The sequence below is a fragment of the Molossus molossus genome, unplaced genomic scaffold, assembly GCF_014108415.1.
Source record: "Molossus molossus isolate mMolMol1 unplaced genomic scaffold, mMolMol1.p scaffold_m16_p_11, whole genome shotgun sequence".
NCBI lineage: Eukaryota > Metazoa > Chordata > Mammalia > Chiroptera > Molossidae > Molossus > Molossus molossus.
This window is the reverse complement of record NW_023425346.1, coordinates 90,414,803-90,553,876: the sequence shown is the minus strand read 5'-3', so window position 1 is coordinate 90,553,876 and position 139,074 is coordinate 90,414,803. Positions and strand designations below refer to the sequence as shown.

The window sequence follows — 139,074 nt, the reverse complement described above, 5'->3', positions numbered from 1 at the left end:
AGCGTGAAGGAGTAGGGTCTGAGGTCATCCCAGTCACCCCCCTGCCTCCAGCCAGGGCAGTCCCTTGCCCAGTTGTGGCTTCTTCTAAGGATGAAAGCCTTTCCAGGGTCTGACTTCAGTCCCTCGTCTTGAGCCAGGGACTAGGTGGGGCTGCTTAACGAGGACGCGCTTCCCTCTGGTTCGACAGAGACCTAAAGGGAGATGGGGCCGGGCAGCAGGATGCCGAGTGTGCCGAGCTCGACGAAGACCAGGTGGAGCCGGGGTGGCCCGCAGACGGCGGTGCTGGCTCCTTGGCTTATTTCTGGGCCCCCAGCCTCTTTCACCCCAGAAAGGGCACTGAGGCCCAGCTGAGGGGTGTGTACCGGAGAGGACAGCGGAGTCCGGCAGGAGAGCCCTCCCAGTTGCTGGGCTCAGAAAAAAGCAAATCAGAAATGGTGTGGCGTGCGGGGAGGGAGAGAGCGGTTTTGGGGCACTGGAGCCAGGCCTTTGTCCCCAGCTCTGTACCCCCCAGGCCCTAGCTCTTAGCTTTCAAAGTGATTAGGCATGCAGAGGTGTGGGCACCATTGAGCTGGAACGAGGGTGGGGGGCAGTAGCGCTGCCAGCCGTGTGGGCCGTGCCCACCTCCCCGGGCGCCCCTCCATTATGCATGGTCACACTCAGGCCAGCTCCTTCCTCCTCCGAATGGCCTGAAGCAGAGGCGCCGCTGGGTCCCTGGGTTAGCTCTACCCAGTTTGGTGACTTTGGCCACCTTCCTACTTCTCTGCACCTTGGTTTTCCTTGGGGAAGGTGGCTGCTCCGCGGAGCTGGAGCTCGTGTGAGGTGGGGATGGTGTGCCCCTCAGGGCAGTCCGGGCTCTGTAATCCCTGCCTCTGTAGGGCTGGAAGCCTGTAGCCCAGGCTGGGTGTTCCGGAGGCAGGAGGGACTGGGCCAGCAGGGCGGGGTCTTGGGGAGTTGATGGGGCCTGAGGGTTCCAGGACTGCCTGAATGGAATCCTATCCTTCTTCCGCTCTGGGAGGGTCCCAGTTCTAAGTCTAGGTCCCCTACCCAGGCCTTCTCCAACAGAGAACACAGGGCCCCTCAGTTTCCTGGTCCTGGGCAGAGTCCCGTGTTTAGCTGGATTACAGACTCCTTGAGGCCAGGCCTGGGCTCTGCCTCCCGGGTGGTCCTCCCTGTGCCCGGCAGAATGCTGCGCAGTGGGAAGTGACTAAGGGGGGAGAGGGTGGGCGTTTTAGACAGGCCTGGGAGGATTGGCTGGAACTGGAAACAGGGCTGTGTTCACTGAGAGCTGGCGTGAAGCGAAAAGTGTGACTGCAGCCAGGATGCTGGGGCTCGACTCGGCACGACCCTGTCAGCTGGCTTGCGGCCTTGGCAAGTGACTGAACCTCTCTGATCCTCTGTTTCCTCAGCTGTAAAGTGGGACAATAATAGTACCTGCTTCATGGTGCGGTTGTGAGGCGTAATGAGTTAGTCTATTGACAATACTTTGAACAGTGCCTAGCACATAGTAAGTGCTCAATAAACATTAGTATTTGTTGTTATTATGGGTGATATGGTGGTGATGGTGCTGCTGCTCTTCCAGGAGCCCTCTGCTAGTTGACCTTTTTCTCTGTTATCATGGTTGTTCCGTTTGTTAGGTGGGAGGATTATGGGACCAGAGGGTGGAGGGTCATGTTCCCTCAAGGGGTCCTAGCATCAGAGCCCAGAGGAGAGACTTTTCTCCCTATCTCTGTCTCTCCATCTGTGAGTGGGAGTGGGGGTGGGGGAGCTAAGGGGACCTCCAGAGGCCTGTCTTCCCAGGGAGCTGGTGCAAATCTGTGTTTATGGAGCACTCTGAGGAAGTTGCCATCTCTGTAAACAAGATGCATTATTATAAACGAATCCAAACGCCATTCCCCTTCTTGGATTTCGTCCCATCCCTTGATGAGAGTCACTGGACTGGAGACTCCCCAGCCTGGCAAGGACCTGCCCTGGCCCCCGGGCAGACTGCTGCTGACAACAGGGCATGCTCATAGGGGTGGCATCTGTATTTTAAAGTAGGACCCCAAAAACCTGCTGCAAGCACTTTTTAGGTTTCTCCGAAGTCTGATGTGCATCTCCTTCCGGCACCTTGTTGGTCGGAGGTGGGGAGAGCCGTGCCCAGCCCTTCCTACGTGCTGCGGAGCTGTGGGCTTTGAGCCCAGGGCAGGGGCCGGCTCCTGGCCACACTCCCTCTCCATCTGAGGCCTCCACTCTCTCTGAGGTCCTCCGCTTTCCGGAGCCCCTGATGTCCTCATCAGCAGGGTCAGCCCTCCAGGCTTCTAAGGTGCAGTCTCCACCTAGGCCCGGTTCTCACCCAAGGAGGCTGGACTTGCTCCGGGTCAGGTTGGGGTGAGCTCCACTTCCGGACCCCTGGCCCGCCCAGTTGCAGCTGCAAAAGGCATTAAGCTTTTTCTTCGAGAAAGAATGGGCTTGGGTTGATGATGATGACAGCTGGGCAGGGTTCCTGAGCTCAGCCCAGCCCTGCGCTGCTTCCCCTCCTCAGCCCCTGCTCACCTCTGCTCTATTTCCAGGCCACTGCTTATCTCCAGGAGGGGCTCACCTTTGACCTTTGACCTTGCCCAGACCTAAGCACTCCACCAGTCTACCACAACCTGTATAGGGAGCCGTCAGTCTGTGGGGTCAGCACTGGGCTTGGTGCTGGGCGAGCGGGGTGGAAGGGGCTGCAGAGGGTTTCAGGGGAAGAGTCAGAACAGATGCCCTCCCCGGGGTCCCTGTGGCCAGGGCAGGGGGGTGCAGTGCTCCTGCTGTGTTCCTGGACTCTGGATGAGTCCCTTCCTCACGGTGCCTCAGTGTCCTTACCTGGAAGATAAAGGGCTGGAGAGACGCTGGGCTGGAAGTCTGTGCGTCCATCCATCTCCTTGCAGGAGCCTCCCCTGGCCCAGGCTTCAAACTTCACCTTGGATTGACCTTACTTCCCTCCTGGCCCTGCCCCCACCTCTGGCAGTGGCTGGCAGGAAGTCCTGCTGATTAGGGCCCTAATCACCGCTGAGACTCCCAGAAACAGCCAAGCTGGTTGAGCAGAGAGCTATCAGGAAGGGGGTGGGCACAGGGAGAAACCCCCACCCAGGGGCTGGGGGGTTGTGGGCACATGAGGCCCCTGATCATTCACTTCAGAGCCTTTTTGGGCATCGATGCTGTGGGGCAAGGTGCCAGGGGTGTGGGACTGGAGAGGCCAGGGAAACTAGTGGGAGAGAAAGGGGAGCAGAGAGAAGGTTTCTGCGAAGTGCAGAGGGGGTCAAACAGAAAGCAATGCACTCGACTGGTGGAGTCAGGAGAGCTCCAGAGAGGGGGTGCATTTGAGATGGGCTGTGAAGGTGGAGAAGGTCCTGCAGGGAGGAAGAGGGATAAGGACCTCTTCAGGCACAGGGAAAGGCATCACAGAGGCACCGTGGCCCACGTGTAAGTGTGGGTACATCCACGTGCCAGCCCTGTCTTACAGTGAGACGGGCTTGGGTTCCCCTTCCAGGCTTCCTGGCTGTGTGACCTTGGACAGAGCCTCAGGGTCTGCACCTGTGAAGTGGGGCTAATGTTCCGCCTCATCGAGTGGTGGTGGGGGGACGAGACCCTGTCTGTGAGGCGCTCCGCTCAGTGCCGAGCACAGGAAGCAGCGTGTGTGGAACCAGTGGCTTTGGAGAGAGCCGACGTGGAGCGGGGGTCCGGCCTTGGGAACTCTGTCTAGGTTAAAGAGGGGAGCAGTAGAGAAATTTCACCCAAGAGAAACTTGATGAGCTTGTTATTTAGGGAGATTACTTGGGCAGCTGTGATGCTGTCCTGCCCCAGGAAGACCTGGGACAGGCCATAAGCCAAGGCCTCTGGAGTCCCCTGTTCAAATTCCTCAGCCCCTGGGGATGGGAAGTCCTCTCCAGAGTCCCTTCATTTCTCTGGATCAGGAGCCTGAGGAAGCACTGAAATCTCCCTCCCGGGAGATCGTTCAGGCCAGAGAGCCCCCCTTGGCCTAAGGCTTCCCACAGGAGATGGCAGTGGACGGACAGCAGCAGGTGGGAGCGAGGGCGGGCTGCAAGCGGCTCGTGTTTCTAAGGAACCAAAAGGCTCCTTTTGGCGGCATCCTTCGCATCGGCCTGGCACACAGTAGGCCCTCACTGTCTGTGAAGTGAGTGAATGAACAGGAGTGTCCCCTAGCCAGGGTGGGGGAGCCTGTGTGCTCAGAGGCATTGGCTGCCCAGCCCGGCTGTGAGTGACCTGGTGAGCGTCTGCCTGCTTGGGGCTGCCCGTCCAGAGGCTGCCCGTCCAGGCTGCGTGGACGAGGGAGTGGATGAAGGAGCTTTACCTTCCTGGTTCAAGGTGTTGTCACAGGGCAGTGTGACAGGGGGGGTCGAGATGACAGACTGCAGCCACGCTGTCTGGGTTTGAATCCTGACCCCACCTCTCGCAGGCTCTGTGGCTGAGGACAGCATCTGGCCTGCCTGGACTTCATTTTCGTCCTTGGTGAAACGTGGGAAAGCAATAGAACCGAGGCCTGCGTGCAGGCGCGGTGTGAGCCTTGGTTATCATTGCTGTTAGTGTTCTTACCATTGGTGCAGGGGGCGAGGGTGGGGCGGGGGCTTCATGGCAGAGATGAGTGCAGCTGCCGAGCGGCTAGGGGAGCACAAGAGGTAGATGAGGCGCCCATGGAGGTGCCTTCCACGCTGCCTCCAGCACACACACGCGGGGCGGTTTCTGTGGCCAGCTGAGCTGAGCCGAGCGTGGGAGTGGAGGCAGGGGCCAGGCCTGGATTCCAGGCTGGAGCCCTGGGAAAGCAGGGGCCAGCAGAGGGGGAAGGAGAGGTGAGCGGAGAGGAGGCCAGGGCTCTTCCAAGTCCCCAGCTGGGACCCCAGGAATCCCTCCCCTCATCTCTTGCCAGAAGGCCTGGCCTTTTAGCTCCAGGGCCACCAGAAGGCCTGGTCCACCTCCCTGCCTCCTGGGCAGACTGCTCCTGATGCCCCGTCACTGTCAGGAAGTGATCCCTCCGGGCTAACCACTGTCTGGCTGCAACTCCTTCCCTCCCTTTCCATCTTGCCTTTAGATCTCCCGTCGCCAGAATTGTGGCATTAGTAGCTGCTTTGCAATAGGATGGTGTGAGGGTAGACTTCAGGGCCTGCCCCGACTCAGGGCAGGAGGAGGGGGCCGTGCAGAGCCTGGTGGCAGGGGGGTCAGGAGGCCTGTTTCTAGTCCCCTTGTGGCACTGTGTGACCTCGAGCAAATCACTTCCCTTCTCTGGGTTTCAGTTCCCTCATTGGTGAGATGAGTTAGGAGAGTCCTCTTTTTCTAACCAGTGCTGAATTTCTGCAAGTCCATGGTGTTTCTGAGCAGAGAGGTTCCTGCTCTTGGGGCCACTGGAGGAGCCACGGAGGTGGGGGCCCTGGTGGGCCTTTGGGGCTCTGCTGGGAAGACAGCTGAGATGCTGGGAGGTCCCTCCCAGCCCTGGGATCGGAAGTTGCTTTGCCCAGGGACCATTCCTCCAGGCAGCCTGTTTCTTGGAACAGAGTTCTGGCTGACAGCTGTGAGGGTTGGGCGTGCCAGAGTCTCAGGGTCTCCGTCCCAGTGACTCAGGTGGCGATGGGCTAGCAGGATTGGAGCCAGCAGGACGAGGGAGGGACCCGGCCGATGTGCTGGCTCCCCCTTGGCCACTCTCAGGGAGCCGAGTGGGAGTAAGCGACGTGCTGAGAGGGGTGCAGAGAAGAGTGAGTAACGGTTGTGAGTAATGGCTCCGTGCCTCTGCTGGGCAGGTGGCTCCTGGACTGTGCAGAGCTGTCTGGGGCTCCGGAAATGCTCCTCGGAGGCCCAGCCACTGAGTCACGGCAGCTCTAGTTCCACTGTCCTTGCCTTCCTTAGGAGCTGGGGGTCCAGGCGCCACGCCCACACCCCTGCCCCCACAGAGAGTGCCTTCCCTGAATCAGCCCCTCCCGCCATCTGTCTGCCCCTCCACACCCACTGGGCCCCACGGCTGCCACGGGCTGGGTTCTGGGCTGGGTTCTGGGCTGGGTTCTGGGCACCCAGGACACATGGCTTGCCTGGAGGACTGAAGATTGTACAGTCTGGCTGTCCTGGGTTTGAGTCCCAGCTCAAACGCTCATAGCTGTATGACCTTCAACAACTTACTTTTTCTTGCTGACTTTCAGTGGAACATATGGAACAAGGGAGTATTTATTGCCTGTAGTACATATTGTTGAAGGGATCACATGTGATGCTGTGTCTGAAGTACACAGTCCCTAGTAGGTATTAAAATAATATGGTTGTTCCAAAGCCCTAAACCCTGTTTGCCCCTCCTCACCACCTCCACCCCTAACATTCCTGCTGCACGCCTGCATTCCATGATTCTCAGGAGGTTTATCCACTGTCAATCCACCTTGTGATTTGCATACTAGCTGTCCTGTGTCTGACACCTGCTGCCCAGCTTCCATGAATGTGCCTTATCCCTGACCTGCTCTTCCAGAAGGATGGGCAGGGCTCAGGTGGGTTGGGTGAGTCCCAGGGGACTTTGTCCCTCGCCTGGCCTCAGTGGGTGGACAGGCTCCTGTGGGCAATCTGGGTGAGCCTCTAGACTCGCACCCGCACCTCTGCTGGTTCATGTTCTCCCCTCCCCTTCTCTGTCCTCGTGGGTCGCTGTGTCACTTCCCCCTAGAGCTTCCTGGAATCCTCTGTGCTCAGGGCCACGCAGACTGCCCCTGCAGTGGGTGTGTTGGTGGTGCTGTGTTCCTGTCTGTGCGGCCCTGCTTAGGGTGGGGCGGGCGCACCAGGCAGGGACTGTGTCTGGACCCGGCAGTGGTCCTGCTGCTGTGTGCTCTCTGTATGGCAGTATCTCTGGGTCACCGTGTCTCTCTCTGATGTAAGCTCTCTCTCCTGTCCATTGCATATCTGCCTGTGTTTGCAGAGCCCGATAGAGCCAGGTCTTCCGCTGCCCCCCTCCCCCGTAACCCCCTTTCCTCCAGACCTGGTTTCAGATGCATGCATCTCCGCGGTCCTCCCAGGGAACAAGGGATCATTATAAGGGGTGGATATACGTCAGCTGGAGATGAACAGTGCCGGTGACAGCCAGGCCTCCGCTGGCCCTCAGTGCTGGCTTTGCTTCAAATCTCTACTGCCGGCTAATTGGGAGTGAGAGCCGGCTCCCCACGCCTGGGCCACAGATGGACATGGGGGAGCAACATGAAGCCGGGCTGCCTGCCCTGGGGACCTCCTGCTTCCGGGGTTCTTGGTGCAGTCCATCAGAGCAGATGGGGCTCCAGAACACCAGGCCCTTGACGTGTGCTAATTGCGCGGAACGATCCCACCCCTGCTCTGGTTGCTGCCTCTGGGCCCAGGAGTTTTCCACATGAGTGCATTTCAGAAACGGAAGCATAGGCCGTGTCGGGAGCTCAGAATCAGAAAGAAAGGTGCACTTTTTTCCCCATGGGAATCTTTTGTTTTGTATTATCTGACTTATGGTAGATGGGACCTTGGAAATCAGTGACCTCTTTTTTTTTATCCTCACCCGAGGACATTTTCTGATATTTTGTTCAGATAGAGTGGGAGGGAGAGAGAGAGAGAGAGAGAGAGAGAGAGAGAGAAACATCGACGTGAAAGGGACACATCGAGTGGTTGCCACCCACACTACCCAACCAGGGCTGGGGACAAACTGCAACCGAGATACGTGCCCTTAGCGGGAACTGAACCCGGGTCTCTCCAGACCGCAGGCCGACGCTCTAACCGCTGAGCCAAACTGGCCAGGGTCAGTGACCTCTAATTACTCTGTCATTGGCCCTCAGTTTCTTCTTCTGTAAAGTGGGTCTAAGAACAGAAGCCACCTCGCAGGGTTGAAGTGAAGAGTTGATGAGTTGAGACATGTGAAATGCTAAGATTGGAGCCTGGCACCTGGTCTGATCCGTATGATTTACTGCCCGATAGGCGAGGATGCTGAGGCCCAGAGAAGGGCAATGATATCATCTGGCCCAAATAGAAGGGAACCACGGTTTGCTCAGTGTGTGCTGGGTTCCAGGCATTTGGACTTCTGCCATCTCAGTCCACTTGATTTAGTCCTCCAGCCACTCTGTGTCGTAGGTCTCTTTAAAATTTTTTTCTTTATTGATTTTAGAGAGACAGGAAGGAAGAGGGAGAGAGAGATAGAAACATTGATGAGAGAGAACATCGACTGGCAACCTCCTGCATGCCCCCCACTGGGGATCCGGCCCACAACCTGGACATGTGCCCTGACCAGGAATTGAACTGGCGACCTCTTGGTGCATGGGTCAATGGTCAACCACTGAGCCACACCGGCCAGGCCATATAGTGGGTCTCTTTACCCCCCTTTTATATGTGGGGAAACTGAGCCTCGGAAAGGGTCTCGATTGCCGTCTGGGCAAAGGGGTATTTGAGCCCACGCCTCACTCCCAGTGTGGGGCTTTTTCTATCACGCCTCCCATCCTTCGCTTGGAAACTCCTGGCCTGTCTGTGAGTCTCGGAGTTTGGAAATGAGGACCCACAAACAGAAGGCGTTACAGTCTTTCAGAACTGAACATGCTCCCAGCTGCCCAGTTTTGGTTAGATTCAGAGAGGTGTGGAGTTAGGTGATGAGACAAATGGCTCTAGGGGTTCGGGGGACAGACAGGCCACAGATGGGCCTTGAGGATGTAGAATTTTCTCCTGGGGTCAGATGGGGTTGAGATTGCTTTTTATCCTCTAGGGGTTCGGGGGACAGACAGGCCACAGATGGGCCTTGAGGATGTAGAATTTTCTCCTGGGGTCAGATGGGGTTGAGATTGCTTTTTATCCTGTTCTTTCAAAACAATATTTATTGATTTTAGAGAGAGAGGAAGAGAGAAAGAGATTTGTTGTTCCACTTGTTTATGCCTTCATTGGTTGATGCTTGTATGTGCCCTGACCAGGGACTGATCCCGCAACCTTGGCGTATTGGGCTGATGCTCTAACCAAATGAGCTACCTGGCCAGAGCCCACCCTACTTTTTCCTTTGGCCAGTTTTAAATCTTTAAAAAAGGAGGTAGGCAGCCCTGGCTGGAGTTCAGGGCATGTGCAGGAGGCAGCCAGTTGATGTGTCTCTCTCACATCGACGTTTCTCTCTTCTCTTTCTCCCACCCTCCTCCCTTTCCACTCTCTCTTAAAAAAAAAAGAGGGTTAACAACAACAACAAAAGGGAGGTAGGGAGACATTGGGTAGGAACCCCTGATGGTCAGGAGCATAGGGCAGTGGTATGGGCAGCTTAAGGAGCCTGAAGAACTAACAAAAATTTAAGGCGGTTCTTCAAATTCCAGACGTCTTGCTTTACATTTTAATGTTTCTGAAATTGGAATGCATCTCAAAATCGAAGAGTACCCTTCGGGTAGCATTTCCCCCCCTCAAAAGCTGTTAGCCAGTCAGTGGTGCCCCGGACAAGCAGTGGCATCTCTGAGATTCAGAAACAGGGCCGTGAACACCTGCAGCTGGCACGGTACCCACGTGTGTGGAAGGCAGAGGCTGCAGGCCCTCATTGTCTGGCTCGCGAGCAGACTCTGGTCTGCTTTAAGAAGGCAAGGGGACCCTCTGATGTCCCTGTGGGCTTGAGTGTGGCCCCCAACCCTGGAATTCTCCATCTGGGGGCCTGGCTCAGTCCCTCCTCTCCTTCACCGCCCCCCCCCCCCACCCCAGCTCCTGAGCCCTTTGCCTTCTTGGGTTTCCCCCTGGTGCTTAGATTTTTTTCCCATGCATCCTTCCTGCCTGACTGTCATAGCACAGCTTAGGGTCAAAGACTTCTGTCCCTTAAGGTTCTCCTCTAGAGACAGAAACCCTCAGTGGGGAGTAAAGGGGTGGGGTGGGCCGTCTCCCTCTGGGTGTAATTTCCGGAAAAACAGATGGACTTGAATCCCAGTGAAGTAATAGCCCCTGACACCTCGTACAGCAGTTACTGCATGCGGTTGTCATTCTCTGCATACGTGCCCGCCTCCGCCATTGGCCATAAGTGCCCCTCCCAGGCCAGACTATGCTTATCCATTTCTGTGTCCCTAGCTGGGAACCTGGCACCACCCCCCCCCCCCCCCAGTGCGGTTGAATGAAGGCGCGGTCCCTCATGCCTGTCACCTCTCCCTTCCCGTGTTCCGCTAGAACCCTGACCATAGACCACACTGTGTGTCTGTACCGAAGGCTGTGTCACCCAACCTCCTGCTTCAGAGCTGGTGTCCCCCTCAAGGCGAGAAGAAGGGCGAGGGCCCCTGCTCCCTGGATCTCAGGAGAAGGCGGCTCTGAAGTCCACACATCGAACTGCCTGTCCTGCACCACTGCTTGTCTGTCGCGGCTCTGCTCCCCGAGAGCTCGGGCTGGGCCCCTCGCGCTGCTCCCCCTGCTCCCTCTTCTCGTGGCCTGAAGCTCTCTCCAGAACCTCGCGCCTCCGCTCCTCTGCCCAGCCCAGAGCCTTCGCACATCTCACTTTGGAGGCAGCTGCCTACTCCAGGCTGGCCCCTGGCCTCCAGCCCTGCCCCTCGCCCAGGTCCTCTCTCACTGGCCCTGGTGACATCAGCTCTTCCATTGGCCTCGGCCTGGCCCTCACGGCCATGCACAGTGTGGCCATGGAGCGCCTCTCTGACCTGCTTTCTCCATTTTGCCGTGTGTTCCCTGGGCCCAGTGACTGTCCTCCCCTCTGTTCTCCCACCCTGACATCTCCCCGCCCACCCACCTCAGGCCACGCCCTCCGTGAAACTCATCCTGTGACCCTCAACTAGGCAAGCTGGTGTGGCCCTGGGCAGAGCTGAGGCTGCGGGGGCCTCATGGAACCTCATTTCCTTCTCCGTGACATGTGCTGAGAGCCCCTACTCCGAGCGTACACTATGGGCTCAAAGCGAACTTGACAGTGGTTTTCTCTGGCCGCCGCAGAGGCTTTGAGGCAGAGAGGTGAGGAATGGAACGGAAAGGGGAGCCACAGCCAGGTCCCCCAGGGCCATGAGGACCATATTAGGGCATCTGGACTTTGTCCCGCAACCCTGGGAGCCATGGAGGACGTAGGCAGAGGAGACACACGGCTGGATGTGCATGTTAGAAATAGTTCCCTGGCGGCGGAGTGCAGACTAGATTAGAGGGGGCGGGACCGAGGGCGAGGAGACGCGTCATGGGAAGCTGTTGCAGTCATCTCTGTGATTAAGGGGGCTCGGGGTTCGGGGGGCTGGGAGGGAGATTTGGTCAGAGGAATTGTCCAGGCTTGGTGGAAGGGGGTGGCGGGGGAAGAGGAGTGAAGGCCGATGTTCTGGTCTCTGGTTTAACAATCTTGGGTCGCCAGAACTGGGGGAGTAAGGTGGTTGTCGGCCAAGCTGGGGTGCCCAAGAGGGGGCAGGGTGGGGGCAGAGCTGTGACACCAGGATGTGGACTGGAGTCAAGCCCTGGGCCCAGCTGTGCCTTCTCACCCTGCTGTGCTTCCCGTGGTCCCGCGAGCCCCACCCTCGTCGCGTGGCTGTTGCCCGTCCCTCTCAGATCCCTGGGTTACTCTTGTGCTCCCAGGGCACAAAGTAGACGCTCAGGACCAGTTTCGAACTTCACCTCTCTGATTCTCCTGCTCACTAGGGTTCTGTCATAAGGAGTCTGGCCAGTGTGCAATCTCAGTCCTCCTGAGGTCACTAATTCTGGGTGCGGGTGAGTGTGGCCCCGGAGCTGGGCCCTAGGGGTCTTAGCTTGGGTTCCAGGGGCGGCAGATCTTCAGAGATGTTGTGCAAACAGGTCTCCAGTGTGGGCAGATCTGGGTACTGTCTTATGCCACCTTCCAGAAGGGCTCTGAAGGGGACTGTGTTTAGTGTGTGGGCCTGCTGGCCCCACAGCCTACTCTGCTGGGCCCCCTCTGCTGTTGCCAGGACCTTCTGGCTGAAGGTGGCCCTGAAATGCCACATCCATTTAGGCTCAAGAAGGGTTGGCACACCTGGCTGGCCCCTTGTACAGGGTTGGGCCTCTGGGCTCCGGGCTGCCGTGTGTGTGTGTGTGTGTGTGTGTGTGTGTGTGTGTGTCTAGAGGTCCACAGGTGTCTGCCTGCAGAGGACCTTCCCCGGTCCCTGTTTGGAAAGCCTGGTCTTGAGTGTGTTGCAGGACCGAGGGGCTGGCAGTGGGCTGGGGTGGCCAGTGGGTGAGGTCTGAGAGGAGGGTCGCAGACAAGAGGGAGGATTGATGAAGAATGGGGTGCTGCGGAGGTTGGGAAACAGGTTGATTAGGTCAGTGGCCCAAGAGGCATATGGCCCAGAAGGATTTTGGGGAGGGGGTGGAGGCTGGGCTCTGGGTGCAACGCCCAAGTTGGCTCTCTCGGACTCCCGTCTTGTTTGCCTCCAGTTCTGAGTTAGAGCCTTTGCTGGATTTGGGGGAAGGACCCGGCCACCTCCTGCCCTCTGCTGGACCCCTGGCTCTGGAGGGGCCTTTGGGCTAGGACATGCCTTCCTCCCTCCCCACTCAGCACGAGGTGTCCCTGGGAACAGGCCCCTTCTTGCCTCCAGGAACTTGATGCACTTCCTTTCCCGACCCGAACAGAACTCTATATAAGGGAAGGAAATAGCCAAGCAGGCCGAGAGCATGCTCTGGTGAGGACAGGCTGCCCGGAGGGGAGGGCGCAGTTCTGGGGCGGAAATGGAGCCAGGGCAGTGGCCACCTCCTCCCTGGGACCCCCTGCCCAGGGCCTGCTGCTCAGCCTGGAGGGCAGTGTCTTGGAGCCAGGCTGGGGCTCTGCCCCTTGGGCCCCTGGCCTTGTCCTTGTCCCCTCTACTTCCTCAAGGCCGAGGGCTCTTTGTAGCTGCCTGACTGCTGAGCGCCTCAGGCCCTGAAGGGGGCACACTCACCTCCTACTGGGTTCCCAAGCCAACCCCTGGTCCCCTTGGCTGGGCCTCCCACCCTGCCTTTGCCCAGCTCACAGGGGTCACTGGGACCTTCCTCAGAGAGCCCAGTGGCCTCTTGATGTGACCCTGAGGCGCTGGACTGTCCACAGACGAGGGGTGGCTGGATCCCTCTGGGATCACTGTCTGCATTATTCTTGCCACCCTGGTGTCAGTGACCAGGGCTCAGAAGATGGTCACTGAAGCTGGCCCAGAGGGTGAGCAGGCAGAGCTGTGGGCAGGGCTGACTGCTCTGTGAAGGGCAGGAAGCGAAGTGAGGAAGCACTCACCCTGGGAGTGGGCGAGTGTACCCTCCCGTGCTGGGGTGGGGGAGACAAGTGGAGGCTGGAGGGTGGGGTCTGCCAAATGTATGTTTTCTCGGGGTGGGGATGAAGGCCTCTAGGCTTTAGAGTACCCAACCACCCCTTGTCTCTGGGCTTTGGGGCTCCTTTTCCCCACTTTGCTCTTGTCCGTGGTCCAGCCTGGAAAGAGAGTTTGCGGCCAGTCTTCTTCCTTCATCTCCTTCAGTATGCCCTCTGGTGCCCTTGCCTCCGTCCCCTCCTCTGCTCCGTGTCCCGGCCGAGCCGGGCTCTCTGGCATGTGGTGTGTTCCCGCCTCCATGCCCTGTCCCTGTGGTGGAGCCTGGTGGCCTCGTATGTGACCCCGAGGTGCTGGACTGTCCACAGATGAGGCTGGCTCTCTCCTTGGTCATCGGGCAGTGCAGGCTGGATCTTGAAATGCCTTTCCCCGTCCCCATATTTCAAAAGCTTATCCACACACCTGCCGAGTACCCAGCTCTGAGCAAGGCACCGGGGCTTCCCAATGACGATGGGCCTCCTGCAGGTGAGACCATCAGAAGCCATGTGTCCTGGAGGCCACCTTGGGTGCCCCCTCTTCCGTGGAGCCTTCCCAGGACCCCAGCTCTCTCCGTGCTCTGGCAGCCCCGGCACCTCTGCCACACTGTGTGCCCTGTCCTGCCCTGGACGCGGGCGGCATGCTGGGAACAGCAGGCATCGCCGTCAGGGAGACCCAGGAGGCAGTCCTGAACTGTCACTCGGTCACTGTGCTGCCTTGGACCTCACAGGGTGTGGAGGGACTGCTGGGCTCCTGTAGGGTGAGGAGATGAGTGACCGAGCTCAGGGGCTCACGAGGAGGGAGGGGTCACACGGTGGGACTGGCACACGGAGAGTGTGTAACTGCCAGACGTCCGCTGGGCCGTGACTGCCACTGTTCACTCAGTCGCCTTTTTAAAGGCCCTGTCTCTAAATCCAGTCACATTCTGAGGTGCTGGGGGTTAGGACTTCATCACTGGAGTGTTGTTTTGGAGGAGGGACATAATCAGGCCTTAACACAGTGAAATAAGCCAGAAACAAAAAGGCAAATATCGCATGATTCCTCTTATCTGGGGTCCCTAGAATAAGCAGACACAGAGTAGATTAGCGCTTACAGGGGCTGGGGGGAGGAGGTGGGGGTTCTTGTGTAGTGGGTGTGGGGTTTCTGCTGGAGATGGCGACTTTCGGAGCTGAGTAGTGGCGACAGTTGTACAGCACTGTGAGTGTCCTTGGTGCCACCGAATTGTATGCTTAGAAGTCATTAAAATGGTACATTTTATGTTACGTACATTTTACCACAATAAAAATTAAATTAAAGACTCACAAGAGCTAGTGGGGAACAGAACGTGTCCGCTCTGATTGTATGCAATGCTAGTGTCAGAGACTCCTATGGTTCTAGTTTTGTTGGGGGGGGGGGGCAAGGCTCCAGGGCACATGGGTGTGGGGAGCCCCTCGGGAGGGCCGGACAAGTCCAGGAGTCTGGGTTTCCCGGCTGAGCCCCAAGGGTGGGAGTGTTGCCCGGTTAGAGACATGGTCCTGCCCTGGCACAGCAGTGAGGTGGTGGGCACAGTGCTGGGGGGTGCTTGGGTCACCTCTTACTCTGCAGAGAGTGGCACGTGGAGACCACAGACCAAGAGGTCACCGGCAGCGCCTCTTCCTGGCTGACGGACCAGGGGCAACTGTCCTGACCACCAAGCCTCCTTTTCTTCCTCTGTATCATGGGACCGAGGATCTCAGAGAGGTCAGGCAGATGGCAGGATTAGCCCCTGGCTGGTGCGTAGTAGGGGCTTAACAAATGGCAGTGGATTTACTACCAGCGGCTACAGTTGCCTTTCTTCTTCAGGCCTCGAGTCTCTTTCATCTTTCCACCGATATTTAGTGCGCACCTACTGTGTGCTGGGACTAATGTGATGATTGAGGTGTGTTCCCTGCCTCATGGCACTTGTTTGGTGGGGTGGGGTGGGGGTGGGGCGACAGATTATAGTCAAGGAAACAAACACATCTGCAATTACGAATTACAATTAGGTCTGTGAAGGAAGAGGTGTGTGTGTGTGTGTGTGTGTGTGTGTGTGTGTGTAACTTAAGGGAGTCAGGGAGGGCCTCTCTGGGGTAGTGACATCTAAGGCGAAGCCAGAAGGATGGGAGGGACCCAGCTATGCTCAGCTGGGCTAAGAGCATCTCAGGCAGAGGGAACAGCATGTGCAGAGGCCCCGAGGGAGAGCAGAGCTAGGGTTCACGGGGCTGTGAGGAGCTCACCTGTGTGTGTGGCTTTGGTCCTGGACGAGGAGGAAGGGTACAGAATGACATTGGAAAGGAGAGCAGGGGCCAGGTCATGCAGGGAGCTCCTGGCTGCTGTCTGGTGCCTTAGACCCTCATGTCCTGAGGTGGGGGAGGTGGGGCTCCAAGGACACATCGCTGTTGTTGGCATTGTGCCCAGGGACTTTTGAAGTTCAGAAAATACTGGTGGGGGCTGACGAATGCCAGGCATCGGCCCTGGCCTGGGCCTGGTGACACTCACCCCCCGGCCGTAGCCCCAGTTGCACCTCACAGGTCCTGGGGCCAGCCTGCTCTGCTGCACGGCCTTGGGCACATCATTCCCCTTTCTGTGCCTTAGTTCCTTCATTCGTGAGATAGGGCTAATAACAGTATCTGCTCCATACAATTTTTATGAGGATCAAATGGGTCCCAGGGAAGGGCTCGGGACAGTAGCTGTTGCCTAGCGGTATTCTTCAGGCTCTCTGACACTGCTGTCGCTGTGAATGGCTCTGTGGGAATTCGTGTTTATAGGAGAGTGAACACAGGGGCAGAGGGGCAGGGGCATGTCTCTGCCTGGGGCCGGACTGCTAGACTTGCATGAGGACAGCTTGCTCACCTCTCTGTGCCGCTGTCTCCTCACCCACCGAGTGGGATGCTCAGGTCGCTGTGAGAACCGCCGAGTTCGTGTGCGCCAAGTGTGGAGAACAGCCCCTGGCTGGAAGGAGCGTGATGGGCGCGTGCGCTGTGCTGCTGTTTTCACTGCTATTCGGTTGTTCAGAGTCGAAAGACAGCATCAGGCCTGCTCGGCCCGAAATGTGTGGCTGGGTCGTTGGAGGTGTGCGAGGGAAGAGGCTCACCTGAGGCTCACCTCCTGGGCCTGAGCCCTGCATGCTGCGCTGCCAGCCCCGGGGACGGGCTGGGGGACGGGCTGGCCCCGAGAGCCCCTGCAGGCACCCTGCGCTCTGCCCCTTTGCGGAGGGAGGGTTCCTGCGTGCGTCTCCATGGGGCGGGAGGAGTGGTCACTGTGGACACCGGGAGTGCAGGGCCACAGGGCACAGGCCACAGGGTGGCAGGGGGCCCTGGCTCTCCCTGGCACATTCCAGGTTCCTGAGAGGGTGGCTAGTGGCCAAGGTGCCGGAGGGAAGGAGAGAGCCTTTTAAGGAAACATTTCTCTGCTTTAAAAAGGAGAGAGAGAGATAGAGAGGGAGAGGGAGAGACAAGAAACATGGAAACACACAACAAAGTCAGTGGGCTGGCCGGCAGGCTGGCTGGAATGCACAGCTGTGGGCAGGGGGAGGAGTCTGGGGCACCCAGGCATCAGGCCGGCTCAGATCTAAGTCTTTAGGGGGTGACTCTGCTCAGCGGCTGTCGCTCCTTGTGGGGACAGGGAGGAGACCTAGGTCCCTTCTTTGCACTGGGCTTCGGGTGGTGCTGGGAGAGAGCCTCCACTCGTCTCTGAGGCTGCCTAACCATTCCACCCTCGTCTCAAATGTATTTGTAACCCCGCACTTCCAGCGGAGACCTTGTCTGGTGGGCGAGGCAGGCAGGGCTCCCTGCAGGCCACAGCCACCTCCGGCCCGTCCCTTCCTCCTGGTCTGTTCTCCCGGCACCCTCCACCCACTGCTCAGCTGGGTGACCTTGGGCGAGCTGTTGAACTTCTCTGCGCCCCTGGACCGCAGCCGGAGGTATAACAGGAGCCACCTTGTTAGGTTGTTGAAAGGATTAAGTGAGGGAGCATGGGTAAAGCACTGGTGAAAATGCCCGTCCTGTAGTAGTACATACCCAGTACGTGTTAGATTTGTTCCTTTTTTTTTTGGTTTCTATGTGATTCTCCCTCCAGTCCCGAAATAATGTTGAGCCCAGGGCAATGGACACTTCGCTGGAGAGCGGGTGGGCGGGGAGTCCTGGCAGGGACCAGGCTGCTCACTCCCGGCCACTCCCTCCTCCCAGAGTCCAGGGCACCCTGTCGCGTGGGTGTTGTCCCCTTCTGGGCTGGTGTGTCAAGCTGGGGGATCCCCGAGGCTGGCCGGACAACAGACAGATTAGGTGGGGGAAGGACCTGGCTGAGGGGGCCTCTGTGAACAGCCCCAGGGTTGTGGGCTGGCACACCACTGCGCCACTGGGTGGCCGGGGCAGGGAGTCACCCAGTGTCCGAGGAGGCAGTCACCCCCTCTTTGACCATCTGCAGCCTGTGACCAGATACCCTCATGCCCCAGGGAGAGCCTCCCCCTCCATTCCCCCTGTGGGCCCCCTGCCTGGTGCTCAGGTCAGGAACTGGAGCCAAGATTGAGGTATGAGCTCCAAGAAAAACGTGTCCCAGCTAGAAAAAAGGAACACATTGAGTCTCTGATAAAGGCCCTGCTAATTGTCAGGGTAGAGGTTGGCTGCCTGGCCTGGCTGAGGGATGTTATCTTAGGGTAGGGAGCGATCCAGCGCTCCACCCCCCCCCCCCCCCCCCGCCGTCCGTCTGAAGGCCCAAGTTGCCACCTGCCCCCCCCCCCATCAGAGAGAAAGGTGAGGATGATGATAAAATGGTAGCTCACCTGCAGAGGGTGCTTTCAGCGCCCAAGTCCTTCCACATTTGTTAGCGATGCGGTGGCTTTCTTTGGAAGAGCTGGCCCTTCACCAACCTGTTTCCCACATGCTTTGGGCAGCTGCCAGCCGTCTGCAGCTCTGACCTTTGGGTGAGATACCTTGGCACTGGGGAGGACGAAGGAGGTGACTCTTCCTTTTCTAGAGGTCTTAAACTTGTTCTTAAAAAAAAAAAAAAAAGTTTAAACGAACCTTACCATATTGCAGAAAATTGAGAAAATGGAGCAAAGAAAAAAATCCTTATTTTTCTTACCATTTAACCCCGTTATTAACATAATTCGGGTGCCTTGACCTTCATTCTTCCAGGGTCTGCATATTTTTTTCAGAATTTAAAAATTATGATGTACATTGCGTTTGCTTTCTGCTGCTCCCCCTGCCCACTAATGACATTGCCTAAGCGTTTTTCCACGTCGCCACACAATCTTCCGATGAACCAACTGGAGAGTGTCTGCGATGAGCTGAGGGAGAGGGTGTCCGGCACGGAGGTGGCGGCTGGGGGATGATCTCAGGAGGCCCTGGTTTTCTGTGGGGATGAAAGATGCTAACCTTGCCTCTCTCTGTTCCTCCCACAGGTGGCTGCCCCCTGCATTCCTCCATCCAGCCATGAATTGGTGGTGAGTGACAGTCCGCTCCCTACCCTGCCAGCCCCTCCTCCCTTCTTTCCTCTGCTCCCAGCTGCAGCTTACTTCAGAGCCAAGCATGCTGGTAGCCCCCAAGGGTGCTGGATAATTAGGTAAGGGGGAGGGGGCCTTGTTCCGAGGCTGAAGCTGGACGGGGAGGAAATGAGTCATGAGGTCCCTTCTGATGGGATGCAGGGCCTCCTATTTCAATCTAGAGACTCAAGGCCTTGGAAAAAGCCATAAAAGGGCATCTTGCTTGTCTCCAGGCCTGGCCAGGTGCCTGTTGTCCTGGGGCTTACAGGGATAGGGGATGGCATCTCCTCCCACCCGCCTGGTCCTGGGTCAGGTGCCCTTCAGCCAGAGGCAGGGGTATGGATGGCATGACCCACAGAATCCATCTACCTGGGCAGTTGCTCTTATTAGGTGGCCTGTTTCACCTCCAAGCTTTTTGTCTGATTCTGCTTTTCTGCTCTCTCTCCATGTCCTCCACTCCCCCCTCCCTTCCCCAGTGGGACTTCCAGAACAGTGGAGGGGGGCAAGGTCCTATGAGTTGTGGGCAGTGGAGAGCAGCCCGCTGCAGACTGATCCCAGCTGGGCTGATTTGGAATGTTGGGAGCTTTTCCCTCCTGCCCTCTCGCTGCCTTCTTACCCTTCCGAGGTCCCTCCTGCTCCACACCCACTGCTGGAGGCGGGCAGGGCCCAGGGGGCTGGAGGGGAGGGGGTCTGCATGCCTGCAGGTGTGTGTGTGCATGTGTGCACGCGTGCATGTGTGCGGGGCGTCGTGGAGGGCCCCTGTGGTCACAATTTGGTGTAGAGGGGCAAGTGATGACACGGACGCGGGTGGAGACCTGGGGGAGGGGTAAGCGAGTCATGGGGCTCAGGCAGCTGTAGTGTCTGCACACCTGTGTGGTGACTTGTTCAGCCTGGATTCTGGAATCTCAGTCAGGCCACCTGGTCTGTTTCTCTCCATCACCCATTTACCATGGTCCTGTCCTGCCCTCTTTCTGGACATCAGTTTCCCTTTCTGTCGGAGAGGTGGTTGAGTTAGACGCCTGAAACGCCTCCTCAGTGCTGACAAGTACTCCCTCCATTCAGGGCGGCCGATGGAATGAAATAAAAGTTGTGAAAGTGCGTGTGACTCAGGTGCCGCCTGGACCCAGAGCTGTGCAGCTGCTGCCTCTGCAGCCGGCCCAGGCCCTGCTGAGTATCCCCTTCTCTGCAGGGACCCACCCTGCCTGTCTCGCGGGCTCAAGTCCTGGGCCTCCGCTCTGCCCAGCTGTGCTGCTCCCGGTGTGGGGTATTATTTGCACAGAGCCCAGCTGAAGGTCATCTGACAGCAGCGGGGGGTGTGGGTGCTGGGGGAAGAGGCCAGAGTGCAGGCCTGGTTTGGAGCTGCCAGTGAGAATCTCTCTGGGATTTTGGAGACACCGGGGAGGGCAGGGCAGAGGAGTGGGGGGTGGTGGTGATCGGACGTCCCGTCATTCCAACCCAACTGCCCTGTTGCCCCTGAGAACAGAATGTCCTTGGCTGGTCTAGGATGGCTGGGGGGTCTGGGGTTTAGGGCTCTCTAGGCAGAAGCCAGATGCCTGGCCATTGGGAGTCTCGTGAGCTTCGCTTAGGTAAGGAAGGGTCAGGGGTGGGGACACCACTAGGCTGGCATTCCAGCTGGTGGGATTGCAGTTGGTACCAGGAGAGGCTCCTGCCTGAGCGAGGTCATGGGATCTTCTCATCTCTGTGATGTGCCCCACCTGTGCCCAAGGCTCTGCCCTTCTCGCAGGTTGGGTCAGCCACCTGGTGGTGAAGTGGCTGTGACACCGGATTGTGCTCCCAGAGGTTCCCTGACTTGAGTCAGAGCCGACTCCCAACAGTGGTCAAGAGCGGAGGAGTGGGACCACCTCCCTATAGATCCCAGTTCCCTCGTCCCTGGGAATGTGACCTTGGACACATTGCTTAACCTCTCTGGACCTCAGTTTCCACTCTGCAGATTGGGAGCTGGAAATAGCACTTACCTGGTAAGGTTCAGAGAATAAAAGGAGCAATTAACCTGTTTAATTAATGTGGATTCACAACCCTCCAATGGCTGCCCAGTTTACTTGGAGTCAAAGCCCTTCTCTGGGCTTGTACAACCCTACAGGACAGCTTTCCCCTGGGACATCTCCTTTGACACCTCGCTCACTCTGCTCCAGCCACCTAGCCCTTCTTGCTGGTCTTTATTTATTTTTTAAATTTTTTAGAAAACTGATTTTAGAGAGAAAGCAAAGGAGGAGGAGAGAGAGATAGAAGCCTTGATAGAGATGGCCCCTCCTGCATGCCCCTCACTGGGAATTTGACCCACAACCTGGCATGTGCTGACCAGGAATTGAACCGGTGACCTCTTGGTGTGTAGGTTGATGCTCAGGCACTGAGCCACACCGGCCTGAGCAAGCTGGTCTTTGAATATGCCAGTCAGGATGCTGGCCTTTGCATTCGCTCTTCCTTCGCCTGGAACGCTTTTCTTGCAGATACTTTCAGGATTCTTTCCTCAGCATTTTCCTCCCCCCAACAGCCCTCTCTCCCTTACCTGCTGTCGTTGTCCTCAGCAGGCATCACCATCTGATGAGCTATGAGTCTCATTGGCTTCCCTTGTTTAGGAGGCGCCCCCACCCCAGCATGGAGCATTCCACCGTGGAGGAGGGATCTTGATCTGGTGTGCTCTTTGCTGTGTCCCTTCTGTCTGGCACACAGTAGGTCCTCAGTACATGTTTATTGAGTGACTGGAAGACAGGCATTCAGCCGGATGCCTGGTGCAGATGAGGTGCTCAATAAACAGGGCTGCTGCTGGGCAGGGGGACGTAGGGGGGCTGAGGGGCCTGCCCCCAGCTGGCAGTTCTGCCTTGCCCCCAGGGAGTGGGAAAGTGGCCGGGGAAATGGGAGAAAGCTTGGCTTTCCCCAGAGAACACTCAGCACCTGTTTCCTCGCAGCAGGCCGGCAAGTGCTCCGAGCATGTTCAAAGAGGGAGGAAAGGGCGGGCTGTATTTTTCCTTCCTTTTCCATTCTCTGCCTGCCCTTCAGCCTCTGCTGGGCTGGACTCGGCCTCCCTGCCCCCTCCCTCCTGCCTCACACTGCCTGTCTGTCTGTCTGTCTGTCTGTCTGTCATGTTTTCTCTATGAACCCAGCTCACCCATGTTGCTCAAGTCCTACCCCCCTGGGCTCAGGACCATCATCGCTGGACACAGGCTTTCGACCCTGCCAGCCAAACACATTTTCCAGCCTATGCCAGGCCAGCCAGGGCAAAGTGGCTTAATCTTCAACCAGTGTTTTTGTCTTACTCAACAGATGTTGCCTAAGGCCTTGGGTAGAAGGGTCCTAGGGTCACCTCCCTTCAGCGGGGTGCACGGGTGGAGGCAGGATGGAGAGGGGAGAGCCCTTGTTTGCCGTGGACACTCCTGATCCTTGGAAAGAGCTGAAGCAGCTTTTCTCAACTTCTGAAAAATAAAAGTCGAGAGGAATTTCCCGAGGGCGATAGCCAAGTGGAGTGGCCACCGAGGTTGGCGGATGCTGAGCCCTCTGCGCATGCAGCCGGGCACCCAGGGGACCTGGGCTGAGGGAGACAGGCCAGCCCAGAGAGGGGACTTGAAATGTCCTTGTGAATCGAGGTTGGGGTGGGCGTCTGTAGGCAGAGTGATCACTTTAGTTAGTTTGAACTCCGGGCCGTAGTGAATTTCATCTGAGAGCACCGAGTGGGTCACGGGTGGCCATCTTCAGGAGACTTTTGAAAATGGAGCTATGTCAGGAGAGACAAGTCTGAGAGGCTTGACTTTCGAAAAAGAGAGCCAGCTCTGGGCATTGCCTTTCAAAGAGGATTCCCAGAGTGGCGAGGGCGTGGGAAATTCCAGTTTGTGCAACAGCTAGGGTGGCTTCGTCCAGAGAGGGAAAACATGGGGGGCGGGGAACGGGAGTGGGGATGTGTTGAAGGGCAAATTGGCTTACTTTCCGTTGCTCTCCAAAGCCGAGCCTAGTAGGTGGAGGTTCTCACAGAGAGGAGGAGACTAAAGGGAAAGAGAAGCTGTCCAACACCTCAGGTGGCACCGTGGGGGCAGTCCGCGGGAGTGGCTGTCTGTCACTGGAACACAAGCTCACGGAGACCTGTTAGGGGTCAGGCAGGTGCTGATGGGATGGTCCCTCCCTCCCGGGGGGGGGTCCCTGGCTGGAAATCCTCAGGGTCCACTGAGGTCCTGCCCCCAGGTTGGGCTGTGAAGGGACGTGGAGGTCAGGGCATCCATGAATGTGCTGACCGTCACCCATGACCCCCACTGGGCGAAGCCTCAGTCCGGTGAAAGGCTCTGCCCGCCCACACTCAGGGGGAAAGAGAGAGAACTACATTGTGGAAACAATCAGCGCTAGACTGGGGGGCTCTGACCAGAGGTGGCCATCAGGTCCAGGGAAGGAAGCGATCCGTTTGTGCTTGCGATCAGTCTGCTGATTGAGGAAGTCCGCCTCCTGTTCGGAGTCCAATTTAGGATTTGAGCAAATGGAAGAGAGGAGAAAAAGGAGAGAGGGCCTTCCAGATGGTGGCCCGGCTGAAACAGAGAAGGGGCGGGGCCTTGGTACAGATGCCCAAGACTGATGCGGGCCAGGGCAAATCCACTGACCTTGCTGGGGGGATGGGAGGGCCAGGCAGTGTTGTCTTTCCTTGGTGGCCCTGGCGGGGGTGCCAGCAGGAACTGCCTGAGTGTGGGGATGGAGGCAGGAGCAGGCCTGTGTGGGGGGCAGCGGGAGGGGTGACAGGAGGTGAGCAGGCTGCAGGTAGAGAGGAGAGAGGGGAAGGCAGGGGAATCCACCAGAGGAGGAAGGGGCCACATAAGGGAGGGGTCCAAAGGTCATACTGGGGAACTTAAGCTCCATGAGCTCAGCACTAAGGGCCATGATGGATCCTTGAGTGCGGAAATGGCCCAAAGCAGGGCGAGAGCCGCCGCCAGCTGTGGGTGTGGCTCGCTGGTGAGGGGGCTGCCGGGAGGAGCGCTGGGGGACCAGATGAGGCCGCGCAGGTGCTCAGCATGGGGTGGAAAGGATTTGGGCAAAGGTGGCCAGAGGGGCCTGGAGAAGGGTCTGCAGAAATGCAGACTCCCAGTCCTCTGGCTGACAGGCAGGACGACGCCCACTGGGGAGGTGGCAGGAGGGGCGAGAACTCCTCCAGCCGGGCCGGGCCAGCCTGGGCAGTGCGTGAGCCAGTGGGGCGGGAGCCTGCAGCTGCTGGTCTCAGCCAGGGGTTGGGTGCTGGTCCCTGGGGTGGATTGAGAAGGGCCTGAGGACAGGCGTGGGCTTGCCCAGGCCCCTCCCCCAGGGGGTGCAGGGACGATCAGGCATCACGTTTCATTTAATCACATCCAGCCTGTTCTTTTTCTCTGGTGGCCTCAGCCTGCCCAGAAGCGACGTGGCCCCTGGAGCAACTTCACCCAAACACTCAGGGGACCCAGGCTGCCACCCTCCCCTCCCACCCTAGCCGGGTGCAGCCCTGCCGGCTCTGTGCCCTCCCTCCAGCCCCTTACCCTCATGTCCCCATCAGGTCCCCCTCCCAGGATGGTGGGGACTAACGCTCGGTGAGGGGTGAATACAGGCTTTGAGGTGCAGACCTGAGCTCATGTGGAGCTGACCAACCTCCCCAAGACTCAGTTTCCTCAGTTGCCAAAAAGGGTTCACAGTGCTCCGCCTGCTGCCGCAGGAGTTGTAGTTGTTTGTTTCCTGTCGATGGTCCCCCGACAGGCTGTGGGTGTCTAACGTGCCATCCCTGCCTTGTCCCCTCTGAGTGCCCAGGAGCTGTGCTGCCCGGCTCTCCTCTCTTGCTTTCCGCCCCATCTGTCCGTCCCTTCATTGGCTCAGGGCTCTATTTTTAGAACCAGTGAGCCTGGAATAACTTGCTCTGGTCCTGGGGCTGAGGACATTCCAGCCCCCATGGCCCTACCCGCCAGCTCCCATCCCCTCCTAACAGGCAGCACTGCCCGTGACCTCACAGTTCGTCTCCATGGCAGTAGATGTGATGTCACGGGGTCTTTTGGCCTGAAAACCTGCCCAGATTCCAGGCCTCCCAGGGGGCAAGAGGGGGGAGAGCTAGAGGGGGGAGGGGGAGGGTGTGAGGAATTTCTGGACGGAATGTTCCTCTGGAGGCTGAGTCCGCATTCTGCGCCAGCCCCCTCCCCCAGCCCCAGGCTTGGGCACCTCCCCCACCCGCCATGGCCCTCTGTCTTTTTCTTCCTCTAAGACAGCATCCCACAGCTACATTTTTTCCCAGCCCACCCTCCCTGCAGGCCACCAACATGTCCTACTGTGTGAACCTCCAGACTGTCATCTCAGCCACCCCCAGCCTCTGCAGAATGGCCCCTCCTGGGGCCCACACAGTTGGCGGTGGGTAAATGCAGACACAGAGAGGGCATGCATGTCTTCTTTTTGGGAAACATTTGGGAAGCATTTGAGGAAGGGATGTGTAGCTTCCCTTATCCACCCTGTGGTTCACAACCCTTCACATTCAGGAAGTTCTCTCTGATGTCTGATCTCGGGCTTTCCTACTGTAGCCTATTTCCTCCTCTTCCTATGGAAGTGTATTGAACACTTAGTCATTAAGTCACAGAAAGCTTATTCCCAGCAGAAGGGCAGCTGATTTAGGGTAAGAGGAACTGAATGGAGGTCATCTCCAGGGAGAGAGGACAGAGCGTGAAGGAATGGATATAAGGGCCAGGTTCAAATATCAACCCTCTTACCTACCTACTAGCTGTGCATCCTATGGCAAGTTATTTAATCTCTCGGACCCTCAGTCTCTGCGATTGTACAGTGGGTTCACGCTTACCTTGTGCATATAGGTCATGAGGATGGTTATGAGGATTGATGACCACGGAAGCAAAGACCCTAATACTGTGCCCAGGGCTGCGTTAACATTCAATGAGTGCTTTGTTGCTATTGTGTTAATATTATGAAAGGCGTCTCCAGGCCAGGGCCAGGAAGAGGTAGGCCAGGGAGGCCCCGGGTGCTCATTCGGGGGGCATTGCTCTCAGAGTGGGGAGCCTCCTTACATTTCTGCCCTGAGCGCCTCACCCTAGCCTGTGCCTTGCTCCAGACTCCCGGGTGTGAGACCCTAGCGTGGTCCTCGAAGAGCAAGACTTGGTTGTCAAGTGGCACTGGGTCCAAACCCTCCCACCTGCTCCTGAGCTCAGTGCTAGTTGTCCTGCCTGGAGGCTAGGGGCATTCTATTCTGGAAGACCCCTGGTGGGGCTGCGGTCAGCTGCCCTCAGCTTTGGAAAGCCTGGGTCCTTAAGATCCAGGTTTTGTCCTGGGACCGGGCAGTGGGTGGGGACAGGTAGGGACAGTCCTTCTGCAGCAGAGCCGCAGGAGGGAAGAGAAGAGCCTGCAGGGAGGCACCAGGCTGACCTGCCCACAGGCTGGCTGGGGACCGGGCTGAGGGGCTGTGAGCTGGGCTCAGCAGTGAGCCTTACAAGACTGGTGCCAGCCCTGGCCAGTTTGGCTCAGCGGTTGGAGCGTCTGCGGTACAGAGAGGCCCGGGTTCGGTTCCCGCTAAGGGCATGTACTTCGGTTGCAGTTTGTCCCCGGCCCTGGTTGGTCGTGCGGGTGGCAGCCACTTGATGTGTCCCTTCACATCGATGTTTCTCTCTCTCTCTCTCTTCCTCTCTCTCCCTCCGGCTCTATCTGAACAACAACAACAAAAAAAATGGAAAAATGTCCTTGGGTGAGGATAAAAAAAAAAAGACTGGTGCCAACTCCAATCCTGCCGTGAACTTCCCCCCGAGAACCTGGGCCAGTCGGACCTCTCTGAATCCCAGTTCCCCCTCTGTGGATCAGGGCGGGAGGAGATGGTGCCGGAAGTTCCTCTTAGAGCTGTTCTGAGGAGTGGTGTGCAAGGAGGGAGGTGTATGCACACACGTATGTGTGCATGTGTGTGTGGGGGTGTGCTGAAGGGGCTCTGCCAGCCGTTGGAATTCTGGGGCTACCACCTCAGCACGCACACTGGAGGGGCCTGGGAGCTTCCCTGTAGCACACCCAGGCCCCCCTGCAGGGCCAGGGGTGGCTTGGCCTCGAGAGACCCACCCTCACGGTACCAGTCCCTGGCTTTTTTCATTCCCAGTGGGCCCAGAGCCGGCAGTTCCTGGGAAACAGAAACAGGACTTCAGTCCCGGGAGGACTGGCGGGGGGGGGGGGGCAGCGTGCATGCTGGGCCGTGTTTGCAAACACTGCAGGAAAACGCTGGGTGTACAGGTCAGGAGGGGTTTTTGGAAAATTTTAGCTCTTCAGAAAGCATCTCAACCAGTAAGTTGAAGGTATTTGATGGCTGGCAAGCGTCTTTCTGTGGCCGGCCTCCAGCTGGCACGGGGAGAAGGGTGGGGGCCGAGAGGACGGTGCTCAGATGATTGTTGGCAGGGAGAGAAGTTTCTCTTGCACTGCTGAGGCCTGTGGTTTCTAATATTGACTCCGACTCCCTGGTCTGCTTCGTGCCAGACATGGGAGGGGTGGGGCGGGAGGGTCAAGGTGGGGCAGGGTGGGCCTTGGGAGGGCCTGGGGAGTGTGTGGGGTGGAGAGGATAAATAACTGCTAGCGTTTACCGAGCACTTCCTAAGTGCCAGGCCCTGTTCTAAGTGCTTTATGTGCTTCCTCTCATTTGATTCTTTCAACATAGAGCCAATCTGTCCTGTTGAAGAGCAGCAAGGACGAAGGGCTCTGCTTGAGGTCACACGGTTAGCAGTGGAGAGAGTCAGGATGTGGCCCGGACAGTCTGCTGCCAATGCTGTTAGCTTAGACCAGTGCTTCGCCAACGGTCATGCCAGACCGGGAGACCTGTTAGAAATGCGTGTTCTCAGGTCCCACCAGCGGTCTACCAGCCCTCTGAGGAGGGCCCTCCAAGGGTTTCTGAGGCACCCAAGTTCAAGGCCCCCTGGCTCACACTCTGTCTTCAGGAGAGTCCTGGCCTCCTGGGAGGCTTCACCCGGAGCAGGACGAGGGCTCTCAGGGCCTGTACTAGCCCGAGGCAGGCACTTCATCGCCAGCTTCTCCGTCTCACCATTTCCGTCTTCTCAGCCACCCTGTCTGGCGAGGCTGGTTCAGCAGACTGAAGAGTGAGGGCTTTGGAGCTGGGAGAGCTGGGTTCAGATCTCTGTTCCGCTAGCAGACTGCGTCTGGAAGGCCCCTGGATCTGCCCTCCAGGAGTGTTCCTCCCCCCGCAGGGGGCCAGAGAGGAAGCTTGCTGCCCAGCCCATGGGCTCCTCGGAAGCATTACCGAGCTCTGGACCAGAGGAGGGCCAGGGTTTCCCAGGGGCTCATCTGTCCCCTGCCCAGTGGCCTGTGCCTCAGCAGGGGGCGCTGGGTGAGGTTTAGGGCTGGGCTGGGAGGGGTGGAACTTGTCATCTCTGTCTCCAGAGCCTTCCCCAGGTGAGCCGAGCTGGGTGCTACAGGGGCTGCCTGGTGTGCGTCCCCACCTCCTGTCCCATCCCTGGACCCTGTCCTCCCTCATCCATCCTGAGCTGCCTTGGCCCGGAGCTCCTCTCAGGAGGTTTCATCCCCTGGAGGGAGGTTTTGGCCTCAGCCACCCACCTTCTAGGCCATAGGGGTAAAGTCTGGGCCATTTCCAGAAACGGGCTGCCTTCCGCTGGGCCGGCTTTCTTCCTCCATGGCCGCCTCGGCCCAGTTCTCGCTGGTGCCGGAAACTTCCAGTGGTCATTCTGTCCACGCGGCTGTCTTCAGACACAAACGCCTGCCCCTCAGGTCCCGGAGCTGCGGTGGGACAGGCGTTTCCTGGTCCGAGACGCTGCCTGGGCCTGGTTCCCGCTCATCTCGGCACAGGCTGCTTTCGTGACCTTGACAGTCGTGCTCACGTCCCTCCGCCTGGGTCAAGGGCTCCTCTGGCCACTTTGCTGAGTTGGAAACGGAGCCCTAGAAACTGATCAGGAGGTGGCCTTGGAGAGGGAAGTTTCTCTCCTATTTTGGGGGAGTCCTAGGAACCCGCTTTTGAGGATGCCTTTAGCAGGAAGCACTTCTGTTGGTCTGAGCAGGGGAAGGTGCCCGGGGGTAAGGGGCAGGGGCAGTCCACAGATGTTTACCGATGGCCTGCTGTCCATAAATCACAGTCCCTGGCACGAGGGATATGGCCACTGAGTTGGTAAAAATGTTGCTTAGACTCTGTTATGGAGGCAGGTGGGGTAAGAGTCACAAATAAAACAAGATATAGTCCAAGGAGGCAGCTGACCAGCTACATGGCACAGACAGAAAGACATCCTAGAGCTGAGAGGTGGGAGAGTCCTTCTAGCTGGGGTGTTCAGGGAAGGCTTCACGAAGAAGGGAGCTTGTAGGAAAAGAGGGGAAGCTATTCCATAAGGAAAGACCTGGACAGGAGAATAAGTAAAGGGACCTAATGGGCAGGTCTGGATGGAGCAGAGCTTTGGGGTCTGTGAAGGGGCAGGGCCGATGTGGGGAGGCCCTGAAAGGAGGAGTTAGGCCTCTCATCCTGGCTGCTGCAATTTCACACAAAGAGCAAGAAGTGCAGAGTCCAAGGTGGGGTTCAGATCCTGTGGTCCCCGTTAGTAGTTGATGACTTTGGGCCACTCATTTAACTTCTGCGTATCTGTAAAGTGGGGCTTAAAAATAGTGATGGTACCTACCTCACAGGGTGTTTGTTGTGAACAGAGCAGTGCCGGGTACTTGCTCCTTGTTCCTTTTTAAAAAAATTTTTTTCTTTATTGATTTTAGAGAGAGAGGAAGGGAGAGGGAGAGAGAGATAGAAACATCGATGAGAGAGAACATTGATTGGCCGCCTCCTGCATGCCCCCTACTGGGGATCAGGCCCACAACCTGGGCATGTGCCCTGACCGGGAATCGAACCCGCTACCTCTTGGTGCATGGGTCGACGCTCAACCACTGAGCTACACCAGCCGGGCTCCATGTTCTTTTTTGAGGGGTCAGCGACTGCCTGTCAGAGGCCTGGGTAACATTTGTCCAGCTGGGTGTTTGCAGTACCAACAGGAAGTTTTTTATTTTCCTGGCTGTGCTTCCCAACTTGGGGACAGCCAGGTTACGTCTGAGTCTCGGGTTGGCATCGTGTCCTGCCTCGGAAGGCATTCTGTCCTCGTGGCCACCAGCCTCGGAGAGAGAACCAGTCCAGGCATGTTTGTCCAGAGGCCTCACACTGCTTTTCCCCTTTGTCCACAGCCTATCAACATTGAGAGTGCACCAAAGAATGTAGCAGACACGGTGAGTGGCAGTCGGCGGGACGGGGTGCTGGGGAGGAGCCTGGGAGGCCAGAAAGCAGAAGATGGATTTGGGGAAAGTGAACAGATGTGTTTGGGGACATCCTTCTGGAGTAGATATGGGGAAGTTGGGGGAAGTGGTAGGGACAAGGGTGACGTTGGGAGCTGGGCGACTAACTGACCATCCCTTGTGTATTTGAAAATGGATCGCTGGGCAGGCGGAGCAGGAGAGATGGGGGGAGTGGAGAGAGAGGCCACGGGTAAATGCGGGTTTCTTTATTAAATATGTAGAAATTGAGAAAGCCAGGCAGATCTTTCCGAATAGATCTTTCTGACTTAGCAGAGGGAGAGAGGAAGAGAGGGGGAGAGGGAGAGAGGGAGTTTTCTCAAGGCTGCATGAGGAGGAAGACGAAAAAGTCCATGGGTCCAGCAGCGGGGTACCGGGGTTAGCAGCCAAGCTCCCCGCAATGGCCGGTATCGAATGGCTTGGAATGGAAGACTTGGGTTTCAATCCTAACTCCTCCGAGCTTCTGACTGTGTGACTGTAGGCCAGTCAGGAAGGAGCCTGTCTGTACCTCAGTCTTCTTATCTGCAAAATGAGAATAATAACATTTACCACAGTTGTCATGAGACACAGAGAAGAGGGTTTGATCAACTCTGCGGCCTTTAGTGGACAAAGAGAAATGTGGAACAAACAGCCAAGCCGGCCCCCCACCCCAGGCCCGTCTGCTGACCCCTTCACCTCCTACCCCCGCCAAACCTAGCTGGTGAGACCTGGTGCCTTGTGAGTATTTTCCTTGACTCCCCCTCGTCTCTGTCTCCAGGGAGAAGGAGCCTTCCGGGGTGGAAACACTCGGAAAAGTCTTGAGGAAGACGTAAGTATGGGACGGGGGCAGAGAGGATGTGCTGGGCCCCCGGTGCTCGGAGGGAATGGAAGTGGGTGGGGGGTGTCTCACACCTCTTGTTTGGTGGGGCGGCCCTTCCTCCTCTTCAGAAGGACAGGCAGGGCTGCCTAGCTTGGTTGCTGAGCAGGGAGGAGGGACCAGGATGGTGACAGGTCCCATCTACTTATACACTGGGCCTCAGTCTTGCCCTTGGCCTCCAGCTCAGCTGGGTCCACAGCTCATCTGCCCATCACCTTGCCAGGGTGGGAGGGGGGAAGGGTGGGCTCTGTGCGCCTGGCTGGATGGTGGCTGAGTAGTCACCAAGGTAAGGGGCAAAGAAGAATGGGCAACATTGTAGCAAGAGGGACTCTTGAGCCCCCAGAGGGTCATCAGATCTTGGGGAACTGCAGGCTTGGCTTCTTTGCAGAGAGAAAAATGGCAGAATCCTTTGTGTAGCTTAGGTGCCATTGACTGAGGAGGAAACTGGAAGGTGGGCCAGTGGTCCACCCTGCTCTTCCCGCCATGAGTTTTTGGTGAATCAATGAGCGCATTCCTTAAATGGAAGGACCCAAGAGGAGGGCAGAGGGAGCTCTCCCAGGACCCTGCTTTGAGCAATGCTTGTGTTGAGACTTGTCCTCACACCCCAGGAACAGACGCCCGACAGAGTTGGGCCTTTTTCTTCCCGGCCCTTCTCTGACAGTTTGCCCCTCTGCTGGCCTCTCCATCCTTGCCCGCCCTGATCTGCAGAGGAACAGGGAGTGGTTTTGGCGGTTGGCACAGGGGGAGCTGTTGATGGCATGAGGCCCTATCATCTGACAGCTGCCTGACCCATGGTGGGAAGGGCCCCAGAGGGAGGTGCTGGGCAGCAGGAGGCAGCTTCTGCAGGCAGCAGCTCTTGTGTGGTGAGCCCACCGCCACATCGCCGGGGGCAGCCTGCCGGAGCGTCCCGGAAGCAGCAGGAACATGCCTCTGAAACTAGTGGGGAAGGCTCTGTTCAAGGTATGAGCGGGCCCTGTGGGTACCGAGGACACGTGTCGGAGAGGGGCCCTTGTCTGAGTCTGTGCGGTTTCTGGGGCTGGGGTGCAGGGGAAGAAATTAATTTTTTGTGTACTTGCTACTGAGGATTAACTAGCTTAATGCACACAAAGTATATGATATGCACTCAGTCAATGGCAGATGATCTTATGGCTATTATTTTGACTGAAGGGCAGGAGCTGGGCTGGGTATTTTTTTTTTAATCCCCATGACATCCCCTATGGCAGATGCTGTGACCCCATTCTGTAGATAAGCAAACAGAGACTTGGAGGTGCTCAGTGACTCAGTGCCTTCTCCATTTCTTCCTGGGACCACTGCTAGGGTCTGGTGTTACCCAGGACACCCAACCCTTGGCGGGGGAACAGGGTGGTGGGGTGTGACCCAAGACTTCTAGCCAATGGTCTAGAAACTCTTGTAAGTCAAGTCCTAGAGCTGCTGCTCCCACAATCCCAGCCTGGGTCAGATGGATCCCCAAAGGTAAAGCTGCAGTAAGAGAGAGTGAAGTTAGACATCATGAAGAACTTTTTGACATGAGGGTGTGCATGACTTTGGTCCTGGGGAAGGAAGAGGTGGCTGTGTAGTTGGGGCTGGCGGTTTTATTTAGGAGAAAGTTGTATTGATCTGGGATGAATGTGTGTGTGAGGGGTGGGTAAGGGTGGTGTCTTGTTTGGATGTGGGAGGAGGCACAAGATGAGTTTTGGTTGTTAGTCTAGTTTAAGGGGTACATGAAAGGCTGAGCAGATTCCGGAATGGCCTGCGTGCTGCAGAGGAGAGGAAACCTAAGTTGGAAGGTCCCAGACACCTGCTGCGGGATGGGTGACTTCGGGGTGATTGAGTCAGTCCCCTGCCCAGCCAGTGTGCTCTCCCGCAGTCTACCCCAGGTGAGGGGACCCATTTTTGAGGTGACATGGTCGAAGCCCTGGGCCTGCTGCTGTGATAATATGCCTGTTTGTTGAGCTGTCTTCCTGTGTCTGGCCCACGGCCCAGGATTCAGGGCTGGAAGGGCTGTTTTCCTCTGACAGTCAGTGTGTAGTGGAGTTTGTGGATGGTGTGCTGTGTCGCACTTTGTTTTGGAAAAATCCAGGCTGGTGGGCAGGAAGGAGAGAGGAAGGGGTGTGGCTGGAGGGGCTGGTGTCAGGGGAGGGGGTGGCCACGGCCGCCAGAGGAGACATCAGAATGGGGATGGGCTTCTGACGTAGGCTGGCCACCGATTTCTGGCTGCCTGACATGGCCCCTGGTATTGCTTACAGACCCTCCTCCCAACTGTGCCCCCTGGGGACCGGGGCTCAGGAAACAGCTTTTCTTTTGGTCCAGAGCTGTTGTGTTTGGTCTCTGGACCTCAAAGGAAGGCAGGACTCTCCCCACACAGTGGTTGCTCTAAACCAACCCCGCCCAGGTCCTGGTGTTCCCGCTCCTTGCTGTATGGGGGGAGCAGGTGGATAACAGAGCCTAGGGTCCTAGTCCTTGAGTGCTCAGGAACGGCTGAGTGGTGATCAGCAATGAGGACCAAGGCAAAACGAGTTGGTTGGATCTGCAGTAGGAAGGGTGAGGGTCAGACACCAGGAAGAACTTACTGATAGTAAGATAAGTGAGACCCTGTTTTGGGGAGGCTGTGGAATTTCCTTTGGTGGTGTCCTTTCAACAAAGGAAAGACTATTTTGGTGATGACAATAGGGGAGAGTTTGTCTTGGTGTAAGGGAGTTGGATCAAAAGTCCTGTTATTGATCGGTGTCCTGGTAGGGCCTGGGAGGAAGTTCAAAGCCATATGGATAAAGGATTTTGAGTCTCAGTGAGGAAAAGAATGGGTTACAGGCAGACGGAGAGCTTATCTTTCTTTTCAAAATAAAATCTTTGCAGTAGTCTTTGTAGAGCCCCCTGGTAGTTTTCCCCAAGGGCTCCAGGGGAGCGGGTCAGGGACGCGTATCACCAGGGACTGCGCTAGACCCATTCTGCAGACCGCTCAGTGAGACCAGGCGCTGCCTCTCCCAGGGCTCCGCCGCTGAGTGCTTTTCTCCATAGAACAACGCTGGCCGAGGTCAGGGGCTCCTCCTCTGGTCCCCATGCCTAGAACGCGGCCAGGCACACAGCCTGCAGGCCCAGTGCAAGCTGGCTGAAGGGGGGGTGAGCCCGATGCTGGGTGGCAGAGATGACCACATCTCTCCGCTGCCTCAGCCCTCTGGAGAGGCTGCATGATGAAGCATGCCGGAGAACGCCCCTCTCCAGCCTTGTGTGAGCTCACCTGTGTTTTCTTGAGCGTTAGGTTGGGTTCGCTCACCCGCCTGCTCCCGCACCTCCCGGCCTTCTGTGGTTCTCTGGTTCTCTCTGTGGCTCTGCGTCCGCCAGTGCTCGGACATGTCCCCCGTCCTGTCTGCTTTCTGCCAGTGAGTGTCACATGCCCCCAAACCTTGCACAAAACAGGAAGCCCCATCGGCTAGAGGGCAGCCCAGTGATTCATCAGCGGGTGACTATCCAGCTGTTGGTCCTCATCCTCTGTGATGGGGGTCACTGTCCGGGGCAGCTTCTTCCCCTGCCTCCCCTTCCCTGGCCGGCTTGGTGGAACGGAGCAGGCTTGGACTTTGTCTTATCACCTCTGGAGGCGGCATGGCCAGACTCGGTTGGGGCCAAGTTTTTATTTATCTTCCCTGGCTTTTTTGGGGTGGGGAGGCTAAGGAATGTGGAGTGTTGTAACATGGGGAAGGGGGTTGGGGAAACGGGAGCCAGCTCTCCTGCCCTGCTCATCCTTCTCACCCCTGTTCTGTGGAAGCTCCAGACCCCCCATCACCCCCCACTTCCCTTGCCAAGCCCGTCTCAGTACCCCGTTGTCCCCCTGTGCTCCCGGGGCCTGGACCTGTGGTCCTGGCCACACCTCAAGCCTTGGCTACAGTGTGGCTTCCAGTTGTTTGAAGCAGCTGTGGTGGCTCCTCCAAAAGTGGCTGTGGATGAGCAGCAGATGAAACCCGAGGGGCTATTTATAGCAGGGTGGCCCTGGGGCCTGGAGCAGGGCCTACGGCCTGGGGAGGCTCAGTGACTCCTCGTCAGGGGCCAGTGGAGTGGAGATAGATGAAGTGTTGGGTTTCTGCGTTCCTCTGGGTGGGTAGTGCTGGAACAGCCTGGTTTGGGGCTTGAAAACCAAACACAACCCTCCTTACCTCACCCCCCACCCCCCCAACGCCTGACTCATGCAAGCCCGAGTCCTCAGGGCCAGGAGAGCTGTGGAGACAGAAACTTTCTGCCCCGACAGCCCCACTTGGCTGTTTCCTTCTGCCGCCGTCTGCCGAGGCTGAGCTGTTCAGAGCTGGGTGGGAGCCCAAGCAGAGGGCCTCTGGGTGCCGCCTGCTCAGGCCTGAGGATGGAGAGCCCTCCTCTTAGCCGGGCTGCCCCGACTGTGGGCTCGGCTGGGAGCTGGGCCTCAAGCCCACCCACTCCCCCCTCGGAGGCTCTGCGGGGCCAGGAAAGGGCTGAAGGGGGTTCTCTTTTCCGAGGCCAAGCCTGAAGACTGAGGGTGAATTCTGCCAGTCGTCAGGACTGGGGGTGAGTCCCTGTGGCCTCAGTTTCTCCTCTCATGGGCATTGTGCTCCTGTTTCCTCCAAGAGGTGGTTGCAACTTGGCGATTGGGAAAGGCTGGTTTCTGGGAGGCCCAGGGGTGATTGGAAAGTGCCAACGGGCGCAGAGGGCTCCGGCGGGGCCTGGGATTCCAGATGCTGGGCGTCCGATTCACATTGCGTGAGGTGGCCGAAGGGATGGGCGGCGGCCGGTGGTGGAGGTGCTGCAGGGTTTTGATTTTCTGTAGAGGCGAAGGTTCGATTGTATCTCTAACTGCCCTTTAGTTGTTCTTGATGTAACAACAGTAACGACATATATGTGCCTTGGATGCATAATTCCTTTTAATTTTCAGACAGCCCCTGTGGACTGGTCCACGTGACCCATGACCTTACAGAGGCTCAGGGTGTTCAGCAGTGCCAGGCTGCCCAGTGGGGTGCTGCGGGACACCCCACCCAGCTTTCACTGCTGCACTGTTGGGGCTCTGGCACGTTTTGGAAACCAATCTGGGTCCATGGGCCTAGTTTTGTGCCCGTCAACACCCCTGGAATGGGAGTGGGTGAGGGGGTAACATGCAGTGGGCGGTGGGTCCTCAGAGGCACGTTGCTGCCCGAGATGCCCTCAGTTGGTACATGTCATGCCTGGCTGCTCTTGTCTCTAAACTTTTGATTGAATGACTCAGTGTCGCTGTTTTAAAGAAAGGGAGTGTGGCCCGGCTGGTGTGGCTCAGTGGTAGAGCATCGACCCATGCACTAAGAGGTCGCCGGTTTGATTCCCGGTCAGGACACATGCCCAGGTTGTGGGCCAAATGCCCAAAGTGGGGGCATGCAGAAGGTGGCTACGATGTTCTCTCTCATCGATGTTTCTTTCTATCTCTCCCTTTCCCTTCCTCTCTCTCTAAAATCAATAAAGGAAAAATATTAAAAAAATAAAAAATGATAAAGAAGGGGTGTGTGGACTGATGATGGTTGGAGGAGAGAGGTTAGTGCTGGAGAGAGGAGGCCTTCTTCACCTCTTTCTTTTTTTTTTTTTTTATCCTCACCCGAGGATATTTTTCCATTTTTTTGTACAGATAGAGTGGGAGGGAGAGAGAGAAAGGGAGAGAGAGAGAGAAACATCGACGTGAAGGGACACATCGAGTGGCTGCCACCCACACGACCAACCAGGGCCGGGGACAAACTGCAACTGAAGTACGTGCCCTTAGTGGGAACCGAACCCGGGTCTCTCCGGACCGCAGGCCGACGCTCTAACCGCTGAGCCAAACTGGCCAGGGCTCACCTCTTTCTTTCATGCTTGTAGTCCATACCCTCCTTGGGGTCACTATGACAATGGCCAGTGAATCAAGAGGAAATGAGTTTCCATAAAATCAATAACTGCTTTATTGAGTGTGTACTCAGTAGAGATGGCACTGGCCCAGGCACGGTGTGTTTCTCGGTGTTTGTGGGGGGAAGGAAAGCCTGTCTCCTTGGGGGCTCACACGTATGCAGGCACACATGGAATTGGCATCCATTGCTTTGGGCTTCGGGTTGCTGTGGTGCCGGGGTTTTAGGTGCCGGGGCTGGAACGTTGGCAGAGGAAGGAGAAGAGGGTCTGTGTTTGCCCCGACCCTGACTGTGCCCGTGGGTAGCTCTCAGCCTACCTCCTCCATAAAGTTGCTTCTCTTTTCTCTTTTCCAGGGCTCCACCAGAGTCAGCCCGAGTGTCCAGCCCCATCCGCAGCCTGTCAGGTATGCCTGGCCTGTGGGGGGCACAGGATGGGGTGCTGGCAGTGAGGTCACTGGGGGTCTCTCTTGCAAGTCATGCCTTTGGGTCTCAGACTGAAGTCATAAAGCCGGTGGTAGGGGCATGGGCAGACATGACTGCCTCAGCCAGGTGGTGCAGGTAGATGCACTTGGAAAGGGTCGTGGTCTCGGTTCTAGCTGGAAGCCGGCCTTGAGCTGAACTCCATCTACGTGCATGAGCTCATTAGTCCTTGTCACAACCCTGCAAGGTAAGTGTTTTATTCCCATCTGGCCGTTGAAGAAACTGAGTTTCAGAGAGATGAGGTGGCCTGGTAAAGATCACCCACAGGGGACTTGGTGGCTTGCTGACACAGTCTCTTCCTGTGTCCAGGTTCTTTGGTTCTCTGGCTTGGGCCTTCCCATCTCTGCCTCACCTTCACCCCTGAGGCTCCAGGGATGAGTGAGAGTCTGGCCCCAAGAAAACGGGGTCCCAGTGAGAGAGGGCCTCAGTGTGGCTGAAGCCCCCAACAGGTTGTGGTCCAGCTGCCCGCTGCCCCCAGACCTGATTTGCTCTTTATTTATTTATTTTATTATTATTATTATTATTATTTAAAATCTTCACTCGAGGATCCTTATCCATTGATTTTTAGAGAGAGTGGAGGGGGGGGAGAGAGAGAGAGAGAGAGAGAGAAACATTGATGTGAGAGAGACACATCGACTGGTTGCCTCCTGCATGACCTGGACCCGGGCTGGAGATCGAACTTGCTACCCAGGTACATGCTCTTGAACAGAATCAAAATCAAACCCTCGACTCTCTGGTCTGTGGGCTGATGCTCTAACTGCTGAGCCAAACCAGCCAGGGTTGATCTGCTCTTAGAGGATCCCTGCTCCCCCAAGAGCTGAGAGCTCCCTCGGGCCGGGTGGGTGCAGAGCGCGGTACTGAGGGTGTCAGGCACTGTTTTGCCCGGGTAGGGGTGACCGGAACCTGAGGCGGGAGCCCCGCCCCCAAAGGCTGCAGTGAGAAGTTTGGGAGGAGGAATGGCCGGGGTTCAGAGCTCAAACTCACACCGTGCTCCTTACTGCAGGCCACCGGCCCTTCTACCACCTGGTCCCTGCCTTTGCCCTCATGGAGAAGCTTCCCATCAGCCCCTGGCTCCCCCATCTCTCCAAACCCCCTCTACAGAGTTGGCTCAGAGTTAACCCTAGTGGAGACCTGGAGTCTGCCCTGCTTCTTGGCCTCCGGGGCCGTCCTCCCCAGGGCCTCTCTGTCACTTGGAAATACCCCAGAGGTATTCCTCCTGCTGCCCTGTCAGCCTCAACCTGACCCCACTGACGCGAAAGGTCACCACAATGAGGTGTGAGTGTTGTCCACCTCCAACAGAGAGGGGAAGCCAGACGCTAGGCCGCTGGTGATAGGGCAAGAAGGTGTGGGGGTGGGGAGCGTGTGAGGTGCCCCCAGAAGTTACAGGTGGGCTTCAGAATGGAATTCCAGTGTCTCAAGATCCATTTCCCCTTCCCAGCAGCTCCCCAGTGGGCCCGTGGACTCCCCCTGGAACAGAAGCTGGGTGCGGTGTCAAGATGTGAGCCCCTCCTTCCCTCATCCAGTGCCCAGCTCAGGGGCTTCTCCACCTCCCCAAGGAGCTCAGGTGGTGCTGGGCTATCTGGGGGCCACCTGCCACCGCAGCAGCAGCACCAGCTCTGTGTCCCCCGCTCCCCGGGCCCTTAGAAGTCAAGGAGGCTCCAGCCACAAAGCAGCGCTGGCAGCGGTGGGAGCCTGAGGGGGGGAGAGCCAGGAACAGAGGCAGCAGTTGGCCTGCCCCTGGGGAGGGCTGGAATGTGTCCTGTGGTCTGGCTTACCTGGAGCCCAGGTGAGCGTGTCACCTGAGCTGCCCCTTGCCCTGCAAGGCCTCCCTGCCCACTCCACAGCCCTGGAGCCAGGGGAGGGTGTAGAAGTCTCAGCCCAGGGATGCTGGAGAGCACCCAGCTCAGCCTCTTTCCTCTTCCAGAACTGTCCCAGGGTCCTGCAAGGCAGTTCTGCCGGACCAGGTGGCCGCAGTGTCAGGGGCAGGGCTGGACTCCCGGGTTCCTGGCCAGTGCTGGTGCTGGCTCTGACTTCTGGGATCAAGGGTGAAGGCAGTGCTGACGGCATTGATGGGAATCTAGGATTGGTGTCATCGCTGTTTGGTTCTGACATGGCCCGAGATCCTCGCCGGCCCCTGCCCAGATCTGTTCTCTTGGCGCCCCAGCTGGTCTTGCTGGCTGCACTGGCCTTGCCGGGGGAAGCCTCTGACCCTGGATCTGGGTCAGGGAGCAGCCAAGCCCCCTGGGTTGGATGGGGGGCCATGCACAATGTGTAGGGGGTACAGATATCTGTTCCTTGTCCTGGTCTGAGTGAGAGTGTGACCTAGAACCACCTCTCTGCTAGTCTTCCCAGAAACATGAGTGTGAGCCGGACCATGGAGGACAGTTGTGAGCTGGACCTGGTATATGTCACAGAGAGGATCATCGCCGTCTCCTTCCCCAGCACAGCCAATGAGGAGAACTTCCGGAGCAACCTCCGGGAGGTGGCCCAAATGCTCAAGTCCAAACATGGAGGCAACTACCTGGTGAGGACGGGCTTCTCTCCCACCTTCCCCGCGTCCCTCTGTCCTTTTTGCTTGCCACCTTACTGCTGGCGTCCCGGCCCACCCGCCCTGGGCCAGCTCTTCCTCCTCTCTTCATCCACCTGCCCTGGGCCCTGAGCAGCTCTTGTGGCTGGAATCTTCACTCCCTCTCCAGCCCGACTCTGCTATAAGGAGTGTCTGCAGCTGAAATGTAGCATCTGGAACCAAGTTGTGTGTGTGCACGTACATGTGTTGTGTGCAAGTGTGTGTTTGTGCCCAAATGTGTGTGTGTGCATGTCCACATGTGTATGTGCCCCCACATGTGTGTGCACGTGTATGCATGTGCCCACACATGTATGTATGCATGCATGTACGTGCATGTGGGTGTGTGCATGCATGTGTATGTGCATGCCTGCCTGTGTATGTGTGCTCACATGTGCATGCGTGCATATGCGTGCATGTGTATGTGTATGCCCCATGTGTATGTGTGTATGCTTGTGTGTGCATGTGTGGACGTGCATGTGCGTGTGTTGACCAGGAGAAGAGAATAACAGTAAGAGCTCATGAGCCCTTACTACAAGCCAGGCCCTGTTCTTAACTTCAGGACAGCCCTAGAGAGCAGGTTTTGTTAGAGCTCAGAGAGGTGGGGTGTCTGCCTGAGTTCACAGTACCAGGAAGTGCAGAGCTGGCACACTGTTGGCACTTCCGAGAAGTCTGAGGGCAGAGTTGTGGCAGAGTGCGTCTTAAAGGGCCTTGTGTTGCTGGCGCTGGGGTTGTGCCTGGCCCAGGGGAATCACCTACCAAATGTGGGTGCAGTGGCTGCCAGTGGTCTGCTCTGTTGTCGGAAAGGCCAGCCTGGGGGTCGGGCCAGTCCTGGCTCCGGAGGAGGGCTCAGGTCCACTTTGCAGGGAGGGGCATGCGACTGGGCCCCCAGACCAGACTGTGTGCCTGCCGGGGCCGCTCTGGGATGCTTGAGCAGAGGCGGCTGTAGGAGGCTGTATTAGGTCCCGGGGCTGCTGTGACAAATGACCACAAACAAGGTGGCCGAAAACAATGGAATTCAATTCCTCATGGTTCTGGAGGCTAGAAGTCCAAATCAAGGTGTCGGCAGGACCGTGTTCCCTCTGAATCCTGCAGGGGAGCAGCCTGCCTTGCCCCTTCCTGGCTGCTGGTTGCTCCGGCATCCTTGGTGACCCTTGGCCTGTAGCTTCATCGCTCCGATCCTTGTCATCTTCTGTCATCACATGGCCTGCCTTCTTTCCTGTGACTCTGTGTGTCCTTTCCTCTTCTTATAAGGACACCAGCCATTGGATTTAGGGTCCACCCTAAATCCAGGATGATCTCATCCCCAGATCCTTGACTGCTTACATCAGCAAAGGCCCAATTTCCAAATAAGGCCACATTCAGAAGTTCCGGATGGATGTGAGTTTTTGTGGGACACTATTCATCCCACTACAGACACCCATCCATCCGCCGTGTCGGCATTGTTAAGAGCCTGGCCTTAAACATCGGAAAGTCTTGGGTTTGAATGTAGGCTCTGCTCTTACTAAGTAGCTGATCTCGGCCACTTAGCCTCACCTAACCTTAAGTTCCCCATCTGTAAAATGGGTCTAACAATACTGACATTGTTGTTGAGAGAATGAAGCCAGCTGGCAGGTGTAATGGTCTTAGCATGGGATGATAGGCTGTGGATACTCGAGTGGCAGCTGTTGTTAACATAATAAAGTGTGTTCCATCGTGGGTTTCCAGTGGACTGCAGCCATCTAAGTCCTTCCTGCCTTCGGAGTCCAGGAGGTCATGGGTCTCTGTGCTCTGCCCCCTCCCTCCCTCCCTGTCTTCCAGACCGTGGGGTCCTCATTTTCTTGGGGTGAGGTTCTAAAGCCCACCTGTGGAATGGAAACCACAGAAGGCCAAATACTTAACAGCACTACCAGCTTCCATTCAGTCTGGGGAGGTGCCCCTGTGGGTGGGACACGGGGCCCGAGACCGGCTCTGATCCCCCTCACCCGTAGCTCTGGACGTCGGCTCACTGAGGGGAACGGCTGAGTGTCTGTGCCTCTCTCTGTCCCCCCTCATCCTGAGCACCTGTAGCCGAGTTCCTGATGGTCAGTGGGTGTCCGATGGGACCCGTGTTTGGCAGGTGTGGGCAGAATCCCCAGCAGGGCCGAGAGCAGCGCGTGCGCCTTTCACAGTCTCTTCCTTTTCTTCCTTCCAGCTTTTCAACCTCTCTGAGCGGAGACCGGACATCACGAAGCTCCACGCCAAGGTGAGTCCATGTCGAGTGGGCGGCTTCTACCCTCCGGGGCGAGGCAGCCACAGGCAGCCTCCCTCTCCCCACGCCCCACCTTGGAGTCTTGGGGAAGGTGCTGGGACAGTTTGCAAAGCCTGTTGCAGGGCCGCCTTCTTCTGGAAAACGGGCAGGAATCTATTCATGGTTTCCATAGTATAAACCACAGAACGCGAAGCTCGATACAGTGGTTTCCATCCAAGTCTGCCTCCCTGGGGAGCCCGTGGGCTCTCGGGGTGGGGCTGGGCCGAGATTCTCAGTTTCATGGAGAGGTATTTGGAATGGGAACTGCTGGGAATGGCCGGCGTGGATCTTCCCGCCAGCAGCTTTCACTTGCTTACCTGGCGGGCCGTGTGCCGGGTTCTGGTGCCTGGCACTGTGTGACCCCGGGGTGGCGACACACTTCCCTGGGCCTCAGTGTGCACCTCTGAACGTAGGTGGAATGGATTAGGTGTCCTCTCCGGACCCCTCCAAGCAGAAGTTCTCGTCTGTTGTGAAGTTCTTTGAGTTTGGAGAAGTTTGGAGGAGCCTGGACACCGCTGTTTAGATCTGCCCTCTGTCCCCTTCAGCTTTCTGGGCTGGCCTGGAAATCAGTGGTGTGTGGCCAGGGCCTAGAAGACAGTCACAAACAGTCGGAGCCCCTTGCTCTGCCCTCTTTTGTCCTGAGCCGGGCCTCGGCTTATCTGTGGGAGTAGAGCGTGGGGGCCGTGCTGGAGGCCCCATTGTATTCTGAGGTCAGAGTCACGTGGAAGGGACCTTGGGGTCATCGTCTCCAAGCCTTTGTTTTACACACACGGGAGAAACTGAGGCTAGGAGAAGGGCCATGACTGGCCAGAGCCCCCCAGTGAGCCAGCGTCAGAGCTGAGACTCAGGCACAGGGTCCCTGGTCCGGGCCACTGTCCTTTGCCTCCACACCCCCCATCTCCCAGCTGGGCTGATGAGCAGGACGGGAACCAAGGCCCAGCTGCTGGTGGCCTCCCTGGTACTAGCTTGTGAGGTGCTGCTGCCCCCACTGCCCTGGTTGACCCTCCGGGCTTCTGCCACTCACTCCTGGCCTGGGCCGCAGGTACTGGAATTTGGCTGGCCTGACCTCCACACCCCAGCCCTGGAGAAGATCTGCAGCGTCTGCAAGGCTATGGACACTTGGCTCAACGCAGACCCTCACAATGTCGTCGTTCTGCACAACAAGGTCAGCGTGGGCTGCAGGGTGTGTGCGTGTGAGTGTGTGTGTGTCTGCGTGTGCGCATGCCCATGCATGAATATATCCTTGGATGAGGGTATATGCTTGCCTGTATCATTGTATTGTGTGAGTGTGTAAGTCTGTGTGTATTCTCCTTTCTAGGGTGATGGACCCTGTTCTGGGGGCACCCAAAGAAGGGTGGAGTACCAGCTTGTGGGGCCCTCCAGTGCAGTGGGCCATCAGCTGTTTCTTCTCTTTGAGGCCCAGCCCCGCCCCCTCCCTCTCCTACGCCCCCTCCCTCCGGCTGTTTTCCAAAGCCACGCCCTCCTCTCCAGCCCCTGCACCTTTCCTCAGGGCTTCGGAGGAGCCCTGGAACAGTAGGCCGGCTTGAGCAGTGAAGGCTTTTGTGTTTGGGGCTCTTTCAGGGAAACCGAGGCAGGATAGGAGTTGTCATCGCCGCTTACATGCACTACAGCAACATTTCGGCCAGGTAAGAGGGTCCCAGAGCCTCCCATTCTCTGAATATTGACAGCGGAAAACCCCCCCAACCCACCCATAACCTCTCCGTTCTTTGGGGCAGGAGGATAAAGGCGGAGGGGGTGAGAGGTGCTTAGCCTGAGGAAGGAAGGTGCCTGTGCACATCTCAGGGGCTGAGCCTGTGAACAGAGGGCAGGAGAGAGGAGAGTCCATCCCTCCGTCTCAGGCCCGCCGGAGCCAGCCTTGCGAGGCAGGCCCATCCGTGGATACCCACCTAGCCAGATTCTTGGGGCCACTTTTTCTTGCCGAACTGCCTTCTGTTTCCCTGGTGAGCAGGGAGGGTGTCAGAAAAAAAAAAAAAGCTGGATCAGATCTGGTCCAGCAGAACCATCTCGACGTTATCTCATCCACCCCTGTCCCTGGCCAGCAGGGCCCTTTCCCACTTAGGTGTTTTAAAGCAAGACCAGTAAACAAGCAGTGTTCGGCTTTGACTTCGTTTTGCAGAGAGGCAGAGGAGTCCATCCATCCATCTGCTAATTCACGGGACTGGCCGTGCACAGCCGTGGCCTGTTGTGGGTGCTGGGGTACAGGGGATATAGCCGTGGGCAAAGCCAGGGCACTGTCCTCAGGGACGTTCAATAGCAAGTATGTCAGGAACAGCAGGTGATGCTGCTCGGTGGAAGGGTGGAGACCAGAGCATGGCCGCGGCAGAAGAGGCCTCTGGAGGAGGTGATATTTGAGCAGAGACCTGAATTAGGGGAGGAGGGCGGGATGGGCTGAGGCACAGAAAGTCTGAGAGGGAACTTTGTGGGCAGAGAGAAGAGGAAGGACCAAGGCCTGCGGTGGGAATGCAGTCCGAGGCGCGTTCTGAGCTGAGTGAATGAGGGGATGAGGAGCAGGAAGTGAAGCTGGAAGGGGCAGAGCCTGGGAGCCTTGATAAGGACTTTGGGTTTTATTCTAAGAGTGATGGGAAGTTGTTGGGAGGGTCAAGAAGGGGTGAGCTACGTGATCTGTCTCTACATTTTAAAGTGATTGCTCTGAACACTCTGAGGACGGTGGCATGTGCGGCGGAGGGCTTGCCAGTAGGATGGCAATTTTACAACTTTAAGAAATCCACCTGAGCCTACTCTCCTCAGTGGTGAGCACTTGCTGTGCACCTACTGTGTGCCTGCACGTGCCAAGCTCTGCAGAGATGCTAGCCGGCTTGATCGCCATAACAGACTCTGAGGAAGGCACCTATCACTCTCATTGGACATGAAATAAAGTCAGGTTCAGAAAGATGGAATAACCTGCCCCCAGGTGCAGGGGTAGTAATTGCTGGTGGACTAGAGATGGGCTCCCGGGCTGCCTGGCTCCAGAGCCCCGGTACAGCGCACAGGATGGAGAGGTTCTGGGTGCTCTTTTCCTGGAGGCATCTCAGCACAGGGGGGCTGGAGGACTCTGCAGGTCTGGGGAGGGGTGAGGAGCCTGAAGGGGCTCTTGGATTTGGATGTTGGCTCCACTGACCACCCGTCTTTCCCCCAGCGCTGATCAGGCACTGGACCGGTTTGCAATGAAGCGGTTCTATGAGGATAAGATTGTACCCATTGGCCAGCCATCCCAGAGAAGGTGGGTCTCACAGCCCAGAACGTGTGTGTGCGCACGCGCATGTTGTACATGGGGACTCACCTCACGTACCCACGGGGCATGGAACTGTGTGCCTACTGAACATGCATGCTCAGGGCCAGCCTGGAGGGGTCTGAGCTCAGGGACGCGGGTGAGCCTATGAGCAGCTGTTTCTGCACACGGATGGGCAGGGCAGTGGGCTCCTGAGGCTGGCGCTGGAGAGCATCCGGCGCATCAGTGGGGCACACATTGGTCGGGTAGAAGAAGGCAGACTGTATGAGAAAGCAGTGCCATTATTGGCCCTGGAAGCGGGATTGTTTCAGGGTTTGGATGAGTCTACAGGAGGCCGAGGTCCCTGCTGCCTGCTCTGGGAGGTCGCACGTGCTCTCAGTAAGTCTCCGTTTACTGGGAGGGCTTGAAGAACTTTATCGAGGGCACTCAACCACGTGGTCTCACTGGAGTCCACAGCAGCCCAGGCAGGAAGCAGGGCAGGGACTGACTCAATCATTTATTTGGCAAGTTATAGGCAGTCTGCTACGTTCCCAGCGCTAGAGATAGCGAGTCGAATAGGACAGAGTCCTTTGCTCCTAGTGAGCTGATATTCTGTTGAGAAGGGTGGACGTGACACAAATAAATACACAAACGGGACAATTTCAGAGAGAGGAAAGAAAGGGGACAGCGATCTGCAGAGACGAGAGCTGACAGGAGGGGGATGGGGCTATTTGAATGACCATGGTCAGGGAGTACCTGTCAGAGGAAGTGGGCTCGAGTCCAAAGCTGGATAATGGTGAGCTACCACTTGGTGACCCAGGGCATCCCCGTTTTCCAGGAGAGAAGCCCGAGCCCAGAGAGAAGGGCATGGCATGGCCAGGGTCCACAGGGAGCAGTGGCAGAGCCAGGGTGTACTCAGGGGCCTGCCCCTGGCTGTGCCATCCACCCTCCTGAGGGCGACCCCTGGATTCAGCTCTGGATAACATCTGTTCAGTGATGTCTGACCCATGGGGAGGCACAGGTGGTGTCAGGACCAGGTGGGCCTTGGGAGGCTGCGGGTGAATGGGAGCCAGGTAGGTGGACACCCAGACCCAGAGTGGAGAACTGGAGAGTTGGACTTGGGCCCAGGTCCCTGTGGGCTTATCACACCTGTCTGATGTGCCACCTTGGGCTGCCCACTGCGGCTGCGGTGCTGAATCTCTTCCGGCGAGGTCTCTTGGGGCCTACCTTCTGGTGGATGGCACCACGGGAATTAGCCAGCATGGTCATTTCAGATAGTGAGAAGTTCTTCGAAGGGGTAAACCGAAACAGAGCACGATGGGCGGCAGAGTAATGGGAGTGGGCATGAGGGCTGTTCCAAAGGGACCGACCTTTCTGAGAAGGTGACGTGTGAGGTGAAGTCTGAGGAGGGAGAAGGACTCATCGGAGTGCAGGTCTGGGCTAGAGGGTCTAGGCAGAGGGGCAGCAGGTGCACAGGCCGGGAGATCACAGTGTCCCATGGTTTTTCTGGCCCTTCAGAACACTTGGCAAGCAGGACCCGTCTCTGCACGTCCTGGGGCTCCCCAGGCTCTCCATGCTGGGGTGTCCCCAACTCACATCACTTTTACCTTGCTCGCCTTTCTAGAAGTGTGCTGACACCCCTGGGGCCTGTGTCCGCCCTTGTAGCAGGAAGCCCTAGCAGAAATGAGTGAGTCCTCAGGCACCGCAGTGTTTTGCAATTGGCAAAGCCAGCTGGTAGCCAGCCTCAGGTCAGCTGAATCAGAAAATCCTGGCTCGGCTGCCAGGCACAGCAGCTGTGGATCAATGAGTGTTCCCAGGGAGGAAGTCCCAGGGAGGGAAGAACTGTCACTCAAGTACCCACTCCTCAGTCCCTGTCTTGTCACAGATGGCTGGTGGCCTGGGTCATGAGTCTGGCCCTTGCCTCGAAGGCTAAGGGATACAAATAGAGGAGCATGGTGTTGTAGTGGCACAATGTGGCTTGGACAGAGCAGGCAGAGTAGTCACATCTCTGAAGCTGAAAACCTGGAGACTGGGATCCTTGTTACCTCTCAGGAATAGGATAATGCAGGGAATCCACAGTGCTCAGGGCGCGCGTGTGTGTGTGTGTGTGTGTGTGTGTGTGTGTTTAAATTATCTGTGTCTGCCTTGCAGCTCATATCTGCACCCACGTCTGCTTATGGGTGGGTAATTCTGTTTGTGTCTAAATGTGAAAGTGCAACTGTTGGGTTACCATGTGTTCGTTGCCACCTTCCCGCCTTCTTGTCAGTGTCACTGGTGAAGAATGAGGCCGTTGGAGGAGAAGAGGGCAGGGGGAAAGGGAGGGAGGTGCTTGGCCTGCAGCTCCCCCATTCATTGTCACCCCACCCCCGGACTCATTGTCCCCAGCACACAGACACATCCTGTTGGCACGATCAGAAGTTCTGATAGGAATCCGCCATTCCAGGTTTCCGGTTTGAGTAATGGGGCTGGGGGCTGGGCAGGGGCCTGAATAGGAGTTGGCGCTGCCCATCAGATTATCTTGCTTGGGTTGTCCAAGGTGGCCACACCCCGGCCCAGGGACAGAGGCCCACAGCCCTGGAGGTGGGCCAAGGAGTCAAGATAAAGGAGGGGACTATTATCATGGTCATGTGGGTTCTGGTCTCACCCACCTCAAAAGCTCATGTTGGCTCCCTTGGAGTCTCAGATGCATTCTGATTGGTTCAGCAGACCCAGCGTGGTATCCTCTGGCCAGTCAGAAAAGGAGGAAGTGCCAGTCAGTGGTAGAAGGATTGGCCTCTGTTCTGGCAGATGAATTGGAGTCAGACTTCCCTTCCCTCTCCATTCACTCTCAGCTTTGTGTGTTTTTGCTGTGTGTCTTTGGGAGGTTAATAACCCTTTCTGAACCTGTTTTTTTTCTTTCTGTTTAGAAGTGGGAATAGGTTAATCCTTTCATTCTTCCAACAAGATCTTTATTTAAAAAATTGGGAGAACCTGGCCGGTGTGGCTCAGTGGTTGAGCATCAACCCATACAATAAGAGGTTGCCAGTTTGATTCCTGATCAGGGCACATGCCCAGGTTGTGGGCCAAATCCCCTTTGGGGTGCATGCAGGAGGCAGCCAGTCAGTGGTCTCTCTCATTGATGTTTCTATCTCTCCCTCCCTCTCCCTTCCTCTCTCTCTAAAATCAATAAAGAAAAAAAAAAATTGGGAGATGTTGATCCTAGAGATAGAGGTACTTAGTAGAAGTTAGATATCTTATAACATCAAATGAAATGCTCTGGAGGGTCTTTCATACACTGTAGCATGATATAAAAAGTGAAAGACTAGAATTATGCTCTTGATATTTATTGGAGTGACATGTAGCTGGTGGGGCTGTGCAGAGCCGACCCAGGGCCCGTGGGTATAAATATCAGGTTTTGGCTAGGTATAAGGGTGTGAGAGCTATTTGATAGTGGGTCAGCCTGCCTTGTGTAGTAGTGAGCAGTTGGAAGGTACCTGTCAGGGATTTGTGGGAGGAATTTTGGTTCAGGAGTGGATTTGTGGGATGGGAGTGAAGTAGGAAAAAGATGCTTGTGTTGACCACCAGGGGGCGCTGGAGAACCCCAAGTGAGGGATTTGGCTTGACCTGGCTCCAGGTCTAGAAGTACCTGCCTGCTCTCCCTTCCTGGGGATCCAGGCAGCAAGGGAGGACTGTGCTGGGCAGAGACTCCAGCCACCTGGAGGCCTGGAGGCGGTGGCAGAGGGCTAGGTAGGGCAACTTAGGGCAGTGTCATGGTGGAAAAGAGAACATGGGATGGCTCTGCTCCAGTTCAGGCCTCCTTGGCTGAAGCGGCCCTGTCCCTGCTCTAGGTACGTGCATTACTTCAGCGGCCTGCTCTCTGGCACCATCAAAATGAACAACAAGCCCTTGTTTCTGCACCACGTGATCATGCATGGCATCCCCAACTTCGAGTCTAAAGGAGGTACTGGCCCCGGCCCTCTGGCTTCCAACCCCCTCCTGTCTTCTCTCTCCTTCTCTGAAGAGGCACCCATGGGTGGTAAAAATATAGGCTTGGATTGGAGTCTCAACTGCACCTCTTCCTGAGCTTTCTTTAACCCCAGTCTACTCATTTGCAAAATGGGTTTGATACTTGCAGTGCCTGCTGGCAGATGTTGGATGTGACAATGTTTTTGTAAACTTAAAATGTCTCTCCAGCCCGGCTGGTGTGGCTCAGTGGATTGACTGTCACCCTAGGTCCCCGTCCGATTTCCGGTCAGGGCATGTGCCCGGGTTGCAGGCTCGATCCCCAGTAGGGCGTGTGCAGGAGGCAGCTGATCAATGTTTCTCTCGCATTGATGTTTCCATCTTTCTCTCCCTTAAAAATAAATCAGTAAAAACATATAAAAAGTTTCCTTCAAATGAAAAGCTAGCATTTCTTCCCCTTTCTCTTTTCATTTCTCCTCCTCTTTTCCTCCTTCCCTTTCCTTTCCCCTTCTTTCCGTTCTCCCCCGTTTCTTTCACTCTTCCCTCTCCCTCCTCCCACTGTTCCTGTTTTTGTAGCTAACACCACCCTCCCCTTACAGGGTGTCGGCCATTTCTCCGGATCTACCAAGCCATGCAACCTGTTTACACATCGGGCATCTAGTAAGTATTCCATGGGAATGAGAGTCCCGGATGCTAGAACTCAGGCTGAGGACCAGGAGCAGTGGTGTGTGTGTGTGTGTGTGTGTAGCGGGGGGTGGGGGTGGCGGGGGCTTCCTTGACTCTCTTCCAGGAGGGGGCCGAGGGGTGAAGTCAGCAAGGTTCCCCAGCAGCCAGGTGGCAGAGGAGGGGCAGGGAGGAAATGCTCTGCCTGCCCCCAGCGGTCCCTCTCTCCCTCTGCCCGCTTCTCCCCCACAGCAATGTCCAAGGAGACAGCCAGACCAGCATCTGCATCACCATCGAGCCTGGGCTGCTCTTGAAGGGAGACATCTTGGTGAGCGCTGCCCTTCTGTCTCTAGCCCCTGTCCCTCATTTCTTTTTCTCTCTTCTTCTCCCTTCCGGCTCTCCTCCAGCCTCCCAGACAAGACCTCCCTCCTGGTGGGCCACCCGCCTTGGGCTCGCAGGCTCTCAGGGCTTTTGCAAGGCCTCTGACAGTCCTTGCTCATTCTTCAGCCTCGGAGTTGGACATCCTTTCCGCTGGGCTTACCTCTTGTTCTGTAACAGCTCCAGAAATATCTCCCCTAGGAGCTGTTACCTCCTGGCTTCTTGTTGGTGACAAGGACCCCCCGAATGCTAGTTTCAGCTGTTCCTTCATCAGTTTAAATCCACTCCTACTTTTTCCATTCCAATCTGTATGCAGGAAATTTTTTGAGAGTCAGTTTTATCCTCATGGGGTAAGACTCTCTGCTCTTCTAGAATTTTCCCCAGAGAGCTTTGCGATCCTGTTTGGTGTTGGTGGACTCTCCCTCACCAGTGCGGGGTGAGCACGGGGGCCCAGTCTTGGAGCTGATACGGCAGCTCCCTGGGACCTGATGTCCCACCCCCCAGCCCCTGAGGGTTCCGCGCTCTTTCTCGCCCAGCTGAAGTGCTATCACAAGAAGTTCCGGAGCCCAGCCCGAGACGTCATCTTCCGTGTGCAGTTCCACACCTGCGCCATCCACGATCTGGGGGTTGTCTTTGGGAAGGAGGACCTAGATGATGCCTTCAAAGGTGGGCACATTGAGTGGAGAGGTAGACCCAGCAAGGGATAATTCTATCCAGAGTAGAAGAGCCATTATTGGGGGGTGGGGGGGTGGAGGGCAGTAGTGAAAGGGCAACCATTTTCTGAGGGAAGAAGAGGTGGTCAGGGAGGTGTCTCCCTTTGTTTTTTTCTCTCTATCCTTTTGAGGTCTTATCTACATCACATTCAGGACTGGGACATATCCACACCATCTATCCATTCATCCACCCATCATCCATTCATGTGTCCTTCCATCTACCCACCTACCTACTCCCCCATCTAAACTTATCCATCTATCCATTCATCCGTCCAAATGCACCCACCCATCTACTTTCCTACCCCACTCATCCATCCATCCATCCATCTATTGATCTATCCATTCACCTACCCATACACTCACCCATTCATCCATCTACCCACCCATCCAAATCCATCCATCCATTCACCTGTCCATCCATCCATCCATCCATCCACCCACCCACCCACCCACCCACCAAGCATCACTTGTGTGTCTGTATGTGCCAGGCATGTGCTAGACTTTGGGGATACAGAGAGAAAGAGGTGAGTCCGTACCTCAGGGAGCTCAGGCGTCGGGGAGAGCGAGGCACACAAACACGACCCTGTGAAGTGATGCCCGCGGGGACGGAGACACGCACAGGCGGGATGGGTGCCCCCGGGAGCAGACACCATCCCTGATGTCACTTCATTGCTGTTTCCAGGTTGGGCTCAGGCAGAGAGCAGAGAGTGGGGCTGGGACTCGGGGGAGGAGGGCATGATCCCCAGTGTAGTCTGGCTCGTGCAGGAGGAGGATGTGTCCTCTGATGTGCTTCCCTGCGCTGGAGCCAGGAGAGCCAAAGCAGGAGGCACCGTTATAATTACAGAGCAGAATACATTGTATCAACATTAACAAGGAAAAATAAAGGAATAGTTGACGCAATAAAGGTTGAGTTGATGAGAGCTGGGAGAAAGGGAGGGGCACAGATTCTTCCTCTTACCTAGAGGGGGTCAGGACACCATAAAAAATGAACAGATTAAGAAATAGAGCCTTAGCTATAGTATTTAAAGTTTCAAAGGTAATTAGAATAAGTGATGATGATTATGATGATGATACCAGATTTTAGGAAAAGAGAGGTAGGAGTAGTATATGTGAGCCAAATTATTCATCTTCATAGTGGTGAATCAATGGGGATGATTTAAAACTGATGTATCTAGAAACAGTGGCGTAAAAATGGGCTATTATTTAAAGCCTTGGAGGTAACTGCTAGTAGAACAAGAAATACAAATGATTAGAAATGGTTTCCTTGGGTGAGTAGGACTGGGACTAGGGAGGGCAAGAAACTTAATTCCATATCTATTTCATACATGTATATTTCATATGCATATAAAAACAATATGTTATTGACATGTGTGTATTTTCTAGAAGAAAATCTTTTCTGGAGTCCTTTTTAGAAACTGAGTGCCCATTTTGTGTTTCCTTCTCCTTTTTCAGATGATCGATTTCCAGAATATGGCAAAGTGGAGTTTGTATTTTCTTATGGACCAGAGAAAATTCAAGGTATAAGTCAAGTCAGAATCCATTCATCATTCATTCCCTTCCCTCTATCCTGGCCATTTCCCACCCCTCCTTCGCCATTCTCTCTCACTGGTCTTCGCTCTAATTGTCAAGTTACCTGTGATGGAAAGGCAGGCCAACAGTAAAAGATCTGGGTATCATAGTGGACCCCCAGCTAAACGTGAACCAGTGATTTAATCTCTGGGTAATAAAAATAAAAAAGCAGACAGAGAGGCGCTGGGTTGGATAAACTGTTCTAGTCCCATTAGGTCATCATGCTATTATATTTAGAAGCCGAGAGCCATGGAGGATGAGGGAGTGGCTGAGGGGACACTCAGAGGTGCTGGATGAATGATAAGTATTTCTGAGAACCGAGGTGATTCAACCTGAAGATGAGAAGACCAATTTAATAATAGCTGTTAAGCCTTCAGACTGGTTATATGTGGAGCCCAGTTGTTCTCCATCTTATTTGAGGCCGGAATGGGAGAACGCGAAGTTAGGCTGCAGACGGGAGGACTGGACAGATGAAAGAGCGAACTGCCGGGTCAGGGAGGCTGCTCACCCAAAGTGTCCGACTTGCAGCTTGTGCTGTTTTCGTGCTGGGCTTTCTCTGGATGCGGAGGAGGGCTTCTGCCTCTCCCCTGATTTCTGCCCGGAGTGGAGAGCATCTCGAGTGGGGGGAGGGGAATGGCCTGGATGACCTTGTGTCCTCTCAATGACAAGGCTGTGATCCTGCTTTCGCACACTCCCCTGACTTCAGGAGCAGACTCCGGTCTCTCTGCACTGCCCTAGGACTCAGAAAAGAAAGAGGCAGAACTCAGCCAGAGGGTCCCCTAGTTTTCTCTTGGGAGAGGGGGGTCTTCATTCTTTAGTGCCCTGTCCTGATTTACCCCTGTGACCTGGTATGAGCCATTTTAGGAATGCGAGAAACCAGACCCCTGGGTTCTCCGTCCACCTGAAGCCACTGGTCGCGCCCTGCCAGGGTCAAGGAAACGATAAGTCCCTTAGGGAGCATCCTTGGGGGGTCTGGGCGGCCTCCTCGGTTTCCAGCTGCTGACCTCTCCTCCTCACTGTGCTCCGCCCTCCCGTCCTCTCAGGCATGGAGCACCTGGAGAACGGGCCCAGCGTGTCCGTGGACTACAACACCTCCGACCCCCTCATCCGCTGGGACTCCTATGACAATTTCAGCGGGCAGCGCGAAGACGGCATGGAGGGTAGGTGGGACCCGTGGCTTCCTGCCCCTCTCCAAACCGCACAGCCCCTCCCTGCACACAGCACAGGCCTCGGCTTTCTCGTGGGGCGTGACACCTTCCTGGGTTCAAAGGGAGGCAGAGGAGAGGCCATGTCGCCTCTGAGAGGTCACAGTTCAGTGGGAGAAGGTAAGGCGAACATGAATATGTTAGCTGATGAAGGCAGCGCTAAGAGAATGTGGCCAGACAGCCGCCCCGAGGGCACGCCATTGGTGCCCAGTGAGTCCCGCGGATGGCGGGTGCTCTGGGCTTGGCAGGGCTATTCTTGTCAGCTAGACTGGCCCGGGAGGGCTCCTCAGAGGAGGTACCTTGAGTGGACCAGGAGGCACCCCCGTGCATTTGTTGCCTTCTTTTGAAACCTGCGCATTTCCGCAGGCTCACTGCCTGAGTGCCCCTGGTCAGAGGACAGGAACGTAGACGCAGCATCTAGGTCCACGTGCTTTCGTGACAGCTGACGAAAACGTGTGTGAGGTGGAAACAAACAGGCTCCACGATCTGAAAAGAAAGCTACAGAACTGAAATTAATACGTTTACTGAAATTAGGTTTAGCTGCAAAACCTAACATTATGTCAGATGGCCAACTGCAACTCCAGCTCTTGAGAGCTATATGTGGGTTATGTTTATTCATGTAGTTCATTTGAATATGTGATGGTGCAGGGCGGGGCCTCCAAAAGTGAGCCTGCCCGGAGCTCAGGGACTCTTCAGACGCCCTGTCTGGGGTTTGTTCCCAGGACTGCAGAGTGTGGGGTCTGAGAGGACCCTCAGGACCAACTGCCCACCCCTCCATCCGTTTTCAGTTGGGGTAACTGAGACCCCCTTAAAGGAAGTATCTCCTGATTTACCCTCAGGAGCCAGGATGTGTCCTTTCAAGGACACTAGCGCCCAGCCTATGGGCTTCTCCTTCTAGGTGAAGCTGGTTCTATAGTGGGACTGCCCTGGGCCACGCGGCAGAGCTGGTTTGGGGAGGACCAGGCACCTCACCCAGCCTATCTCTCCAAGGTTCTGGGTTTGTGGACTCCACCCTGAAAGTCCTTTAAGCCTTTTTCTTGCATAGAGAGTCTTCCTCTGACCTTGGAGACTCCAGAATGAGGGCTGTGGGAGGAGGGCGGTGGTTGGGCTAGAGTGTAGGGCTTGGTGAGACCATGTTGGTTATTTTCAAAGTTGCAAACTTGAAGGCTTGTCCTCAGACCTACCCTGGTTCCCTGCCCCCCACCCTCCGAGCGCACAGACACTGCACTAGGGCCTTTTCTCCCCGCCGAGGCAGCCCCGCCCCGAGTGCTCCCCGTACCCCGCGCCTCAGCCCATCCACTTGTGCTAAGTGGCTGAGGAGGAGGCAGAGGATGAAATGAATTAGTCCTGAGGTACCAGTGGCTGCCAGCCTAATTGTTCATCTTCTGGGGATGTTTGCATTTTTAACAAGAACACTTGGCAATTTGAAGGAATTTTCAATGTTTCTCCATCTCTCCCTGGTGTGGATTCAATGTGATGATAAATATAAAAACATTTGGTAAATGCTAAAGTGCCAGGCAAATAAAAGGTAAAATAATTAAGGGGGCGAAGGAGCGGAGTGAGAGGTCAGGGCTTGGGGACACGGTTGGTGTGAGGGGAGGAGGGGCAGCTGGAACAGTGAGAGGCAGGGAGGAGGGGGAAGGAGAGGGTGAGGGGAGGCCCCGGGCTCCTCCTCCCACCCCCTGGCCTGCCCTGGTCTCTCCTGCCACGCGCTCCCCCAGGCAGGGGTCGGAAGCAGTGGAACCTTTGGCCAGTTGAATGTCAGCTTGTCCTGTAGGGACAGAGGGGCTCCTGTCTGGAGGCTGAGAAGCTGGCTCTGTGTCCAAAGGGTGGGCAGGGGAGGCAGCTCATGGCCCTGCTGTCCTCCCCCCTGGCCTGGCCTGGGAGGAGAGCTGTGCAGCTGGGGTGGTCGCCAGGGCAGACCCCACCTGTCCCACTGTGTGCTTCCTGCTACTGCTGGGCCGCAGCCCCCGCAGGGACAGGAAAGCAAGCTGTGACCAGCCCTGGGGCGGGAGCAGGAACATTATCCCCATCCTGCCTGGGGTCCTTCTGGAAGGCTCTAGATTCGGGGGCCCAGGGCTAAAAGCATTTTCTTCTGGTCAATTCTCCGGCCAAGAGAGGGAAACAGGAGGCCTTTGTCTGTCTCTCTAGCTGTGGACAAATCCTCGTGCCTCAGTTTCTCCATGTGCCAGCTGGGGTAGGGGCACTTAACCCCTGTGATTCTGGGTTGTTCAGGAGATGGCTTAAGCTGGAGCCTGGGAGGGGGCTTGGCTGTTCCCTAGAGTGGTCCCAGGGCTGGGGGTGAGGTGTTACCCAAGGTGGCTCTGCCTGTTGTCTGAGAGGTCCCAGGCCAGCTGACCCCAAGGTACGACAGTGCATGGGTGAGCATGTGTCCTTTAGGGCCCGTCTGCCTGGGTCCCAGTCCCAGCTCTCTCCTCTGTGTCCTTGGTCAGAGGATTTAGCCTTCCCGTGGTCCTAGTTTCCTCGTCTACAAACTTGGGGTGGTGATAGTATCCATCTCATTGGGTTATTGTAGCAATTTTTATGAGAGGCAGTTTAGTATAAGGTTTAAGAATGTGGCCTCTGTCCCTGGCTGGTTTGGCTCAGCGGTAGAGCATCGACCTCCATTGCGGTTCGTCCCCGGCCCTGGTTGTGGTCATGTGGGAGGCAACCAGTCGATGTCTCTCTCTCCCTTTCTCTTTCTCCCATTCTATCTGAAGATAAATAGAAAACTATCCTTAGGTGAGGATAAAAAAAAAGAATGTAGCCTCTGGAGCTAAACTCTCCCCGGGTCCAAATCCTGTGACAAGATGCCATCCTCTTGGGGCCTCAGTTTACTCTGCTGTAAAATGGGGATTCAGTGAACAACTTCTGGGGGTCAGCAGCTGCAGAGGGACTGCCTGCTGTTTTCTCCTGAGTCTCTGACACAGCAGCGGTTCTGGGGGCAGCGTCTCAAGGGTCTGCAGACGGGGAGAAGGCCCCTGGTGCTGGGAGCCAGCTCTGGTCTTGCCACATGCCAGCCGCGGTGCCGGAACTTGGTAGTCACCATCTCCTCTACCCCTCCCAGGCACCCTGTGGAGTGGGCACTGTTCTTACATCTAGATGGGGCACCTGGGGCACCGAGGGCTTCAGTGACCCACCCAAGGTTGCCTTGCCAGTTACTAGAGGATCTGGGTGTGAAAACCAGTGCTAACCTCTGTACCATCCTGGGTTGGCCGACATCCCCAGGGACCTGGTCCTGTGACAATACTGGGGTCCCCGCTGAGACTGGGTGAGTGTCTGCCCACTTTGCCACTCACTTCTCTCCCCTGGACTGACCAGCTCACCCTGGTCCCGCCTCTCACAGTGAGGGAGGGCTCAGACTTGGTGCCACATGCAGCGAAGGGCCTGGAGGCCGGCGGGCTCGTGGGACTTTCGTGCAGGGAACACTGAGACGCATCCCTTCGTGTCTCCCCCGCCTCCCCAGAGGGTGAGGGGCTGGCCTCTCAAAGTAGGTGGAAAGTAGTGTGTCCAAGGTGAGATGAGGCCATCTCTGGAAGCCGCCTGCCTCTCCTGTCTCAGGCCTGCTAGGCGGGTGGAGAGCAGAGCCCAGGCCGGGCCAGCTCCTCTGGAACCTGCCAGGCGGCTCAGAGCGGAGGGCGGGGCACTGAGCCAGGCACTGAGGTCCAGATATCATCTCTGGCCCGAGCCGCACCTTGCCCCCGTAGTGGGGGGTGGCCCAGACGCCTGCTCCTCTGGGAAGCCCTCCGGGTGACCCTGACTTAACCCTCAGGGTCATGACTGTTCCGCACTGCCTGCGTCCCCACCCTGCTCCCAGTTCTGGATTCGGGTGGCACTGTGACGCCTGGTGTGCTCCTCCACTCGCCAGGACATCCCTGGCTAATCTCAGCAGCAAAATGAAGGGAGCACGATCCGCAGGGGACGTCTGCTCTCTGTAGGCTGACCTCCCAGGCTGGGGTGGCCCAGGTCAGTCATAGAGCTCATGGAATGCCCTCCTGCTGCAGTGGGGAAACCGGGGCTTGGGAGGGGAAGGGGCCTGCCAAAGGGGGAAGTGGTCCCCCTGAGAGGACCGCCCCCTCGTGTGATCTCAGCTCCTGCTGTACCAGCGACCACAGTGAGATGGTGCTGTGACGTTGCCTGGGGCCATGAGATGAGCCCTGGAGCCGATACTGAATCCAGGGGCTGACTCCACATCCCTTCCCGCTGCCTCAGAGCTCAGCTTACCCCACATGTGCACACCCCTACGTCAGGTGGCTCCCCAACTTCTCAAACCCTTGGGCGACAGGGAGCTTGCTGCCACACGGGTGGCCCAGTTTACCGTGGAGAGGCCCAGGGGATTGAACCGGAAATAGAGGGAAAAGGGAGAGTGTGCCTTGCACGGGGGCCCGAGGCCGGGGTGACCATGGTGCTGGGGGACCGTTTCGGCCCACCTGCATTCAGGCTAGGAGGAGAGGGGAGTGAAGAAAGGGGAATACTCAGTGGCAGCTCAATATCAAGAAGTTCCTGACCACAGAAGCCTCGAGGCCTTGGGACAGGTGACTGAGGGGCAGGGGAGCGCCTGCCCTCTGGGGGACTCCTTACTTTGGGAGCAGTACCCTTGCTGAACCCGACGGCCTGGTGTCTTGGTCAGATCGGGCTGCCACGACAACGTAACGCAGAGGGAGTGGCTTCCACAGGAGACATTTATTTTCTCACTGTTGTGGAGGCTGGAGGTCTGAGATCCAATTGTTGAAAGGGTTGTTCCACCGGAGGCCTCTCTCCTTGGCTTCTAGTTGTCTGTCTTCTCCCTGTGTCTTCACTGGTCTCTCCATGGTGTGTGTCTGTGTCCTAGTCTCTTCCTACGAGGACTCTGGTCAGATTGGATGAGGGCCCACCCATATCTTTTTAGCTTTATTTACTTCTTTAAAGGACCTATCTCCAAATAGACTCACATTCTGACTTCAACATATGAATGTTTGGGGGATGGGGGGTATTCAGCCCGTAACTCCCAGGAAGGAGATTTCTGGGTTGCCCATGGCCGGGTGCCTGGGGCCTTGGTCCTGAGTGGGGAGGAAGACGAGGTCCAGGGTGGGTGGAGGGGAGGCGGTCGGGTCCTCCAGCACCTCCCTCCTCGGGCCGTCTTCGCCGTCCTCCAGCTTGCTCTGGGCCTGCCAGCTCAGCGCTCTGGCTGCCACCACGTTCCGCAGGCTCCAGGAGCCCCATTAGCTGCTTGGCCCGAGTTCTGAAGCCCCGTGCCCAGACCTAGCTCCCTGTGCTGGGAGTGGGGCTGTTCCTGTCTATGCTGCACAGAGCTGTCTCCAGATTCCTCCAGAGTGTTCTGGGGCCAGCCTTCTCGGAAGCAGGCCCCGCACCAAGGGATGTGGGCTGCCCTCCGCCTCCGAGGAGCCCAAAGGTCGACCAGGCCTGACTGGCCTCACCCCCCACCCCAGAGTCACTCCCGCCCTTCCCTGACCTCCTTGGACTCTGAGCTGTCCAGGGCTTCTCACGACGCACAGAGAGGATGGGGGAGGAGGGGTGGCCCTCAGTAAAACGGCGGACGGCTCAGGGTCAAAGGAAGGAGTGAAGGGAGAGCAGGACAGGTCCCTGGGCATGGCTGAAGAAGGCCAGGGCGCTGGTCACCACCCCACTCCTGCAGTCTCCTCCTGCCTGATGCCCGTCCGCCTCTTTGTGAGCAGCCCCACCAGAGCCAGGGGCTGTGACAAGGGGACTTCTCAGCCCCCCCGGATCAGTGGGGAGAGGCATTCCCGTCCTCAGGGGACAGCATCCAGCTCTGTAGGGCGCCCACCTCCGCCAGTCCTTATGCCTGTGCTGGGGAGGAGCCTCCTGACAGCAGCCGGGGTCCTGGTGTGTAGTGTCTCCTCATGAGCTGGGCTCGTCCAAGGACTCTGATTTTTTCGAGAGAGAGGAAAGAAAGAGGGGGAGCTACGCAGCAAATAGGCAGAGGCTGAGAAAGCAGAGAGAAGCAGGTGAGAGCCATGGAGAGAGAGGCAGACAGACCTGGACAGACATTGGCAGGGGATTGGGTTCTGGGTGTCCTTGACTCCTGTTCTTTAGATCTTCTTCATTTCCTATAAAATGAGGGGGTTGGAGTCATGATTTCTTCCGTTTCTTTGAGCTCAATCACTTTCTCGTTGTGGCTTGTGAGAAGCTAAAAGAGACCAGACCTGCTGAGCTTCCCTCTCAGACCTTCCCAACTCCTGAGCTTAGCGTAGCTCAGTGGTTGTATCAGCCAGGAGAGGCTTGGTTATGCCAGGTAACAAACAGCCCCAAATTCTCAGTGGCTTACCCAACTAAAACCTATTTCTTGCCTCTGCCGCCTGTCCAGTGTGAACTGGCAGGGGTCTCTGTGCCTCTCGGTTACTCCAGGCTGGAGGTGGTTCTGTCTCAGATGCTTCCACCATTGCTGCACCGGCGGGTAGAGGACATTGTGACTCGCATACTGTTTCTGCCTGGATGTGACACGCTTTTCTTCTGCTCACGTTTCATTGGCCAAAACAAGTTAGACACCCATGTCTGATGTCGAAGTTGTGCATGGGAGATGGAAAGCTGAAATAACCTTGCACGGACTAATCTCTACTACAGGAAGTAAGACTGTGGGATTGAGGATCAGAAGGTCTGGTTCCAGCTCAGTTGTTCATAACTGTGTTCCTGGTCAAGTCACTGCCTCGCTGAGATCCAGGTGCTTTCTCTGTAAAATGGGTATAACAACAGTGCCTTCCATGGAGGGTTGTTAAGACCGGTGAGGTAATGTATGTGAAAGGGAAATGCAGAGTGCCCGGTCTGCACTGTGCTGGCAGTAGTTTATGTCTGTTGCTGTTTCATTAAAGTGCTAGAGGAGAGAAGATAGAAATGTGAGTTTTGAATGTATACAAGCCCTCTTTTCTCAAGAAGAAGCCCACAAGCCCCTGGTTGAGTCAACGGATGGCTCCGTTCTGGGACCCCTGCTCTTGGGAGTCGGGAGACTTGCCTCTGACACCAACTTGCTGTGTGACCTTGGAAAAGTTACTTCCCCTGTCTGGCTCTCAGTGGCCTTATCAGTGAATCGAGGAGGACGAATTCCAAAGGGGACTTCCAAGCCTTCTGCGCCTGCTCAGTGCCAGGCTCTGTTGACTCTGTTCTCTTGGTGACTCCTCCCCGAACACCTACAGGGAGCTGCTGTTTTGTAGCTATTAGACCGAGTCAGCAGAACTTGTAGGATGTGACTACACAGACACTTTAACTACTCCTGCCCTTTACATCTGTCCTTTGCTTCCCCTGCCCCTGAATGACATCAGGGCGAGTCCCATGCCTTTTCTGGTCACTCTCAGGTGGTACGAGATCCTCTGGTCAGTAATAAATGTGCCCGTTGCAGTTAGCTCTGCCCGTCAGCTCCTGCCTGGCCGCCGGCTGTGCTTTGCTCGTTTCTCCGACTCCGGGAAGAGCGGAGAGGAGGGAAGGGGGCAGGACAGTCGTGCCCGCCTGGCACCAGTGTGAGGCTGCACGGGCCTGCTCAGCGCGGAGAGTGACTTCGGAGCTTTGTGCCAGTGGAAAGTTCTGGAGGTGTCAGATGCAGACTGTATCTGTCTTGCAGCATTTTTGTGGGTGTTTGGGAGATGCCCATCCACATCTCCAAATGTCTCACTCACTGTTTCCTCCAGGTGGGTGCCTGCTGCTCTGTCACGACCCTCCTCAGCCCAGCATCCCTTGCTCCCTCCGGCCTCCTCCTGCTGAAGCCCTTCCAGCCCTCCAGGTGGCCCCCTTGGACAGCATCTGAGGCAGCCCCAGGCGGCTCTCTCCCCTTGGTCCAGGGAGGCTTTAGGCTCTCTTGGCCTCGGCAAAGCCTGGGAGTGAGGTGGCCAAGGCAGCCCGTCTCCCTGCCTGCCTCTCACCCTTCAGACTTGCAGGCCCGAGCCTCGCCCCGTCTCTCATTCTCTGGGCTCCAGCCAACTCACACTGAGCCGAGCAGACGCCCTGAGATGAGGGGAGAGCCCTGGCAGGTGGCATGGCAGCATAACTCTCCCCCAGTTCCTCTCAGAGACCCCCACTTCCTGCCTGGTCACTCCTTTCATACAGATGCCCGTGGCGTTTTATAGCCACAGAAGTTTCCAGCCATCTCTCTCTTTTAAAAATGTAACAGCTGATAGCACATATTCCCAATATTATATAACAAGAACTTCCATGCATATATGCATTCCCCGTGGACACAGACAGGAGAGTGGAGAAGGCCTGGGGAGGGTGGGAGCTGGGTGGAGGGGGCAATGGGGGAAACGGGGGACATCTGTAATACTCTCAACCATAAAGATAAAACAATTATACTGATATAGTTTAATACCATAATTTTACCTGTTTAAAGTGTGCTCTTCAATGGGTTTCACTATATTTAGGGTTGTATAATCTCACAATCATCTAATTGTAGAACATTTTCATCACTCCCAAAAGAAACCTCCTACCCATTAGTAGTCTCTCCTCATTTCTGTGCCCGCCCCCACCCTCACCCTAATCTACTTTCTATAGATTTGTCTGTTGTGGCTGTTTCATGGAAATGGAATTAAACAGTATATGGCTTTCACTTGGTGTAAAGTTTTCAGGGTTCATTCATGCAGCATGTATCAGTGCTTCATTTTGGTTGTTGAATAATGCCCTATTGCGTGGATATATCACTTTTTTTTTTTTTATCCTCACCCGAGGATATTTTTCCATTTTTTTTTTTGTACAGATAGAGTGGGAGGGAGAGAGAGGAAGGGAGAGAGAGAGAGAGAAACATCGACGTGAAGGGACACATCGAGTGGCTGCCACCCGCACGACCAACCAGGGCCGGGGACAAACTGCAACCGAAATACGTGCCCTTAGCGGGAACCGAACCCAGGTCTCTCCGGACCGCAGGCCGACGCTCTAACCGCTGAGCCAAACTGGCCAGGGCTATCACTTTTTTTTATACATACATCAGTTGATGAATTTTTGCACTGTGTCCATTTTGGGGATGTTTATTTATTTTTATTAAAAATTTTTTTCATCAATTTTAGAGAGAGAGAGGGAGAGAGATAGAAACATCAATGAGAGAGAACATCAATTGGCTGCCTCCTGCATGCCTCCCACTGGGGGTCGGGCCCACAGCCTGGGCATGTGCCCTGACCTGGAATCGAACCTGCAACCTCTTGGTGCATGGTCGACACTCAACCATTGAGCCACATCGGCTGGGCCGTTTTGGGGATGTTTTAAAGAAAACTGCTATGGACATTCATGTATGACTCTGCTCGGACTTATGTTCTAATTTTTTCTTGCGTAGATACCTAGGAGTAGAATTGCGGGGTCATATGGTCATTCTGTTTAATCATTTGAGGAACAGCCGCACTGTTTTCCAAAGTGGCGGCCCCATTTTACATTCCGTGCTGCCAATGTATGCAAAAGTTCTCCACATCCTCACTCTTTGGTATTTTAGCCATCCTAGTGGGTGTCAAGTGGTATTTCATTGTGGCTTGGATTTGCATTTCCCTGAGAAGTAATGATGTTGAACAGCTTTGTTAACTGGCCATTGTATATCTTCTTTAGAGAACATCTATTCACCGCTTTTGCACATTTTTAAAAATCGGGGTTCTGTGTTTTTGTCACTGAGTTATGAGTTCTTTTCTCCCCTTCTATGGGTTGCCTTCTCACTTTCTTGATATCGGTCATCTCTTTCTGCAAGCCCTACTTTCGGAACGTGGCTTTTGTTTTCCTGTGGCCTCTATCAGAGCTGAGATCCGAATGTTCCATATTAACTTCAGGTTACAACCGGTGTTCCCATTTTATAGGCAAGGAAACTGAGGCACTAACAGAGAGGCTAGGGGTCTTATCAAAGATAATATCCTGAGTAAAGGGTGGAGGCGGGATTCCAACTTGAGGGGGCCGGGAGCCAGAATTAGGGATCTACACTGTTTTCTCTCATTTTAAATCTTAATCTCAAAGCTTATTCATCTGTAGCTTGAAATGCTTTAGGCTGCTTGGTCTAATCTCCCCGGAAATGGTGGAAAACCTGTCCCATTACACAGAGGGAGGCCGGATTTCAGCTCCTCCAAAGCCCAGGTGTTCTGCCTCTGGCTGCCTTGGCCACCTGCATGGCCCTGAGGGAGAGCAGCGGGGTGGCCCCTTTGCACTGGGCCCGAGGCAGTGAGGCAGTGGGGGGAACAGCCCCTCGCCCACTCTGGGAGAACACCTGTGCACCATGGTGAATGTCTGCTCTTGGCGTACCTTCATAGGGGTGACATTCTTGCTTTCTGACATTGGATTAAGATATGGGAGAAACCAGTAAAAAAGGGGAGCACAAGATTGCAGGTGGGCTCAAATAATTCATGCAAAGGGTCCGGGGATCCCAGAGTGATACATCTGTACCTTGTGTCTGAGCAGAGGGGGATTTTCTGAGCACCGGTGCGGAGAGCTGGGAGTTCAGCACCAAACTGATTTTTGTTGGGAAATCTTAACTTCGCTGCTGGAAAGGGCAGCCCTACTGATCTGACTTTAGGGTGGGTGGGGGGAAGGGCAGAGAAATGCAAAACTGCTACTGAAAGCTCTGTCCCTGTTCTAGCACTTCATATAGGACAAAGGGCGCAGACTGCAGCAGGAGGGGTGTGAGTTAGCCACCCGGCAGAATTTCCCAACTGTGAGAGGGTAAATCAGCTGGAGCAAGGAGGTTGGATCCTTGTCCTCTTGGTCCCATTGGGCAGGTATGTCAGCTACGTTGAGAAACAAGGGAGATGGGTCTCAGTTGGGATGGTCTACACAGAAATAGCGACAGGGGCAGGGATCAAATGTCTTCTTGAGGAGGATCTGGGTACCTTCTCCTCCCCCAGGAGGGGAGTCCTCTCCTGACCTCCTGGAACAATCAGAGTGCTGAGAATTCAAATGCAAGGTCTGCCTGACCTTGTGGGTAAAGAAGATGACACCAGTGACCCAGCATCTGCCGGCCACCTGCTTAGCACTGTTTATTGCCGGGCGGGGCGGGACTTGTCCCGATGCCCTCGAACCCATAGCTGGCCCTGCTCTGTGAGGCAGCTGGCAGGCCTGAGGAGTACTGTCTGCCCGTGGAACATTTGGTAAGCCAATACTCTCCTGAGTGAATGTGCCTTTGGTCTTCTGTAATCTCTGCCATCAGGTGGAGGTTGGAAGGCCGGAGCCACACTCAGAGCGGACGCAGAGCTCTTGGCCAGTGGCCTGAGCGGCACCGGCTGCCCTGCCTTGTGCTCGAATATCAAGCTCAGGGGAAGAGGAGACTGTGCGCTCTCTCCCCCTCCTCCCTCCTTCCTCTCCTGCCAGACCTATAGACAAGCCCAAGCTAGCTGGACCCGGCAAGACCCCAGGATTCGGACTTTAAACCATGTCCAAGAAAAGAAACTCAAGCCTCTATTAATCAAATATTTTTTCTTACCCAACGAAAGCTGCCTTTCACCCGTTGTTCCCTCCTCCCTTCATTCCTTTTCTCAGATCACCCACTCGGTGGTGGGCACTGTGCTAGGCCCTGTGCTGTGGAAACCTGTGCCCCAGGGTTGCCCGCAGACAAGGAGGGGGCGGGGTGCAGTGAGGGCTCACCATCCGCTCCGACCCACTGTCAGATGAAGAAGGGTCTTGGCTAAGGGCCTTGGCTTCCCAGGAGAGAAGACTCTTCTGGGGAGGGTGGTGATTAGAGGTGGGGGGCTTTCCAGAGGGGCTGCCTTTGTCCTGGGCCTTGGAGGTAGATGACATTGAAGACAGAATTGTTTTCAAATCTACAAGTGGTAAATGGGGTAGCCATATTGCTCAGAGTCTAGAAAGTAGAGGGAAAGCAAAGCAATAAGATGGGACTGGTCTCCCTTGCTGGACTGCCCTCCACATGCATGAAGCCCCAAAGCGGAGAACAGACCAGCTTCAGAGAAAAGACAGCATACAAAACCTGCAGAAGGCCAGTCCCTGGAGCCCGGGTTTGATGCTCAGTGGGCGTGGCTGAGTGATGGCTGCTCAGCTGTTGCTTTTCCCCACCTCGGCCTGTGCAGACTCCGCCCGGCCACTGGGCTTCCCAGCCCCTGGGGGGGGGGGGCAGGTGCAGGGGGTGGTGTGGTGCACAGCATCCAGCCCTCAGTGGTGAGGGTTGTCTTTCTGGGTAGTTCTGGATTGTTCCTTGCTGGACTAGTCAGGCCCTGGGTGTTTCTCACTGTCTTTGGAGGCTGTGCCCTGGCCTCTTTCTCCTCGACAGGGCAGCTGGCTTGGGGCTGGTTCCTAGGAATTAGCTGGAGCTGGTTTGCTCTTTGGCAAAGTTTAAACCACCCCCTCCCCCAATTCAGTAATTGTCCTGGCTTTTCAGGCCCATCGTCACCAGCTTTCAAGAGGTGGCACTGTGCCGGGAGCTGGTCTTTGCTCACCCCTGCCTGCTAGCTGGTGAGCTTCTCTTGAGGCAACGGAGCCCCTTCCTCTTGGTCCCCTCTCCCAGGCCCTGCGTTCTGTGCAATGGACTGTTCTGGGACTATTTGTGGGAAGAGGTTTCGATGCATCTGGAATCTGGGACCTGTGTGTGAATTTATTCCCCGGCATCATCCAAATACCAGGCTCCACGTCCGTGTGTGAGTTGCTCCCTCTGCTCAGTATTGGGGGATTTGCAGAGGTCACACAGTAGTTGGGGACAGATCCAGGCCAGCTCCCAGGGTCTGCCAGGGTCTTCGCTTTCATGAGTCCTGCCTCCCTGGCTCCTGCCATCAGTGATGGCCAGGCTGTGGGTCCTGGTGACTCCGGGAGCAGCAGTAAAGCTGGTTCTTCTTCTTTTATTTGAGAAACAAAGCAGAACGCAGGAGAGTGACCATAGGTGTAACCTTGAATCCACTCTACTGAAGAAGATGAAGAGAAAATCCAAACCATCGGTGTGTTTTGGTACATGGGCTGTCCTCAGTAATAGTCACTCATTTATTCAGCAAATAACGACCGAGTGCTGCTATACGTGCAGTCACCGGTCCAGATGCTGTGGGTGTCACAGAGGACAAAGTGAAGATCCGTATCCTTGCCATAATTCTGTTCTAGTAGAAGAAGGCAGACAATAAAAGAAATTTAAAAAGACATAATAAGTAAATGACTGAGCATGTTAGAAGAGGACAAATACTTTGGGAAAAAATAGAGCAGAGTAAGGGTGGTTGGGAGTGGTAAATTGACATTTTTTAAAAAGCTGGTCTGCTCAGGCCTCACTGAGGAGGAACATCGAGCAATGAATAGAGAGAGGTGAAGGAGGCAGCTGAGCCGATCTGAGGAAGAGCATCCTAGGCAGAGGGAACAGCAAGGGGAAAGGTCTTTTAGTCGCAGAGATCTTTCCATAATAGCACATAAAACGCCTTCTCAGTTTTACCAGCTGCATAATATTCCACTGCATATGTACTGTGTTTTATTTAACTTGTATTTTAATTTACGATATTTACATAACACAGACATTTAGGTTGTTTCCAGTCTTTTACCGTTTTCAGAAATGCTGAGATGAGTAACCTTGTACATATGCTATTTTCATGTGTGCAAGTCCACTTGTAGGACAGATTTCTAGAAGTGGAATTGCTGAGCGGAAGAGTATATGCATATATAGTTCTGATAGTGCCATCGTGGCCTCCACGAGGGTTTTGTTAACCGACACGCCGACGAGCAGTTTGGGTGGGAACCAGGAGGAAAGTCTGCCTCCCCTTCTATGTACACCCTCCAGATGTGAGATACTGTTAGGTGCCCATTATTTCCTTTACTCCTCATGGCTCCCGGGAGCTGAGTGTTCTCCTTTCTATTTCTCAGACGAGGAAACAGGCACAGAGAGGTTAAGTAACCTGCCAGTGTTTACACAGCCGGGTCGTTGTAGAGCTGGGGTTCTGATGTCATCATGTCTGACCATGGCTTCACAAGGGCAGAAGTCTGAGGAGCCCTGCCCCTCTGCCCCACATAGTGGGCATGTGGACCCGGCAGCTTGGAGTTGAAGCCTCCTGAGACTAAAGGGCTGAGTTACAATGGAAAGCTTGCCTGCCCAGCTCTGCCCACTGCAGTACCTGCATCCTAGAGACCCTGGCAGGCCCGGGGTGGAGTGAGGAGAGGCCAGTCCTTGGGATCTGGAGCCACATTGGTCCCTCTAGCCAGCCTTGGCCCCCCTTCTGTCCCTTCCCATCACCTGCCCCAGGGGTGTGACCTGGGAGGCTGTGATCTAGCTCACTCTGCTCTGGGTGAGGAGCTGTCTGCTGGGCCAGCTCGCTCTAGGGATTGGGTTTCAGCATTTCACTGATGAAAATAAATCAGCCTCTTTATTGCCCTGCATGGCCCTCGGAACCTCTGCAGCCTGGCATGTATTTCCAGACTTCCTGTAAATCACCGTTTCTGCCCTGGCCCCCAGGGGTTCTGTGGTTGCCACAGAAATAGCCTCAGACGAGTTTGGTGCCTGGAGCCACCTAGGCAGGACCAAGCAGGAGAGGAGAAATGCTCCCAGAGTTCAGGGGCTCTGGGATCCAGACAGTGTCTGATTGAGCATCTTCTCTGAGTTGGATCCTTGGGCATCAGAGCTGGCCAGGAGGTCAGGGATCATCCTGCTGTGCTCTCCCATTGCACAGAGGAGTAAACTGAGGCCCATCCAAGATCACTTCTTAGTACTCTGGCCCCTTGGCTCCCCGTCTCCTGCTGTTGCTGCCAGATGACGCTTCCTGTAGGTCTGTTTGTTGTGCAGTGGCCCTTTAGGAGAATGAGAGCAGGGTTGGAGAGTGGATTTCAGCTGCTGCGGGAGGGGTGGAGGTCTGACATGCAGAACTGTCTCACCTTTGAGGGATATGAGAAAGTGGAACTGGTGGCAGGACCAGATTTTCTTGAGGTTGAGGAGGGTCCTTCTACCCCACACATCTGTCTAGATGGGGTGTGACCATGGTGCATGGATGTTCGAGAACAAGACACTTCCAGAGGCTCTGACAAGGTGCTGGCAGGTTCTGTGTGTGAGGGGGCTCAGAAGTCTGGCCCCAAACTCTCGTTTCTCCTCCCCTCCCTTGCTCTGCTGAAGCAATATTTGTGCCCACAAGACTCCACAGCAGGGACAGGGGACACGGCAGACCTGCTGCACTGCCCTCGACCCTGGGAGGTTGGTCCAGGCTGCAGGTGGGGGCTTTGTTTGTTCTGGGAAGTGGCTGCAGAGCCGTCGGCCGCCTTTCTCAGGACCCAGGTCTTGACAGCGTCGCAGCGAGTCAATGCCCTGATGCTGTTGGAGACATTCGCCTTCTGTTGCCTTGATTGCTTTAAAAAAAACAAAAAAACTGTTAGCAGCAAAGTGTTCTTTGATGTTTGTTCTTCTCCTTCTCCAGGGGCAGTGAGATCAGATTTTGGTATGAAAGCTCAAAGCTTCTCAGATCTTCCCTCCCTCCTTCCGGCCCCCGCCCCCCATGTCTGTATACTGCTCGAGAACCTTCGAGAACCAGGCAGGCAGTTTTCATGGGACACAGGATAGAAGGAAGCCTGGGTGGTGCCCTGGCTCCTGGCTCCTGTCCAGGCTTGTACCCCATGCTGTGTAGCTCCGGTGGGTCAGGAGAGTCGCAGCTTGTCCCTGTGCAGCGGCCACTTCCTACTTGGCCCGCACCGCTGACATGTGTCAGCTTGCAGGTGCTTGCCCAGGAGACCCCCGGAGATGCTCATCGCACAGATGGACCCATCTGGGGAAGGAACAGAGGCCCACTTGGATCTGCTACCACACTGACGCACACACCCACTCATGCATGGAACCACACAGACCTCCACCTCACAGCAGAGAGGGGAGCTGTAATTATAAAGCTACATGGCCAGTTTGGTATTAAAGCGGCTGTTTTGGGTTAAGAATGGGGATTGAGCCCTGGCCAGTGTGACTCAGTGGTTGGAGCATCGGCCTGTGGACCAAAGGGTCACCGGTTTGATTCCTGGTCCAGGGCATGTTCCTGGGTTGTGGGTTTGATCCTCAGCCCTGGTTGGGGTGCGTGTGGGGGGCAGCCAATCGATATGTCTCTCTCATATCGATGCGTTCTCTCTCTCTCTCTTTCTCTCTCTCCCTCTACCCTCCCTCCCTCCCTCCCTCCCTCCCTCCCTTCTGCTCTCTCTAAAAAAGTCAATGGAAAGAATATCCTGGGGTGAGGATTAACAACAAAAAAGAATGGGGATCAACCCTAAGTGCAGAGATGGGTTCATGGTGTGAACCCAGCTGAAACAGTTCCCTACGAGTTCCCAGAAACACTTTGAGCCCTGGGAATATCATTAGGGTCAATGCATGCAATTCCCAGGGGACCCTTTGATGGGGACAGTACTCACTTGGGTGGTGGGTTCTGCACCAGTTGTTCTAAACCAACGTTTATCGTCACTGTCCACTTCCTTCTTCCTGACGGATCCTGCAGACTCCTACCCTTTGCCCACCCACCTCCTCTTTGGTTCGTCCTTGCTCCCTGAGAAGCAGAAAGCACCCGAGTGTCAGAGTCAGGCTGCAGCCTCAGCTGTGGAAGCAAAAGAGAGAAGACTGGTTAATGTGCAGACACAGTGAACGTGTCTGCCCCATTCTGGTGCGTTCTCTCCTGCTTCCTGGCTCTCCAAGCCATCTTGGGCCCCCTTGTCCATTCTCCCCCCATCTTTCCCACATGAGGACTGCTACAGCTGGTCTCCTTGCCCCAGGAGGCAATAAGAGCAGGGAGAGGCAGGAGGGAGGTGAGCAGATATACCCCCAACCCTTGTTCGACACCGACATCTGCCCAGGAGTTCACAGTTCTCTTCCAGAGTAACCCTTTGGCACTCCGGCTCCTGCCCTACCCTTACAAAACACGCCTCCAAGCCCAGCCTTGTCCATTGCTTCCAGGGGCCTGTTCAGAGACCCTGGAAGGCTGGAGCCATGTCAGTGGTGCCCAGCGCCTGCCCTGCCCCTACAGCCCCAAGCTTCCGGTTCCCCTCCTTCCCCTCCACTGGGCTGCAGGCTGAGAGGCTGATCCTGCAGAGATCTGTGGGTGTTTACATCAGGGCACTCACTGAGCTCCTTCCTCTCCCAAGTGACACCTGGACACTTGGGGCACCCGAGCCTTTCTCCTCCTTGTGGTTCTGCTTAGAATGATTGGATGATTGGAACAGTTTGTCCAAATTGTGTTCTTACAACAGTCCTGCCCTGGGAGCATTGGCATCCTCCTGCTCCCTCAGAGAGTGGTGCTGGCTGTGCGGAGGGAGCTGGGATGAGGTGTCTGCCCAGGAGAGGGAGAAGTAGGTGGCCCCTTCCTGGCAGCCTCTCCGTCCGGAGCCTGCAGTGCCAGACCTGGCTTTGAAAACCTGGGCTCCAGCATGGGGTGGCCACAGAAGCACGTTGGGGCTGCAGACTCACTGGGACCCTGGCAAGGAGACACAGGTGCTAAAGCCCCCTGACCTGCTGCAGGCTGTCTCTCCTACCGGCTCTGGGAGTTGGGTTGGGACATTCAATTGATGTGCAAATAAGTCACCAAAAACATGCAGATAAGAGTTGGCATTCGATGTCTTGCTGTCAGTTAGGGACTTCTGGCACTCCTCAGGGCACGCTGGGATGATGGGGAGCATGTTGGGCAGATCGTGTGGATTTTGGCTGAGTGGACTGCTTCAGACCTGGGTTGTCGGGGGTGAGGTGGACATCGCTGACACTCTGAAAAGTAATTCTCTTTGCCATTCATGCTTTTCAGATGGGCGCAAACTGAATACCAATAGCCAGTCAATTGGAGGCATCTCAGGTGGCCTGGTGGATCAATATCCCGGGCCAGGAGCCCACTGGCCTGCCCAGAGTCCAGCCTCAAACGCTGTCTGGTTGCAGAACCAGAATCCGAAGCTTTGCACTGAGAATCTCACTTTGTGCTCCTGTCCCCTCCCCGAGGCCTGCCCAGGTGACACTCTAGCCCCTCTCTTTAGGCCCCGTGGTCCCCTTTGGGAAGGACAGGGCCTTTGTGTTTTGTGTTTCCTCTTTTATAAGCCAAGGAAGTGTCCTGGTTCCTAGACTCTGCCCCGTGGAGGGGAAGGAGGGGGAGAGAGGGAAAAAAAGATTTCCACCTTATTGTTCAGCAGCTGGAAAATTGTTGTCATCTGTTCTGCCTTTCATTTGCTGAGAGTGGAAAAAAATGTGGAAAAATTTGGGGAAATAAATCTCAGTACCCTCCTAGGAACTCTCGCCCTTCCCTCTGTCCCTTGCACCCCACTGCTCTGCTCCCAGGGTTCTCCTCCCACTTCTCCGGGTCCTGGGGCTGCAATGGGCCGGGGCTGGGGCTGAGCTGGGGCTGGGCTGGGGTTGTCCCGGGACCAGGACTGGTTTGAGGCTGTGCAGGGCTGGGGCTGTCGCTGAGCTAGGACTGAGCTGGGGCTGGAACTGGGTTGAGCTGGGGCTGCAGCTGGGCTGGGGCTGGGCTGGAACTGGGTTGAGCAGGGGCTGCAACTGGGCTGGGGCTGGGCTGGAACTGGGTTGAGCTGGGGCTGCAACTGGGCTGGGCTGGGCTGGAACCTCGCACTCCATGTGGAGGGTTTGGGAAGCCACTGTGATGTCATTCAAGAGCTGCATAGCTACAGGATGATAAGTGAAGCCCTGGGGACCCAGCTGGCTGAAATTACAGACAGAGTTTTATCCCACTGGCTTCCTACAAGCCAGAGTGAAGCAGAGCCAGGAGAGAGAGGGAGAGAGAGCTGCGAGGGAGGGAGTGCGGTGTGTACACAGGCAGGCAGGCTCCTCCCACCCTGACAGTCCCAGGGAGCCTGAGTAGGACACAGACAGAGCTGGGAGCTGCAGCCATGTAGGAATTATTTGAAACTTGAGGCACAAGGAGCAGAGATCAAATCAGAGCGGTTCTCTCCCCTCCCCTTTCTCCCTCTCCATCCAGAGGGTAAGTGTCTGCTGGGCGGCTGTTTTGCCTGTGTGTGTCCTTGCGTGGCTCTCTGCTGGATCCGGGGAGAGGCTGGTGGGGGTGCGGTGTCCTCGGTCCTGGGTTTGCCAGGGAGCGGGAAGGGTGTGAGGCTGTGCCGGGCTGTGGCCCTCTGCACTGCCTTCGGAGGTGGGTGTAGTGGACCCGGCCACCCCCTTTCAATGTTTGCTGCCCTTGGACATGTGAGAACTGCCAACTCAGGTCCGAGGGGTGGCTGAGCTGGTGGGGGCAGTGTGTCTGAGTTGGCCTCGTTCTTTTGGGGTAATGGTTTGTGGTGGATGAGAATGGGGTGGGCAGAGGGAACCTGGCGGAGGCATGGATACCCCTGGAACACTCCCAGCGGGATGTTTATTCAGGACAACTCCCCCTCCTGCAGTCTGAGCTCTGTGGCACCCCCATGCTGACCATTCCTCGGCTGGCCTCCTGCGGGCTCCCATTCATGGCTTTTTCCCTCAGTTGGCACAGCTTTTGGTGACTCGGCTGTCCCCTGGCCTGGGATTTCTGAGTGTCCAGGCGGGCGCCCTGGCCTGGCAGAGAAGGACTTTGGTTGTTGTGGGCTCAGAGCTATTTTTACAATCCTGAGTGAGTCTGTGATATCTGGTGCCCGGATCGGCTGAGGCGGGGAGTGGGGGTGTCAGGCTCTGGTTATAGTGCCCAGTGTGGGCGCTGAGGGCCAGAAGGCTGGCCCTGCAAGGTCGTGGGCTGTCGTGTGACCTGGGCAGGTCACTCACCCTCCAGGCTCTATTCCCTCGGGTCTGAAATAAAGGTCACGATCAGGTTTTCTGTTCCTACTCCCTTTCTCTGGAGAAATTCCAGTAAGATGGTATCTGTGTAAAGTACTGTGGGTCTGTCCTGAGGAGGGCCTGGGGCCACATCCGTCATCATCACTTGACTGAAACCCCGTATATTATATTGTGAGGACCTTGGTCTGCAGCCGTAGTTGGAGAGTCCGCCGCCTGCCACCCCCCACCCTGGCTCCTCCAGCTCCCTTCACCTTGAAAGCCATCGGGGGGAAGCCTGAACTTGTAGGCAGGGAGATGCGTCCTTTTGCCCTTTGTGCTGCATGACTTTGGGGCCCCCTGAACTTCACTGCCCTCCTGTACCGTGAGGGGCCCTAAAAATCCCACAGCTTTGGAGCAGCTCCCCCTGCACAGCTGACTTCCTGGTGCCGCTCAGACCTTAGTTCTGGTGCCCGAGGGCCCGGAGGTGCCAGTGGGAGGGGTTCTCGGTTCCACTTTGATTTCAGTGCTGACTTTCTCCACGCTCAAGGCCCGCAGGCTGCCTTTCAGACTGGGCTCCGCTTGGACACTGGGCCTCATGCCTCCTTTCGTGGCCGAACGGCGGAGGTGGCCAGGAGTGGGGCGTTTGCCACCCACCCTCCCTGGGCCCACAGAGGCAGGTTTGTGGGTGACATTGGCAAGGTCGCTTGTGCAGGGGACAGGACCACCTGTGGAACATTGACAGCAGCCCTGAGAAGATTCTCGTTCTCCTCGGTCCCCTCTCTGAAAACATTATCGGCTCCTCCGAGTGGTGGTAAACAGCAAGAGAGACAGGTGTCTGTTTGCCAAGCCCGGACCCATCTGTGTTCGCCCACAGGGCCCGAGGCCCGTGCTTGTCAGTGTGGCATCACTTGGCACCTCCCAATGTGAACCAAGTTCTTTGGGCTGCACCTGTGCTCTGAGCTCTTGGCTTGGCAGAGGCTGTGACTCCTCTGCGTGCTTCCCCTTCTGATACTTCTCTTCAACCCCTGATTCTGCTGGTCTTCAGAAGCCCTGAGGAAGCCCTTTCCCATTTCGGGAAGTTCCAGAACTCTCTGCTGGGACGAACAAAGGGGGCCACCTTAGTCCCCAGCTGGCTATGGGGTAGGGTGGTCGGCACTGGTGGAGGCCAGGACTGGGCCACAGGGGGTCCCCGTTGCCATTGCAGGATGTCTCAGGAGGACCCCAGGTCAACTTGAGCCACGGGGCTCAGGTTCCCCACTGCCCTCTCCATCTTCACCCCCTCCTCACATTGACCTCCCCTGGCCAGTGACAACTCAGGGGGTTGTTCTGAGCTGGACCCCTTCTTGCGCTCCCCCCAGGAAGGTTTTCCTTTCTGTGTGTTCTCCCATGTCTCCCAGATGGAGCCTGGCATTCTTCACAGAACTCCTGGGTGACAGGGGGGGATTTCCGGAAGCAGCACCATATCTTCTAAGTGTGTACATCTTAATTTAAGGGTCATAGATGGACTTAGACGTGTCCATCTACCCCTGAAATTATGTGTAGGAATTGGGTTCCTGCATTTTGGTTTTTTGTTTTTTGTTTTTTTTTTAGAAAATTAGTCTAGGCTTTCATTAGCTATCCCAAGGGACCCTTGACGTAAGAGAGTTAATGTCTTGTGGAGTGGCCCATGTCTGGGGAATTCTGTGGGGGATGCCATGGGGTTAAGTTGCAGCTTAGCCAGTCTATGGGGACCTCCACTGTGCCCATCCTGTTCTACTAGCAACTCTGTAGAACACCCTTCTCTCATGATATTTTGGCTGCAGTGCCTCTCTCTTCTCTTCCTTTTGGGAGAAGCCTGTGGTCCACCTTGAACCCCTGATTTTTCACTTCTTTGGTGGCAGTGGAAGAAGAGTGTCTCAGTGGCTGACAGGACTATATAAATGTTTCTGGGCTGTGCAATGTAATGCCAGAAGCATTTATGGAACACCTACTATGTGCTAGGCACTGCGCTCTGCAGGGCCGCCCTGGGTAGCCATGTTGCTTATGCACTGAACTCCATGAGGCACTGTTCACCTAGATTACATTATGCATGTTACCGCCTGGGAAGCAGGCACTGGGGAGAAAGAGAAGCAGAGGCCTTTCCTCAAGGAGCACTCCGCTTAGTGGGGAAGACAAACATAGATATTGACAATGACCGTCCAGTATGTGGTCGGTGCTCCAGAGACATCTACAAAGGGCAGTGGGAGCATGAAAGAGGTTTATCTGAGTCTGGAGGACTGTAGGGAAGAGGTGAGGCCAAGAAGGGCTTCTCAGAGTTCAAACCGAGCCTGAAGGAGGAGGAAGAGGTTTGCCAGGGCACCTGGGAGTTGCCAGGCAGGGTAAGAGAGGGCCTCATGTGAGATGCAGAGTAGGAGAGAGCATGTATGTAGGAAGAGTAGAGTGTGGGTGGGTGTTTAGGGTGCTGAGGATAGTGAAAGTTAGGCTTCAAGAGGTAGGCAAGGGTCAGATAATAAAAGGTCTGGTGTGTTCAGCCGGGGGTATGTAGGGCTTTACTCTGTGTGTGATGAGAGCTGTTAAAATGGAGAGAGGAGGATGTTCCAGGCCTAGCTCAAGGAACTCAGCTCCTGCATCCTATCACTCAGCAAACCTGCAGGTATGCATTTGCGTCTCTGTGTGGCCCGGCTCTGCATGGTTAAGTGGTTGATGCAAGCTGACTTGGCCATTTAGATGGAGACCATCCTTCCAAACGATAGGTGCACCTGGCTTTGGGTCGGGTGGGAGGGGGTGCCTCCCTTCTGTCTTCTCTCCAGAAGCAGCACATCTCTGTGGTCTCCCTGGTAGACCCATCCTCTGGCTCCCATGTTGCCTCTCAACAGCTCCAGCCCTCACCCCAGGCTGGCACCCTCCATGGGTGCGGGACAGTCTGTGGCTAAAGGGTTAACATGTCCAGAACTTGCTCTCCTGGCTGCCTCTTGGCCAAGCCTCAGCCCCTGTCAGAGTTCACCTACCTCCCAGACACACACGACCTCTGCTGCCCCATTCCCACGTGTAAGGAGCTAGATCCCCTCCCAGTCTGCCCGGGCCCCTGTCTGCCTCCAGACTGCCCATGTCCGGGTAGGTTGGTGCCTCTGCCTCCTGGCTGCATTGATTTTCCTCCACCACGGTTGGTCCTCACTGCTCCGGGTAATGTATTTTAATGAATTGTTATTCTGCTGGATGTGGACTCAAAGGACTTTTTATCACGAAGGGTCCCATCCTGAAAACCTTAATAAATCAGTCACAGTTCCAAACAGGCCTGTTGTTGGCCTGGGAGGGGCCTCTCCTCACTGAGTCAATGCCAGCAAGACTGCTTTCTTGCAGTCAGCCGGGCTGGCACCTTTTATTCTTCATGGTTGGGCCCTGGGTTCTACATCTAAATAGACGAAACCTCCCCATCTGACCTTAGTAAGAGAAGCAGGGTCCTTAACGTTAGAGCTGAAATGCTGGCCACGGGGTCAGGGCTGCTGCAGCTGTTGCCCACCCCAGCATGGGCCAGAACCCCAGCGCGCTGGTCAACATGCTGATTCCTGGCCCCACCCCAGACCTGTGAGTGAACACCTCTGGAGGCAAGGCCCCAGAATCCACCTTTCTAAACAACCTCCAGAGGAGATTCTTATGAACAGCGGAATGAGACAACACCTGCCCTAAATCCAGAGCGTCTTAGCATCCCGTGCTTATTTCTTTCGTTCGTTTTGAAGTGTACGGGCCGGACGCAGCTTTCCTGCCTTCTGGCCTGTACTGTGCTTCTGGTCCCACGGGCACCTCCGCACTTTCCTGGAGGGAGCCTGGGGACCAGGGCCACATCCAAGTCAGCTGGGGATTTTCCTCAGAGCTTTCCAAAAGCATGACTCGCACATCTGGATGATGGCCGCCGTGGGAGGGGCTCCTTGGTGCAATCGAACTCAGCGTTGCGGGTGGAGTCCCGGGCTCGCAGCAGCTGCTGGAAGGACCAGGAGCATATTCAGAGCAAACAAGGCTGGCCTCGAAAGGACTGTGGACTTCTCCACTTCCCCAGACAAGCCGGCAGGGAGACGGCCTGTGAAACCAGCTGCCCAGGCTGGCCCACGGCTTGGGGCCTGGGAGCTCGCCACCTGGCCCGTGTGTAACTTGTGTTTGCCCTGCAGTTTATTCTCCTATCCTGTCGTCATCTGTGCCAGTACCCACGGCCCCAACCAGGCAGGTTCCTCCCTCTACTCCCTTCCCCCTTCTGCTGGGTGTCCAACTCCCTCTCATCTGAGACAGTTGTTACCCGAACGGGCCATCCCCTGGAGGCTGCTGGGACTTTGAGAGGGATCTGGTGGCCCTCAGCGTTAGAGCCCTCACCCCACAGAGCCCCTGCTCTTCCTTCCCCTTCTTTCTCACTCCTCCTCCTCGCTCTGCCCGCCCCTCTCTTTTGCCCTTCCTGCCTTGATAGATTGAAACCGACCTTGTGTTCCGGCTTCTTGTGGTCCTGGTAAATAGCTCTTAATGTGGTCGTGGTGGATGGAGAGAAGACGTGGGGGGCAGGGGGCAGTTACCTTCATCTCTGATGGGAGGAGCCAGGGGTAGGTGCCCCACAGGTCCTGACAGGATGCTGGGACTACGCAGCAGAGCCCTCACAGGGGCTGGGCAGCCCTGGCACTGGCCTGTCCTCAGTTTCTCCCCCTGATATGCAGAGGAAGACGACCGGTGAAGGCTACAGAACAGCCTGGAGCATTCGGCCAGAACCGGGCGATCAGGCACGACTAGACCCTGCTCTGAGGACAGAAACAGCCCTTCTCACTTGTATTAAGCAAACAGGATTTAATTACACAATTTACACTTCTATTTTCTTACTAAGCCTTAGTGGCCTGGCATTATCATCCCTGATGTTGTTGTTGCAAACAGTAGCCCACGTCGGGGTAAATTACACGTCAGAATTAGTTTAATATTGACATTTTCAAAATCGATGAAGAGTGGGGCCTGGCCAGGAAGGCCAGGATATCAGGTAATAAGAATCAGTGTGAATTCTCCCTCCCGGCCTCGGGGATGCTTTCTCAGCTCTCCTGCCAAAAGTGCTTCTTTTATGCACCCAAATGAAGTGCTGGGTTGGGTCTGCTTTCTCCCGGTGGAGAGAGTACTCTCAGATTTGCACCCAATGCTTCTCATTGACTCTGGTCTTAATTTTTTTTTTATCCTCACTCGAGGACATTTTTTCTGCATCTATCTTCAGACAGAGCGGGAGGGAGAGAGAGAGGAAGAGAGAGAGAGAAACATTGATGTGAGAGAGACACATCGAGTGGCTGCCACCTGCACCACCCCAACCGGGGCCGGGGACGAACTGCAACCGAGGTACATGCCCTTAGCGGGAACCGAACGCAGGACTCTCAGGTCCGCAGGCCGACACTCTAACCGTGGAGCCCAACCGGCCAGGGCGCTTCTCACTGACTCTGTATAAGTGTAAATGGGGCGGCATGGGACACCTTACCCTTTGCTTCGTTGCTTTCCCCACTTCCCAGACCAGGTGAGCATGGACTTGGGGTGCAGGGCATGGTGTGGATCCTGGCCTGGGAGGAACACTCTGGCATCTCAGGGTGTGGGCTGCCGAGCGGGGCCCGGGCCTGGGCCTGGGCTGCTTCCCAGGGCCAGCAGTGCTCCAGGTACAGCGAGGAGAGAACCCTTTAGACGTCCGCTAACTAGTCTGAGGGGCCCATCCTCACGGGAACCACCCCCAGACATCTGAGTGGATGCAAGGCTCTTGCTGTTAGACTTAGCTCCTCTCTAAACAGTCAGCTGGTGTCTCTTTTTTTTGTGTGTAGCAAGGCACCCAGTTCTTTGGAGAGACATGCTGAGGGGCAGGCTCCCTCATCTGAGTGTTGGACCCTGTAGGGATGCTGATGGATGAGTTGGGAGAGGCAGCCATGCCGGCAGCAACCTCTTAGCAGTCTTCAAGTGGCCCTAACACAAGGCACAGGCTGCTGGAGGTTGAGACCTATCTCAGCCCAGACCCCTCTCGCATTCAGACCAGGCCTGTCCCTGTGATCCCTGGGCTGCGGCAACACTCTGGCCAGTGTCACTCGGGTTCTGCTGCTGGCTGAGGTCCCAAAGCCCCAGGGAAAACTGGGGGCGGAGAGATCGTTCTGAAGAGTAAAGTGATTGGGCACCCAGCCCTGGGGGTGTATGTGTGGACGATGTGCCCTGCCGGGCATCTCTGTGCTCACGCTCGGTGACATCATTTGGTTGGCCTGTGGTTTGTGTGTGTGTGCGCGCCGATCAGGATGTTCCTGTTTTGTGGTTGTCTGATCACTTGTTTTTGGCCGTGGGTTTCTATGTGAGTGTTTATTAGAGGCTGCTTCTGGCCCGAGGACTGATCCTTGGGCATGGTAGGAACTTGTGTTTTCTGAACTGTTTGCGGCTTTACATTTAAGTATTTATTTTGGGGTATTGCTGCCTTTCATGTGTTCATTCTGTTGTGTGTGTATGCATGTCAGAGAGAACCAGTATAGAATAATAAAAATTGTGTTCTCTGGATGGGGTGGGCGGGGAGGGGGTGGAGTGGAGGGGAAAAAAAATTATGTGCTCTTTGAAGTTATGATTTAGTAGTTTTGATTTTAAATTAGTTTTGATATTAATTCGGTTTTATTTTAATTGTCTTAAATTAGTTCTGATTTTAAACCCTAGCTTTACCAGGTACTATATGTCTACAAATAAATGGTTTGACCTCTCAGAATCTCAATTTCTTCATCTTTTTTATTTTATTTTTAAATCCTCATTCGAAGATATTTTTCCATTAATTTTCAGATAGAGGGGGACGGAGGAGGAGAGAGACCTCAGTTGGTTGCCTCCCACACGATCCCAACAAGGGCCAGGGACCAAACCACCACTGAGGTATGTGCCCTTGACCAGAATTGAACCCGTGACTCTTTGGCCCACAGGCTGATGCTCTAACCACTGAGCATCACTGGCCAGGCAATTTCTCCATCTTTAAAACAAGCACAACACTCCCTGATACTCAGGGTTAGAAATAATGTATGTGTAAAGTATGTAGCAAAGTGGTGCATATAGGTTTTGGCTGCATGTTACCTAGTATTTTTATTTGTATTTGCATATATGTGTCCACAGTGTGCTTTCTGACTGGGGGCACCTATCTGGTGTACCCCAAGTGGGCACCAGGGCATTTGATGTGGGTGATTACTGGTTGGAATGTGGGTCTCTGGGTAGCTTTGCATCAGGTTTTCTGTGTGTGAGCGTGTGCGTGTGAGAGTGTGAGATTATTGGTGTCTGGGCTGAGGTTTGTACAGTATTTGGGGGAGGGGCTTTCTTTTCTTGCCAACTGGGGGCCTGCCTTGATGTGAGGGAAGGTGCTGGTGGGTGCTTGTGCGTGTGTGTGTGTGTGTGTGTGTGTGTGTCTTGGGCTGGGAGTTGGGCTGCTGATTGTACAGGGTGTGAAATCACTGAGTTCCTCTGGGCGGGGTAAGTTCTTCGTTCCTGAGTCAGCCGTCTGGCCTTGAGCCATCCAGTGCTCACTTTTTCCTTTCAGAGAAAGTATTGCTCACGGGGCCCCCAGAGCTGTCTGTAGACAAAATGACCAGGGGACACCTCTCCCTGATGAAAAACTCTGCTTTTGTTCTCGATCCCTAAGATGCTTCCCTGCCTCCCCCAGTCCCTTTCCAGAACCTTCATGGGCCCCAGCATTCAGCGCCAAAGTGTGTCCCATTTGACACGGGGCCTGCTGGCTTTGGTCCAGAACTTCCAGGTCCTTGGGAAGCTAGCAGGATGCCAGAGGCAGGTTTTGGACTGGGCATCTCGACCTCCGGAACCCCCTGCCCAATCTTCGGCTCTGCTGCCTGGCCCTGCAGCCGGGTTTTGGGATGGGTTAGGGGTCCTTTGGTCCTTTCTCCTGTCTGTCACCTTAGCTCTATCTCAGGGTGCTGAGAGGAGGTTTTAGGGTCCTGGGAATGGAAGCCCTTACTCCTTTTCTCAGGAGAATAGAAGATGTCCCCACTTCCCACTGACATCTGCTCCTTGTCTTGCAGAGGTTGTGGGACACACTCAGGGGCCACTGGATGGGAGCCTGTATGCCAAGGTGAAGAAGAAGGACTCCCTGAATGGCAGCACTGGGGCCGTCATTGCCACGCGTCCTGCCCTGTCGGCCACTCCCAACCACGTGGAACACACCCTGTCCGTGAGCAGTGACTCGGGCAACTCCACAGCCTCCACCAAGACAGACAAGACCGATGAGCCTGCCCCTGGCCCCTCTAGCGCCCCTGTTGCCCTGAGTCCCGAGGAGAAGCGCGAGCTGGAGCGCCTGCTCAGTGGCTTTGGCTTAGAGCGCGAGAAGCCAGGCACCATGTACCACACCCAGCATCTCCGGTCCCGCCCCGTGGGGGGCCCTGCTGCGCCCGCCTCCAGCCGCCACATTGTTCCAGCCCAGGTTCACGTCAATGGCGGGGCCTTGGCATCTGAGCGGGAGACGGACATTCTGGATGATGAGCTGCCCAACCAGGACGGGCACAGCGTGGGCAGCATGGGCACACTGTCCTCCCTGGATGGCATCACCAACACCAGTGAGGGGGGCTACCCAGAGGCCCTGTCCCCATTGACCAATGGCTTGGACAAGCCCTACCCCATAGAACCTATGGTCAATGGCGGGGGCTACCCCTATGAGTCTGCCAGCCGGGCAGTGCCTGCCCACGCTGGCCACTCCGCTCCCATGCGGCCCTCCTACTCCGCACAGGAGAGTTTAGCTGGCTACCAGCGCGAGGGTCCCCACCCAGCCTGGCCACAGCAAGTGACCACCTCCCACTATGGCCATGACCCCAGCAGTATGTTCCGCTCTCAGTCCTTCCCGGAAACTGAGCCCCAGCTGCCCCCAGCTCCAGCCCGAGGGGGAAGCAGTCGAGAGGCTGTGCAGAGGGGCCTCAATTCCTGGCAGCAGCAGCAGCAGCAACAACAGCAGCCTCGCCCGCCTCCTCGCCAACAGGAAAGAGCCCACTTGGAGAGTGTTGGGCCCAGCAGGCCTGGCCCCCAGCCACTGTCAGAGACCCCCATGCCTTCCCTCCCTGAGTTCCCCAGGGCAGCCTCCCAGCAGGAGATCGAGCAGTCCATTGAAGCCCTCAACATGCTGATGCTAGATCTGGAGCCAGCTGCGGCCGCTGCCCCCCTGCACAAGTCCCAGAGTGTCCCTGGGGCCTGGCCAGGGGCCTCCCCGCTCTCCTCCCAGCCTCCTCCTGGCTCCTTCTACCAGTCCCATCCACTGACCCAGTCCAGATCTGGCTACATCCCCAGTGGGCATTCCTTGGGAACCCCTGAGCTGGCCCCACGGGCCTCCCTGGAGTCCGTCCCTCCTGGCAGGTCTTACTCACCTTATGATTATCAGCCATGTCCGGCTGGACCCAGCCAGAGTTACCGTCCAAAGAGCCCAGCTTCCTCCTCTTCCTTGCCCACCTTCCTTCCAACCACCCACAGCCCTCCAGGGCCTCAGCAGCCCCCTGCCTCTCTCCCTGGCCTCACCACTCAGCCTCAGCTCCCACCAAAAGAGGCGACTTCAGATACATCCCGAACTCCAGAGGAGGAGCCCTTGAACCTGGAGGGACTGGTGGCCCACCGGGTAGCAGGTAAGAGCCTCGGGGACCATCAGGGCTGGGTATCTTCCCTCTTACTCCCTCCACATCTTCCCTCTTTGGCCTTGCTCGGGGGAGGTGCAGGCAGAGCCATCACACCGCAGGAGACTGCTTTGGCCTGGAGGAGGCTGGCAGGAGCCCACACACTAGTCATCCCTTCCTGCATTCATTATTTGTTAGGCTCCAAGGCAGACATTTAGATGAAAAGATCAATGTCTTTTAGTTCCTGTCCTCAAGGAGCTTACAGTCTAGTGAGGGGACAGATAACTGTAACAGTGCAATGTGTGCTACAACAGAGGTGGGACCAAAGCCCTAGAGCCTGGGGAAAGCAAAGCTTACCACCTAGGACAATCAGGGAAAGCTTCCTGGAGGTGGTGACTTTGGGGCTAGAGTACACATATTCTAAGTAGGGAGGAAATGCTCTCTGCAACTGCCTGTAGTGTTCTCTGTACTCAGACTTCAGTTTCTTAAGAAGGGGAGGCATGAGGGAGGTTTCTATAGACTCAGATCCCCTCTCGGGCCCTCCCAGAGGCATAACAAAACCTGAGAGCATGTATTGAAGCCCTTGGGCTCTATCTGAGTGTTGAACCCTAGGGGGTGCTTTTTTGATATTTCTCTGTCTTAGGGGAGGCCAAGGTCCCCCTTCTGGTCCAGTTGTCCTGTTAGTGCTTGCTTGAGGACCAGCTTTGTATGGGAAGCAGGCGCTGAGAAACAAAGCCCCTTTCCTATCAGAACATGAATAGGTTTATCTTTCTGGAGACAGGAGAGAGAGTGGAGAAATTGGAAGAGCCTACTGGGGAGATAATGACAAGAAATGGCAGATTGTCCAGCGCCGTATTGGGAGGGACAGGAAGGATTCCCTTTCCACTGGCCTAAGCCTATGACCATTCCACGGGGGCAGCCAGACTGGGTGGAAAACCTATGGGTTGATTTTGTTGTGAAGGTAAAACCCAGGCAGGGGTGAACCAGAGACTGGGGCTGGGGGCGGGGCTTGTGCCCAGTTCCTCAGCGGACAGGGTAAGGGAAGCTCAGGGAGAAGAGGAGTCTGGGCAGCTGACCCTGCCCTGCACCCCTTTTTCCTAAATTTAGGGAAGCTGAGTCACCATGCCAGCTGCAAGGAAGGAGGGAGACACCCTGGCTGGGGACGGATGGTTGGTTTGGGGAAGTAGGCCAGCTGGCTCTTGGGCTGGCCCAGGACCTGGGTGTGGGGGCATGGAACCCTACTCCTGTACCTCAGAGCAGAGCACAGTCCCCAGCTCAGTGATCCGTAACTTGAAATGGTCCATAATGGAAGTATTAACACCATTGAAACTGGCAGTCAGGGCTTCACCTCCCCTGGAGAGCAGCAGCACATTATTGCTTTTACTCCAGAGTCAAAACACAGGACAAATAACTCACTCTGCAACCCTGGGAGTGAAAGAAAGGCTCCCAAAAGGTGGTCCAGATGGGGCTAATGTCTTCTGCTTTCTCCCAAGTCTGGGCCCCTGAGATAAGGACTCCCCAGCTTCTTTGCCAGCAGAGACGCTTTTCCCCCTGGTTTTGTTGAAGGGAAGGGATTGGAGCCCTCTCAGTATTTTACAGAGTTGGGGTAGTGGCCTGAGGAACAGTGAAACTCTAGCCTACTGAGGGGCAGGACCCAGGTGCTTTTCTCTGGGGCAGCAGGATGAATTTCCTTCCCCACCGAAACCCTTCCATGTAGCTCTCCTGGAGCTTGCTCAAGAAGAAGGCATACCTGAATGATTCAGGAAGGATGTCCACCTTGTAGGGCATCTCCCCTCAGCCTTTTCTCTCCTACTAGCTTCTGAGGCCTTGACCCTCAACCTCTATATCCCATAGCTGCTCAGACTTTGGCTGTCAAGAAGTCATAAGAAAGGGGCGATATTATTGGCACATCTCTGCTCCCATTTCCTCCACCAACTGTAAATGACTCAGGAGAAGGAATGAGATGCATAGAGGGGCAATTATATTTGGTTTCCAGGGCTCTAAATGGGCTACTTTGGTCCATGTCCTGTCATGAACAGTATTTCTTATGTCAGCAGAGCCTGCTTGCACAGCTTCTTTAGTAGCCCTTTAGGATGTCTGCCATGCATGTGTAGATAAAGACACATAGGCACGATCAATGTGCAGAATAGTCCAGGAGCCAGGGAGGATAAACTTCCAGCACCACCTCTTTCTGCTCATTCTACTTCTGCAAGAAGCTGGAACATAAGCTTTAACATGAGTAACCCAGGAAGCTGAGATCTGAGGGAGAACATCTTCATGGCCATGAACTTGATCTGGTTTCTCCTGGCTTTTCTCCCTCAGGTCTTCATTTTCCTACTTGGCTGTTCTCCATGCTCAGTACTATGTCCCTAGTTCATTCCACATTGAGTCAAAAACTCCTTATGCTTTGTTTCTGCTTAGATCTCAGAGAATATAGAGGTAGTTTTCTTAACTTAATAAAAGGTAGGTACCAGAAACCTGTAGCATACATTACACTTTATCGTGAAACATTAGAAACATTACTATTACAGCCAGGGACAAAGTAACAATACCCATTATCACCACTATCATTTAACATTGTATTGGATGTCCTAACCAGTGCAATAAGACAAGAAAAAGAAATAAGAGTCAGAGTTGGTGAATCCAATCAAGTTATCTTATGATCCAGATTCTGTGACTGGACTGATCTCAAATGTCTCTAGAGGTAGAGATTTCAATGCATGTTGGAAGTAAGATGTGGATCTTATCCTCAAGGAGCCTAGAGTTTAGAGTAAGAGGAAAAAAGAACTGGGACTTTAAAATGAAGTCATTTGTAATAAGGCAGGTATGGATAAGTCTCTGTGAGAGTGAGGAAAAAGGAGATACCAAAGACTGGGGAGGCTCTGTGTTGAGTGTGGGTTTTAAACAGAGCCTTGGACAATGGGTAAGATTTTGAAAGTGAATGGGGTTATTGGAGAGAGAGGGTTTATAGTGAAGACAGGAAAGCATAGGAAATGTTTGAAGAATAGAATAGATTGAGAGCATATGGGCTGTGTGAGGGAGTCAAGAAAGGTAGCCTGGGCCCTGCCTCTGGTTGGTCTTAAATACCAGATTGAGAGCTTGGATCTTATCTAGTGGCAATGTGGGAAGCTGTACTTTTGTCAGGGGAGTATGCCATGATCAGAGCTGTAGTTTAGGAAGATGTACCTGATGGGTCTGGGCAGGAAGGATGCAAAATGGGAGAGACTTTGAACTGGAAGTTATAGGAGCTTATTAGATAGCTTAGGTATAGGGACTGGATCAGAGTGCTGACCACAGAAATAAAAAAGAAGCGATAAATGCCAGGGGTGCTGTGCAAGTAGTAGGTGTTCACAAATTGATGGGGTGTAGTGGGTGAGGGAGAGGGAGACATCAAAGATGGTTCTGAGGTTCTATGAATAGAAATAGAGTGATGGTTCCATTAACAAGCTAGGAGTTGGGAGAAAGAACGAGTTTGGTGTAAGAGTAAGACCCCAGGGTTAGGAATGCCAAGTTTGAGCCTGCAGGTAGAGATGTTTGAAAGGCAGTTGAATATGCAGAATTGGAGTTTGAAAGAGTAGAAAGGGCTATAGATTTTGGAGCTATCCTCACAAGAGTGAAGTTTAAAGCTTTGGGCATGGATGGTATCTCTCTGTCACTGGGCACGAAGAGAAAAGAACATAGGGTAGAATGGCCATGACGGGAGTGGAAGCTGTGCAGAGGACTGAGGATGAACAAATGCTCATGCTGGTGAGAGGAGACGTGGACTGTGGGTCATCACAGAAGTCAGGATAGTAAAGGGTTTCCAGGAGGAGTGGCGGGGGAGGGGTGTTAGCAATGTCACTGTAGAGAGGTCACGAGGAGGAGGATTGAGAAAAATGCATTGGGCTTGCCAATTAGGTGGCCCCAGCGATTTTCAAAGGCATATTTTCAGTAGAGTGGTGGTGATAGAAGCCAGACTGAGGGGCTGAGGAGTGAGTGGAGAGGGAGTGCAGACAGCATGTCAACTCCTCTTTGGAGTGGTTTTGTGATAAAAGGAGAGAAGATGGTAGCTAAAGAGGGTAGCAAGATATTGAGAACTTTTTTTTTTTTTTGTACATACAGGAACCATAAGAATGTTTTTAGAGAAGAGAGAGAGAGAGGTTGCATTTGGAGGGTTGAGGGAGAAGTAAAAGATATGAGAGAAATAGAAATTGATAGAATAACACCTCTAAGAAAGTAAAAGGGGATAGGCTTAGGAGCTTAGGTGGATAATTTAGGCTCAGTCAGGAGGTAAGATACCTATTCATGAAATACTAAAGGATAGATACAGATTTAGGGGGATACTGGTATCAAGCCTTCAGACCTTAAATTGAGAACCCAGTTTTAACATTTCATCATGCAAATAGGAGATGAGGTCAAGCTCCATTCATTCATTCATTCATTCATTCATTCATTCATTCAACACAAGCCCCTAATCTGTGCTACATGCTAGTCTAGGCTCTGGAAAAATGGTGGCAAACGAAGTAAAAATCTTTGCCTTCATGGTGGAGTTGGACAATAAGCAAATAAGCAGATATAATATATTATGTCAGATGGAAGATAAGTGCCCTGGAGAAAGCAGTGAAATGCCAGTGAGGGGTAGAGGGTAGGTGGGTGGTTACACTTTCACATAGGACAGTTAGGGACGGCTTCACAGGGTGGTGAAGGGACGAGCCAGGTGGAACAGCAAGTGCAAAGGCCCTGAGGCAGGAGTATGCCTGCTATGGGGAGAGTAGTGGGACAAGAAGTCAGAGAGGTGATGGGAGTGGGGGCCAGCTTATATGGGCCTTGTAGGTGATTGCAAAAACTTTGACTTTTACTCAGTGTGCTGTGAGAAGCCTTAGAAGGGTTTGGGCAGAAGAGTGACTTCATCTGACTTGTGCTAAAAGGATCAGTGTGGCCTGGGAGGAATGAGGAAGACCAGTTAGGCTGCTGATTTGGATCAAGATGGTATCTGTGGCGAAGGTGAGAAGTGCTCAGATGGTAGACATTATTTTGGAGTTGGAGCCATCAAGATTTATAGATAGACCAGAAATGGGATGTAAGAGAAAGAAAAGTCAAGGTTTTGACCTTAGCAACTAAAAGATGGAGTTGCTCCTTATCGAGATGGGAGTGGAAGTAGGAAGAGCCGGCTTAGAGGGCTATCAGAAGTGTGATTTTTGCCGTGTTAGATTTGAGATGCCTGGAAACACCCAGGATGGGGAGGCCTATGAGTCAGGAGTCTCCGGGTGGGGGTGGGGCAGGGCAGAGCTTAGACGCGTGAGAGGAGTCAGTGTGTGGCCGTCATGGGAAGCTTGCTCCTGCGTGTTATCGCCTAGGGGTGAGCACAGGAGAGGAGAGGTCCCAGGAGTGCGCTCTGGAGCCTGAGCAGTTAGAGATGCAGGAGAACCAGGGGGGAACTGGTATGCCGCCGCTTCTGACCATCACCACGGGGTGACAGTGGTCACTGGGAGGCCCCCATGTGTGCAGGTGGCTCGAGAGCCAGCTAGGGCAGTAACGGGAGGGCAGCGCAGGTCCTCGTAGATCTTCCAGGCAGGCTCATTTCGAGGGCTTCTCTGTGGTCCGCAGCTTTGGGCAGGAGTGGAGAGGGGACTGGCTCCCACAGAAGAGGATTTCTAGGGTAGGTGTGACGGAAGGACAAAGGGCTGAGGGGAGCTTGGGTGCTAGGGAGTGTGACCCTTGGGTGCAGAATACAGGGTCACAGTTGACTCCAGGAAGACACAGGTGAGCCTGAGAGCAAAGAGGGCCCAGGATGGGGCCATGCTGACTGTGAGGGGCAGGGGGTATGTGGGGCCACGGGCCTGAAATCTCCTGGTCCCAGGCCGCACCTTCCTGCTCCACGCTGGGGTTAGAGATGAGAGGAGGTGTGTCTGCCCTTCTGAGAAGCCAGATCCTAGATCCACCCTCTCTTCTTATCTGACGCCCTCCCCACCTCCCTCCAGCGTGTGGTCAGAACACCAACTAATCTTGATTTTCTCTTTGTTTTTGTTTTGTTTCGTCTTGTTTAATGCCTTGTCCCTTGCGTTCTTTGTGCGTCCCATGTCCATCTGCCCCTGTGCCTGGGTGTGGTGCCTTCCTTGCCTGGTGTCATCCCTTCCTTTCCTGCTTGCCTTCCCTCCCTGCCGGCTCCCCTGGGGGTGTGGGCAGCGTACAACGCCAGACTGCAGGATATGGGGCAGCGTGTCAGCTCCCAGCACCCCCCTCTCCACCGGCTCCGATCTTCCTCCCTCTCTGGTTGGTTCCTCTCCTGCCTCCCCCGTTCATAACTCCTTGGCCCTCGTCTTAACTCTCAGTTTCTCTCTTTCCTTCCTCCTTTATGTACTATTTCTTCCAAACTTCTGTCCACTTTCTTCCTCCTTATTTTTCCATTTCCTCCTCCCTTCTCCTCTGTTCTTTCCATCTCTCTTTTCCTCACTGCCCATCCCTCCTTCTCCTTCTGCATGAGTGAGTGCTCCCACTTCTGCATGGACACAGGCCTGATGCTTCCAGCCTTGGCCTTACCTGCTCGGAACAGGGTCTGGGGTAACGAGACTCAAGTTCGGGTTCCCCATGGACACGCAGGCCTTAGGTGCTCAGGGAGGGCTCGGGATAGCCCAGCTCTGCAGACACGCTGGCCCGACCACCCGGGATGTCGAGCCAGGGCCCCGGCAGGAGCCAGCCTGTGGTTTGCGTGGGACGCCAGGCACTAGACAAAGAGCGGTGTCCCAGCTCCTGCTGTGCTGTCCACTCTTGGGTATAGCACTCCCTGGGGACAGAACACCCCCTGTGACCTTGTTCTGAATCTGATCCCAGGACCCATGGCCAAGAGGCAGAAGCCCTGGGTGCGGTTCTGGATCTGGCTAAGCCCACCTCAGTGACCCCGGGCAAGTCTCTTCATTACTCAGAGCCCAGTGTCCCAACGGATAACATGGAGAGATCACAGCCCTGCCCGTGTGCATTTTGCATGGTGGCTTGATGTGCCCCAACGTGGGGGACCCTTCACCAAGGGTCACGTTGCTCTGTTGAAGGTGGTGTAGTTCACTACGTCTGCCCCGGTCTCTTGGACAATTGGGCCCACAGACTTTGAGACCGGGGACAGTCACCTCACCCTTTCCCTGCTCCTTGGAGCCGGAGGCCTGGGCCAAGGAGAAGATGGTGCTCAGGCTTGTCCCACGCCCTGACCTTGATTAGTCCCGGGAAAAGGCTCATTCGGGTTCGGTGGGCACGGTTGACTCCCGGTGGCAATATCTGGCATTCCTGGACCCTCCTCTCCCAGTCCAGGATAACGGGAGACAGCTCTCGCAGAATGTCCCTGTCTGCTCCTCTCCTCTCCCTCCCCTTTTCTCGGCCCAGTGGTGGGGAGTGCAGGGTTCAGCTGGGCCGAGGGTTTGGGCCAGTTCTGGGTGGTGGGCTGTCCTGAGGGGAGCTGGCATGGCTTGCCCTGGGGCTGCTAGCGTGCCTGCCGTGTGGCTTTCTGGTGCCCTGGCCCAGCAGGTGGCCTCCCGGATCCCCTCTCTTCCGGAGCCCGGCATGCAGTCGGAACCCCACCACCTGGAGCTGAGGAATCCAGTCTTCTGGAAATCGGAAGGCTGGAAGGAAGAGCTGGTCTCTGGGGGTGGAAGCGGCCAGGCCGGGCTTGTAGGGAAGGCCTGTGACGAAGCCTGGCACTGGGACATTTGTCCATGGGACCCAGGGGTGGGCAGGGCCGTGTCCTGCCATAGTGTGTGTGTTGATGATGTTAGGGCTACAGCTCCCAGAACTGCAGTGTTTGTGTGAGTGTGTGTGCACGCACATGTGTGTACATATGTGCATGTGTGCATGCGTGTGTATGTGTGTTAGATGAGGTGGATTTATATCTCAGGTCCAGCCTGCTTTATGGGGGAGCCTTGCAGCCAGCTGCTCCTCCCAGCACACTATCTGGGGAGCAGAGTGAGGACTCCTGGGAAATGGGAATGTTCCTGTCCCCTGCTCTTCAGGTCTGGTGGCTCATGCGGAGGCCCTGGGCTGAGGTGACCACTGTCTTGCAGGTGGTGGGGAAGGCCCAGTGCCCACAGTGTGTGAGCAGCCCTCGGAGGATGACAGGGCATCTGAGTGTGGCCCGTTATTATGCTGAAGGACACTGTATTGCCATAAGGGCGCCCCACCCCTCCTGCTGCTGGGGTGACACCAGCTTTGTGGGAAGACCTTCCAGAGTCCCTCCACTGCCTCTTCCCCTCTCCAGGAGCTTCCCCTGGCCGTGCCAAGGAAGGGGCCGACTGTGGGGTTCTGAGGCTGACCCTGCCCTCCTGCTGCTCCTGGGGGGGAAGGCGGTGTGTGCGTGTGTGTACGCCTGTATGTGCGTGGAGGGACTGAGCCCACGGGGATGGTGGCCCTGAGAGCCAGGAGGGGGCCTAAGACTGAGAAAGGCCTGGGGTTGAGGGTGGGGAGGGGAGGAAGGCAATGAGGGGGAGCAGGCCTACTTTTATTGTTGGTCAGTCTCCAGGACGAGAGGGGGGTGTTCTTGCCCTGACACTGGCTGTCAGCTGTGTCCAGACAGCCCAGCTTGGCTGAGAAACAATGGGGCTCTCTTCTCTCCCCTCCGCCCTGCTTCGTCTCCCCTCCAGTGGGGTAAGACAAGAGAGAGAACATGGCTCTCCAGGCACTGGGGACAGATCTGGGCCTGCCAAGGGGGACAACACTGAGACACTGTGTTCAAAGAATGTGAGAGGCCCTGGCTGGCCCCTGGTGCCATGCGGCCTTCTCCAGGGGAGGGGCTGCCCCGTGGGAGTGGAATTTGGGGTCTTCCCCTTCCTGCAGGGGGAGGCTCCCCTGCAGCGAGCTAGTTCTTTGGAGGTCACTCTGGCAATCCCCCTGCCTCAGAATGAGCCGCGCTCCCGTGTGCCGGCCTGGTGGCCCTGGAGAGGGGACTTGAAGAGGTGAGAGGGCTCCAGGCGTCCCACAGCCTCCTGCTGGGGTCTCCCGTCCTCTGCAGTTGGGAGCCCCTCTGGCAGTCCAGCCTCCCCTCCGGGCTTTGTAACCATCTGAACACGGGGGGCGTTCTGGGCACACTGGGGAGAATGTTCTTTGTCCCTCTGGGAGATGCAGGGCCTCAGACAGACCCATTCTCCAGGGCAGACACTGGATCCCACGCGGGGATACTGCCACCCTCACCAAAGCGCAGGGATCTGCCAGGAAGAGGCTGTGGGGCTGGGCCGGCCGGAACTCAAACCGGCCCTAATGCATTTCTGTTAACCTTGGGGCTGAACTTGGTTCCAAACCCCAAGAGCCTTTCCCAAATGGGCCTCCTTTGTCACAATTATTATTAGAAAATCAATGGCTACGTCTGTTTCTCTCTAATGTTTTTGCCAGGAATGAGGCCAACAGTAGTTCTGGACCAAGCTACCCAGCGGGGCGGAAGGGAAGGGGCTCGGTGGGGGAGGGAGAGGTGTGGCTGAGGGTAGGGGCGCCCACAAGCGTGGGAGGTGCAGGCGGCTTCTCTGAGGGCTGGGGGCCTGGAGTGAGGTGGGGTCCCTGTGCACTGCTCAGGACTTTAAGAGACCCACCCTCTCTTTCATCTGGCCCTTGGTTAGGGTGATCTCCAATTTTCTATTCTAAAAGTCAGGGCACTTCAAAGTGGTGGCTTATTTGCTTTCATTAAAACAGTTTGTGAGTCCAGATTACCGTCCCCATTTGGGCTCCTTTCTCTCCGTTGAGATGGCCGGCAGGCTGCCTCTTAGTAATAAATAGCTCCACACGGAGCCTGGAGCACCGCCGTGCACCTTCTGTGTTTGTGGATGTGTGTGCCAGTCCGGCAGCTCTCCAGGCGGGGCCTCTAATTATGGGCGAGTGTGAGTGAGTGTCTCGGAGTGTGTCTGTGTGCGTGCGTGCGTGTGTGCCTGTCCCTAGACTTGGCACCGGCAGCCTGCTATTCATGACAAGTAGGAAGGCTTCGCAGCTGGTGCTTCTCATGGCAGCCTAATGGCTGTGTCCGATGGGAGCCGGGAGGCCGCCGGTGGTGTGCAGATCCCCCTCCGGGTGGTAGATGATTCAGTCTGAATGAGGGTGATTTCTGCTCGGCGGCACCGGCACATTCCCGGGGCCAGCCGTGTGTATGCGTGTGTGCCACGGGACAGTGTTCCCAGGTGTGCTGGCATGAAGCTGGTGTGGCCAGGGTCTCAGTCCCACGTGCCCTTTGCTAAGTCCCAGTACCTCCCCTCACCTGACCTCCTCTTGGCTGGTGGTGAGGACAGGGCTGAGCATCTTCCGGCCACGGGATAATCAGAAGTAGGAGCCTGTCCTCAGGCTGGGTTTGGCCTCTGCGACCCTGCGGGGTAAGTTTTCTAGGATTCTGGAGCCAGCTCAGTGAGGCAGTGGGTTCCGTGCCTCAGCCCAGCTGTGGGGAGAGAGAGTGGGAAGGAAGGAGGGTGAGGTTAGCAACATCCCCAGGCCTGCGGAATGGAAGGAAGTACAGCAAAGCAGATGCGGCCATGACTCCAGCTCTGCCCGCTGTCCTGCTGGGAGGGACGGGGTGGGAACCTGGGCCACCTTCAGACAAGAAAAGCGGTGGGTAGCTAAGGGCTGGCATAAGGGAAGTTGGTAAGAGGTTTCACGGGTGCACCGGATGAAGTTGGGGAACCCCAGAGAAGGTCAGCAATACACCAGGGGCCAGTTGGGGCTGGGGACTTTATAACACGACTTAATCATTTCTTTGTTCCTTCTTGGGAGCACCATTGGCAAGATGATGCATTATTCGCTGTTTCCAAAAGTTCTTCCCCACGGGCCGATGTTGCTTGTTGGTTGATCAGTCGCCTTGGAGACTGCCTCTCCTCCCTCCACCTTCCCTCATTTGCCTGGAAGCTCTGGCTTTCTGCCTCCAGGCCTTGGGAGGAGTTGACATCTGTTTCTTGTATCAGTGCTTTGCGCTCTGGGCCCCAGCCCTGTGCGGAGTAGGTTCCTGGTGAAGGCCCAGCCCAAGCAGGTCCCTCGCCTGCAGAGAAGTCCAGGGTGTGGGCAGAGGGGGCAGGGAGGAGGTGCGGAGGGGAGACAGGCCCAGCTCCAGCATGGCCCCTGGGCTTGCACGGTCTTCTCTGGGGGATTAGGCCCAACCTCGATTCTCTCTTGTACGATATGCTCACTGCCCTCTCTGCCCTGCCATTCCTCCCAGGGGTGCAGGCTCGGGAGAAGCCGCCTGCAGAGCCCCCAGCCCCACTCCGGAGGCGGGCGGCCAGCGATGGACAGTACGAGAACCAGTCTCCAGAACCCTCATCCCCCCGGAGCCCCGGGGTTCGCTCCCCCGTTCAGTGCGTGCCCCCGGAGCTGGCGCTCACCATCGCTCTCAATCCTGGAGGGCGGCCCAAAGAGGTGAGTCCTCCGGCCACATCCTGGGCCCACAGAGGGCAGCAGAGCCCATCGGAGTGCCCGGGAACATCATGATGGTCAACGGGGCTGCCCTGACCTGTCAGGAGACCAGGAATCTTTCCTCCCCGCATCCTTACCTAGGGTTCTGGCGTGTGGATCTGGAGCTCATTTCCTGCCCTAAATAGCTTTCATGTCCTCACATCTTCCATTCACACTGAGACTGAGTTCCCTTCTTGACTACTAAAGAGCACCCCTGAGCAGGGTGGTGAGGATCCTGGCTGTGACACAGGGGACCACAGTCTGTAAACTCCAAACCAGAGCCGATAGTCTGACTGTTTTCCAGACCTTTCTAGATATAGGATTTTCTCCAGAGATCTAATTTCAATGCCAAAATGTTTGTATTTCCGACACATTTCAGTTGTTTGAGGCAGTAGGTCTTAAACTTGGGCATGCATGACAGTCACCAGGAGTTTGTTAGATGTGGATTCCCAAATCCAGCTCCAGAGAGTCCAGCATGGCAGCCCTGGGGCGGGGCCCAGGAATCTGCATTCTGCATGCATTCTGGGCGATTCTGATGCAAGTTGTCCACGTCCGGTAAAATCCAGGCTGACTCATTTTGGACAGGAATGGCTTTTGGACATCTTTTCTCTCCTGCCTTCTGCCTGGATCCGAGTCCCTGGTCCCCAGACCCTTCTTTTCGGCCCTGTTCTGAAATATTTCCAAGGCAGTGCTCCTGAATCCCGCCGGTGCCTTTCCAATGGCCTTGCAAAATAGCCACTTTCCGTTCCCTTGGCTACAAGGAATTGTTGGGGCTGTGAATGGGCAGCATCGCCTTTGACCTCTGTGTTCACCTGGCAGGGTGGCTGGTCAGGCTGGCAAGGGGATTTGTGGGCTGGTTAACTGGGAACGCGTCCTTCTCAAGGTTATGGCTGCCAGTGTACCCCCTTTCCTTCCCCTTGTTTCTCCTGCAGCCCCATCTGCACAGCTACAAGGAGGCCTTCGAGGAGATGGAGGGAACCTCTCCGACCAGTCCACCACCCAGTGGGGGTAAGAGCTCCCCACGAAGTCTGTCCCTAATCATCTTGTGGCTCATTTCACTTCACCTCCCACCCCCCACTTCTCTTCTTTTCTCTGGTCCACACCCCAACATCTAAAGATGCAGCAGCGAAGTCTTAGGGTCCCACTGACGGACGATGAGGCCCCTGGACTCCCATGTGTGGTGTTTTCCTAGATGTTGAGTCCTTGCATCCTGTGTACAAAACGTTCCCTGTCCTAAAGTGACTATGATTTGTGTGCGTCTGAGACAACCCTTGACCTTCTTGCTTCTCAGGCCCATTTCTGGGTGCACCAGGCATCTCCCTTAGTGTCTCTCGGGGAAAGCAAGGCCCAGTGTGCTCGGGCTGACTGAGTCCCACCTCACCGAGCCTTGGCCTTCAGGCAAGAGCACATTGTCTGTACCCCTGATGCACTCACTGGAGAGGCAAATCCCCAAAGGGCAGAGGTATTTCCAGCCAAAGAGAAGACTGGATGAGCACAGGAGTGGGGCAGTGTTCCTTTCTGCGGTAGAAGAGACATGCAGAGGAGCTCGGAGGAGCCCTTTGTGGGAAAGCGTGAAGGAGCACCACCAGGCTGCAGAGGACTTGGGGTCCCCGTGAGAGGCCTGGGGGCGAAGAGGGGAGACTGGTGTTGCGCTGGGCCAGGCCCAAGCTGTCTGTGCATTTGCCCCCGTGGGCAGGGAGGGGGCGGGGAGCAGAGCGGGAGCTGGCCGTGCGTGTTCCTGGTGGCCGGCTGTTCTGCTGAAGGAGGAATGTGGCACCGGGACCTGCCCCTCGCTCCAGAAGGACTCGTGCAGGCTGCCGTCCTGGGCACTGGAGCCGTGGCTGTCCCTAGAGCAGCGCTGCCCGATGAAAACAACACGAGCCGCGTCCGTCATGTACAAATTCGGAGTAACCCCAGGGGAAAACATAACGGGACACTGGAGAAATTACATTTCGTGGTCTTTTTAAAAATGTCATCCAAAATATCATCATTTTCATTGGTAACCCACTATAAAAATAGTAACAAAATATTTTTCAACCTTTTAAAAGAATGCCAAAAGAAACGGGTGCAAATAATTTTAATACTGGGTTTTATTGAACCCCAGAGATCTAAAATGGTATCATTTCGACACGAAATGATATATTGAGATATTTGTGCCCTTGTTTCACACCAAGTCTCTGAAATCCGTGTTACGGCGTTCGGTCAGACCGGCCACGTTGCGCGTGTGGCTCACGGCTACGCGATTGGACAGCGCGAGCCCTGGGCACTGTGGTCCAGAGAGCGCTGTGGCCTCCTCTGACTCCATGCACGCTCTCTCCCTGGCCTCGCTTTGCTCTCACACCAGCTGAGTCCTGTGGGTCCAAGCAGCCAGGCTCTTGGCCGGCACCCTGTTTGGGACGGAAGCCATGTGGGCTGAGCTGGGCTTTGGTTTTGCCGCTTGTTCTTGTCCCAATTCTTCTCTTTCTCCCTGGGTCAGCCTGGGTGCCCTGGAGGGGGAGGGGAGAATAAGTCAGAGGCTCACAGAGGACAGAGGCGGAGAAATGCGAGGAATTCTCCCAGAAGCAAAAGCTTTGCCTGGCTTTAGGGCACCCACTTGTCTGCCCCCGAGAAGGGCCAGATCCTGAGGACGGGGCATGAGGTAGCAGGGAGCTGGAGATGCCTGAGCGGAACCGAGAGAAACCTCCCGTGCTTGGGGGCTGGAGAGCCCTTGGGGTCCTTCCATGGACCCGTGGCTCATTATTTTCATAATTACATTGAAATTTATTTGTGGGACAAACATTAATATGTACTTCATAAGTGCCTATGGCAAGACACCTCTGTGTGTGTGTGTGTGTGTGCAAAGGAAGAGGGAGGGACAGACAGACGCACGATCCTAGACCTACCCAAAGCTTGGCTGTGTGTTTGTACACAGTTGTCCCCTCTGCGGTATTTGTCTTTGGGCATCTGAGGACAGAGTGAGGTAGTGTGCAGGAGTGGCTACCCACTGGACCCTGTGATGTCTCATTGTTCTCTCAGACACCTGCGTGCACACCTGCATACACAAATAGGCTATATAGGTTACTTGCATTGAGAGATTGTATTTTTTGTTAGTTTCCTGTAGGTCTCACAGTCTTTTGGGAAAGGGAGGGGGCCAGGGAAGGTCCCAGAGCTGCTGTGTGGGGGTCCTGGACAACGGAGGGCCACAGCGAGGCTGTTGAGGCCATGGGTGCAAGGCAGGCAGCCTTGGGCTCTGGCAGATCGGGGTGGCTGCGTGTCTTCAGAGCCCATGGCCTCTGCAGGCTCCTGATGGCCGCGATAGGGGACACAGAACCCTTTTTTTAACTTCTCCTTGGAGGTGTGCCAGGATACATGGCAGCCACCATTGAGAAATCTCGTGACTGGGCTTAACAATCTCTCTGTAGATCAGCACAGAGTCTGGCCTCTTCCTTGGCTGGTGGGACAAAGCCGGACGGCCCTTTCTGACCTTGTGTGTTACGTGACACTTCTAACCTGGACAGGTGGCTTGGGAGGGACCTGGGGTTAGTGCAGGGAGTTGGTGCTATTGCCCGAGGATTGTGGATAATGGACTTCTCCCTACTCTAGAAGCCTGAGGTCTGGGGGTATGAGAGCCCCATGCTGAGAAACTCTCCCTGCCTGTGCAATGGACATGCTTGTCTGGGAGTCAGAGACCTTGGCTGAGGGCTACCCTGGGCTCAGGGTTGGTGTGGTTCCGCGGACCCCTTCTCCTCCACCTGTCCTCTGGGTGTGCTCTCTTCTAAGTCCACCTAAGTGCCCGGCTTAGAAAGACTATGTGTGCCCTGGCCGGTTTGGCTCAGCGGTTGGAGTGTCAGCCTGCGGTACAGAGAGACCCGGGTTCGGTTCCCGCTAAGGGCACGTACCTTGCTTGCAGTTTGTCCCCGGCCCTGGTTGGTCGTGCGGGTGGCAGCCACTCGATGTGTCCCTTCACGTCGATGTTTCTCTCTCTCTCTCTTCCTCTCTCCCCCTCCCGCTCTATCTGAACAAAAAATGGAAAGGTGTCCTCGGGTGAGGATAAAAAAAAAAAAGAAAGACTATGTGTGTGTGTGTGTGGGGGGGGGGGAGGGACTACCATGAGAAAGAACATCAGAGGCAGTGAAAGAAATCTGCACGCATGTTGTAAACCATGGCTTGTAGGGGACTGCAGTGGAGAAAGGAAGGGCCTAGGGCAAGGAAGGGTTTTCTCAAGGTTGAAGGGCAGGGCCAGCACGAGGGGCAGGGCCAGGACGAGGACACTGTGTCCGGCTCACTCTGTCCTTTAAACCATGAGAAACCCCGACAGGAAAGGGCAGCCGAGCAGCTGCTCGGCGGGGTGGGGCTAGTTCCTGTGTCCCCTCTCCTGCAGCCTCTCCCCACCAAGCCCTCGCTTATGGTGCCCTCCCTCCTGCTCCTCCCCTCCCCCTGCACCTCCCCATCCCCAGACTCACTCCTCCTGTCTCCCCTCTTCTTCCTGGCACAGTGCGCTCCCCTCCAGGTCTGGCCAAGACACCCCTATCGGCTCTGGGCCTGAAACCCCACAACCCGGCAGATATCCTGTTGCACCCCACGGGCGGTGAGTGACTCTGGCTGGAAGGGAGGGCCCCGGTGGGGGAGGCCAGAGGGAGGAGTGGGGGCGGGTTGGAGGACCCTTGTGGTCCTGGGCAGGACCTAGAGGTGGTGGGTTCTTCAGACCTTCCTGGAAGCGAGATGGCAGCCTGGTTTTGTGCCCATGCTGAGGTCTGGGGTTGAGGGGACAGACCCCTTTGCAGCCTCCCTGCCATTGGTTGACCAGTGGGTGAGCGCCACGCCCAGTGGCCTCTGGCGAGGGGGTTCGGAGGCCTGGCCTCAGTGTCCTTGGAGCTGGTTAGCTCCCCGCCAGACGCGGGCTCCCCGGTGCCCCAGTGCTGACACTCGTGTCTGCGTACATCCCCCCGCATCCTCATCGCCTCTCTCAGCCCCTCTCCCTCCTGGGGAGGAAGGAGAAAGTAGGGGCCCTGGGCCTTTGGTGGCCATTTCAAGCAGGCGGAGTCCACAAACTGGTTCCCTAGACTCTGGTTCTAGGGCTAGGCTGGGGCTCTGGGGGCCAATGTGGCTTCTTTTCCTTAGTCACCAGAAGGCTGATCCTGCCAGGTAGGAACACAACGGCATGCATGTGTGACCCACGCGGACACACGGTCGGGCACAGCCTCCCACTCAGGAGGCACCGGCATGGCCAGGGACACGGTCACCGGGAGCGAAGGGGCAGGGGCTGCCGCTCACTAGGCCAGCACACTCCTGCTTGAGACACAGCCCGGGAAGGCCCTGGGGCGGGGGCTGTGACAGGCACGGCTTGGACTTGGAGCCCTGGCGGCGGACTTGCTGCTGCTGGGAGCCAGGCCCTCTCTAAACGGGGGTCTTGTCAGGGTGAGCCTTACCCCTCCCCTTGGGCACTCTGGGGAGTCCCCTCTGTCCTGGCCTCGCCCCTGCTTCCCACCTCCCCTTTCTCAGCACATGCTCTCTCCAGAAATGCTCTGTTAACTGATCTCTCTCTCCTTTTTGCTCTCCCTCTCCTCTCCATCACCGCCTCTCTTCCCTCCCACCTCCCTCTCGCCTTCCCTCAGAGGAGGATGGGGGGAAGGAGGTGCCGCAGCCCCCCGGAGGTAAGTGTCTGCTTGCTGTGTGGCGCTTTCAGCCGCCTGGGGCTGGGAATGGCTTTCCCTGGCTGCTTGGGGGCAGCCCTTTGCTGACCAGGTCTCAGGTGACCAGACACATAACATCCTGGTCTCTACCACCCGGGGATGAGCTGTCGCCTGGAAACCGCCTGAGTCCCGCCTGGAGCTCATGGAGTGGGCTCAACGCAGCCCGTGTCCAGGTGCCGACAAAACACCCCTCCTGTGCTGCCCACCCCCAGTGGCACTTCTGCCAGCCTCCTGGGGCAGGGCCCCTTCAGAGGAGAGGGGACGCACACAGGGCGGGGCTCTTTATTCCACTGCGTGCCTGGGTCCTCCGCACGCAGACCGCAGCAGGGTCCTCGGTTTCCCTCCGACTGTGGGGCCGGACAAGTCTTAGTTGAGGGGGCTGCCCTGTGCATTGTAGGATGTTTAGAAGCAGTCCTGGCCTCTGCCTGTTACATGCCAGTAGCACTCACCTATTCATGACAATTCAAATGTCTCCAACATGCAAATGTCCCCTAGGGGGACAGTCGACACCCAGGAGGTGGGACCATTGTCTTAGAGCTATGAGTTGACCTCTTGAAGCTCTTGCCCGTTTTTTTTTTTTTTTTTTTTATCAACGCAGATGGTAGGAGGGCTGTTTTTCTGGATTTTGATGCCTTTGGGGATTTCAGAAGAGCTGTGGACCCACCCCGTGCATCTGGACCCCTGCACATAGTTCCGACGATTTCAAGGAGTTACATGTCTGTGTCTCAGCTTAACCCTCATGTCTGCAAACTCCACATTGCACACGGGGTAGCAGAGACGGACACAATCTGGTTGCTGGCCTTTAACTTATTAGGAACAGAGTCCAAGTGATGGCCCAGCAGCAGGTGGAACGCAGGGGGGGCTAGCCTGGATGGCCTGTGTGTGGTTTTGTGGCACCTGGTGTGGTCACACCATCTCCTCCAGGGGCGCTTAGATGAGGTGGGTGTCGAAGCACCTTCCGGCTCCGACACGTTAGGTGTTCTGACTTCCCACCGGGACCCGTGGTCCTGTGGCCTGGCTTCTTTAAAGGCTCCATCTGGTTTTCTCAAGACCACGTCTGCTTTCCTTTGCACTTACCGCCTTGATATTCGACCCCCAGACAGACACGGGCTGTGCGGCTCTGAGTGTGCCATGCCCCAGGCAAGGCGGCTGGGATTTCCATAAAGCTTTGCCCACTTCCAGCCAGAGTTTGGGCAGCCACGCCAGGCTGCCTTGGGGTTGCAGAACCAGCGCCCCCGTAGCTGATGCCAAGCGGTGAGCTGCAGCTTGCTCCTGGCCGCCGGTCCCCACAGAACGGGAAAGCGGATAGGAGTCTAGGACAAGCTGGGGCCCGGAGCCAGCGTCCGTGTGTTCCAGATGCCCACCCACACTCTCCCCGTGGTTGCTGACTTCAGCAGACTGGTGGGACCTCAAGCCTCTCAGTGGGAAGGCCTGAGGTGGGTTATCCCACAGGCTGACAGTCCTGGCTCGTTCCCACTTTGGGGTGACACTTCAGAGGAGTGAGTATCCACAGAACGGACCCAAGACCTGCCCACGGTACACATGCACGACGCTCAGCCTACGAGGCCCCCATCCTCCCACCCGATCCATCTGTCCTTCAGCCACAGAATTAGGAGGGGGAGGATCTTAGGGATCAGCTCTGCCACACCCATCATTTTCACAGCTGTGGGGCTGAGGTCGTGGGGTGAGGGTGGGGGCACCTGACCAAGGTCACAGTTAGGAGGCAGTGGGGCTGTCTCCCAGTCAAGTGGCCGTTTCAGAGCGCTCCTCCTGCGCTCAGGCACGCTGCCCCAGGATGCCAGCGTGGGGGTCAGAATTGCTGTCGTGGCCTGGGGAGTGGGGTGGGTTGGGGGCAGGGAGCTAGGCTGTGGGCATCCAGTTTCATTTTTCCTGACTCATGTACTGCCTCCCGGTCAGACTAAAGCACGTTCTTTGCTGACCCTCTGAAGCTCTGCTTACTTTCCCTGCTGACACTTCGATGGAAAAAAAAAAAAAAAGCCTGTGAGAAACAGTGGTCAGAGGCAGAATTACTCAGCCAGGGCAGAGCAGACTGCAGGGGACTGTGCTCTGTTCAAGGCATTTGCATGCATGCTTTATTTTAGTTTATTCTGCCATTCATTGATTCATTTGGTCAATAAATATCTTGTGGGCCTACTATGTGCCAGGCACTGCGCCAGGCTCCGGGGATGTCATGATAAGCAGGTCCATGGTTCCGAATCTTATGGAGCATAGACATGAACTGGAGCCAGAATTAAATGATCACTCAGAATTACATCTTGGGACAAGTGCTGTGAAGGGGAGGGATGCAGTTTTATGAGACCAGTCAGGGGTGGGGAACGTCTGGCCCGTGGGCCATATAAGGCCCTCGATATCAATGCCAGCTAACATCACACACCTCACCAAAATTAGCTTGACCAAATAGAGCAGGCTAATTTTCAAGTTGATAATTTTGTATGGCCCGCAAATGATGGTATAAACATCCAAATGACCCTTGGCAGAAAAAAAGTTCCTCACCCCTGCACGGCAAAGACCCTGACCTTGGTTGAAGAAGTGAGATGTGAGAGTGAGTGACATTAACTTGGTAGAACGTGGATGGGAGGAGAGCATTCCATGTAGAGGAAAATGGCATGTGCAAAGGCCCTGGGGTGGGAGTCAACAACATGTTTTTTCTAGGAACCACAAATGCAGTGAGGCTGAGAGTAAGGGGGATCTGGAGCCTGGAATGAGGGGGCTCACGGGGGAATGTGGTACAGAGTGAGGCAGGGATAGAACTATGCAGTATCATTGTCATCTCTTACTCGATAATCACAGGAGCACCGTGAAGAAGGTGCATGGCTCCATTTTACATATGCAGAGATGATGTTTAGGGATGTTAATGACTTGTCTAGGCCAACACAGTCAGCTGGGCACAGCTGAGATCCTACACTGGATCAGCCTGTGGGTACTGCCCCTTTCCACGTGATTGTCCCGGGCACAGCCTCTGAACATAAACAGTGACGTTACTGGGCATGGGGACTGGGTACTCTTTTCCATGAAGGAAGGAGGGGAAAAAGTTTGCAGCAGCCAAAACGTGAGGCCAACATCAAGACTATCTACCCAGTGACACAGGGAGGATGGGCGAAGGGGATGTTCAGGTCAGGTTCTGTTTTTTATTTTATTTTACTTTTTTTATCCTCCCCCAAGGACATTTTTTCCATTTTTCGTTCAGATAGAGTGGGAAGGAGAGAGAGGAAGAGAGAGAGAGAGAGAGGGAAACATTGATGTGAAAGGGACACATCGAGTGGCTGCCACCCGCACAACCCAACCAGGGTCGGGGACAAACTGCAACCGAGGTACATGCCCTTAGCGGGAACTGAACCCAGGTCTCTCTGGACCGCAGGCTGACGATCCAACCGCTGAGCCAAACCGGCCAGGGCAGGTCAGGTTCTGTTGTCCAGAGGGTTGCACGGGACCGATGTGGCATAAAGGAAGATGCATGGGACTAGGATCTCCTTGGATCTTCCTGCTCTGAGATCTTTGGTGGCATCTGGGATTCCAGGGCAGTGCTGTGCGATGCAGATTTATTGAGCACCTGCTGTGTGCCAGGTCCTGTCCTAGGCACTGGGTGCAAAGATGAGTAAGACCACCTGGCGAGGACACAGGTGCTACAGGCATCTCAGCATGAGGTGGAGTGCTGAGCGGGTCGGACAGGGTGCAGTGGGAGCTCAGAGGAGGGCATGCGGCCCCATCTAGAAGGTCTGGAATTCTGACCTTTGAGCGCCTGGATTGGGACTCAAGGGGTCTCTTTAGCTCCTCCCTCTCCCCCACCCACATGTCTTCATTTACTTGGAGTGTGCAGCCCCCTTCTCTTCAGGCAAAGTGCCTCTCCAGGGAGGCAGAAAATGTACTTTAGGGTGTGGGTGAAGAGGCGACAGTGCCCCAGCCTGGTGGGGCCAGGCCACGCTTGGGCCTCCGGCTGCTCTCAGCAACTTGGAATGGGTTTGGGCTCCTGGAATGTTCTACACGAAGCACCCTCCCTGGCCCCCCTGCCCCTCCCTCCCGCCCAACCCTGTTGCCTCTGGGTGTAGCTGCCCCAGGATTGGAGGAGAGGAGCAAACAGCAGGAGAGAGGGTGGAGGGAGGCACCGGCCCTGCTGGGGCCAAGGGGCAGCGGTGGGGTTACTTGTAAACAGCTCATTGGAACCAGCAAGAAAGAATTAGAGGAAACTTTCCCATCTCTTATCACTTGATCCTGGCTGGGCAGGTGCGTATTATCATTCCCATTGTACAGGTGAGGAAACTGAGTCCCAGAAAGGTTCAGCAGCCTGTCCCAGGTCACCTGTTCAGCCAGTGAAAGACGGGGGAGCCCACGAGTCCTACACTATACTGAGGTGGGGGTAGGGGAGGAATAGACAGGAGAATGAGGCATTTTCAATATAGAAATCAGTCTGAAAAGTTGGCAAAACTGAGTTTTGGGCCCAAACGATTGGTTTTGAACAGTTCTGGAGATAGACTCAGAAAGTCAAATAACTTCTCAAAGTCCCTCCTGCTCTGAGTTTGTGAGGAGCAGAGACTGAGCAAAGGGGCTTCCCTTATATCTACCTCGATCTGGGGGACGTCACTGGTGGGAGAAGAACTCATGCTTCAAAGATCATTCACGTGGGTTTTAGCCTGAACTTCGGCAGTCAGCAAGAATTCCAGGGAACGAGAAAAACGAACGCGCGTGTGTTAGTTCTTCGTCATGACGCACCCCTGGCTGGGTGGGGCTGGAGGGTGAAGGTCATTTATCTGCCAGTTCGTGGGACAGACACACGTCTAGGACCTCCTAGGTGCCAGGCACTACACAAGGGGGTGGATGGAGCCCCCGGCCATCTCTGGGTGGGAGAGAATGGGTGCCAAGTGCTGTGGGGACCCCAGTGAAGCTGAGAGACTGGAAGGGGTTAGGAGGAATTTTCTTTTCTTTTCGTTTCTTTTTTTGGGGGGAGGAATTTTCAGAGACTAATCCCAGGCAGTGAGGGATGGGCTGGGAGAGTGGGCTCTGGCCTTGGGTCTAGATGATCATTTCTGTGGGTATGTGGCGCCCTTCTGCCAAGCTGAGTTACCCCAGGACACGCGGCCAGCCCCCAAAGGCTAAAGATTCACTGAAACTATCCGCTTCTGGATTTTCAGCCGGACATGTATGCAGTGAGCCAGAGAGCAGGCTTGGGCCAGGCCACCTGGTTCCCCAGACCACCTGGGTCCCTAGACCACCTGGTCCACACTTGCTACTGTGTGACCCGGGAAAGATACTTAACATTCTCCAAATCCTACTTTCTTTATATACTTGTTTGCTGTTTTTATCCTTATTAATAGCCCTGTGGAGTAGGCTTTTCTCGGGGTGATGGGTTGGAGTTCTGGGTAGCAGCCAGCTCTCTCTAAGCCACCCTGAACCAGAGCTGAGAACCAGGAGGCCATGGTGCTAGTATCCACCACCACTGCTTGGCTGTGTGTTCTAGGACAAATCGCTCCACCTCTCTGGGCTGAGGAGGTGGGTTAGATCAGCGGTCAGCAAACTTGGTCAGATCTGGTCCACCACCTGTTTTTGTAAAGCCAGTTTTATGGCAACACAGATATACTCATTTGTTTATGGACTGTTGCCTGTGGCCGCTTCCAAACGGCAATCGCAGAATTCAGTGGCTGTGACCGAGACTGTCCGGCCCACCAAGCCTGACATATTTCCTCTGGTCCTTTACAAGAAAGTGTGCCTGCCCCAGGCCAGAGGCCCTCTGCAGCGTCTCCTGCTTCCAGTGGGGCCTTGGGCGCGGATGGCGCAGCTTCAGTGCCTTTGGCATGGATGCGGCCCGGGGCTCCTGCGAGCTGTGTGGGTGGCCTGGGCTGCTGGGGGGCTTTTAAGGATGCCTTGCTGGCCTCTGCTCATGTGGACTCCGCTTTGGGTGCCGAGGTGGCTGGGGCTACAACACCCTGCACCCCGTGCCTGGAATTGATTATTCCAGGCTGTCCCTTTGCAGATATCCTGCCCCGCCCCAACCCGTTGTCACTGCTGTTGGTTGGAGGGAACTCAGTCAACTAGGAGGGCTGGTGGCGCTGCGCAGGGCCTCGGTGGCTCACGCCGGTTTTAGCAGACGCCCTCACCGTGGGTGGAGTGGGTCTGTGCTCAGTCATGTCCCTCCTGAGGAGACAGGACCGTGTCTTGTTTGGAGATGGCAGGAATGTCATCCATCCCTCATCATGTCCCCGGAGAAGCCCAGGGCATCCTGCTCTTCCCCTCGCTCAGTTCAGTTTGTTTTGGGGCTGGCCTCAGAGGGGCAGTCGGACAAGCACTGACTGGACCTCCAGTCCTTTCATTCTCCAAGCCTCGTGTCCTCATCGAGAGATGGCCTTTCTGGTACATGCCCCCCACCCACCCCTCCTTCTCAGAATACTCTGAACACCAAGTGGGTTAATGGTGTCAGTCTAGGGAGGAATGCTAAGTGCGTCAGGCAGGGGTGGGTGCGCCTTGGCATGAAGGGGCTGGGCGTGACTGACCGGCACGGGCCTGCTGCCGGGCCAGCAGGGCTGCCTCTGGACGTGGGGTGTGGGGTAGAGCCTGTGTTTCCTGGTGCTGCCCTGAGCTAGGAGCGAGGCTGGCCAGAGCTCTAGGTCTGCAGAGCTCCCTCCAGCGGTACCCCAGGTACCTAGAAGGGCCGGGGTGGGGGGCAGGGTTGTCAGAGGAAGAAAGCAGCTGAACGGGATGCCAGCCGTGAATGGGCATCCTGCCTCTGGGAGGGAAAATTCTGTGATGGCTGAGTTCAGTGGCAGAACTGGGGCCTGTTTCCAGGAGGCTTCTCTGAAAGAGGCCATGGAAGGTTCTGTGGGGCTCCCATAGCCTCCCCGAGACTCAGAGGAGGGCAGGCATGGGCAGGCGGGAGCCCAGCAGTGCCCTTAGTGTGCCCGGCTCTCCCCAGGCTGGCTCGGGGGCGGGCTCCCTGGCAGTTTGCACGCAATCCACATTGCACCCTGCCAGGCTGTGCTCAGTCTCTGTCTCCTTGCCCCCTACAGAGCCCCGGAGCTATGTGGAGTCAGTGGTTCGGACGGCGGTGGCTGGGCCCCGAGCTCAGGACCCTGAGCCGAAGAGCTTTAGCGCCCCGGCTGCCCAGGCCTATGGCCACGACACGCCCCTGAGGAACGGGACCCTGGGTGGCTCCTTTGTCTCCCCCAGCCCCCTCTCCACCAGCAGCCCCATCCTCAGTGCTGACAGGTAAGTGGGGAGGAGGAGCATGTGGAGGGTGAGATGCAGGCCTGGGACAGCATGAGTGAGGCCTCTCGGAGCTGCTCAGGGTGTGGACAGGAGAAATAACATCCGGATCACTGTCCCTGGAAAACCAGCTCATCAAGGCGCCCAGAGAGAGCGTCCCCTGAGTGCCACATCCTGTGGGGAGCTGTCATCCCCAGGCGGAATTCCATTCCCACATCCAGACTGTGCTGGAAGCAGTGCGGGGTTCAAAGGTGAACCAGGCGTCGTCCCTCCCCCAAAGTTAAAACCTAGCAGCAGTCACGCTAGGTCGTGAGTGCTTCCTATGTGCCAGGTCCTTTGCTAAGTGCTTCCTGTGGCTTTATATTTAACCCTCACAGCAATCCTAGGAGGTAAGTACTATTGTCATTCCCGCCTTCCAGAAGAGGAAACCGAGGCACAGAGTGTCGAAGTAGCTCGCTCACAGTCCTGCGGCTAAACAGTAGCAGAAGTAGGATTCAGGCCAACCTGGGTGACAGTGCCTGGTGCCCAAAGCAGATGCCTAAGTGAAGTTCTCAGAGCCCAGTGCAAGGGGCTGCCTTCTGGCTAGGGGTGCATGGAGGATTTCTGGGGGCTGGAGGGGTTTGTGGTGAGGCCAGAAAGATGGGCATGGTGTTGAAAGGTGAGGCAGGAGGGAGACCGCTTTCTGGTAGGACAGCACAGCCAGGACGGGGTGGGGGGAGGTGCCGAAGGCTCACAGGCTGAGGAGTGTCACTGCAGGGTAGGAGGAGGGCTGTCTTGGAGGATGTGCGGCTGTCATTCTGGGTGGGTCAGACCGAGAGGAAAGCCTGGAATTGGGCAGGGGAGGGCCCTGAAGGGGAAACCCCCATATTTGGGGTGCAGTGAGGAGCTGCTGGGCTGGTGGGTAGGCTAAATGATGGGGAGAGGGAAGATGTCATAGGAGAGGGAGCTTGAGATCAGCCCAGGCAGAGCATAGGGTGCCAGGCGTGGGAGGAAGAACTGGCCCCAGCCAGAAGTCGCCCCTAGGAGAGGAGACTGTGCTGAGCACCCTCCCCGCCGTGGCCCAGCCACCTCTCCACATTCCCACAGGCCCTGGGTGGACTGGAGGTCCTTCACCGGCCCTGTGCAACGCGCTGCCTCCGTCAGGTGGTGGCTGGGTGAGCAGCAGTTTTGTATGAATTCTGAGGATTCTGCAGCCTCAAGCTGAGCGTGCACCCCCAGCCCACCGTGCCCCCGCCCAGTGGAGCAGACAGCTCCATTCCTCGGACGTCTGCCTCTGGACAGAGGGTACAGCCTTCTTTTCAAGGAAGGGGTGTTTCCTCACCTGCCCAACCACCATGGCTGGTGCGCAGAGCCCTGACATTAGGAAGTCTTCACTGTTTCTCACTCACATTCCTCGGGCTAAAGTCTTGGCTCTTTTCAGGGCTCAGGAACTGGCGGTTTTCCTCCGGGATTTATCTTCCGGGACTCCCCCAGCTCAGCCCGACACATGCTCCCTCTTCTCAGAATCCAGGTTATTCCTTCCAGGAAGTGGCCGCACCGCTCTGTCCCTTTCTGTGATGTCAGATGGACTTTGTCCTGGCCTGACCCCTGACTTCACCCTGTCCTTGGCACTTGCTTGGCTCACACCACCCAGGGGCCCCGAGCTTATCCCACACAGCGGAGCTGGCTCCTCCAGAACCCTTCCAGGCTCCAGCTCCAGGCGCCGGCCCACTGTCTTGTGTAAGAAGCTCCCCTCCCCGGGGCTCCTGGTGCAGAGCCTGCTGCCACCACCCCGCAGCTGCTGCTGTGCGAGGTTCCTGCCAGCCTTTGTCTCTCCTGCCATGTCATCGAGGGATAGAAGTTTGTGTCTGGAAAGAATCAGGGTCACTCCACATCCCCCTCCCCCCCCTGCGTTTTTTACACAGGAAAATGTTAACAGCAGAATTCAGGTTTCCCAACTCACAGGCCATGGCGTTGTACTTCCCTGTGGACTTGTATTTAACTTCAGAGGAGAACCTTTGGTTGTGGCTCTTCCCTCGGGTACAGCCCCCTCTGAACTTAATTTTATCAGTCTTAGAATTGGGGTCGACCTCTGTGCTCATCTCATCTAACCTTCCGGTGGAGGATATTCCCTTCACAACATTCAGGTCAAGAGGTTAGTCAGCCTTTGCTTACATGCTGCTAGTGATGGGAGTCTCATTACTATGTGAGGAAGCTTGCACGGTGAGTGGCCAGATCCAATGGCTGGAAAGCAGGCCTTATAATGAGCTGAAATCCCTTCTAGGAGACTTCCTTGTTTTTGCTTTTTGGAACAATCCAGGAATGAAGGCCCAATTCGAACACTCTCAACATTTAAATATAATGATAGCACACCTGCGGAAACTGAATCAAGGTGGGATACTTCCGGTAGGAACAGGATCCAGGTGGTCTGATCCCCTTCTATAGTGTTTAGTTTCTGTGATTCTGGAGTTGACAAGGGGATAGTCACCTTCAGTTTCTTTTTTTTTTTTTATCCTCACCCGAGGACATTTTCCCATTTTTTGCACAGATAGAGTGGGAGGGAGAGAGAGGAAGAGAGAGAGAGAGAAACATCGACGTGAAAGAGGCACATCGAGTGGCTGCCACCCGCACGACCAACCAGGGCCGGGGACAAACTGCAACCGAGGTACATGCCCTTAGCGGGAACCGAACCCGGGTCTCTCCGGACCGCAGGCCGATGCTCTAACCACTGAGCCAAACCGGCCAGGGCTCAGTTTCTTTTTTTAAAATAATACTGATTTTATTGGGGTGAAGTTGATTAATAAATGACATAGGTTTCAGGTGTACAGTTCTATAGTATATCATCTGTATATTGTATTGTGCATTCACCACCCCAGGTCAGGTCTCCTTCCATCACCATTTATCTCCCTTTACCCTCTTCTACCTCCCCGCCCCCTTGGCCTCTGGTAATCATCACACTGCTGTCTGTGTCCATGAGTTTTGTTTTTTTTATTAACCCTTTCACCTTTTTTACCCAGCCCCTCAACCTCCCTCCCCCAACAGCAGTCAGTCTGTTCTCTATCTGTGAATATGTTTCTATTTTGTGTGTTGGTGTATTTTGTTCATTAGATTCAGTCACCTTCCGTTATGATGGAAGAATTCCTCACTTGGACTGTGGTTCAGAAGCCCAAGTAGGATGGTGGGGAAAACATGTGTTTGGGAATCAGACAGCTGAGTTGCAACCCTGGTCTTTTATGAGCCATGTGGTGGTGAACCTATTTCTTAACCTACCTGAGCCTCAGTTTCTTCTTCTGATGGTGCTGTAGGGTGACGTAAAATCCGTGACATTCCTGTGAGTGCAAGTGGCACTCTGTGGTTGTTAGTGGTGGGAGGGGGGCCTGCGTGCTCACTGCAAACCTGTTCTTCATTAAGTGCCATGTGGTGACATCTCAATCTGCCCTTTCTCTCTCCAGCACTTCAGTGGGGAGTTTCCCATCCGGGGAGAGCAGTGACCAGGGCCCCCGGACACCCACCCAGCCTTTGTTGGATTCTGGCTTCCGCTCCGGCAGCCTGGGCCAGCCCAGCCCTTCGGCTCAGAGAAGCTACCAGAGTTCTTCTCCTCTTCCCACTGTGGGCAGCAGCTACAGCAGCCCCGACTACTCGCTTCCGCAGTTCAGCTCCCCAGAAAGCCAGGCCCGGGCTCAGATCAGCCACACGATACCTGGCAGCCCTCAAGCTCGCCACAGGACAGTGGGCACCAACACTCCTCCTAGTCCTGGCTTCGGCCGCCGAGCTGTCAACCCCGGCATGGCTGCCCCCAGCAGCCCCAGTTTGAGCCACCGCCAGGTGATGGGCCCTCCAGGAACTGGCTTCCATGCCAACGCAGGCTCCAGTCCCCAGAGCAGTGCAGCCACCACTCCAGGGAGCCCCAGCCTGGGCCGGCACCCTGGGGCTCACCAGGCCTCAGGCCTCCATGGCAGTGTGGTCACCACTCCAGGGAGCCCCAGCCGGGGCCAGCACCCTGGGGCCCACCAGGCCTCAGGCCTCCATGGCAATGTGGCCACCACTCCAGGGAGCCCCAGTCTGGGCCGGCATCCTGGAGCCCACCAGGGCAGTTTGGCCCCCAATCTCCACGGCAACACAATAGGCAGCCCCGGAAGCCCTAGCCTGGGCCGTCACCTCGGAGGGTCTGGATCCGCGGTTCCTGGCAGTCCCAGCTTGGACCGGCACGTGGCCTATGGCGGCTACTCCACCCCCGAGGACCGGAGACCCACGCTGTCCCGGCAGAGCAGTGCCTCTGGCTACCAGGCCCCTTCCACGCCCTCCTTCCCCGTGTCCCCTGCCTACTACCCTGGCCTGAGCAGCCCCACCACCTCCCCCTCGCCGGATTCGGCAGCCTTCCGGCAAGGGAGCCCGACACCGGCCTTGCCAGAGAAGTGGAGGATGTCCATGGGAGACCGAGCGGGCAGCCTCCCCAACTATGCCACCATCAACGGGAAGGTGTCTTCCTCGCCCGTCGCCAGCGGCATGTCCAGTCCCAGCGGGGGCAGCACCGTCTCCTTCTCGCACACTCTCCCCGACTTCTCCAAGTACTCCATGCCAGGTGGGCCTCCCTTCCCCTCCGCGTCCCCTGCTGACAGATGAAACCCGCCAGCTGGGAGATCTGCCCTGGGCAGACAGCGGTGGGTGGATCGCTGACCTGTGGGCCTCGGTTGCCTTCTCTGTGTCACGGGAGTTGGAGGCATCCTGTGAGTGAATGTGCTATGGCTACGGTGGCTGTGGAGGCAGGGACGAGGCTGTGGGTGCCGACGGTGGTGGTGGCGAAAGCAGCAAGGATGACATTATCGTCACGATGATCACAGCCACTGCCTCTCGGTGAGCACAGGCTGTGTGTCAGGCTCTGAGCTCAGCCGGGTGTCATTCCTCCTCACAGCCACACGTGAGCCAACGAGCGTGGAGGGCTCGGTCATTTGTCCAGGGTCAGACAGTTAATATATGGAGAGCCAGGTGCCAGTCCAGGCCTATCCTATCCAAAACGAGAGCTCCTAAAGCATTATGGGAGTCGTTTTACCGTGTTTCCCTGTCTTGAGGGTTACGGTGATTTAGCAGAGCCTTGACAGTCTGCCTTCCAAACCTGGACCTCCATACCTTTGACCCGCCTTTGTTCCCACCCTTTGACCCCCCCACACTGTGCACACATAACTAACAATCCATCTGGCAGCCAGATGTGATAGGCGACAAGGCCTAGGGTTGGGCATTTCACTGGAGTCCAGTTTCTACCAACCCAGCTTCCCTGAAGCCCTAGCAGGTTGCACACTGAATTCTTCACCCATTCCCAGAACGTGGCCTCTTTGCTTCCTCGTGGAGAGCTCGTTATCCAAACACAAAGGTCAAGGCCTCAGCGGGGCTGCAGACCTGGAACCTGCCTGTGTGCGGAGGGCCCCGGGGCTCTGAGGCATTCGAGGGAGATTGAGAATGTTCTGGGCAGCCTGAAATGTGCCCCAGCTGCCCGCATTCTCTGCGTGTCACTAACTAGGTCCTGCCCTGAGCCTGCCAAGCCAAGACACCTACAGTGACCCTGCACGCCCCTGCTTCCTGCTGCCCACAAGAGACATCTGGTTCTCGGGCCCCCTCCTTGGAGGGCGCAAAGCTTCTAGTAGTTGGGACACTTCCTGTTTCCCAGCATCTTCCCTGCTTAAAATAGTCATTGGAATCAACACAGGAAGGCACATGGGGCTGTGGCCACCTGACAGCTTGTTGGACAGGCCCAGCGGCGGGGCGGGGGGGGGGGGGGGGCAGGGGGTTCGGAGCGGAGAAAGGCAGCCTGCTCCAGCTCCACCGCCAGGCTGCCCAGCTGGCCTTCCTCAGTGAGACTGCCAGGAAGGGAAGCTGATCCAGCTCCTCACTGCCCTCCAGAGACAGACCCAGGGCCTAGCAGAGTCTGAGCGACTGGCTGGAATTGACGAGGCACGGGACATACTTCTCAGCCCCGTCTCTGGCCTGGATGCCCGGAGCTTTACCCCGAAGGCACCCTCTGCTCTGGCCTCTCTCTCAAGAAAGGAGAGGACACGTGTACAATGGGTCCATTTCTTTTCCCTCTTCGCCCCCGTGTGGCTTCCTTTTGTGCCAGGAGACAAGGAAGAGGCTGGAGAGCAAGGAGCACACCCCCTGGCAGGGAGATAGGGTATAGCCGGTACCGAACCGGCCACTGTGTCTTTCCTGGGGAGGGCTACCAGGGCCATTCTGGTAACCGTGGAAGGGTGCTCCCTCGGGGCCTGGGCAGGCCTCTCACCTTCTCTGAACCTCACTTTCGCCTTCCTCATTTGTAAAGTTAAGAGGTTGGACTGGATGCTCTCAGAGATCCTTCTAGAACCCAGTCTTCTGCGAAATCATCCCAGGACTGCAGAGGGTCTGGGGTGGGGAGTGTCTGTCAGAGAAGGGGGGTATGTGTCACACGGGGCCTGGCTTCTAAATTCTGGGTCACCCTCCCCTGTTTGTCCCAGGGCCGGGGCATGACACGGAGCTACGTGGTGCAGAGCGCAGGTTTCCACACGGGTGTGAGGAGGGTTTGGGGACAAGTGGAATGAAGTGGCCTTTCTGCCCTGGTCCTCAGGGTTTTATGATAAGGTTGGGAAATTGGGCCTGTGCAGAAAGAGGTGGGTTGTTTTAGCCCGTGGGAGAGAAGTTTGAAGAGGGTTTAGCCTGAACCTTCTAGAGAAAGGGGGAGCGGAGGGGGAGCAGGGCCCGCTGGCTTAGTGAGGATGCTGGGCCCAGCTCTGCAGCGGGAGCCCCCCTGGGTCGCACGGGGTTGGCAGCAGACGGAAGGATGCCAGAGCTGCCCAGGTCCCTCAGCAATCTCCGATGATGTGTGAGGAGACTGACGTCCCTAGGGCGGCATGACAAACACCACACTTGGTGGGTGAAGACACGGAATTTGTTCTTTCACAGCAGGGGAGGCCAAGGTCAACATCAAGGTGTTGGCGGGGTTGGCACCTTCTGGAGCGTCTGAGGGAGTCTGTCCCAGGCCTTTCTCCCAGCTTCTCGTTGCTGGCCGCGCTGGGCACCCCTGGCTGTGGACGTGTCTCTCCAGGCTGCCTCCATGCCACGTGGTGCCCTCCCTGTGTGTCCCGTCTCATCCCCTCCTCTTCTAAGGACACCAGTCACATCGGGTCGGGCCCATTCTCATCCAGCATGACCTCATCTTAATGTGACTGCATCTGCAAAGACCCTAGTTCTAAACCAGATCACCTCACAGTTAGTGGGGGTAGGACCTCCACATACCTTTTGGGGGAACAGAGTTTAACCCAGAACACTTTTTTTCCTCCCCTTCTAGACAACAGCCCGGAGACCCGGGCTAAAGTGAAATTTGTCCAGGATACTTCCAAGTATTGGTACAAGCCGGAGATCTCCAGAGAGCAGGGTGAGTGCTGGGGGCCCCGGGGTCCCTCCGAGGTCACAGCTGGCTGCTGCCACGGGGCCTTCCCTGGGCAAGGAATTTAAGTGGACTTCTTCCTCTTGGCAGTACGTGGCAGTCGCAGCCGGGGGCTGGGGTCAAGGTCATACAGGAAGAGCAGTTTCCGTGGTGAAGTGTCGGGGAGCAGAGCAGTGACTGTAGATGCTTCCTTGAAGCAATGTCTTGGTTTTCTGGGCAAAGTAAAAGTCCGGCCAGGATCATAGGAAACGTTAGCTCTCCATCTGCATGTGGGAGACTTTTGTACATTTTACAGAAAAATCCAAGTTGCGATCATGCAGGTGGAGACGCGCTCAGGCCCCCAGGGAAAGTCTGTGGGGAGGTGGGACGGGGTGTCCGTGACTACGGCCCCAGGGTCCAGTCCGCCTGCTGCCTGTTTTTGTAAATCAGTGTTATTGAACACAGCCACCTCTATTCCTGTGTCCTGTCTGGGGCTGCTTTTGTGTTGTGGTGGCGGAGTTGAGTAGCTACAGTAGAGATGACAGGGCCTGCAGAGCCTGGAATATGTACTTCTGGGTCTTTATAGAAAAGGTTTGCCAAGTGTTTGAACTCTCGCTTTAAAGACTGTCCTCCCCCCTAAGAAAGAATGCGGTTCACGAGGCCCGGGGAGACGTGAGGACAGCCAGTGCCATCAGTGTCTTAGCTCTTCTCTCTCCATCCCCTCCCGATGCAGCTATCGCACTCCTGAAGGACCAGGAGCCGGGGGCCTTCATCATCCGCGACAGTCACTCCTTCCGAGGAGCCTACGGGCTGGCCATGAAGGTGTCTTCGCCCCCTCCGACCATCATGCAGCAGAACAAGAAAGGTGACACTGTCTCCCTGAGTCTGGCCTCGGGACTGGGTGATCAGGACAGGCCCTCAGACCCGAGGTGCCTGAAGAACGGGGGCTGGGCGGTTTCTGCTTCTCATGGGAGCTGGTCCTTGTGAAATCAGACTCTTCACAGAGCGAGTCGCGGGCTTGGCTGGGTGGGGCCGGAAAACAGGGAGGCCGGATTGTTGGGACTCTGGTTGCGTTTCTTCGAGGGGTAGGGAAGGAGTGGCAGTCTGTCCATTCCAGGGTTCTGGCCACATTGTCGCCACGACCCTTTCTCCCATCGAGGCCCTGTGTGCTGGAGAAGTTAAGAAGCGCTGTTGGGAGACAGTGGGAAGATGACGCGGGAAGTGACCGATCCTCATTTCTTTCCTTTCACCCCAGGGGACATGACCCATGAACTGGTGAGACATTTCCTGATAGAGACTGGCCCCAGAGGAGTCAAGCTCAAGGGGTGCCCCAACGAGCCAAACTTCGGTGAGATTCCCCCCACTTCCGTCTCCACAGTCTGCCTGCAGTCTCAGGCCTGCCCCAGGTCCCCCCGCCTCGGGTTCAGCCAACCCCCTTGTCATAGAACAGCAGAGAGACGAACAGTGGCTTCCGTCCTGTCCTGTGGCCTCTTCACCCCGCATATTCCTTTCTACATCTGTTTACTCCACTGAGACTTGTTATCACTGTAATTGGAATAACAGCTTCCTTGATTGACCACCTACTATGTGAAAGCCACTTCCTAGGTCCCCTGCCACTTCTGGTGTCATGACCATCCTGCATGGTAGGTGCCATTGTCCCGGTTTACGTACGAGGAAGTGGAGGTCGCCGAAGCTAGGCTGACCCCAGTCACTGAGTGACCGCTGGGGCTTGATCCCACGCTCTCTGAGTTTTGTGCTGCACTGTCCTGAGAGGGGCCCAGCCGCTGGAGACGTGGGGAGGGACTTTCTATAAAGGGAAGCTGTTGGGTAACCTGTGACTGTTAGCGTAGCCTTTGGGATCTTCTCCCTTGGGTCTTGCTAACAAACAGGGAGTGGGTTTTGGTGGAATGAGAGAGTAATAAAGAAGCTGAAGACTGTAGCTCGAGGGGTGGGGTGGGTGGGCTCCTCAGTGCCCGGCCACTTCCCAGCAGAGCTGCCCCTGACGTGCGTCTCCCTCCTGCAGGATCGCTCTCAGCCCTGGTCTACCAGCACTCCATCACCCCGCTGGCTCTGCCCTGTAAGCTGGTCATTCCAAACCGAGGTAGGAACCTGACTCCTGCGTCCCCCAGCACACCCTCGAGTTGGCTTCTTTCGTGTCTCGGCCCTGCCAGCGCTCCGGCACTTGGGCCAGGGTTGGAGGACATGGGTCATTTTTCCAATCTGGGGAAACTTGAAACTACCCTCTTTTTTCCCTATTTAGAAAAAAAAAAAGAAGGAAAAGTTTATTAAAAAGCTTAACTCCAGGAACGTGCATAATTGACTTGCCAGATTGTTCTGGAAAATTCTCTGGAGGCTTAAAGAAACTCAGATGGAATTCTCAGCCTACGCCTCGTCCCGCAGGAGGCGCTAGAAGTAGGAGCCAGTCGTGGGGAAGACCTTGTCCAGAGGATGAGATGGGCATCGGTGGGCAGGCGGGCAGGGAGGGGAAGGCAGATTTAGGTCCTGGGGCGTCCAGGGTGGGAGGATGGTCTGAATGGAGAGGAGAGCGCACTGGAGGGCAGGAGGCTGGGCTCGGCGTGGCGTGGGAAGGGAACGGGACGGTCAGATGTCCCTGGAGTTTCTAGGGTGTGTGTCTGACAGAATGTTCCCTGACTGAAGGGACACTGGCTCGATAGGAAAGGGCAAGCCCTCTTTGGATTCTGGGGAGTTTGACTGGAATCCCAGAGCCTTAGGACATAGAGGATAAGAATCTGACCCGGGGCCGGCGAAGATTTCAGCTTCTCAGAGAGGCTTCTAGCCTTGGGGGATGGCAACACCCCTCACAGCATAGCGCCTGTTACAGCACAGGCGTCTAGTCCCCAGCCCCCAAGTGCATAGCGTCCACTCAAGGAGAATGTGCTTGGCCCCGAACTTCAGGTCCAGAAACTGGGAGCTGAGGTGCCTTCTCTCCCCCCCTCTGTTTAATGACAGGATATTCAGAAGTGCCCCTGGGCTTCCTCCTCTCTCGGAGCTCCTGAGGCTTTTGCCCACACGGAAAGCCCTCCAATATTATTTGATGTTCTCCATGTATCCAATTCAATTCATTGAATTATTAATGCTAATTGACCACCATTATTAGCTTAAAAGTTCAAACACAACTTAAATAGCATTATTAACCATACAATGTAGACACTAATTAAATTATATAACTACAGAATTTACCAAAGTAATTCAGCAATGATAAAACTGATATTAACATCGAACAAACCAGTAGTTCTCCAAGTACGATCCCCAGGACAGCAGCATCAGCACCTCTGGGGTGGGGCCCAGCAATCTGTGTTTTCACAAGCCTGCACACCAAAGTCTGAAAAACTCTGGTGTACACGGTACTCGATTCTTTTTAATATAGAAATGATCATTGTGCTGCATTGAGTGAGAGTACGTACTGCATTACACAGACATCAATACAAAAGAACACCACCCGCTGCCAAGCTTTATGCTTTATGCCAAGCACTGGGCTGACACTGTATATGGAACATCTCAAAAATCCAATAAAATGCTCCTGTCACCATCACTTCTCTTTCATAGACGCTTAGCACGTGCTGGGCCGAGCGTCTGAGCCCAGCTCTGTTGGACTCTAGAGCAGTTGTTGCACATTCCACCTGGACACGCACGACCGGCTGCCAGGGCCCGGTAGAAACGCAGTATCCATTGCACAAAGCATTTGCAGAGCTCGCCTTCGGCCCAGCCAGACGTGGGCTTCTTTCCAGTTCTAGAGTTTTAATTACTTGCTGAATTAAATTTTTGTCTCAGACCCCACAGATGACTCGAAAGAGAGCTCGGGCCCTGCCAACTCAGCCGCCGACCTGCTGAAGCAAGGGGCAGGTGAGTGGCCTCCCAGACCCGATCGCTGCCCAGGCTTTTCCTCCTTTCTGCCCTGTGCCCCCTGCAGGTGCAGGCACGCCGCTCCCGGCCCAGTGTCTCTGGGTGGGCACGGCACCCCTCTGGGTGCAGGTGTGTGGGCCTGAAGTTGGCCTGACACTTTTCTGCTACCTTCTCCCTGAAGAGAGGCCTTGGGGATTGTCCCCACTCACTCCAGCCCTCATGACTTCTCCTTGGGTGGGTTTCTTCCAGCCTGCAACGTGCTCTTTGTCAACTCGGTGGACATGGAGTCACTCACTGGGCCACAGGCCATCTCCAAAGCCACCTCTGAGACACTGGCTGCTGATCCCACGCCAGCTGCCACCATCGTTCACTTCAAAGTTTCTGCCCAGGGAATTACACTGACGGACAACCAGAGAAAGTAAGACTCTCTGCCTGCCTCTGTGGGTTCTCCTGTGACCCTCCACCCTTCCACTGACCCACCCACTTACCAACTGATTGATCCCTGTACCCATCCATCTCCCGTCCATCCTCCACCTACCTGGCCGCTCACCTACCCATCCATCCATCCTCTTGCTCATCCACTCCCCAGGTGACGCATCCCTCTCTGCTCGATTCATCCCCGATCTATACTCCCTCTGTTTATTCCTTCACCCATTCGTGTCTCCATCTATCTACCCATCCATCTACCCATATTCCCATCTTTCTACAAATATGCCTGCATTGGGTATACAGCTGCAGATGCAGCTGACAGAAAGTACCCGCTTTCTAGGGCAAAGCCCTTCCTCCCATGCTCTCTCTAACACGTTCCCAACCCCTTTCTTTTCCCCTCCATGGTCCCCCGTTTCTCACTCCTCGATGCCAGTGTCTCCTTCTTTCCCTAACCGGTAGCTTCTGAGAGGTGTTTCTGTGATACATCTGTGTCCTCGCGCATTGCTTACGCCTCCAGTGTGAGCAGCCACAGGTGGTGGGCAGGCGGCCGGACCTGCCGCTCCGTACTCATTCTGTTTGTTTGTGTCTGTGCCCCAGGCTCTTCTTCAGACGACACTACCCTCTCAATACCGTCACCTTCTGTGACCTGGATCCACAGGAGAGAAAGTGAGTCTCCTGCCGACACCTTCCCTCCCAGCCAGCTCTAGAACACGGAAGTCCGTGTGGGTGCATGTGTGCACACGTGTGTATTGCATGTGTTTGTACGTGTGCGTGTGTGTAGTTTTGGTTCCGCTGGAAGATCTGCCTGTGCCTGTGGGAGGGGGAGTAATTGTGCTGGGCATCTTTTTGAGTGTTTCCCATGACAAATTTGGAGACCCTCCCAGGGACTCAAATGCTTTCATCTGCTCAGTCGTGTCCCTGACCCTGCGTCTGCTTCTCTCCACACTGGAGAAGCTCCTGGGGAGGCAGCCACCGTTCTCTTTATCGGAATGCCCCCCAACCTGGAACGGGCTCCTCTGGGGAGAAGGTGTAGTGGTTCACCTGTGCCATTCTTCTCTCCACAGGTGGACAAAGACGGAGGGCGGTGTCCCTGCTAAGTAAGTGTGGCTTGTCCCCCACCCCAGCTGGCTGGTCTCTGTGCTTTTTGGGGTGGGGGAGCAGGGGCAGGCTGGGAGTCTAGGGCTTGGGGGAGGCAAAGGGCAGCAAGGGCCAAGCAGCTCGGAGAAGACCGTGGCCAGGCAGCCAGGTCGTTTGCCTTCTGCCTGCAGTCTGTCAGCCTCCCTGGCCAGGACCAGTCCAGCAGGGATCTGAGGAACTGGACAGGAAACCAAGTTTCCGTGAGGCGGTCGTGGTGGGACAAGGGTTGCTTACATGATATTTTCTGCCCGAATCCTGGCCTCCTTGGTTTACGTTCTTGCTCTTTGGGTGGACTTCTGTCAGGACCGTGGCTGAGCTAGACTTCAGCAGAACGCGGGAGCCCAGAAGGTCTAAATTCTGGGATGGGCCTGGGACGCTTTGGTCGATGCTTCTGTCCATTCAGCATTTTCTAAGTGCCTCTGAGGGGCTTAGCCCTGGAAGGATTCAGACTGAGCAGTGGCTGACTCTGACCCCCGGAGGCCTGACACTGGCCCAGTGGATAGGACTCATGTTTAAACAGCACTAACATGCTGTAGTGGTTTTCAAACTGTGTTCCAACGAACCCTAGGATCCTCAGGTTGCAACTGAGCTCTTAAGAAGGGAGGAATACCCTGTTACAAGTTGCATTATGTATCAGTATGAATCGGAGTTTTCTCCATATCACAAAACCAAAACAAACTGTGGGAATAGCCTGGCTACTGAAGCTGGCGCAGCCTGCCCTTCTGAGCTGCAATTCCACACCTGACTTTCTCGGGCTCGTGCAAACAGTCCCGTTTCTCGCTGACTGAGTTGATAAGGGTCAATGTTATGCTGTTGAAGATACATTTACAGCCGTAAATACTGCTGTCACCTTTATACATTTGGACTTTATATAAGATTGTTTTAGAACAAGAAAAGTGTCACTGTTAGAAAGAATTTAAACTGCTGTTGTATGAGACATGCCAACAGGGTATGTCTGTGAGTGTCATGAAGGAGAGTTCATGGGACAGAGTCTAGGCAGGGACAGATTCAGGAAGGTTTGGGGAAAGAGCTTATATTTCAGATTGGGTCTTTATGGAACCAGAAGCACGAACACATGGAACAGACTGGCTGGTGCCCAAGAGGAGGGCGGTGAGGGTTAGGGATAAAGAAGGTGAAGGAAAGGGTTAAAGAATATGTATGCATACCCCGTGGGCACAGACAACACTTTGGTAAAGACCAAGGTGGGGAAGGGTAGACGTGAGCAGAGTTGGAGGGAGAGAGGGATCCCTGCAATAATGTCAACATTAAAACACTTTTAAATTTAAAAAGGGGTCTTAAAAGACAGGCGCAATTTGAATAGGCAGAGATGGGTGTGGGGTGGGAGAGAGGATTTCAAGGGGACAGGGAGGCATGGCCCCCAGGGTACAAGCTTCCTGAGGGCAGGATTGGTATTTGTATGGGACGAGCTGAAACATATTTGTCTGATGAAGAAATGAGAGGATGAGGCGGCAGGAGGGGAGTGAGGAGTCGCAGTGAGGCCCCCTTGGTCAAGAACGAATGGAACTGACCAGCAGTTAGCATGATGAGCAGCGGGGTGTCCAGAGGGCCTGTGTGGGATAGAAGGACCTGAGTTGCCCCAGGTCACAGGAAGAGTTAGCAGCCCCGCTGAAAGGGGACCAGATGTCCAGCCATTTCAAAGCTTGTCTCACCCTTCTGGGCTCAGGGGTCTCTGGGTCCCTGGCACCAAGCAGAAGGCCAGAGCTTTGTATTTGAGGAAGATCCTGCTCACTGACCACTGGGCCTTGTGAGGGGAGAGGGTCAGGGACAGAATGAGCTGGTCCCAGGTCTGAAAATCACTCTCCGAATCCAGAAATGGGTTTTGTGCTGGCTTCCAGCTGACCAGGCCTTGCTGGGCGGGGCCCAGGCCCAGGGCGCTGGCTGGGGCCGGACTGGGTTGAGGCACAGATGCCTGAGGCCCTGAATTAAGGACGTACCAGCTCTCAGGCCCTGGAATGTGCTCCTCCCTGCCCTTGGGGCTGAGGTTTCTTGCCTGGATTCACTTCCCTAACAGAGAAAGGAATTGGTTCTGCTGAACTGGCCCTGGAAGGCCTGGAGCTGAAATGCACCAGGGGAGGGAGGCAGCTGGTGTTCAGGCTATGCAGTTGGCAGACGCTCGCTCTGGCGGAACGTCCACTCCTTCCCTGTGCCTGAGCACCCCCACCGCACCAGGGAGCCCTGCACGCCTGGAAAGGGGAATCGGGGATTGGTCACGGACCCAGGCTTTTCCACTGCTTAGACCGTGACCACAGACCTCTGGCTCCACTGTTCCCAGCCCCTGAAGCAGCCGTCGGGAGCCCAGTGCGTGTACACGCACACGGTGCACGGTTGCAAGTCGGACCCGACTTTTCTACTTTTAGCTGCTGTGGCCCAGTCCTAGGGAGAGGGGTTTCCATCGGAATCTCCAGCTGTCCCGATTCCCCCCTCTCACCCGAATTAGCAACAAGCTGGCTGGGAGGGGACCTGAGCTCACATTCTGTTCTGAGCTCTCATATTTTTAACTGTTTTGCACCGAGAATGCCAGCTCACTCCAGTCTTGGTGCAGGGAGTGGGGGTTGGGGGAACAGGTGTGGGGTCTCTCTCCCCCTCCCATTCCCTGGGGCCCAAGAGAAATGTGTGTGCGTGGTGGGGGGAAGGTAGTGACCCCTTGTCCTTTTGTCTCCCTGACCTCCACCCGCCTGGTGTCTGAGGAGGTCCAGCCCTTTGACAGGCAGACAGCATGTTCTTCATCTGCTACATGTCGTGTGTAAGAACAGTTGGGTAGGGGTGGGGCTGAGATGGACTCACAGAAGCTCAGCTAGGAATGTCCCCGTTTTATTTTTGGTCACATTTCCACCTCTCACTGTCCAGTCTCGTCCTTTGCCTGCAGCTCCTCCTCCCCACTCCTCCTCACCCGCCAAAGGGGGGTTTCTGCCCTGAACAAGTGACACTTGTCATCTCCAGTGTCGGGACTTCCTTGTCAGTGAGAGAGAATTCTCTCGTTTGGTTCCCCCCTCCCCCAATCCCTGTGCTTGGAGATGGGGAGAGAGGTTGGCCTGGAGGTAAGCTTGCTCACCCGGGCGGCTCTCTAAGGCCTGGGACCCCTTCAGCCCTCCTCTCACACCTGTCACCCCTCTCCTGGCCCTGCAGGCTCTTCGGCTTTGTGGCCCGGAAACAGGGCAGCACCACGGACAACGCCTGCCACCTCTTTGCTGAGCTCGATCCCAAGCAGCCTGCCTCCGCCATCGTCAACTTCGTCTCCAAGGTCATGCTGAGTGCCGGCCAGAAGAGATGAACTCTCCCCAGGCCCCGGGCCAGGGCAGTGGGGGTGGGGCCTGTGGGGGGGGGGACCGTGAATCCTGACCACCTTTGAATCCAGAAGGAGGACTTTGGGCCAATTTGGAGAAGGAGAGAAGAAAGTGCGACATGAGGAGAGCAAAGTGAATTGCAGAGGGGAGGGGGGAAGAGGGAGAGAAGGAAAGAAAAGGATGGAGAGGAGAACTTGGATTCCCTTGGGTAGATGGATACTGCGCAACCCCCAAAGCCTCCCAACTAACCAGGTCCACCTGACTCCCTCCCACACTCCCAGAGGATGGAGCTCCTCCAAGGAGGCAGAACTGACCTCCTTGGGGATCCATATTTTGGGGGGAAATGGAAAAGTATCTCCTTAGCCCAACTGCTTTGCAAGGAGAAATCAAGTTGAGAGAATAATTTTCTGGCCACTTCTAAGGTACATTGTCAAACCGAAAAGCGCCAGCATCGGCCATCAAGGGGCAGAACGTTTGCTGTAGAAAGTATCTCAGACCGAGGCACCCAAGGTCTCTGCTCTGCCTTTGATGTGTGGTTTGCGTGGGCGTGTGTGTGGGTTGTGTATCTGTCTGCACCCACATCCTCACTCTCTGGTTTCTGTTGCCTCCCAGCTAGATTATAAACAGGTGTACTTGTCCATGCTCCAGGTGTTTGCACATGTGTGCATACTATCCAAAGAAGGTTAGAGTTGGGGTGATGCCGCACTGGGGAGGGGACGTCAGGCTTCTTCCCCAGGAGCACCGGGAATATGGCTCACAGACTCTGTCTTGGCCCTGCGTCTGCACTCTGGCGGCCCCGAGTGCCACCAGCCCCTTCTGCTTGACAGAGCCCAGCAGGAGTAGGGCCGCCAGCTCCCAGCATTGCCCTCGTTTTGCCTTGACCAGGAGGTGGGACCATTGGTTTGAGTATCGGAGACAAGTATTCCCATAGCCTCGGGGATGAGATCCATCAGCGCACCGGCGTTGCCCTCCGGGCATCTTCCCTGAGCTGTCTGGTCGAGGTGGGCAGGTGGCTCCCAGTTGCTCCCGCCAGCTCCCAGCCCGCAGCCCATTCTTGGGTTCACACCCACAACAGCCTTATCTCAGACTTATCTGCATGATGTCCTTGTGGGTGCTTGGGTTTGCGCCTTCCCGATCTGCCCCTCCCCGCGGGGTCCTGCGGGGTCCTGCAGGGTCCCGTGTTGGGCTCATCCTGGGGAACCTGCTTCCAAGAGCTCAGCAAGGCCCAGGAGAGACACCTGCTGTCCTTGTCCTCCCCTCTGCCAGTGTTTGGGTCCGTTTGCTGGGCTGTCCAGGGAGACTTGGCAGAGGCCTGGGGCCGCCACCTGTGTACCAGTGGCCTCCAAACAACACCAAAGCCTTGCTGTCCCCGCTGCCTTGGTCTCCCCAGCAGAGACAGTGCCTGTGAGCAGAGACAGAAGGGGTCATTGGGGCCAAGCCTGCAGTCCCTCCGGGCAGCTGGGAGCCCCCACCTCCACCCGAGGACTCGGAGCTGGAATGGAAAACTCACCAGGACTCCATTCTTGAGGGGCTTCTTAAGCCTCCGGGGGTCCCTTAGAGAGGCATTGTACTGATATATAAATATATATAATATATATGTGAGACATACTGACAGAATCTGTAAGCTAATAAAATATAAGAAAAGGTTAAAAAAAAGAATAGGTAAATTGACAAGAAGTATTTATTGTTTCCCCATATTGCTTTATTGCCTCCCTGGGCATAAACCAGTTCCCATCCCTCTTCCTAGTATAAGGGAAGCCTGAAATGTAGGGGCCTTTATCCTTGGAGCAATCAGGGTTCTCCTTGCCCTGGCCTTGGCCTTCCCTAGACTTTGTCTGGGGCTCAGCAGGGAGGGGTGCATGTGTTCCATCTCCTTTGGCCCCCTACTTTCTGGCAGCCCAGGCCTCGGCCGTCAGGGCCCGAGATGAGCCCACTCACCACGAGCGAGCGTGTGCGCCAGGGGACAGGGTGAGTGTGGCGGGCGTGGTCGTGTGTGCGTCCTTTGTACGTTTTCTCCTCCAAGAGGCTGTGTCTGTGTGGACATGCCGTTTCAGGGAGCTGGAAAGGAGGGTGTCTGAAGCAGGCGGGGAGCAGGGCTCGCTTCCCCGACTGAGACCGTGTGTGGTGACGAAGGTTCTTCCAAAGTGCTCTTCCTTCTGAGGCTTTCGAGCCAGATACTGGGGTTTCCCTCTCCTGTTCCCTACGTACCCCAACTCTCTTCCCGGATAGGAGATATTTCACCCCCGTCCTTTGTAAATATCTTAACCTCCCACTGGACAGCCGGGGACCCTGTCCTCTCTACGCCGAGGCGGTGGAGGTTGGACCATCGGGCAGACCAGGCCCAGGGTCAGCCTTCTCACGTGCTTGCCCACTGCCCACCGCAGCCCACCTCCCAGGCATGGCCAGCCCCACTCAGGCCTGAGCTGTGACCCCGCAAGCAGGACCTAGGGGGTGCCAGGAAGCCGATCAACTCACTCTCTGGTGTCACTGGAGGGAGTGGGTTTTCTAGTTTGACCTTTGCAGGATGACGGGGAAGGGCACCTCAGGCTGCACCGGGCCCCTCGGGGTCAGACACGGGTTAGGAAGGCACTGTCGTCCTCCCGCCCCACAGGTCAGGTCCGTGCACCCGCGCACGCGTGCACACACACACACACACACACACACCACAGCACTGCAGTGTATTCTTGCCAAAGATGTCCTTTCAAAGAAAGCACTTTTAATAATGATTGTTATTATCGTGTAAATGTTTATCCTTTTCTCTCCTCTCCCTTCCTCAACATAGTTGCTGTCGTTTCTTGTTGAATCCGTTTGCCAGGAGAGTGCCGTCTGGTCTTGAACATAAGCTGGGAGTCGGGGTGGGAAATGGTCTGGGAGAGGCCTGGTCAGCTTGGGACTCAGTGACACAGCCCCAGGCCCAGTCCAGCCTCCGAGGCAGGCCTTCCAGGACCACAGGGAGACAGGCCCTGCCGGCTGTGGCTCTTCCCAGGTGGGACGAGAGGGGAGATGGCGTGGGAACCATGGAGAGGTGACCCTGGAGGGGAAGTGGAGGAAGTGAGCTGTGTGATCAGTCTCCAAGGGCGACTGGAATCCCTTGCCCTGAGATCATGCTCTGGCGTCCTCATCTAGCCAGGTGTTTGAGGGGCAGACACGTCATGTCCTCGGTTTGGGACAGACCTCTGGACCCCAGTCCTCATGGAAGCCTCTCCTGCAGCTGCTCTGAAGCTCGCGGTGCGCCAGGCTTCCGCTCCTCTGAGGAGCCCCACGTGTCAGAGCCGGCAGGGGCGACGGGCTTGCTGGCTACGTAACCGTAGAGGGGCAGCTGGCTGGACAGTTGTGACCCTTCCGTGACGGGGCTCCCAGGAGGGAGGCAAATAGGACGTTCTTCTGTCCCCTGATGGGCATGAGCAGAGACTGGGCAGACTCCTCGTGCCGTCCAGGGGTGTGGAGGAGTCTGGAGGTGGAACAACAGCTACGCCACCACCCTGCCTCCTGGGTCTTCTCCCTTCTTTGTTTTTCCCAGCTCAGGACCTGGGGAGATCAAGTGGGCCGGTGCTGTCCAGAGGCGACCTCCTGCCCCTCCATTTCCCCACACTCGGGGTCCTTGGAGAGGTCTGAGGTCACTCTGCTCCCAGGTCCAGGCCTGAGGCGGGGGTCCCCTGGCCAGTGGTAATACAGGACGTGTGTGCGTGTGTGTGCAAGTGTGGGTGTATGTGTGTGCATATTTGCCCATCTCTCTAAGAACTTAGGGGTTGGGTCGGAGGAGGTGGGCAATAGGAGGATGCGGAGTTCAATATCATCGGCGGGGAGGAATCGGGAGGCGAGGCCTGCAGGGCCCCGACGGGTGGAATTTCAGTGTTGGTGGTGGGGTGGGGCTCTGCTGTCCGAAATGTTGGAGGACCTCTGTTTATTTCCCACGTTGGGCTCTTCCTAGCAGCGAGGTAATTGTAGAGGGATGTCCCAAGTTTGTTTTCTAATCAGTGTTAAACAGTTTGAGACTCTCCTGTGTCCGTGTTTGGTCTGTGTGTGTGTGAGGAGCACATCAGTGTCTGCATGCTGTGTGTCCCCATCTCTCTCCTCCTTCCGACATGTCATTCAAAACAAACGTAAGAAGTTCCTCACCGCCCACCCCACCCCTGTCTCCCAGGCCCTCTGCAGGAAAAACAGAGTAACCCAGCATCCTCCCAGCCCCCGACTGTGTATTTATATAGATGGAAATATACTTTCTATTTTGTATCATCGTGCCTATAACCTCTGCTGCCTTGTATAAACCCCGATGTACGCGACGTCTCCTGGATATGAATGTACTGTACACTGACGCTGTCCCGCCCCTTCCTGTACAGCTGCTTTGTTTCCTTGCGTTCCATTGTATGGCTTCACAAATGATAAAGTGAAAGAAAACGCGTGCTGTTGTCTAGCTGTGTTGTTTGGAAAGGAGTCCACCAGGTCTCTCGTTGGCAAACATCGGCCTCAACCAAGCTCGGCTCTGTGGTGTCAGGGACGCCTCGCTGGGCCACTCGCCCTGGGTCCTCCGGGCAGCTTCCCCCCACCCAGGTCTTGGTTCTGATGACCGTGAGTGTTTCATCGGACTCTTTCTGTTACAAGAGAAACTCAACTCAACTTGGCTTAAGAAAATAAAAAAGACATGTATTGGCCCGCGTGACTGAGAGGTCCACGCACAGCTGGACCCGGGCTCCAAGGGTAGAATAAGAATCGGTCTCCATTGCTTGGCTCTGAGTTGGCTTGGTTCACGGGCAGGTCCCATCCAGGTGGTCCTGCGTGAATTCTTTGCAATTCAGAAAGTTTGGGGTGGTAACGACTGAGGCATGTCTAGCACAGTGCAGGGGGCCTGGGAGATTGAATATAGTCACAAGACAGCGTTAGTCCCCCCTCCCCATCGGGCTGATAGCACAGCTGGGAGGGGGCTGGGGGCTGAGACCCCCGTGCTGTTAGCACAGGGAGAGCCGTGGGCAGCCTCTCGAACTGTTTGCTCGCAGGACCCGTCTACACTACGAGTATTGAGGACCCCATAAAACTGTGTTCACATGTGCTCTATCTTTCCATGTTTACCGTGTTATAAATGAAAACAGAACGTTTAAAAAGTAGTTGCCAGTTCACTTCCACAGCGATATGAAACTCACTATGTGTTAACATCTAGAAATGTGACGGAAACTGATAGTTTCTAAAACAGAAGAGACCGGGTGAGGAGAGTTGCCCGCTTTGCGTCCTCTCAAAGCCGCTCATGCCCGGCACACAGACCTCCAGAAACCACTAGACGCGCGGGAAGACGAGAGTGAAAAAGACAGATAGGAACTTAGTGTTATTAAGAAAATAGTTCCGCCCTGGCTGGTGTGGCTCAGGTGGTTGAGTGTCCTCCTGTGCACCGAAAGGTCACTGGTTTGATTCCTGGTCAGGGCACATGCCAGGTTGCAGGTTCCATCCCCAGTCGGGTGCATGTGGGAGGCAACCGATGGATGTTTCTCTCTCTCCCTCTCTTTCTAAAATCAATAAAAAATGTTTTGACTTCACACCATCCCTGAAAGGGCCTCTGGGGCCGCCGGGTCCCCAGACTGTCCTCTGAGAACTGTGGTAAGGGATGCAAAGTGAAGGCGCAGCCGCTGCCTGCGTGGGGACCGCGCGTTCCAGACCCACCGTGCACTGGGCATAGCTGTGCCTCCCCTTCCCAGTGAACCCGTGAGGTAGGTGGCATCAGACCCAAGTGACAACTAAGGAAACAGGCTGTGAGCGGTCACATCGCTTCTAACGGGCAGAGCTGGTCCTTGTCACTGCTGGTGATAGCTGGCACTGGCAGCCCTGCTAAGGGCCGAGCCTTTGCTGAGCATACATGTGCGTTTTCTCATGCACACAAACCCAGTGCTGTAGGGCTGTCCTTGTCCTCACTTAGCAGGAAGAAACTGAGTCCACAGAGGCTCGGGGGTTGCTCAGAATCACAAGCTGGCAAGTCAGCGGAAGAGCCAGGCTTCGAACCCAGGCGAGCTCTCGGGGTTCATTTCCGGAGGGAAGTGACTCTGATGCACCAGGGGCAGACGGAACTGATGGCATTGCTTAGACAGGGTCCTCAGGCAGCTGGACAGCTGGCTGACCTCCTGGGAGTGGACAGGCTGCTGGTGTGTGGTGGGGAGGCCACGCTCCGACGCCACCCAGCTGTGGAGTGAAGTGGATACCTTGGCTGGGGCGGTGCAGGGGTGAGAGACACAGATGAGATAGGCTACGGCCGTTCCATTTGTTCATGTGTTGGCACCACCGGGAGCTTATTAGAAAAGCCAAACCTCTGCCCACCACCCACCCCAGACCTGCAGATCAGGTGAGCACTGTAGGGGGTTAGAGCCAGAGGAGCTGCTGGTAAGGAAAGGGTTGCTCTCAGAGCAGTGAGCGCCCCGTCCCTGCAGGCACTGGGGACAAGGCCTGAGAAGGCCCTTCCTCGCCTCCAGCCTGGGTGTGGCCTCAGACACAGCCTAGGTGAGCCCGTCCCCCCGGAGCCCAGAGTGCAGATGTGGCTGGGCCCTGCCACCTGCGGAACACGAGTCTCCTCAGCGCGACCTGCCGTGGAGCCTGCTGGCCTCGGGGCCAGGCGCAGCTGCCTCTGGTCCTGACGTTGCTGGGACCTCAGGGAAGCTTTCCCTCTCGGGCCGTCTCCTCACCTGTGAAAGGGGTGATGCCTACTCCGGAGGGCTGGCGTGAGGACGGAGGACAGCAGCACCCGGCATGGCCCTGGGTCCACCGCTGGGCTCGGGCCCTCAGGGAATACGCGTTTCCTTTCCTTTTCTCGTGCCTCCTGCCTCCTCCACACCATTTCCTCGGGCCTCTGGGGAGACTTGGCAGCAGAGAGGACTTGGAGCTCACTGCCTCCCAAACGATATTGATCTCGCTGGCTCCTGAGTCCAGACCACAGCGCTCGGAGATGGTGGTACAGCCGCCTCCGCGGCTCCAGCTTTTATGGGGTTTAGAGATCATCGCTGGCCATCGGGACAGGATGTCCGGGGTCCAGCCCCTCCTCCCAGCCTCTGCTCCCTTCCCTAACGCCCCGGTCAGTCTTGGGAAACCTCATTCCTGGGTCGGGTCCTGGGAAACTAGGGGGTGTGTGTGAGGTCACCAGTCCCCTCCCCTCCCCCAGTCCCATGCCCTTCACGAGTAGGTTCTGACCCGGCAGCACCATGGCCCTTACTTCAGGGAACTCGGTGCCACGTGGGGCAGAGGCCCTTGAGGAAGGCAGGAGACCACCAGAGAGACGGAGAAAACCTCACAGCCAGAGCCTCAGAGCTGGTGGAGCCCTCGGGGCTGCCTGGAGGCAAGTCAGTCCATCAATCAGTCAGTGCACCAGGCATGTACTGAGCACCCACAACGTGCCGGTGCTGGGCTGGGCACCTAGCGGTACCGATAAGTCTGTGACTCTCGCAGCGTTTCAGGTCTAAGGGAGAGTTGGGAAGACATATAAAGAATCATCAGATATGTAACTGTAGTGTGGTAAGTGCCCTGAAGGAAAGCCATGTAGCAAGAGTTTGTAAATGGATCTGGAGGGTCTGGGGAGGGCAGAGAGGTGTCCCATAGGAAGTGACACTTTCCAAATGCTAGGATCCAAAAGCTGAACAGGAGCGAATGAGGCAGAGGAGGTAGAAACGTGTTCAGGAAGAGGAAACAGCACATGTCAAGGTCCAGGGGCAGGAGGAGCAGGGCGTGTCTGAGCCCTAGGTACCTCCTCTGGGTGGTCTGCTTCCCAGCTGTGATTTGACATTCACTTGAAGGCCAGGTAGAGCCATGGTCAGTGCACAGGCTGTGGTATCAGCTGCTCGGGTGGAAATGTCAGCTCCATCTTTCCAGCTGTGTGACCTTGGGCATGTCGCTTGACTTTGCTGTTTCTGTTTCCACATCTCGTAAACGTGGGATGGTAACAGTGGTACCTCGCTCAGGGGTTGCTGTAGGAATTGAGAGTCTATACCTGTAAAAATGGCTTGGGGCAGCACCTGGCAGCCTGTACAACATGCTCAATAAATATTAGCTACATCTATTGTTTATTTGATCTTTTTTCCCTCCATCACTAGACTGTTAAGTCCCCTGGAGCAAGGACTCAGTCTGAATCAGAAGCCCCAGCGCAGTGTCTGGCGTGTGGGAGGCCCCCTATCAATGTTTGTGGAGGGAGTGAGGTAACTGCAAGGTCAGTGTAGCCAAAGGACGCGCAGGGTGGGGGGAGGTTGGGTTAGAGAGGGTGGGTGAGTGAGGCAGGACTTGTTTGGTCATGTGAAAGTTTTGGTGCTTGTTGTAAGGGAAGTGGAAGCTTCTGCAGGTCTGAACCAAGAGGCCGTGGGATAGTGTTGGCCTTTTGCACAGATGGCTGGGCTGTCTGTTTCAGTACCCAATTGAACTCCAAGTATATGTTAGGTGTTGTAGTAGGTGTTTTATTAAATGTTATCTCATTTATCTATTTTTAAAATGATCCTGGGAAATAGGTATACAGTTAAGGAAACTAAAGCTAAGAAAGATTAAGTAATTTCTCTGAGATCTCATAGCTGAAAAATGCTACAGAAATGGACTTAAAATCTTGTTAGCTCTCTATTATTTAGGATACTGGTTCAGCTTCTATAACAGAGATCCCAAATTACCAAATACATAAATGTGATAGAAGTTTATTTCTCTGTCAAGTAAAAGCTTTAGCTTGTATTACAGCTTTTCCCATAAAGTTATTCAGCTACCCTGGATCCGTTAGTTTTGTTGCTCTGCCATCCTCAATATGTGGTCCATTAGGGTTGCACCAGCTCCTGCCATTGCAACTGCGTTCCAGTCAGTGGAAAGCCAGAACAAGGAAGAAAAGGCATGGCCTTCTCTTTCAGGACATAATACATTGTTACATTGTTTACATTATAATATACATTGTATCTGCTCAGACTGCAATGACCAAAACCACCACATGGCCTCAACTAGCTGCTGGGAAAATTGACTTTTGTGCTCTGCAGCCATGAGCCCAAATATATCTGTTCAGACTTATTACTGGAGGAAGAAGAGGAGAGAGAGTATTGGGAGTAACTGTTAGCTTCTGATTCACACTCTCATGCCAGCAGGAAGGAGATCTCCTTTGTGTCTCCAGAAGCAGGAGGTGAGGGCCTACAACATGCTTCTTTCTGGGGCTACACTCAGGACGCTAAATGGCACGACTAGAAAAGCTCAGTCATGATTAAACATAGGGGGATGGAAGGAGAAGAGTTGAGAAGGGCTGTTTGCATACTGACAACAGGCTGAGTTGAGAAGTACTGGTTTGAGCAGTAGATGAAGAGTTTGGAGTTGGACACCTGGCGAGAAGTAGCTGTGGGACTTCCCGGAGGAAATGCTCACGTGGCGATTAGCAGCGAGGATTCAGGAGTTATATAGTAGGTACCACGTGGGGTAGCTGCATAGCCCAATGGTTGTCCTCTTTCACGGGAAGGACCTGACACACGAGGGTGACCCCCAGTGGCCATGTCTGTGTGTTGAGGTACCTGACCACTTCCTCCCAGTTACAGAACAGGCTGGTTCAGGGGCGAGTATCTGACTCAAGTGGGGACAGTACAACTTCTTCCTTGGACTGGAGAAAGGAGAAAGGTCTGAGTTCTGAGGTGGTTGGCTACATGGGCTTCTCAGCATTATCTTGATAGAGGTGAAAAGACACAGAAGGATGGTCCTGTGTCTCAGCACAGAGGACAAGGACTGGGGCAGCAGGGAAGAGGACCCTGTGCTGCATGTGTGGCTCAGAAACTGCAGAGAGAACATCCTAACTTATAGGGCCACACAGACCAGATGATGGACATCTCAGGGGTGACCTCTGGGGCAGAAGACTTGAGGTCTAGAGGACCTGCCTCAATACCTTGGCACTACCGAAGCTTCAAGTATTGGGCATAACTGTTTATTGCTACTTTGGGTTTTTGTGATGTAGAACATAAGTTGAGGTACAGAAAAATCGTGCTTTTGTGGGTTCAGACCCATCCAGGTCTGAGGGCATTGTGGAGCGAGCGGGGTCACGAGACCAGGAGAACCTCGGTGCAGGGAGGAGGGGCAAGAGGAAGAGGGTGAGGTGAAGACAGAGTCTCAGAAGGGAAGGAGGAGGACCTGGAAGGTCTGGTATCGTGGCCGGCAAGCAGCATGAGATTCTAGAAGGAGGAAATGGCTGGTCAGCAGCCCCGCCACCCCCTTTGAATTGGACCACGAGGAGGCCACCCTGGATTTGTCCTTCGGGACAAGAACGACAGTAGAGGGGAGGAGGGTTGAGGAAGCGGCTTAGCTTAGTGTCTGGCTCACAGATCGGCAGAGTTGGTGACTCGGAGCGAGCAGGAAGAGGAGAGACAGCAGGGGCCAGCTCTGTGAAACCCTGACCACAGCCCACCTCAGCTTCTTCCCCTGTGCCTGGGCCCTGTTTTCAGGGGGCCATGTTGGCCGAGGTGCCACCTGCATAAAACCGGGATGGGGAAGGAGGAGATCTGCCCTGGAAACCCAAGCCCTCCTGGGGTGTCCTCTGGAAGAACCGTGCGACACAGAAGCGATCTTGCCTGCGGGGTATCAGCAGGTGTCAGCTGGGGAGGCAGAGCCTTCTCTGAATGACCCTCCTTCGGAGCCGGCAGCCCCGAACTCTATCCCGTGGAGATAAGAGGGTGGAAACCAGGTGAGAGCCGCAGCCGCCTGTGGGTGCGGGGTCACACTGCCGCACGCTCCACTTCCTCTTCTCCCCGTCCTGCCCCAGAGGCCCCGGCCCAGCCGCTAGTGACCCCAATACCGGGCTGGCTGGCCCCGGTCAAGGCAGGCAGGAGCGGACACCGGAGGGGGGTGTCTGTCCCTCCCTGGGACAGGTGTTTGGGACCGTCAGGGGCCAGCCCAGAGGATGCGATTCCCAGTCTCCCCTGTTCAGCCCCCCACTTTCCCTACCAGCTGCTTATTCTCTCCTTCCTGTTCTTTGGTGCTCTCACATCTTTGCTCTTTTTCTGGCTCCCAGGCGGCTCCCCAGTCCTCGCCCGACAGTCACCTGTTGACAGGCTGCCGTTGAGACAGTGGGCCTTCATGGAGGATGGAGACCAGGGGACCCTCCCTTTGCAGGGGCCTCGGAGAACAGGAGAGGCCCAGGCGTGGGGTGGGGGTGGGCGGAGAGCTCAGGGAGGACTTTGGAAATCCAGACAGAGCTGCGTGGGGTTCCCGCGATCGGTGGTTTTCCACTCCAGCCTCAGGATGGCTTCTTGGCGTAGGCACGGGCATATGGCTCCCTCCAGCGGCCATCAGGGGCACTGCAGGCACTCGTAGTGCCTCCTGGAGGAGGTCATAGTGGGCAGCAGGCTGAGCCAATCTCCACGAGCCTAAGAGACACAGTTAATAGTGAGCTGGAATTCGAGAGCAACTGGCACGTAAAGGAAGGCTGTTTATTAAAAGCTCCCGGGCAGTGGCAGGACAGAGACCTGGCGGCCTTCGTTCTCATCATCAGTCACCCCTCCTGGTGGGTTGGAGCTGGTCCAAGCTCCTCAGTGACCTACAGCTGGCCAGCAGTGGCAGGAGCGGGTGAAGCCCTGGGCCCGGGGCTGGCTCCGTAGAAGAGGCACTGGACACAGCAGGTGCTGGCCAAGAAAACCCCCCTGTCAAACCCTTCCTCTCCCCTTCTTTAGCAAGGGCCTCTGGGACACAGATGTTTCTGAGTGCCTTTCTCAGCCCTGGGTGACCTGTTGCATGCTCTGCCTCCCTAGGTCTGCAAGGCCAGCTGTCCACCCCTGCAGCGGGCCTGCTGCTCACCCTCTAGCTGGCAGGGCAGGCGAGAGTCTCCTCCAGTTCCAGCTGCCCTTTAGAAAGACCCGCACTCTGAAAGTGCTGTTCTGCTCCCTCTTGTGCCTCCTCCTCCAATTTGAGCACATTCCTGGAGGTTCCAGCCCCTACCGAGATGGGAAACAGCTGCTTCCCGTCCTAGGGATCTGGGTCTGAGAGCCAGGAATGCCGGCACCTGTATTCCCCGCTCGGTTAGTTTACTTCCCTCTTCTTGCAAGTCTGCGGCCCCCATGGAGGGAGCGAGAATGAGCATCCACATTTCTCTCGAGGACTCAGCCCTCTGATCTCATCAAGCTGCTCCCTGGTCTTTACAAAAGAGAAGCTGCATCTGATTGGAAATAAAAATGAACGCGTGAATGGGCTCTTTTCCCTGGAGAGGGGTGGTGGTGGAGGCGTCTGCAGAGGCGGGACCAAAGCACTGCTGAACCAGCTGGAAAACAAAGGCAGGAAAACACTTTCCGTTCACCTGCACGGACAGCGTGAGGCGGAGCCCGCGGTGGGGAGGAGCCTTCAAGGCCTTCCAGTCTGGGCCTTGTGACCCCAGGCCAGTTATTTGATCTCGCGGTGACCAAGTTTCCTTGTCCATAAAATGGCATCGAAATGACTTCCCGACATGTGACTGCTAGTGATTCCATACGTAGACTGTCTGGCCTGCTGCTTGTGTGGGTTATCGGGAGGGAAGTAACATTTACTGACTGCATGAGAGGCATAGGATCTCATTTACAATAAAGTCACTTCACAGATCAGCAAACCAGGGCTCAGAGAAGGTGACAACTCAGTTCATAAATGGCAGAAGGATGTGACCCCATGCCTATCTGCTTCCAAAGACTCTGAGCTTATTTAGAAAGGTGTGGATGGGCTGGAGGCACGAACCTGCTGAGGGGAGGCTCCCGAGGAAACAGGAGTCCTCGAAAGATCAGTGGGGAGCAAGGCCAGAGGGAGAGAGTTTGTGGGCACAGGCCTCAGAGAGGAGATCGGGGCTCCCGAGACCTGGGCACCGTCTCACCTCACCATGCCCTCACCTCGGGAAGCAAGGCAGCTGAGCTCAGAGAGGGGAGGGACTTTCCACAGGTCACGTGACCTCTTAGAGCCTAGCTGGTCCAAAGATCCAGGGATGGAAAACTCAGAAATATTAATCAAGAGGCTGACAAGGCTGGGCACGGTCTCCATGATGCATCTGGGAAGAATTCAGGGCCTGGCCACAGGTGACTCGGGCCACGGGCCACAGAGGGCAGCAGTGACTCCTTTGAAGGGGTGGAAGCTTGAGGGTCAATATGGGGGGCTGGGAGAGCTCCAAGGCAGCACTGCAGGGAGGGTTACCTCCCCTGACTCGACAGGCTGGGATGCTCCTGGGCTTCACAAGAAAGAGCAACCTCAAGGGAATGCTGGGAAAGAGGGAAGAAGCCAGGCAGACACCGTTTAGAGTCTGTGTCAGTAGACGTCCAGCTGTGGCCAGTGGGGCCAGCCACCTGGTCCAGAATCCCCTCCCTCCTTTACAGGACAGAAGCAGAGTTCTGCCACCTTCCTACCTCTGCCCTGGTCCTGGGACAGGGGCTGGTTTTTAGGATGGAGGCTGTAGAGACATTGGAAGGGGGATGTCGCCCTCTTGTGGCCATAGTGGTGGTACTGCGAAGCCGAGGCAGGAAGACCAGAGAAGCTCCCCAAACAGCCCTATGTCCCAGTTGATGAAACAATTTTGAGCTTTTCTGTGTCAGGCTCCCTCCGTGAGTGGTGTCCAGGAGCAGCGTGCCGGGGAGACAGAGCAGCAGCTTTCCAGGATTCCATGCTGGGAGTGTGGTTTGCTTCAAGGTACTTTGGGGCCATAAGGGTCCCAGCACACTGCCATAGCGGCAATGGTGGGGACTGAAGAACAAAAGGACGTGCACTGAGCTCCTGGCGTGAGCCAGGCCTGTCCTAGCCACCGAGGTGGGGTGCGGAGGTGAGTCGGACCGGCCCATGCCCTCCACGGTCTCTGCAGGACACAGGCCAGGAGACTACGGTGCATTCACCCCCAGGGTGGAGGAGCGGCGTTGGGCTGCAGCCATTTCTCCAGGGAGGGGTTTCTGAGCAATAGCCTGGCCTCCCCTCCTGACCCTCAGTCTTTTCCACGTCAGGGGGAGGGGCTCATCGGGTTGGGAGTTTGGGAGGAGACATGGAGTCTGCAGTCCAGCCCCTTCTGCTTGCGCTCTGCCCCGCTGGAGCCAGTAGGCTCTCAGGAGTTTTTCGTTCCGTCTCCTCCCCGCCCGGTGGCCAGGGGCCTGTCCTGTGCAGGGGCCCGTGGGGCTTCGGCACTGCCCACCTCTGGGACGGCAGGGGCGCATTTTGGGTAACATAAGAGTAAGTCCCGTGGCCACAGGTTAGAGTCACAGCCTCCGATCTGCTCTATCACTGGCATTTTGATTTTCTTCACCTGACTTTTGATCAATCACTCGATTGTTTCTGAACTCAGGTGTGGAGAGATAATGAAAGAAAGCCTCCAAAGAAAGCCCTGGCGGGGGTGGCTCTCAACCAGGGGTGGTTTTGCCTGCCCAGGTGACACATTTTCAGAGCGGAGGGAAGATGCTCCTGGCATGTGGTGGGTCGAGGACTGCATCTGGCCAGGATGCTAAAAACATCCCAGAATACACAAGACAGTTTCTCGCAACAAGAATGATCCAGCTCAGCGCCAGCAGTGCTGAGGTGGATGCACCCTGGAAGGAACAGGGTCTTAGGAGACGTTGAAACAGAAGCACCAAGTCGGCCGTGGGGGAGGGAGGAAGGGAGTGAAAGTGGGAATGAAAAGAGGCTCTGGAAGGAGAAAATCTCTGACTTGGGTTTTAAAGCACAAGTTGGAGGTTTCCAGGCAGATCAAGGGTACACAGCGAGACGACACGTGGAAGTGTACCCAGACAGTGGGAAGAGAGTGTGCGCAGGCGAGAGGCCGTGGTGCAGGGGCTCTGGGCCGGGAGCCTAGGCTGCGGGCGGGCGGGGCCAGGCATAGGGCCTTGCACACTGTGCTCGGAGTACGTTTTCATAAAGTAAAGGGAAGCACACAGTGCTTCCAGCTAAGTGCACAGACCGCCGGTGCATAAGCATGCCCAGTTCAACGACTGATCTTACATGTTGTTTCTGGTTTGGGCTGTGATGAATAAAGCTCCACATTTTTTAAAAACAATTATTTTTTCTTTATTGATTTTAGAGAGAGAGGAAGGGAGAGGGAGAGAGAGATAGAAACATCAGTGAGGGAGAACATGGATTGGCTGCCTCCTGCATGCCCCACACTGGGGATTCGGCCCACAACCTGGGCATGTGCCCTGACCGGGAATCGAACTGGCGACCTCTTGGTGCATGGGTCGACGCTCAACTGCTGAGCCACACTTTTTTGTACAGGTCTCTTATAAATTTTTTGGAGGCGTTGTAGACCTTGTAATGGAATGGCAGGGTCATGGAGTATGCTTACGTTCAACTGTAGTGGAGAGTGTCAAGTAATTTTCCAAAATTCCTGTAGAAATCTACCCTTTTCCCAATTACGCAAAAGATTTCTCATTGCTCGCCGTCTTTACCAACACGTAATACTGTCAATTTATTAAATTTTAGCTCTTCCAGAGTATGGTAATGGTAGGCATTTCATTTTTTTTTTTTTAAATAGGGTTTATCGGAATATAATTTACATATAGTATAACTCAGTATTTTAGGTCTACAGGTTTATGAATTTTTACTAATGTATATGCTTTAGTATAAAAATGCACAACGTTTCAATCATTCCCAACATTCTTGCTCCTTTTCACAGTCAGTCCCCTCCTGTCACCTCCGGTACTTGGCACCCACTGATCTGGTTCCTGCCTTTTCCAGATTGTTTGGCTACTTTCAACTGGCAGTGTGTTTTGAGAGCTATACAACTTGTTGCGTGGATGAGAGATGGGTAATTTCAGAGTCGAGATGGAAACTATTGGAAAAACAAAAAGGAAAGGCTAGAAATAGAAAACACAGGGACAGAAATTCTGAATGCCTTTGAGGAGCTCATCTCTCTTCTCCTTTCTCTGTCGTCATTTTCAGTGTAAACGGTTGGCAGATACAGGAGAGTCACTCGAATCGGAGAGAATGCGACAGGTTCCTGGGTTTTCTGTTTCTTAGACCACTGCCTCTTTCCAGGTCCAAGCG

The 139,074-nt window shown here is 55.8% G+C and overlaps 1 protein-coding gene across 5 annotated transcripts; it reads left to right on the top strand.

Annotated features, from left to right (window-relative positions):
* The first annotated feature begins 18,591 nt into the window (after positions 1-18,591).
* On the top strand, positions 18,592-125,444 carry TNS1 (tensin 1). 5 transcript variants are annotated; one of them, XM_036254743.1, is made up of 34 exons: positions 18,592-18,633; positions 29,821-29,862; positions 30,683-30,733; positions 36,994-37,043; positions 38,558-38,617; positions 39,463-39,643; positions 41,856-41,906; positions 42,994-43,116; positions 43,533-43,597; positions 45,109-45,192; positions 49,008-49,120; positions 49,722-49,782; positions 50,038-50,113; positions 50,700-50,829; positions 52,329-52,394; positions 53,489-53,605; positions 71,269-71,466; positions 81,224-82,804; positions 88,958-89,044; positions 93,933-94,129; positions 95,098-95,173; positions 98,640-98,732; positions 99,760-99,798; positions 106,854-107,052; positions 110,481-111,610; positions 114,341-114,427; positions 115,152-115,283; positions 115,674-115,766; positions 116,442-116,519; positions 118,211-118,282; positions 118,532-118,700; positions 119,309-119,377; positions 119,776-119,808; positions 122,996-125,444. In XM_036254743.1, the coding sequence occupies exons 6-34, from the start codon at positions 39,476-39,478 to the stop codon at positions 123,138-123,140; spliced, it is 5,532 nt and encodes a 1,843-aa protein (XP_036110636.1). In that variant the 5' UTR covers positions 18,592-18,633; positions 29,821-29,862; positions 30,683-30,733; positions 36,994-37,043; positions 38,558-38,617; positions 39,463-39,475; the 3' UTR covers positions 123,141-125,444. The 5 variants fall into 5 exon arrangements, with proteins under 5 accessions (XP_036110636.1, XP_036110637.1, XP_036110638.1 ...); XM_036254744.1 differs by lacking the exon at positions 38,558-38,617; XM_036254745.1 differs by lacking the exons at positions 38,558-38,617; positions 71,269-71,466.
* The last annotated feature ends 13,630 nt before the right edge of the window (positions 125,445-139,074 follow it).

What these genes read in the sequence shown, in the direction of transcription:
- TNS1 (XM_036254748.1), top strand. Translation starts at nt 31,706, where the DNA reads ATGCCTCTGAAACTAGTGGGGAAGGCTCTGTTCAAG. An exon ending in GGTGCCGCAGCCCCCCGGAG is followed by an intron (nt 99,799 to 106,853) that starts GTAAGTGTCTGC and finishes TGCCCCCTACAG; the next exon opens with AGCCCCGGAGCTATGTGGAG. An exon ending in CTGGATCCACAGGAGAGAAA is followed by an intron (nt 119,378 to 119,775) that starts GTGAGTCTCCTG and finishes TTCTCTCCACAG; the next exon opens with GTGGACAAAGACGGAGGGCG.